The sequence below is a fragment of the Amphibalanus amphitrite genome, unplaced genomic scaffold (assembly GCF_019059575.1).
Source record: "Amphibalanus amphitrite isolate SeventyFive unplaced genomic scaffold, NRLGWU_Aamphi_draft 000259F_arrow, whole genome shotgun sequence".
In the NCBI taxonomy this organism is placed as follows: domain Eukaryota; kingdom Metazoa; phylum Arthropoda; class Thecostraca; order Balanomorpha; family Balanidae; genus Amphibalanus; species Amphibalanus amphitrite.
The window spans coordinates 276,927-418,752 of NW_024881754.1; the positions used below are offsets into that span (position 1 = coordinate 276,927).

At 48.3% G+C, this 141,826-nt stretch overlaps 6 protein-coding genes and 1 long non-coding RNA gene across 11 annotated transcripts; 3 read left to right on the forward strand and 4 right to left on the reverse strand.

Moving 5' to 3' along the window:
- Positions 1 to 12,321: 12,321 nt before the first annotated feature.
- Positions 12,322 to 30,622, reverse strand: LOC122386686 (neprilysin-2-like). Of its 2 annotated transcripts, none has more exons than XM_043376125.1 (19): positions 30,464 to 30,622; positions 26,618 to 26,727; positions 25,250 to 25,558; positions 24,894 to 24,977; positions 24,327 to 24,541; positions 23,044 to 23,229; positions 22,697 to 22,816; positions 20,309 to 20,439; positions 19,967 to 20,101; positions 19,704 to 19,800; positions 19,425 to 19,523; positions 19,127 to 19,204; positions 18,668 to 18,771; positions 18,371 to 18,432; positions 18,046 to 18,097; positions 17,790 to 17,857; positions 15,737 to 15,867; positions 15,295 to 15,456; positions 12,322 to 14,976 (listed from the first exon to the last, which is right to left on the reverse strand). In XM_043376125.1, exons 1-19 carry the CDS (start codon positions 30,580 to 30,582, stop codon positions 14,800 to 14,802), a joined length of 2,439 nt encoding a protein of 812 aa, XP_043232060.1. In that variant the 5' UTR covers positions 30,583 to 30,622; the 3' UTR covers positions 12,322 to 14,799. The 2 variants fall into 2 exon arrangements, with proteins under 2 accessions (XP_043232060.1, XP_043232059.1); XM_043376124.1 differs by having other exon boundaries at positions 24,327 to 24,610.
- A 7,108-nt stretch (positions 30,623 to 37,730) lies between these two features.
- On the forward strand, positions 37,731 to 44,062 carry LOC122386695. 2 transcript variants are annotated; one of them, XR_006257429.1, is made up of 2 exons: positions 37,731 to 37,747; positions 43,807 to 44,062. It is a non-coding gene; the product is annotated as an uncharacterized LOC122386695 (long non-coding RNA). The 2 variants fall into 2 exon arrangements; XR_006257428.1 differs by having other exon boundaries at positions 37,739 to 37,826.
- Positions 37,845 to 44,062, forward strand: LOC122386694. The gene is made up of 2 exons (XM_043376138.1): positions 37,845 to 40,461; positions 43,847 to 44,062. The coding sequence occupies exon 1, from the start codon at positions 37,914 to 37,916 to the stop codon at positions 39,474 to 39,476; it is 1,563 nt and encodes a 520-aa protein (XP_043232073.1). The 5' UTR covers positions 37,845 to 37,913; the 3' UTR covers positions 39,477 to 40,461; positions 43,847 to 44,062.
- A 1,224-nt stretch (positions 44,063 to 45,286) lies between these two features.
- Positions 45,287 to 54,970, reverse strand: LOC122386687 (zinc finger protein zfp-1-like). Its single transcript, XM_043376126.1, has 13 exons — positions 54,781 to 54,970; positions 52,124 to 52,203; positions 51,523 to 51,687; positions 50,929 to 51,126; positions 49,686 to 50,762; positions 49,299 to 49,433; positions 48,395 to 48,714; positions 47,814 to 48,051; positions 47,438 to 47,584; positions 46,867 to 47,029; positions 46,454 to 46,583; positions 45,865 to 45,958; positions 45,287 to 45,448 (listed from the first exon to the last, which is right to left on the reverse strand). The coding sequence occupies exons 1-13, from the start codon at positions 54,908 to 54,910 to the stop codon at positions 45,287 to 45,289; spliced, it is 3,039 nt and encodes a 1,012-aa protein (XP_043232061.1). The 5' UTR covers positions 54,911 to 54,970.
- A 334-nt stretch (positions 54,971 to 55,304) lies between these two features.
- On the forward strand, positions 55,305 to 68,751 carry LOC122386680 (cyclin-dependent kinase 12-like). 2 transcript variants are annotated; one of them, XM_043376104.1, is made up of 14 exons: positions 55,305 to 55,789; positions 59,253 to 60,266; positions 62,265 to 62,360; positions 62,603 to 62,843; positions 63,223 to 63,664; positions 63,900 to 64,030; positions 64,338 to 64,446; positions 64,774 to 64,937; positions 65,197 to 65,393; positions 65,675 to 65,876; positions 66,256 to 66,527; positions 66,953 to 67,084; positions 67,805 to 67,985; positions 68,330 to 68,751. In XM_043376104.1, the coding sequence occupies exons 2-14, from the start codon at positions 59,299 to 59,301 to the stop codon at positions 68,510 to 68,512; spliced, it is 3,318 nt and encodes a 1,105-aa protein (XP_043232039.1). In that variant the 5' UTR covers positions 55,305 to 55,789; positions 59,253 to 59,298; the 3' UTR covers positions 68,513 to 68,751. The 2 variants fall into 2 exon arrangements, with proteins under 2 accessions (XP_043232039.1, XP_043232040.1); XM_043376105.1 differs by lacking the exons at positions 55,305 to 55,789; positions 59,253 to 60,266 and adding an exon at positions 61,410 to 61,656.
- Positions 68,752 to 68,856: 105 nt separating this feature from the next.
- Positions 68,857 to 77,964, reverse strand: LOC122386688. Its single transcript, XM_043376127.1, has 4 exons — positions 77,917 to 77,964; positions 75,734 to 76,217; positions 70,452 to 70,564; positions 68,857 to 70,088 (listed from the first exon to the last, which is right to left on the reverse strand). The coding sequence occupies exons 1-4, from the start codon at positions 77,962 to 77,964 to the stop codon at positions 69,924 to 69,926; spliced, it is 810 nt and encodes a 269-aa protein (XP_043232062.1). The 3' UTR covers positions 68,857 to 69,923.
- A 5,780-nt stretch (positions 77,965 to 83,744) lies between these two features.
- LOC122386679 (DNA repair protein RAD50-like) lies at positions 83,745 to 97,010 on the reverse strand. Of its 2 annotated transcripts, none has more exons than XM_043376102.1 (2): positions 96,987 to 97,010; positions 83,745 to 88,043 (listed from the first exon to the last, which is right to left on the reverse strand). In XM_043376102.1, the coding sequence occupies exon 2, from the start codon at positions 88,027 to 88,029 to the stop codon at positions 84,085 to 84,087; it is 3,945 nt and encodes a 1,314-aa protein (XP_043232037.1). In that variant the 5' UTR covers positions 88,030 to 88,043; positions 96,987 to 97,010; the 3' UTR covers positions 83,745 to 84,084. The 2 variants fall into 2 exon arrangements, with proteins under 2 accessions (XP_043232037.1, XP_043232038.1); XM_043376103.1 differs by lacking the exon at positions 96,987 to 97,010 and adding an exon at positions 96,947 to 96,970.
- Positions 97,011 to 141,826: the final 44,816 nt, after the last annotated feature.

Below are 141,826 nucleotides of genomic sequence, written 5' to 3' on the forward strand. Positions count from 1 at the left end.
ATAGGGGAGAGTGGGGCAAAGCGGCCACCCGGGGCAAAGCGGCCACCCATCGTTTTAGCCCTTCATAGCTGGCGTCAGTTCCAATTTATGGTTTCCAATTATACTTCTCTTCACGGTCGTTCGAATGAGCCAGACCGGGGTTTCAGGCCCATCACCATTGTTCTGTGAAACACAGAAAAGCATTTCTTGCCAGGTTACCAACTATGTTTACAATTTTTAAATGTTATGTTATTTCATAACCGTTTGGAATTTTTATAAGCGTTCTTGTCCATGCATTGCATTGTTATCGTACATGTATTCTACCAATTTTAATGTTTTTTACCCCACTAATAGCTAAGCTGGAATATTTTTGTCTCGGACGGTATACGCGGGGCAAAGTGGCCGGGGCAAAGTGGCCACCCCCCAATTGGCCATAAGTTGTTTCCATCTGGATAAAAAACATTATTTATATTCAAATGTGTCGTCATGCATTCATCTTGGCCACTTTTCAGTTGCATGAGTTACCAAATAATGCCATTAAATGTCTTTTCATGAAAATCCTTTCTTTGTTTACCTACAGGTGGGATGCTAACAAAGCAAACATCCATCCTCGCTTAAACCTTGTCACCATCAAATACCCTAGTCGTACATGAGGCAAATATTTTGTTTCTCATATTGGGACTTGAGAAGACGCCGGTGGCCGCTTTGCCCCAGGGTATGGGGCAAAGTGGCCAATATGCATAGGTTTAAAGTTTTGTCAATATCTTCCATATGTGAACGCCTTTGGAAATAAAACGCAGTTGAAATGAAAGGCAACTTAATAGGGATCACATTGGTATAGAAAGAATCTTTCCAAGTTTAAAAATCAAGCATTGGCACCGTGAGAAGCGTTAGGGTGGCCGCTTTGCCCCACTCTCCCCTACAGAGGTCCATTAATCACACTAGGCTCCATTGCGCGGTTCCTGGCAATGAAAATTGACCTTACCCTGGGTCACCCATATAAGAACTTCGAGATAGGTAAGTCTTTCATCATCCTGTCACCCCTGCAATCGCCCGAAGTTCAAAACAATAAAATTAATCAAGCAGTCGAGCGAAGGCGAGCGAAGTAATGGAATTATAAAGGGAGCGTTGAGCAAAGGTTTCAATGAGATTGAGATATGTCTGGTCGACTTGTCAGCAGTAGCTGAAATTAAAGTTAAATGAGCATGCCACTATGCATAGGCATGATGGCATATAGGTACTCACTGGATACCACTAGATACAGCAGAACTTGAGTCCTGATTTTCAGTGAGCCTCTAGCCTCTGAGGGCAACAGATATTATAGCGTGACTCTGTCGGTAGCGGCGGAACACCTTCAATTAAGGGGGGGGGGGCACTGCCGAATTAAAGTTCCATTCTTTCCATGCAACGCCCATAGGGCTAATGCAAAAATGCCGAAATCAAAGGGGGCACGGTGCCCCGGTGCCCTCCCCGTTCCGCCGCCTATGGACTCTGTGACATTTGCTTTTGTTTATGACAGTGCTATCCATTACTAAATGTCACGAGCGGTGTTTGCGCACTGACGAGACTAAACTCGAACCGGTGGTCCTATTCTCTGCTGACCCCTTCAATGGGCCCACCAGACGCAATGACCCAGATATCGGCCGGCCAAGGACCGTCATAAACCATGGGACACGCAGCCAGGCCGGGCCGGGTTGGGTTGCTACCGATGCCCCGTGCTCCGGGGCGATGTTCGCTGCTGATTCGGGGCGATGGGACCCGTGTTTATCACGTCTGCTCGTCAGTCAGCGGACCAGAAGACGTGTGTGGTGACAGGAACACGACGCACGCCCGGTCGTTACTCATGAAGGCCGGACGGTGGGCACGGCGGGGTCGTGGCAGGCAGTGGTGTGGTGGGGTCGGTGATGGGGAGATAGGGTAATCGGGAGATGAGGCACTGAATTGGAATATTGCACCCGTGACCCCTCGTCATATCCCTGAGGTCATCTGAGGTCATAAAAGGTCTCCTGCGGCTATTTACAATAACTCTAGACAGAAGCATTCTAAAGCGATTAAACACCTTGGAAGCGTTCAGGTCAACGATACGAGTCGACTGACGTGCAACATGACCTTTGGAAGGTCCTGACCTTTACCTTAGGTCAAATTTTGAAGTTGACCTTTTCAGGTCAACGTATAGTTCATTAGACGCGTCTCAACGAGAGCAATGCGATGCTGGCAAAATCAACAAAATACAAGCTTTGTGTCGGAAATGATTGCAGAGAAAACTTTTCCACAAATCAAAAAATTTAGTGTTTACTCTCTGGAGACTAAGCCGTTGACTCTGTGTCTAATTTGAGCACAGGATTCAGAAGGACTTCTTTAAGAGCTTTCAAATGCGCATTTCAGCGGCGCTGCATGCTCTTTAAGTTCCCGAGTTATGCGCCGATTAGTGAGAAAAATTGTCAGACTCGGGAAAATATTTGTGACAGTTTTAATTTGGGTGACCTCCCGTGACCTCAGCTATAACCTGATCGGAAAATGAAGTGCATAATTCTGAAAGATCTTATAGCGAGCTATATATTGCTTTTTCGCATCTTTCTAGCTTTCTTTAAGTTTCCAAGATAACTCCGGCTGTGGCCAAATAACACCCTCCCTCCCCCCCCACACACACACACCATGGCGAAGTTGGCGGAGACCCCACAGAGCACGGGCTAAATATGAGCTGTCTTAGTTGACAGGCATTACAGCATAATTTTTTAGAACAGGAATCCCAAGGAGAAAATAAATTTATTGATTCATATGAAGGTAAGCATGAATGTTACACAACATTTTTGCAAACTGGACGGCTCATTACTGCAACCTTTTATGACTGTTTTGTCCTGGTCAGTGGTCATGCTGTGGGCATATTGACGCTGGATGGGAGGTCGCAAGAGCTAATGAGCCCGTTACTACCGCTGCAAGTAGTGGTGGTCCGCAGAACCCAGGGTCTGTTGGTGCACCAGACCCGGTCGCGTTCCTAACAATGCGGACGTAAAACATGCCCACTTGCAGGGATCGTGTGACTGACTGCTCATATCACGCGACTCGGCAGACCCCAGCTCACGTGACAGTCTCGGTCCGCATGGTACGGACACCTGTGACTGAACGGACAGGCCCGGACTGATGTCGCCACGCCGCTGCTTTGTTTACCGGGCCGCGGAGGCTGGTCTGGGGGCCGGACCAGACCCGTCTGGGTCTGTTCAGCGTGCGTCACTGCGGGCGTTGCCGAGCCCCCTGGTCGGCAGCCGCGCCCCCGGCGGCGTCCCAGACCCCGCCTCCGAGCGTCACCGCCACCACCGAACACCAGGGTTCGTTTCATCAGCCGAGAAAGAGTGCACGAGGACTCGTTGTTGACCTGCCTCGCGGCGGTTCTGGACCCTGCAGTTTATCCGATAAAAACTAGGCGGCGTAGAAAGTCACGGGAAGGGTCAAGGAAGTACAGGGACCCTCGCCAATGTGTGGGAAATGGAGCAAGAATTATAAACAGAGACTACTCCTTATGCTTTTTGGATTTTCCCTGCAATGATTGTTAGCAATTTTGTAGGTAGGAAAGTCCAAGCAGACTTAACCCTCGCCCGCACATGCCATTTTCCCATCCTAGAACGCACATGGGGGGGGGTTGCCACCCCCCCCCCCGCGCCATTTCGTTCCTGTTGGAGATAGAGCTTAGCGGTAAAGACCAAAAAGATTCTTTGGGAAGAGACGAATCCAATGATACCCAGTTTTACCTCCTCAGGTCAGTCATTGACCTTCCAGGTCAGGTCAAACTAAAAAATGTTGCTGTTTTGGGTCACCGTTGGATATCAAGTGCGCTGCTTATCAAATACCGATGACGATGCTGTTTTCTGGTGCCAAGCCAGCTAGAACCTCTTTGTCACACTACCCGACCAGAATTTTGCTGCTGAGGTCATTTCAGGTCAAGTTAGGTCATGGTCAATTATATGTGTTTGTATGTCTGTGTGTGTCTGTGCGTATACTGATGTGTGCACCGATTGTTTTTGGGTCCATATTACATGAAATCATGATCTGAGAAGCTTTTACCAAAAATGCAGTCAAAAAACTTCACAAAAAGTAAATTCAGCTTGCCTAAAATGCAATTATCTTATATGACCTAGGTTGACCTTGACCCTGCCCTTGACCCCTGTACATCGTCAAACAACATGCTCCATGATAGATGGGAGGTAAGACTGGCAAAAAAAGGCCGAAATCAGGGTGTCAAAAGCCCACAAGGCCCATGGCAAACGCAAGATGTTGAGAATTGGCCATTTGGGTCATGACATGACCTAAAAAACAAGGTCATATCTCCGAAACCAAAAATTACAGAAACTTGAAATTTTCAGTGGACATCAAGAAAGGATAGAGGAGCAGCTATACGAAAAATCAGCCTTCTAGCTCTAAAAATGTCGAGTGCAGAGCAGAAAGACTACCTTGGGGGAGGTGGCAACCCCCCCCCCCCCCCATGTGCGGGCGAGGGTTAAGAAACGTTTCATGGAAGGGCAGCTTGAATAGTTCAATTACCTTTGAAATTCTTTCATTATATTGCAATCAATAAGGTACTGTCGCCTTTTGTGTAGGGATGTTTTACTTTCACCGGATGCAGTAAACGAGATGTTATGCAACCTATTATTTGACATCTACATGATCTACATGGTGATATTATAATTTTAAAACATTTGGATTACTTTTATAGTTAATACGCCTTACCATTGAATCTCTGTTTTCATATCCAGTACCTACAGAACTTTCAGACTTTCAACTTTCAGAACTTTCAGACCGCGACGTGGCGGAGGCAGTAAGCACTCTCTCCTCCAATTTCTTTTTTGCGGATAAATAAAAAAAAAGATCGCTTAGCGAATTAATCTGAAAACAATGGTGTATTAACTATTTAGTATACATACTTAGTTGCACATCATCCTTCTTACGCCATATATTCGTGTAGCTAAAGCCATGGATGGGCAAATAGCCGCCCTCTGCATTGTCCATTGGCGAGTTCAGTGAAATTTAGAAATAAAGTGTGTCCCAGCTTAGCAGCCTGAACAATGCCTTCGGCTTCAGCAAAGCTTGAAAGTCTCATGACAGGTCAGTATGTATGAAAACGTATCACAGGTTTTATTTTTATGACGTAAGGTCAAGTCAATCACGGTTTGACGAAATCGTGTAACGTTGTGAAAGGTCACCAACACTTGTTTATCAATAGCGAGATAATGTAATGTTCGACAAGCCCGGCGTTGCTGGAAGCCATCTGCTGTTGGAGCATATAGCTCCGCAACTCTCTTATAAATGCTAGCGGGCCTAGGCCATGCTAGCTCGGGGCAGGCTGTTAACCTTCGCCCCAGTGGGGGGGGGGGCATATGTTACCACCCTACCGCGTTTTTTGCGTCTAAATAAAAAACCGCGGCGCGTAGCGCCGCGCCGCTTGGGCTAGCTTTTGGTACATCAATTTTGGACAATGTGTGCAATTTTTGACCCCAGGTCATGTCAGGTCAGGTCACCAGGTCAAGTTAACTGACCAAGCCTAAAAAAAGTTTGCAATCATGTCCAGCCTGCAGTGTTTGTCAGAAAGGTTTTAAACTTGGTGGATTGCATGCTGTTATGGGCGCCTACAATTTGTATATCTCGGATTTTTTATATCCGTGACCTAAGGTCAGGTCAGTGGCGTGACCTTTCCATTACAAGTCAATGGAGAAAAATGAAAATGCCTCTAGATCCGTGTGTACGCATCGGAACAGTCCAAATATTTCAGAATCACAATGATTTAGTCCACTCGTGATGATCAAGGTGTCATTTTTGCTGATAGCCTCTAGACAGGTCATCCAAGGTCACTTGAGGCTACAAACAGTTTTTTGCCAATAACTCGCGATTGGAAAGAGATAGAACGCTGGGGATGGTCTCATTGTGTTTGTCTTGTTGAGACGCATCGACTGATATGCAACATGACCTTTTCCGGTAAGGTCATGACCTTGACCTGAGGTCAAATTTTCAAGTTGACCTTTCAAGGTCAAATTATAGTTCATTCGACGCGTCTCGGCGAGGGGAACACGATTCTGGCAATAGAAATGTCGTGGCTTTTTGTAGTCGAAAGTTATTGTCGAAAAACACTTAAAGTAAAAACAGCTATTTTTGGAGTTTTTGCCCTCTGGAGGCTAAACCGTTGACCTGAGGTCAATATTGATAATGAACTTTTCAAAAGAAGAGTTCAAAAGCTATCGTTTGCTCTTCCATGCGTTTTTCTAGCTACTATAGTTCCTGAGATAGCGGCATGTTTTCTGAAAAATATAATGACAATTGGCAAATCTTGACCTTTGATGACCTCTGGTGACCCCAATATTGCTCTAAGGTGAAAAAATGACCATACACTTTCAAACGTACGCATTAAGAGCTATCGACTACTTTTTACCGCGTCTTTCTAGCTCTCTTAGTTTTTGAGTTAGAGATGGGTGGTAACATATGCCCCCCCCCCCCCCACTAGGGCGAAGTTGGCCGAGACCGCCACTGGGGCGCGGGTTAAAAACGTTCACTGCTGAATATTAAAATCGTCTCCTTCCGGATTCCGACGGTATAGGGACATTCAGCTGTTCGTTCTGCCGCGTGTTCCGCTGATGGACATGACGACGAAGCGTGAGGCTGGTGGACAACGAGTCGGGCTGCTAGGTGGACAGTATGCGTTTTAAAAGTGTCTGCATTTCACCACCGAACAGCGTGCAGCTGTGGCCATGCACCACGCCTTTCATTTGGAGAGCACTGTCTCCTGTGAAGGCGAAACAGTGATAGTTGACGTTGGCGCTGCGCTGAGTCGACCTTCACCGAGTGCAGTCTGGCCGTCTCTGGGTCACCAGTGCCCAGCGCTCACTTTCAACGGCACCTTTAGTTTCCCGACCAGGAAACGGGCCGGCCGATTCACTTTCAGTCAGGTCACCTCCTTCACTACTTTCTATCAGCGACCGTGTCAGTGTAGACATCAGGGCGGCGAGGAAAGTGAATCGGCCTTCACGAGGCCACCGCTGTCACCAACCAGCGGGCGAGTCCATTTCTGCAGAGGAGAGCCAGGAGAAAGTACTGCGACGGCCGCGGAACACAGCACAGGTGTCGTGCGTCCTCCCCCGTGCTGAACGGCAGTGGACTGACCCGCAGACAGTTTGGGTGAAAGCAGTTGTGTGGGACTTAGGCTTAGCGCTCAGCTAGGCAATAGGTGTACATGCTTTCTACCTAGTACCTAGTATACTTACTACCTGCCCACACGTATGGCGATTAGCATTACCCTTCGCCGGCCGAGAGGGGTGCCCTCCCCCTCATAGGCTTGTTTTGCAATTGCTCGGAATACGCCAGAGCTAGAAAGACGAAACTTCGCATACCTGACAGTTGATTCAAGCCGGATCTTTTGACACCAGCCGGGCAGCAGCATTTTCAAGTCAGGTCAGATTACTAACCTATGACGTCATAAGTGAACCTCTGCACGGTCCAAAAATGTTGCAACTTTGCAATGCCCTCAGTGCCAGATGACCTACTATACAGAGAGATGAAACTTACAGAACCTGGGCCCGTATTCACGTCGACATCTTACGATCAGTTTTCATCGTACGATCGATTTGGTATTCATATTGACCATCTTAACTTTTTATCGTACGATCAGTCTGGATATTTAGGACACTTCTAATTCACGTTGACAATCTTAAGATAATTTGGTATTCATGTCAAAAGTCCTAGGATTCATCCTACGACCCAACTTAAGATGTAGCAGTTCCGAAGATTTGATTTTTAGCAGCATATTCCGGGACGACATAGAAAATGGATCCTCCGTCAAATGATACAGCAAACGAAATATATTCAAACAGTTATTAGTGAGCTATTCTTAACATTAAAGGTACCACAGATTTAGTATGCTTCTAAGTTATTATGGAAATTATTTTACCATTAGGTATTATGGAAACTATATTATCATATTACAAATGATCATATGAAGAATAAATCGATAAAACATGCATTTTAACCCTCGCCGGCACAGGGGGGTTGATGCAACCCACCCAAGGTTTTTCGCGAATAACTCGCGTAAAAAAAAACTTTCAGTACCCTCGCATTGATCAATTTTACACCTGCCCTGAAAATTTCATGACCCAGACCCAAATGACCTTTGACCTGTGGCTTCTTTTCCGAGACCATGTTTGGCCGGAATCGCGATTCGGCGTATGTCGGCTCGCATTAGCCACGCGTTTGCAAGCTTTTCGTGGTTTCAAACGTTCAAACATGTGATTTGATGTTGCTCCCATGCATTAGGGTGGATGTCAAGGTCACCTGAAGGTCAGGTCAGGTCACTGACCTTTGGTGACCTCGGTTCACTTGTTCGAGTTTTACATGTTTCTAGGCTAGTTTTTGGAGCTGAATTCGAATTTAGCAACCATTTGAACATTTACGAAGTAGTTTTGTTGCCTTCGTAATATGTTACGAAGCTGTCAGAGGCGGTCAACACGTAATACGAATATCCATCACAACCCCTACCGGTTGACCTGACCTGACCTGACCCGATCTGGTCTAAATGCTTAAAGACATAATCTGTGATCAAAACTAACATGACATTCGTGATCAGCACCCTGAAAACCCTCATAGCAGCCACACTTTACGACGTTCTAACAGGTCCCGATTTTCCCGACTTTTGGGTCATTGACCTGACCTGGAAGGTCAACCGATGACCTAGGACCTTAAAACTGGGTATTATTGCCTTCCACTCGTCACGGGTAACACGCTCGCAAAGCTCTAACTCGATCAGGGGCGAAACGGCAAAGGGCCGTTTCGCCCCTGATTGACCTGTGGCTTCTTTTCCGTGACCGTGCACGTGCAACCGGAGTCACAAATGACATTTGCTCGGCACCGTCTTAACCCTATTAGTGGCAGGCTCCTGGCTACCCCTATTAGTGGCAGGGGGGGGGGCTGTTTACGACCCCCCCCCCCTGATATCTCGAGATCTAACGGCCCGATTTTCAAAATTCAAACGGCATTCTATTTCGCTCAACGTGATCTACATTTCTAAAAAATAAAAATTAAAAAATGTCAATAGGGGGGGGGGGGTAGCGAAACGGGCAAATTGCAGATACATTTTAGACTGTTTATCACGGCCAGGTTTCTGAACCAATCTTAACGCAACTTTTGCCGATCGATAGAGAATGAACCAGGAATTCATATGGATCCTAAAAATATGCATTTTCAAAAATCATAGGCGGATACAGATCATTGAGATTGGGGGTACACAAAAAGTATGTATAGTAAATAAGGTTTTTGTTGGTACTGTTTCTAAAAAGGGTGGCAATGGTCTTGTTATGTTACAATTTTCTTATGAGAGAACGACTACAATTGTATTGGTCATGCATAGGCGGTGTCAGGGCACCTATGTTGGGAGGTAAAACATAACCCCCCTTTTTGGACGCCTGGATCCGCCTATTATAGCAAAAACGTGTCAAAAGAGGATGCACAATAACTTTGTATATGTTATCACCTGATACCTTTCATTCACTGTTCGTAAAACTGGTGTATACAGTTATAATACATCAGCATCGTGATCTTCGCCCAAATGACTCGCTTCACGAATAGGACCCCCCAATTCCCAGTGCTCTGGAGCCGCCCCTGGTAAAGGTATGAACTTGAAATTTTCAGGGAATGTGCCCAATTTAGTTTTAGGAAAAGTCAGAAAATTTCAGCATCGTAGCTTCAGCGGTTTCGGAGATATTCCCGAAAAACCTGAGGGGTGGATGAAAACACCCCCCCCCCCCTGCCACTAATAGGGTTAAGTGGTTCCTAAAGGTGTACCAAATTTGGGCGCAATCGGCCTCGCCGTTCTCTATATATGGAAGCGGCCTCCTGCACGTGCGCACGTGCAAACGGGGTCCCAAACGACTTTTGCCCGGCACGCTACTAAGCGGTCCCTACCGGTGTGCCAATTTTGAGCGCAATGGGTCCAGCCGTTCCCGAGATCTAGGAGCGACCACTGCACGTGCGCTCGTGCAGTAGTACCCCTAACGTGACACATGGAAATGCATTGCCCGATGAGTGCCTACCCACATGCCAAGTTTCAGCGCAATGGGCACGATAATTACATAGTTATTGTAATTGCTACAAACATGACATCTCTTTATTATGCACGTGGCACGTGCAGCCATGGTCACCCACATGCACCGAGAAAAGTCGTGTCCTCGGCAGAATGGATGAATATACCCTACAAACATATTTCCTAGTAAATTGATCCTGTGCTTACTCAGACATAATCCTCTCAAAAACGTAAATTCAGCAGAACGACTTTGGGTTCTGAGTTAACACCCTTGGCTTCGCAAGAGCCACATGACACGGCGATCACCCAGGTGCATCAAGAGTAGTCAATTACGAGGTAGGAGGGATGGGGCTACCAAACAAAAAAGACCGCGGTTCAATCGGCCCAGCGGTGGCCGAGGTAAAAGTTTCTGAAAAGCGTTATAGGGCGGGCCGGTCCGAGCTCTACCGCTCATACCGATATTTTCCCGTTACATCGAAAACTCTTTTTCGCGCTCGCTCGCAAGAAAAAAAAAATCATAAACAACAATTTCAATACCTAAATATACAATTCATAAGCATAGGTGACGTCTTACGACAGCTCAGTGAGTAGTCGTATCTTCCCAATACCTTCATCATTAAGGTCTTACGATCATCTTAAGATTCGACTTAAGAGGTCCCGACGTGAATCGCACTTACGATCGATCGTACGACAAATGTCTACGACCAAAATTTTGATCGTAAGATAAATCTTAACTGTTTGCGATGCCAACGTGAATACCAAATTATCGTACGACAAAGAGCGATCGTAAGATAAATCTTACGAAAAATTCCGACGTGAATACGGGCCCTGGTATCCGCAAGAAGTCGCACAACTCGTACCTATAGGTATCTCGGATTTTCCCTCAGTGTCACCTGAGGTCAGGTCGGTCACGTGACCTCTGACCTTATCATTATAAATAAGTCATGCATACGGTACGTCGTGACGCATTAAAAGAAAATATATCTTCTGAATATGAAAAGTAACTCCACATATACCATTCAGCTGATTGGGTAGGGGAGAGTGGGGTAATTTGGCCGCTTTTTTTAGAAAACGATGTAACTAAAAATCGACAACACATTTCTGCATTTTCTCAACGCGGACAGGTGTGGCATACATTTTACTTTCTTGGACAGTAAACTTGAAATGATTAAGTAACTACTGATATTGAAATTGTGGCGGATTACAAAGGTCTGCAAAGCGGCCAAATTGCCCCACTAGCAGGGTTATTTGGCCGGGGGTGTGGGGCAATTTGGCCGGTGTTAGTTTGAGGCCATGATTTTTGTTATAGGCGAGTCAGCTTCACATTCAGCAATGACGCGTGTCCTACGACGCATTTGAAGCATTTTGGAGGTTGACTCACCCGTCACAGGGGTCGAAAATAGTCAAAATAGCGGCTCTAGATGCGATGACAGTTTTTTACGAATAACTTTTGAAGTAATCAAGTTAGGACAAAACAAAAAACACCATCGTAATTCTCTCGTCATTCCGCATCGAAACATGTATGTATGTGTTGACCTCGAGAGGTCAAGGTCAAGATCAAGGTTGGCTTCAGGTCTCGTTACCTCAGGTCGCTTGACCTCAAGGTTACGTGAGTTCAAGGTCATCATGTATATCATTCGATGCGCCTTGACGAGCTGAACACAATGAGACCATTTGCGCGGCTGTATCTTTTTTCTGTAAGTATTTATTAGCAAAAAAGCGTTAGGTAACCTTTGATGACGTCACATGCCCTTACAGCTGTCCAATAGGATATATGGCATCAAGGTAGTCAAAGTTGGTCATGAATTATGTCCTTTATGGTATAATTAACCATGACAACTCGGCCGTCCCAGCATAGTGACTCTGAGCGCACCGGCCAAGTTGCCCCGCTAGTCCCGGCCAAATAACCCCACATTGCCATTCTGAAATTTTTTGTCTATAAAGTCGTCATGGCTGTACAGAACTAGATGAAATTGCTCTTGGAGCCGCTGAACACCCTCAAAAATGGCGCTATAATGTTTTAATTCGTTTACAGCCCAAATACTACATGTTAAACAAATTTTTAAACGGAAGTAAAAGTTACCATTTTCTAACGTAATTCACCTTTCATTAATTTTGAATAAAACTAAGAGGGGGAAAGTTTTGATATTTGTTCTCGAGTTAATTCTGCCGATGACAAATGAATAGAGACTAAAATTATTTCATTCACTTTTATCAGCTTTCGTACAGGTGGGGGCGGCCAATTTACACCACCGGCCAAATTACCCCACTCTCCCCTAAGTCAAAGAAGCAGAGCTCCAGCCACATTTTATTCCAAAAGTACATACATGGTAACACCATGCAGCACTACACGTAACGGCAACTTATCATTACCCACATATAGGAACGACCGACTGGCTGATGAGTGAATAGAGGGCAAACGTCCAGCGTGCTCTGAAAGAGATCGCGGTAGCCGTCTACATATAAGAAACTACTTTGGACTACTTATAAACAGAGATAAAATTTACAACATCGCGTTAAAGGAACACCTCTTTACACCACCAGTCAGACCCATAAAGGGAATGTGCATACATATAAATAGGACATTTCTGGCACGAGACGTTCTTAAATACGCGTAGCAAACAACTAGAATAAGATGAAAATGATGAAAGATATAATAAAAATGTTCAAGGCTTTATCTATTCGGAGCGGAATACAATAAGCTGAAACACCAGCGTAAAAGAAACCCCTTTATTTGAATTGAGAAATCACCACCTAATGGACTACTATTTCGTACCTGGTGTGTAACAGCAATGATCGTTATTTTGGATAGACTGAGCCAAAGTATATTACGTATTACGTAACCACCATATGTAGAGACAAATTCACTAATCGGTATCATAAACGAAATTAAATGTGGGGAAATCTATCAGCTTCTGTTATTAGAAGAGGCAAGAGCACATCCGTAGATTTAAATTCAAAATTAGAATAACCACAAAAATATGGAAAGTTGCGATGAACCTAACGACAAGATAACCTTGAACCGCAATGCCTGTTATCTTGTGTTTATTTGAAGCTTTTTATACTTCAAAATAGGCAATTTCGAAAGGGGTAATGATGTGCTAGCGTTACGTACAAACATGTCCATTCGGTATCCATTCGGTGACAGATCAATTTGGTTGAATGAGTGTCGAAATATAAGTGATTTTTAATATAAAACTTTATAGGTCAGGTTATTCTAGATCCAAAATGGAATCAAAGTAACTGCAATGGCATGAAATGGTTACAATACATGCAATAATAGTAGAGTACTTTAACGGTGCTATAACGTCTATGCATACTTCCTTGTCTATGAGTAAACGAACAGTACATGGAACATTTCTGCACGCACGATCAAACTTTCGGCCTTTAGCTACCGCCTATGCAATTTGGTGATCACGCACACAGCCAAACGTTACATGGAAATTTAACAAACGTAAAACAACGTTCATGTAACAAATAAAGTGTAATATCCTCTAGAACTGTGCATTACAGCATAATCCAGTATTTGTAGGCTCGTGACATCAAATAAGTTTCATAGTTTGATTTCAGCAATGTCGCCGTGGAAAGTGGAAGACGTGTTTTACAGTTTCTGAGCTTATATATTGTGGCGTTTAATGAGTTAGAACAACAATTCGTAAAAAACCTTATGCTTTGTCTTGGAAAGTATGTTGTTACTGTTACGCCCATTTCTCGAACAGAATGAATGAACTGAAGTTGATGTTGAATCTCATTAAAAGTTTTGATATTCTTACACCAGTTACAACATGAAAAGTTGTGTTTCAACGCTCAGAAGAGAAATAATGCAGCATATCGTTACTCTTGTTTAACAGCCTTACTCTTATCTTTCTTTCCCTGTGCTATAACATATCATAACATGAGGTGGCTTAGTTTTGAGAAGTTGTCTTTGTGTCATGTTTTATGAGACGGTGAGATATTTCAAGGGTTGAAAATATAATTGGTCATCCTGGTGAAACTGCTTATAATAACTTATATAATATATAATACTGCTTACAATATAAACTGCTTGTATGTAACTCCTTATTATAGCTACATGAAATAACCATATTTCCATGAAATTCATCGGACACAAGGAACGCACATTCTTATGGACTTTACTCTCTGGCCGGTTGATGACCACACAAGAAGAGTAGAAGTATACAGACAGAGTAGAGATGAGAGCGGCCTGCCGACTCTGTAAGAACTGGTGAAATATCCTGCACATTTACACTCACGCATACGTTCCTTTCACCTAGCAAAGCGCCTGCACTCACCCAGGGCAACAATTGCGGAGAGTAAAATTCCCCTGCCAATCATCACTAGCAACCCACAATTCATTGACTATACGTGTGACATCCTCCTGCCAGTTGTACTTCGAGCGCAGAAGAGGTCACGTTAGAGATCTGAGAGTGAAAAGGGTACACACTCGGTCGCATACACCTGCGATGCCTCCTTTGTGCGCTTATGAGGACTTCATCGCCCATCATTTTGGCATTCTATTTGTGCATCCATCTTCGATTGTAATGAATCAAGTACATTGACTTTAACGATAAATAGCAGTCAAATCCATTAGACGAATCGTAGTCTGGAAAGCGTCAAAGATAAGCAGCTCACTTCTTTAAGAAAAAAAGAGCATGTCTCCTGTCTTTTGTCTAGCGCTATACCGCGGAAACGCATAAAAATCCATTTCTATACAGAGATGACGTCCGGAGGGCCCTCCAACTGCTAGTGGGGAGACAGCGACTGGTTCTCTAGGTCCAGACATCGCATTTCTCTAGCGGGTTCATTGGTGATCCGACCGGGCAGTTGAAGGTCTCGGCGAACTGGCGTGAATTCTGCAGGACGCCGCTGACCCGGTACCGACCCGGGCTGTGCGGGTCGACGGCGTACTTCTCCCAGCCCTCGCGACTCACCACCTCGCACCAGATCTGAAACGGCGCGCAAAGGTCATACTACGAAAGACAGGTCAGGTTACGGTACCTAGAGGTCAGGTCATTCCCTCCCCCACAGTTTAGACCACAGAACCCAGATATCAATTAATTAACAGATCACACCATAATACTCGATGTCAGGTCATAATGCTCAATGCCAGATTACGCCACAGATGTTGCAGTGCTGAAAAGATTCTGATAGTGCTGCCCGTGTGATTTTCTAATCGACACAAGACATCTTTTCACCCCGCAGCGGGATGCGTTTAGTGGCACCATCTCTAGATATATGACTCATTCGTGCCGTCTCTACCTCACCTGCCCGTAGAATACGAAGAAGAGTTTCTCGTCGGTCATGTTCAGGCCGGGCAGGCTGGGTTCCTTTGGATGGCCCTGTCGATACATTCGCCACGCGTTGAAAGCCTGCTTCAGACCGGACCCGTCACACATATTTTCACCCACCGTCTTGTTACCATCCACCTGAAAGGTCAGGTCAGAGGTAAGGTCACGGAAGGTCAGTCTTTGTTACCCGCTGGGTTACGAGAGCAGGTGGAGTGGCCACTGGCCAATATACGGGCATGCTGAGGTAACGTCTTGTGATAAGGGCACAAGTAACGAGCGCAACGATAGGCCAATGGCATAAAGGCCATAGGCTGTCCACTCTAATTGACATAAAGGTCAAACGCCTATCCAAGCTAACCGATACATAAAGCTCAAACGTCCATCATATTTAGATTTGCCTGGTCAATTTGATGCTCACGTTTTTGCCGACGACATCCAGTTTATATTTGGAGTACTGTTTGACGATGCACATGGCGCGCCTGGTGAAATCTGTCAGTAGCTTCTCTGACCACCAGTTGGTCACGTTTCCTCCCCAGTTGTGGCGACGACCTGGATGTGGATAGCATTCATAGCGTCAGGATCCATAGCTGAGCCATGGATGATATAACACTGGATTGGTGTCTCGTGGAAATTAACATTGGGATCCGCGACATTGGGATCAGGCCCGCCATCTAGCGAGAAAATTATCGTAAGTTAGGAGCTAGCCGAGTGAACGCCATCTCTCAGCATTATAACACACGTGGGTGTGGTGTGTTAGTTGGCTTGAAGTGCATATTCCCACGAGTTGGAGGTAATCTTACTGGACCTGAGACGACAAAAAATATCTTAAATGCTTGAAAGCCAAAAACGTCAAGCAGCCTTTAGGTAATAACGAAAATAAAATGCGTAAGGTACGGTGTGTATTGAAACGCCCAGTCCCATCGGCTTGTACGACCTTTTATATGGTCATTTACTCGCAATGGTACAGCAGTTTGACAATACGTCATACATATTTGGTAGGCTTATTCCCTCTTCTCCGAATTTCGCCCGATTTTCTTCATCTTAGTTAATGTTACGGCACGTGCCACGTGCCAACTTAGGGGTGTCGAAATTGTTCCACATAAAGTAACTCCGCAATGGCTAGGCCAATTACAGTAAAACTTCGTCAATTGTTAGGCACCCAGTGGTCAATGCATTTCCATGTGTCACTATGGGGGTGCTACTGCACGTGCGCACGTGCGGGGTGCCGCTTCCATATCCCAAGAACGGCTGGGCGGATAACTCTCAAAATTGGTACACAAATATCACATCGATGCTCGCACTGCATTGATCAGTGCTTACATTGGTGCAGAGTCGTTAGGAAAACGATGAAATGAGATGCGTTGTGTTTATGCCTTTCTACATATTCCAGCGGCTGATCGATCCGCAACAGGAGATCGTTTGTGAAGGCTTCGTCTCCCTTTTCCACTCCTTGTTTAAAATAACATTAACAATGTACGAAGAAGATCACACATCAAAGATGTTTTAGGCGGCTATCTTGGGCCAGGGCTGCGGAGTTGTAGTCAGAGCCATCGTTTCTGTTCCGACTCGGAGTCGGTTGATTTTTTAAAAGCTGTAGTTGGAGTATGAGTGATGAGTCGAACGTCACCGAAAAGTCATCGATCCCACAGACTTACCAGGGCTGCAGAGTCGGAGTCAGAGTCGGAGTCTGTGTGAATGGACAGTTCTGCCCGGAGGAGTCGGAGTCCATATTTGGATACCGGAATCGGAGTTGGAGCCAAAGTCACTGAAATTTCATCGACTACGCAGCACTGGTTGGGTCCTTTTCATAGAGCGTCTTGATTGAATGACATATTGAGCGGCAAATGACGTTAGCAATTCCGTTTAACTTTTTCATTAGACTTATAGAAAGTACTTACGTTCGTTTTGTTCTTTGATCGGACAATTTGTTTGATTTAGGCCATGAGTAAAGACTCATGTGAAAAATAGCGAAAACGACACGTGCTGGCGAAGTCTCCAATAACTCCCTGTTTCACGATTTAATGAGGAAATAACATGGAACTGCTTATCTTATTACTGACCCTGCACATAAATCTATTAATTTCTTCGCTTTTACTGACATATAAAGACAAACCCTTTTGAAAAATTGCACAACAAGCCTGCTACTACACCACACTCCCGTATGTCACAATGCTAATCAGCGGCGTTCACTCGGCTTGCTCCTAACTTACGATAATTCTCCCGCTAGATGGTAGGCCTGAGCTCAATGTCGCCAAAAAATGCGAAGACACCAATCCATTATTATCTCATCCATGGCTGAGCTATGCCTAACATCGAAGAAACCGACGTATGTCTTCAGTTAGCGTCAATCCGTCACATTAATTAAACATTGAGCCGGTGATCTGACGATTTAATGCGTTCAATGCAATAAAACACGCTACGCAGTAGCAAAAAATGTTTATATGTATTGCGGCAAATACATATGAACTTACCGTGATTGTCGAACCCATGCGTTAGCTCATGCCCGATGACCACACCCACGTTAGCAAAGTTGGCCAAGCTGAAAAGTAGCGCATACATCAGCAACATTTATCAATAAATCATCGTTTCAATAAACGTTTTAGCGGGCGAGAAGTGCACGCTGGTACTCCAATTCAGATAGTTGTATTTGCTTTCATCTCTGCTCAGTAACAAACTTAATAAATGTTTAGTGCAATAGAAGAATGTCGTTGAAACAGAAACACTTACGCTGGATAATCCAAGCCAAAGAACGGCTCTTGCAGAAATCCGAGTGGAAATACTGAAACACGGAAAATTAAAACAGATGTCAGTCATCACATTTGAATATGTTATAGCATTTAGTGAGCTGTGCATGATAAGTTGTTTGCCACGAAAAATGCATGGCTTCTGTGTAGCAGCTTATGCATAAGGATGATCAAAAGACTTTGACATTTGATGACGCTGTATGAGTAACTATGTTGTAATACGATTGCCGAGACACTCGTCGCAATACAGCCGGATGCAATTGCAATTGCATCATAGCAACTATGAATTAGCAGCATGAATTACTCACATATTTCGTTGTGCATGGGCGAATAAAATGCATTTACTTGCAATGGGCTGACAACCCAATCTCTGTGAAAAAGGAAGACAGTAAGGGTTTACAAAAGTCGGGTAAAAAGGAGTCGAGTAAAAAGGAAAACATTGCAAAATGAAGGCCTGGGTTAAAAACCGAGACATTCCACTGCGTTTGGTGTTGTAGACATTACTTTTACTCGTTAAACGTGCTCCTCAATCCTCCGTAAGTATCTCAAATGGATCAATATCACAAAACTATTCCGTATCCGCGGAACAGATAGCTAGTCCGGACCTGTCCTTGTCCACCGGTCGCAGCAGCTTCTGCAGGTCTTGTAGCACCTCGTGGTTCCGCAGTCGCAGCACGTTGTTCAGTAGGTGCTGGTCGTCAAAATGCAGCTGAAGACGTGGGCAAAGATTGAACATGAATTACCAACATTTGATCAACATCCACTTTAACTTCCACGACACAGTTTGATATCCATTACAAAAAGGACGCCTCAATGGCCACCAAATATAATATAAAACATGCATCGAGCTGTACGGTTAAATTCATCAGCCTAGAGCGCATGATGAACAATATTGTACCATTTGCTTACTTTCTATATTTATATGAATGCTTTATTTTTAAAGTTCACCACAAAATGACTAATAGGTGTAACTTCTTGTCAAACTACATTCAAGCACATGCTATAACATCCGACTTCATTCATTGATTTCTTTTTCACATAATAAGAAATACTCGGGTACTTACATCGGCCAGCTCTTCATTGAGAGCAGTTATGTTCAGCACGGAGTTGGGGTACGCAATCTTCTGACCCATCATGTCTAGCTGAAAAACAATACTGATCAGATACCTAGACAACAATGATTAATGGTTTGGAATCCCTGGAAACGATAGGTATACCCGTATTTCGCAAGTATACCTCAATCAGAAACAACTCTTTGCATGTGACTAAGAGCTCATATACATTTCATCATTTCAGGCTGTAACATTTCATCGTGTGTTAAAGTGATTAGACGACAGGTAACTTATCCTATTCTCACGTTACCTTTTTGACTAGCGCTGCTTTCATGTCTGCTTCAATCCAGTCTTCGCTAAGAAGGCTCTCCCGGAAAGCTTGTTTGACATGATGGATCATCTCTTCAACCTGTATGAAATGCAATATAATTTGTAACGATTGCAGTCGTGCAAATAAATACACAAACTGATCACTTAGGTGTTCATACAGTTGTATGTAAACGAGCCTCGACCAAATTTTGATGACATGACATTTGTAAATATTCAGCAAACACTGTGCTTCGCACGACGAATAACATATCGAACTTACCTTGGCTTTAATTCCGTGTTTATCGTAATGCTGGATGTACATGTAGGAGAGGACGTTTCCCAGACCTTTCTCCACCAATTCCGCGCATCCCTTCCATCTGCAGGTGACAAACACAAACTCAACTGAAAATCAGCCATTTCAACGAAAATGTTGCATAATAGTGCGGTATCAAGTATCAACAAGTGTTGGCGGCATCATAATGAAAACGATGCTCTAATGATTTTTTTTAGAACTGAGTCGATGGTTGAGGATCCACCACATACCTTACAGAGTAGACCCGCTCTTCGTATAGATTAGGGACCTGTTTTCGGAAATCCTGCCAAATCTCGTGCAGTTGCTGGCCCATGAAGCGAATGTTCTTGAACATAAAGCGCCAAACCAGGTAATTGGCTACCACTCTGTAACAACGGAGGTCGGTCAGCAACAAAATAACGACGGGAATGCTTTTCAGGAACACCAGTAAGGACAATGCCCGCGTCATCTAGCTATCGGTATCACTTGCGAATTCAAATACAGAAAGGAAAATTAAATGATATTTGTTCCAAGAGAGGTGTCGCTTTAAAGGCAAAGACGATCATCATAGCTAACGCCGTTTAAAAGCCCACCGTTTTGGACTGCTGTTGACGAACTTCGAGACCGCCTGGACGAACGGCTTGCAGTCTACGGCGACGATCCGCATGTCGTGACTGATGTTGTTCACCGCTAGAAAGTTTTGCAGCATCGCCGACCAGTCAAACTGTCGGAACAACACGCGAGCGGGGAAGATTGGCACGCCGGTGGATACGAGCTAGTTCAGAGAATCCCCGCACGACGGCGCCACCAGACGGGTAGGGTAAGGTGCCTAATTAGCGACCCTTTCCGATTTGCGACCTACCTCCCTACAGAAAAACTGGCAGGAGAAAACGGGGTAAAAATATCGTCAAAAGGTCAGTCATACTTTGGTTATCAAACTAAATTATTTTCAGGCATCGGTAAAATCCTTTTTGAAAGGATTGCATTCCCAATCCACATTCCTAGTGCCGAAGTGGATTGCATTCCTACCCGCAATCCCCTTTTTTCACTTGGATTGTGATCAAATCCGCAATCCTTTTTTGCAATCCTGTTGTATCATTATGTGCACTAGTGGATCTGGGGGAGGGAGGGGGCATAGGGCCGTGCCTCCATCCCCAAATCACCCATTTCTAGTACCTAGTCTTGCGAGTAATTCCTATCTAAGGCACAGGTATTTTATGGGAAATATTTTTTTGCCTCAAACACCCCCACATTTAAACCTCTACCCAACCAGTGTTTTATATGCTTAAAACTCACCCTCAAATACGTAATTTTGCCCTTCCTATGTAGTTCATCAGCGTATATTATTTTGAGGGTTTAAATTAAAAGCGTTTAAATTATTTCAAGTTTCGATGTAAAGCCCTTGATAGCAAAGTACATTAAGCCGATGAAGCCGATCTCATAATTTTCAATCGCAACAAACCATTTCAGAGCACTAATCAAACACAATCCGGATTGGATTGCAAAAATTGGAAGTATGATGCAATCCAATCCGCAATCAAATCCTGTTTTTTGGAATGGATTTCAAATCCAGGTGCAATCCACCAAAAAGGAATGCAATCAGGATTTTGCAATCCTGCAATCACAATCCTACCGATGCCTATCTATTTTCCGGTCGTCGATGTTTCTGGTGGGACGTTTCAGGTGATTTTAAATAAAAATGACGAGTTTCTTATCCAAAACGTGCGTGTTTGGGCCCTCTCTGATGAAAAGCGATGCACTTTAGGATGATGCACCTTTTTTATTCTGAATCGGCATTCCTTTTTCAATTGATTGCCGTTTTCCCATAGTGAATCGCTCAACTGTGCACAGCATGGCGGTTAAAAATGTGTCGCAACTCATATTTCCTATTTGCGCCTGACATGGTCGCAAATAGCTCAAGAAGGCAAAGAAAGGGGAAAAGAGAGAAATGAAAATGAGGTGTTGCTGAAGCTTGCAATGTGTGGCAGGGGATGCCAAATGTCGTGACCGACTGCAGGGTTGCCGAATTCAGCGCGGACCTCGAATACCATACGAGATAGCCTGATAAATTTGGATTTCCGCCTTCTTTTCGCCTTCGGTGCAGCACGTGATCAGTTTTTACTTACGTAAATGTGTTGGATAAACGTTCCTGTTCGAGTGATTGAGTGCTTTGCGCATAGGTTACCTTTTTGAGATCATATTTCATCTTTTCAGGTGTCGCATTTTTCGCCATTTTTAATATGGGGAAACCCATAGACTTATTAGCGACCCTCCCCGGTCGCTAATCGGGAAGAGTTCCCTATTAGCGTTTTTTTGCAATGGTTTGCCAAAATACTCACTGCAAATAAGTTAGTGAATATTGGGGCATAAAATGACTATATTTTAATAGAAAAATGAACGACCTCTCCGAAAATCAAGCCAGTAATACAGTGGCACCCACAGAGCGTGAGCAATGACGGTTCAAATTAAGGGGGTCGCTAATTAGGCACCTTACCCTACTTATTCTTTCTAGAGCGCTATGATGTTGCGATTAGCATTCACGATTTGGAGTTAAACGGCAGTGGTGGAGAATTATGCCGAGTTGGGGTAGCACCAGCTTTCCCAATTCTATGTCAGCTTGGCTTTGGAGCCGCACCAGACGGCGGAGGTCAAGGTCACCGCTAGGGCGGCGGCGGATTTGCCGCGCCCGTGCAACCCCAACTCGGCAAAGGTATCTAGATACCCATGGTTAAACGTTAACGTTGCCACTTGCCAGCATCCTTTTGGACTTTAACGTTAACGTTGACATAAACGTGTTGAATGGAAATAATTTGTTGGTTGCATTCTGCTGCTTGCTTCAATTGGGCCTGTGAAATAAACTGAAAAGGTGTTTCATCCCTGCAACATGCGATAGACCGCAACGAAGGGCTATTTCATCCTGTTCTACCGTGTCTCGGATTGATTCTCCACCCTGTCGCGGGGTCATTGGGAAATTGACTCACGTAGGGAGTGAGCTCGGTGAGCTCGTGCAGAGTCAGTCGACTCTGCTCCGCCAGCTGGACGTCCGAGTCAGTGGTGTTGAGCAGCACCGAGGAGTCTTCACACGAGGTCTGACCCAGCAGCTGGGCAGCACATAAGTCGGTCATCAAATTAAAGTATGGTTGAAACAAAACGGATATTAGGAAACAGGTGGTCATATTATTGGAACGATACTATTACTCATGTCACCAAAGACTTTGTCCTAGCCATGTGCTCGCTTTCCAAGTTGTGTAAAATCCACCCAAACGTTATCATGGTCACCCACGCAACCGGAGAGAGCCCCCAGGTCTCCTTTCCCACATAAACCCACCTTGGCGAACTCGATCTCGAAGTCGATCATCTCCTTGGCCTGCTGGTCGGTGTCGGACGAGGGGTCGGCCAGTACCGCCAGAGTGTCCTTCAGCAGCTGGCGGTAGGCGGCCAGGTTCCGGCGCGCGTGGGCGTCCGTCTTGTTCAGCAGGTAGTCCTCTTCAATCAGCGGCGAGCCCTTGAACAGCTGCAGAAAGAGCGAGCTTCGTGACTCTAGTGTCGCGCGGCCGTCCAATGATTGTTACTTCAAGTCTGTGCATTTAATTTGACGGATGATATTCAACTCTCGGCGCGCCCCGCTCCTCGCGGCTCCCAGCCGCGCGACCCCACCCGGCCGTCGCCCAGCACCGTCCGGCCGCCCCGGGCGCCCGGGCGCTGCCCCTGCAGGCAGACTGTTCCGCAGGGCGCCCGGTCGCTGCCCCTGCGGGCAGACTGTCCCGCCGAGCGCCCGGTCGCTGCCCCTGCAGGCAGACTGTACCGCCGGCCGCGTACCGCTCGGCAAGGGCATGGCGCCGGTCCAGACCCTACAGGGACTCTCATCATCGACGACAAGAAGTAATCTTAGGAGTTCGTACTTAATTCAATTTGGAGAGGCTAATTTAAAAAAAAACGAAATGAGGTAATGAAAAAGACCTTGTGCTGTATTGGAATGTCTTAAATCTGCATGGCCGTGTGTTTGATCTTGTTTCATAAAGTTGTGTGAAGCTAACAGACACCGCTAAAAGTCCGGTAGGAATTATTACGTTCTGACACATCTCATTAAACATTGCAAAATACTTGCATGCCCGTTGGCTACTGAATGAACCGCCTCAAAGTCTCGTCGAGTAAAGCTCTTCAAAGTAAATCTTCTCAGAGATTTGCTTTATGGGAAAACATTTCAAATGCGAATCTGTGACGCAGTATGCAATGTTATGTCACGTCTATTATTCAACAAATGCTGCGCAATACATTTCTCAGAAAGGACAAATTGTGTTGCATTTTATGATACTTGCAAATCCCGAGTACTTGCAAATCCCGCTTCAAACATAATTACGACATCTGCTCATTTCCAGGAGTTCTCCCAAGCTCCTGTCATTTGATTTGACAATCATGCGAATATTCACGATACAGCCTGATTTGATTCATTTGCAATGCAAACTACTGCCCTTCTTTCACTAATGATGCTAATTCTACTAGAGTTTTCAAATAGGCTCAGTATCCTACCTTCCACGGTATGCTTCATGAGATCCTTTCCCATCTTTCCCTCCTGAGGTATCTGCTCCCTTACCAATCATCGTTCCCCACCTGCATGATGTAGGTGGACGTGTCGCGCGAGTCCGAGTTGACGTGCACCTCGAGCAGACTGTAGACCTTGACACTGTGCAGCCGGGTGATGAGGTCGGTCAGGTTGAACCGATCCGCCTCCCAGTCGGGGTCGATCAGCGGCCAGCCGCCCAGCCGGGCCAGCTCCACCCCGACCACGGCCCGGGTCAGCTCCAGGTCCGTGGCCGGGTCCTTGCCTGGCGCACGGAGAGGAAGAGACATCAGACAGTCATTAGTCAGCTCCAGATCCGTGGCCGGGTCCTTGCCTGATGCACGAAAAGGCAGGAAGGTTCAATTCAGAAACTATGCCAGATTTTGGGTTTCCTATTGCACGTTGACTTTTATTGTGGAAAGCGCACTTCCGAGTTCGAAGCAAAATGCTCACAAATAAAGTATGACCGAGAACCTTCATAAATATGTCATGTGTCCCCCCACACACACACACACACAAAATATGTTGCAGATGAGCAAGTGAATAATTCCATTCAAAACATAAACATCCGTATCCTGCAAAGATACGCATACGGGCGTAGTGGACGCTTAACTCACTGATGTTGACGCAAGAGTAGTAAAGCTTCTCCACCTTCTTGATAGCTGGTATGTTTTCTGATACTTCATGGTCTTCAATGAGCTCTGGAAAATAAAAATATAATGACGGTGAATGGTGATATAGCACGCAAGTAGTTACATACAGAAATATGCAATGAGTCAATGCCATTTAAACAGCACTTTATTTGCCGATTACAATGTGCTTATTGCAATAAGCATGACTCACGGTAGTTTAAAAAAAAAATAGTTTAAGGATGCGTCTTTCCAATTAGCACAGTCACAGGAAGCTGCTCTGACCTCAGACTACCCTTGCTACATGTTATCCGATATATCGCATTTCAATCTTCAATGCTCACTTTTGATGTCGACCAGCATCTGCTCCTGCATCTGCTGCAGGCTGGAGCTGGAGAAGGCGTCGCTGGGTACGGCGTGGGTGCGCACGTACCGGCCGCACGCGTACTGGTAAAAGTCCGTGCACGGCTCGGCAGTCAGGTCCATCCGATCCAGCACGCGCGAGGCCACGCGCAGACACGTCGGGGTCAGACATCGCTCCGGCTCCGGGCTGGGGTCGGAGTTGGAGTTGGGCTTGGAGTTGACGGCAGAAGATTTTGAGACTGATCCGGCGCTTAGCGCCCGCTCTAGCATCGACCGTTCGCGGGAAAGAACTGAGGGCGAAAAGGAAACGATATCAAAGTGACATTCCAGTGTCGCTGAAGAGGATTCGTTATATCCAAAGTGAAGTATGAAGGCAGTGAGAGGATGCTAAGCTGTATTGGAATGGCTGGACCCGCCATGCCAGGTTTGTGCAACAGATAGCACTACAGTAGCATAGCCCGCGGGCCGCAGTCGGGCTGCTCCGCACTAGAGGTGGCAAAAGATGAAAATTTTGGGAACCAGACTCGAACCAGACCCGGCTGGACATTTCTGGAACCAGTCGGACCCGGTCTTAGTTGGAACCGGAACCAGTTGGACCCGTTCCCCAAAAGTCAATTAATACAAACTACTTGTAGGTATCATTAGGTGTATCATATAAACAGCCTATTTCCCACTGGGAATACTCATGAGCTACTGTGTGCAAAGAAACATTCACTTCATTCACTTCATATTTTGCAATAATGTGTAGTGTGCAAGATGTATAGTTTATGGTAGGACCCGGTTGGACCCGTCAGAAAATTTCCAGGAACCGGTCTAGACCCATATGGGTCCAGACTGGTTCTTTGGACCGGGTCCTCGGGTCCACATTTTGCTACCTCTACTCCGCACGGGCTAGTGCTAGTTCTCTCCGCTGCTCATAGATGGCACTAGTATCAAACGCCTGCTGGTAGGCTGTACCGCAAGGCCTGAAGCCGTCAGTCCTAGCGTGGGAGGCCGAGCGGGTGACATTCAGCGGCAAAGTAACGTGATTAACATTTAGTAGATAACTTGTAAGAACAAATATGGGCCTTCACCCTCGTTATTAATAACCTACCTTTTTAATTTTTGAACCGACGATCGCAGTAATACTCGTAGGTCTCGCTTTATCAGCACGCAACCGCGTTAGCCACAACAAAGAGAGAAGACGTGCCATGACCAAGCGTGATTATTGTGCAACCCTGGATTGACTGTTTTTTGTTTAACAGCAAAAACAAAATCAAACAGTCGCGAAGCAAATAAGTGTGCACACTGTTGTGTGATTTTTCTCTGTCAGAACGAATGCCTAAATCAGAAGCCGGTGAATTTCTTACCGAGTGCTAGGTTTAGTAGGAGGGCGGTGCATCCCAGCAGCAGCAGTACTACCACCAGCAGAAGGATCTTCTCCAGTACGCTGAGTCGGTACCAGCACCGACCACCGCGCCTGTAACATAAGAGCCAGGTCGGTAACAGCTCCTGCCTGTGGTTGCGCCTGTAATATTGCAGAAAGAACAGCAACAGCCTGCTTAGTATATTCGCTGCACCCTCACACCGCTGAACGCTTCCATTCAGCCAATAATGATTGGCGCTTTATGAGATATTATGAGGGATACTCTCAGAATCCTTAATGCACCTTCATAGAAGTTGAGTGAAATATCGGGCGATGGTCGACATAGGGTCAGCGCGCAGTGTTTTCTCAACTTTTTTATCTATTAAATTGGGTTGCATGACCATTGACCAATGCCGTAGGTCTCATAAAGCATATGCTTATCTAAATATCATCTGTCTTATTTGCTGCCAAGGATGATTCAATCGTCTTGTTCATCCACATTTTCATTAACACTTTTTTACATGACCTTTCGTGCTCTCGCCCACGAGATGGATCAAATCCAGAATGTCATGCCAATCAATATAACATGATCATACACCCGTCTGTGGCGGTGACCCGATCGGCTTACGGCTCAGCGGTCGTGTAGGTCACCGGTCGCTGACATATAGACGCTGATTTTGATCAGCAGCCGAACTATCACGAGACTCGTGCCAGGAGAATAAGAAGGCTTGTATCGAGAAGCCTATGTCAGGAGAATTAATCATCGGGTTTGATTATCTTGTAGCATTCTCGGTGTGGAATTCAGGCTTAGCAGGTGTCTGCTGTGACTTCTGGATTTGCCTGTGACTGTGATTTCTTACCTTCCACTTAGTTTGCCTTTAATGACTTGCAAATTAGCCGTTCATTTCCTTTTGCCGTCCTGATTTCTAACTAACCGCACTATCTAGTGTGAGCGGCTACATAAGCCTGCCCCCCTCCCCTCCGCGCCCTCACCACGTGATCGTCTGTCCCAGCTGCGGCCGCGCGGCACTGATGGCAATAAGGCCGCTCCAGTGGCCCTGACCATGTGGTGTGTCGATACCGCGAACCGCGGACGCCGCCCGGCACCACTCTCAGAGGAGCCAGTGATTGGTCCGTGCGAGCTGCTGATAGGAAGCAATGCGTCTCGGAAGAGCAGTTCGTTAGAAACTAATCGGATCAGACCAGCGGGTCATGCACGCCACGATAGGAGGTATTGATTGGATTCCGAAAGCCGATAATGTGACATTTACGGAATGATTGACATCAATTCCAATGTTTTGTGAAAATTGTGTGCGTCTCCGGTCACGGCAAACATGCGTGGCAATGCTATTCCTAAAATTGTCTGCGTCACCAAAAAGTTCAATGACGGCATCAGCAGTCGTAAATGCAATGAAGTCTGAAAAGGCTGTCAAAATCCAATAACCGCCTTCTGAGTGTGGCCATTGCCCCAAGCTGCGGGCCGTTTCAGTCAGCGACAAATAGTAAAAGCCGTGGATGGCCAGCCCGACGAGCTGACCGTTCCAGGCGACGGAAACGTCAAAAGGAAAACGACCGCCGCAAATGGTCCCGCTTTCGCTCGATTGCATTTAATTCCACACATAAATGGGTGGATGTAAAAGTACTGAGCGAGCAGCCCTTGGATTTTTGCGCAGTTTCGCGCGTCACAAGAGGAGCAATGGTAAAGAAGCAAATATATGGTTGTCGAGAGCGTTAGTTAGTATCCGGATTGTAGGGGAGAGTCCCCAATCTGCACCAGGTCTCTTAATTGCGCCCACGTCATTTTCTGTGAAACCAATGGGTCGATTGATGTTTAGAATGCAATTTATTAATCACAATCATCAAATCAATAATTTTCGACCTACCGCCACCAGCGTAAGGTCGTAAGCCGCGTACTAGGAGTGGTTTTGTAAAATGTGGTGTTTTCTTATCCTGAACATGCTGGTTCACTGCAGGGTATATTGAATTAGGTTCACTGCACTGTTACTGTTGTTCGTGAGGAAGGGTAGTTCAAAGTGATTTTAGTAGTACTATGTATGGCATATGTGTCAAGCATGGAGAGACAAAAAACAAGACGGTACATGCCTCATGTGCAACATCATCAATATTTTCCTGTCAAAAGATACATTCCAAATTGCGCCCACACATATTGCGCCATGACATGGGCGCATTTAGGGCTATGTCTAGACATCGTCATCGAGGCTTTCACTGGTATCGTGTAAAACTTATAAAAAGTGGTCTTTCAATTATTGGTGTTAGAAGCCGGTGTTGGACCCCAGTAGGTCTGAGGGGCCCGTGCTGACCAATATGGGCATTCGGGTAACATTACTTCCTTTGCCAGTAAAAGGGCTAACTTTGCATGGTTCTTTAATGCATTATTTAACGTGGCGCAATTAGGGCATGCTGTGCCTAATTGCGCCTGTTGCAGGGGCTCGGAAAAACGTAATTTGTACCCATTAAATCAACTTCATTTGTAAGAGTGGAGGTGAATTTAACTACCAAAATGTTCAAGGATCGTTATTAAGCAGAGACCGCATTCACCGGACACATTGCTCAAGCACAGGAAGAGTTTCCGCTTAAGCGGGCGCACAATGGTAGGTAACCCTTCCCTATGTGCATGCTCTTATTCTTACTTTTGTATGCTGTGTGTTATTATTTAGGATAAAATGAACAGAATTATTCCATATTTAAAAGCAAGTCATTATAAAGGTTATGAGATATGAATGAGGATTGCATTTAAATAGGAAATGAGTATCCGTTACATACTTCATTTTTATATTCAGCTTGCGGTGAGGTTTCATCCCAGGCATTGTAAGAACTGTCGCTCAGTGGTAAGGTTTTTAATGCTTAAACGAATGAAATAATCTTGAAGAGCGCTTATATTTGCATCAATCATCTATCCATCGAACATTGAAATGAGCGTTATATACACACCTATAAGCATACATGTATGCAATATGCATGCACATTGCACCTAATATGATGCGACGTTATGTAAATACTAAGCCGTGATATATTCGTCGTAATAGTGTACCACAAGTCACACATTGTTACAACCGACAGTATTTATGAAAAATCATTGGAGTAGGCTTATTCGGAAACGAATTGAACGATTTGGGCTATTGTGAGTGGATTTTGTCGTTTGAATGTAACGAATGAATGTACCGCTTATCGGTTAGACAATTGCATATAATTCGTACACTTTGGAACGGCTCGATAGCATACGAACAAATAAATACTTTGATTGCCGATATACCTATCCATACAGTCATATCTCATTAGACTAGTCGACCGCACTATAAAATTGCATCATTCATAAAAGATGTAGCAACTTATGTGTACACCATTGACTGACTCGCCTCCGAAAGAACGAACGAAAGAAAGAACGTAGAAAAGGGGAAGGAATGATATTCACATCCGGGTGCTGCTTGATGTCCCATGGGAGCCGAATACTTTACACATGCCGATCATTTGAGCAGTTCCACCAAAAATCCACATTCGATACGTACAAACAGAAGATCTCACTCAGCATGCACAACTCTGTAAATTATTTGAGACGTTTCCTCCAAAAAAAAACTCACAAAAGTAACCACTTCTATAGGTATATACCGATATTTCTAATTTTCTACTGAACATGTTTGCACTAAAATTGGAAAACGTTCACTCCTTTTTTCACTATGAAAGCAGAAGGCCTAATTATCTCTTCAATTGCAATTTAAAAAGCACCAATTTCTAACCGTTGGGCCTCTTAGACAGTCCGACATCCTAGCGTCGGCTCCGGCGGCCGCCGGCCGGCCGGTGAGCAGCGGCCGCCGGTGCTCCTGTCACCCACCTGTGATGGCGGCCGGCCAGTCGCACCTCAGCCTCGCCATTGGGCCGCGAGCCGAGGTCGAGCGGCGTCAGCAGCTCGGCCGTGCTGTCCTGAGCCGACACCGGTATCTTATCGCCCATGGATGCGGGAGGCGCCAGCCATGACTGAGAGATCGATCGAGCGGGCCGCCGGCGGCGGCTGCCGCGCGCCGCCCGGCCGCGCTGCCCTCCGCACCTCTGCCCGGCCGACGCTCCGCAGCTCTGTCCGTCGGCCCGGGCGGCGCCGACAGCTCCGGCGAGCTGCGGCAGCTCGTCTCGCTCGGCGCGGGCTGCAGCGCGGCGCCCAGGTGCCGGCCCGGGCCGACGGCCGCCCACGGCCCACAGTCTGTCGGCGCACCGCGGCGGAATGCAGCCGGCGGACCGGACCGGGCCGCTGGCCACGCTAATAAGGCTGATTGATGTGGACAGATTCCAGACAGCAGCGGCAGCTCGCTGTCTGCAGTAATCACGATGAAAATAAAAGACCTTAAACTTTTGACGTACAGTGGGAAAATGTGTGTCTTTACATTGGCTTTTCCTATACGAATATCAACAGTTTGATGAAAAATATTAGAAATAAAAAAAATAACTTACCTATCAAGAGTGCAGTTATTTGGCAACTTAGCCCGCGCACCGACGGGGGGTGGTCAACCGCCCCCCCCCCCCGAGGTTTTTCGTAAATAGTGGAAAAACTGCAGCGCTTAGCGCTGCGAAATTTAGCATGGTCTTTTCTTCATCAATTTTACACATGGTGTGCAAGTTTGAACCTCCTATCTTTCAAGGTCAGGTCACCAGGTGACTTCAGTTCGAATGACCCAACCTCAAATCACTTCTTTGCAACTTTGTCACCGTGTCAGAGCTACAATAGATAACGGAGACCTTTGAAAGTCGTAGGATCTAATGAGTGTATTGATAGCTACAATTTGGACATCTCGGAATTTTGATATCGATGACCTAAGGTCAGGCCAATTTCTTGACCACTCCATTATAAGTCAACGGAGGGAAAATCAATCCTCGGTTTTTTTTTACACTAAAACGCGTTGGAATGGCCCAATATACGATCAACATTGACTAACTTGAGGCCTTTTTTGCTCTTGGGCCGGTGCGAGCGACTTTAGCGAGTGTCATTTGAGCGAACGTCATTTGAGCGAACCATTTTCAGCGAATGGCAATTCAGCGATTATCAAGTTCAGCGATTATCAAATATAGCGATTATCAATTTTAGCGAAAGCTATGTTTCAGCGACATCTATTTCGTCGACTACAATTTGAGCGACTGCCAGTTCAGCGAAACACTTCATCGTCCTGTAACGTTCTTTTTTGCGAGCGTATACGCGCGAATGTTTTCGGAATATCTCATGGTTATCCGGAACTGGATGGCGAATGTCACGTCCAAAGACCTCAGACATTGAGCTCCAAATGTAATGCTACATTTCTTAACAATTCCAACGGTTCAATTTCACCCCCTGCTCTTTATAGAATTTAACAAATAGAATAGTTATATTAAGTTTTGTCCAGACGGTACCTACTCATAGGCGGCGGAACGAAGGGGGGTACCGGGGCACCGTGCCCCCCTTGATTTTGGCATTTTAACATTAGCCCTATGGGCGTTGCATGGAGAGAATGAGACCAAAAGTCGGCGGTGCCCCCCTTAATTGAAGGTGTTCCGCCGCTACTGAACGGTAGCCAATCCATTGTATTTAATTTTGTCTTTACCTCTGGTGGATTACAAACTGTTAGGTGTTATCATGACGTATGAAATGAAACAAAAATTTAAAAACGAAACGTTGCAAGATCAATGATTAAACGTTGCGAAATGAGGCCTGATATTTTTGTGGTTTCAGGTTTCCAACAAGATTACTAGAACAAGATAACAGATTTTCAAGATAACAGTCGCGCGCAGCTTGAAGCATGACACAAACCAAACGGGTATTCAAAGGGCAAGAATTTCCGAAAAGTAGAAATTATTGACTTTCGTCGCGTTCGGTTTCGCTGTAACTCTATTCGCTCAATTGGTCTCCCATTGACCACCATATATTCGCTCAATCTGGTTTCGCTGATTCTGGTCCTCGCTTACGTTGATAATCGCTGTGATTGAATTCGCCGACTTGACAATCGCTGAAAAAGTCAATCGCTTAAATTGATAATCGCTGAAAATGTTTCGCTCAAATGTCGTTCGCTGAAATGACGCTCGCTCAGGTGTCGCAGAACCCTCTTGGGCAACTGTAAGGTCTTGTGGCGTCATCAAGGGTCGGCAAAGGTTTTTTTTTTTTGCTAATAACTCCTTACAGGAACGAGATACAGCCGCGCGGATGGTCTCATCGTTTTCAGCTCGACAAGGCGCATCGAATGATGCACTTATATGATGACCTTGAGGTCACTTGATCTGAGGTCACCCTTTGACCTTGACCTTTCGAGGTCAGCACATATATGATTCGATGTGGATTGACGAGAGGATCACGATGGGGCCATTAGTTTGTTTCTAGTTTGGCTACTTCGAAAGTTATTCGAGAAAAACTATCTTCATTTCTAGCGCCGCCATTTTGACTTTTTTACCCCTGTGACGTTGTAACGAAATTCATTCCTACCCCGTCCTCCGCCTCCCTCTGTACTTACTGTCCAGCCCCCTTACCCACTAACAATATCCTTATATGGTCCTCGCTCCTCCCCTGTGACGCCTGTCCTGGCCCACTTCTGATTGGTGCTATGATATGACGTACATCTGTATGTAATATGTATGATGCATGTGTGTGACGTTTGGATGTAGCGGCCGACGCCGACGCCGAGCAGGAGGGATTCGAAAGCCAACCGCCGTAATGGCCGGACGTACTGTTATTCAAAGTCTCGGCCGATTGTCTATCACTTTTGGATTCTATTGGTAAACTTACAAGTTACAATACATACTTGAAGAAAAGAAAAACCGTGTTGGTTATACGGCTCGAACAAGAAGGTCCCAAAACAGACTATCACAGAAGAAGAAATTGTTTATTTAACTTTTTACATTTGTTACAGACGTCAGCTATGACCTGACCTGCAAATGACCTTGTCAAAATTGTAGAAGTTCTCCGTGCGTACCCCCGTTTACCACTTGTCGCTAACTTGCTTCGTTTTCGAGATCTCAGGGGGGCGGTCAACCCCCCCCCCCCACCCCCGTCGGTTCTAAGTTAGCGCGGACCCCCGTCGGTGCGCTTGTGCCCCTTTATCTGTAAAGAGGCTTTGAATTAGCTGGTTTTACCTATTCATTGAATTATTGCATTGATTAACAAAACGTAATTGCACAAATCTTAAACTTGGTGTTGCGATAGTACTGTAACAAACATGATATATCATGGGCGCCATTATCGAAGAACAAAAATGGTAAAATTTTTGGACTTACAATGACCATAGGTACTTTAAAGCTCCCTACCTAAGCATCATCTATAGGTTTTTATTCGCGACTTGTAACATCTTTCTACCTTGGCAAATATGACCACAGCCGAGGCTGTGTGTCGCTTCACGAGTTTTCTTTTAGTGAATAAAAATAAATCTGCATTATCGTTATAAGGGACATCAAAACTATGAGACCATGCTTCGATGTGCATCTTTGATCTCATTCATACACCCAGCAGTACAGATAGGTACATGAGAAGAGCAAAGCACAGCGGAGTGCGTTTAGGACTGCGTTCACCTCTGCCGGTCAGTCCGGACCACGGCTGGGGTCCGGATCGCACAGCAATCTTACCCGGATTGCACGCCAATCTCATATACGAGTGCCGTCTCCCCAGCCGAGGGCGCCAGCTCGCCCGAAAAGCCAGCCTGCGCCCGGATCGCCCGGATTCCAGGAGCTTACGGAGGGCTTACAGAGGGCTTATAGAGGCTCTAAAGGACCCCAGGGTCCATCGAGGGCTAGTTGCTGTTACCGAGGTGTTTTTTACGGGCACGGAGGGATAAGATCGAATTCCCTCCAAAGTTGGTTAGATTGCTGTCCAAAAACCTTATTACGTAACGTCATTACGACGCAGTGGGAGACTGGCCCCAATTTCTCGTCCGCGGTTCTTGGGTCTACGACCCGGGAGTAGCTGCGTCGACGTCTAAACTCCAGTATTTTGTTTTATTCACATGCGTTCTTAAGAAGAAAAAGCATGCAGGCATCTAACCATTCCATTATTAAATTTTTAATTGAAAGGTAGGTCAGTTGTAAGAAAAAATGAGCGGTCGCTAATTCAGCGGCAGACGCAGTGAGTTTTCGGCCGCAGAGCTCTGCGCCATTTGACCCGTGTTCTTATATCTAACGTTTGGTGAAACGCAATTGCGGGCAAGGTCGGACACCCTCTCATCCATTCCGACAAAATATCTATAAAAATTGCACTTTGTTTCGACTCCCCGACGCTCGGCGCTGGGATTCACCATTTCAGGTATTGCGGTACAGCCTATCCGCAGGCGTTTGATAGTGATGCCATCTATGAGCAGCGCAGAAAACTAATACTAATCCAGGAGGAGCAGCACAAGTCTGGCGCTCGCCACCAGTCGTACATGGTAGCGGAGGTGGCAGACATGAGCACAGTCACTGCAAATCGGCTCAACCCAGCTAACAGGAAACGTTACTACAACGTTGTCACAACGTCGTGTTTCGGTAAGTTGCGAAATTACGTTTTAATTACGTTGTAGCAACGTTCTGAACGTTGTGAAGCCATGGTTTGGTCCGAAAGTCGTGGTAAAACGTCGTGACAACGTTTTATTGGTACGTTGCAGCAACCGCGCACTTGCAGCATCATATTTTGATAATGCATGGTGACATATATGGCCATATAATGCATTTCCTTTGACTTTCAATGCGCATATTCAGTTTTCATCGTTAAATTTGACACATTTTAACACTTGGACTGTTCACGTTGTCAGCTGGTGGTCGCCAACACGTTGTTAAAACGGTTTTTCACAACCTTGACATTATAGGTACTGAATAATTAGCGGTGTTTTTACAAGTAAATTCTGATACCTTTCTCTCTCTATCTCTCTTTAATATATATATATATATATATATATATATATATATATATATATATATGTATAGTCGACTACAGAATGATGTTCCACTCCTCAGAAGCTATCAGTTGACCGGAGCGCTAAGTTGTGCCGTTTATCACGTAATTAGGCGTGTCGATTGTGAGCATTGGGGCAAAGCTATAATTTGTGAACTCAGCCGTGTGATGCGGCACAGCCTACCACCCCAGGCAAATAATCGCCTGTGAAAAGTGGAACATCATTCTGTAGTCGACCATATATATATATATATATATATATATATATATATATATATATATATATATATATATATATATATATATATATATATATATATATATATATATATATATATATATATATATATATATATATATAACATGTGTACCTAAATTGCAAAGCGTCATTGGCATGTTTTGCAACATCACAGGCGGAGCTAGAGGCTTGCAACTATCCCTATGTAAACGCGGCTGTTATCCGCGGCTGCCAGCAAGCCACGCGGGCCGCCACTCAGGCGAACGGTGGCTCGCGCCCTGACCTCGCCTGAGGGGCCGTGACGTCAGTGTCACCGGCCGGCGTTCAGAGCCAGCCGGCCGAGCCGCAGTCTACGCGGCGCGAGCGAGCAGTGAGGGCCGGCGGCGGGCGCGGCTGAGATAGCTGGAAGATGAAAGATAGCGCCAGTTGTCTGCGTTTGATGCGATTGTTGCTTTGACTGGTAAGTCAAAGTACCATTTACGAGTAGCATTTGCAAGATTGCGCCTTGTAATATCGTGCGGTCTAGGCTATAGTTCATTGTAGCTCTAGCCTCTAAGGTGTTGACATGTTTGACCTAGCCTGTCGCACTGTTACGGAAAGTGGTGCAGGTATTTTTGTGATTTTTTCATGAATTGAATGTCTGATTTTCCCTCATGTCTTCCCGCAGACGTCCTGCAACTCGTCAGCGCGCCTTGTGGCAGGCCTACTGTCGGCAATGCGGTAGCGAAGTGGCTGTCCGGAAGCTGCGACCGGAACGGGGGGTGCGCAGACCGTCTAGTCAGGCACTGCCAGCTGCCTAGGGACATCGAGGCCGCAAATGAGCCGGTGCCTAACGGTCCGCCGAGTGATCCTCCCAGCGAGGGTTAGTGAAGAAGTGAACTTCCACCAGTTCTGGCGTGCTAGCGGCTAGCGCCAGAGCCGGTAGAACCCAATTCCGTCCCACGCCCCCATGGGGGCGCCCCTGGGCCCCATGCCCCATCACCGATGCCGCCGCCGTCGTTTTTTTTGTTTTTGTAAATTGACCTGTATGATGTATTGAAATATACACTTCTTACATGCCTTTTTTACAAGTCTAGAGAACGGGAAGAGAGCGTCGGAAACACATTCTGAGTATGTTGCGAACACGTTGAGAGGGCGTTGCGAAAATGTTTAGGACGTTTACTCAGGGTCGCAGGGACGGCAATGCGAAGTAGCGACAACGTGGTGCGCACGTGATAAAAACGTCGCAGAGACGTTGCCAAAGCGTTTTATACTCCTTGTAGTCACGTTGCGGAAACGTGGTGACAACGTTCCAGAAACACTGTTGGTACGTTACAGAAAACATTTCATAACGTTGGTGGGACGTTGTAAGAACAGTTTTGGGACGTCACGGCCACGTTACAGAAACGTTGTGATGACATTCAAATGCATGGTCGGATGACGTTGTCACGCCGTTGTCTGGAGTCTACAAAATTACGTTGTCACAACGATAAATCGGGACGTTGCGGTAACCATTTGACAACGTTTAAACGACGTTGTAACAACGGCAAATTGTTAGCTGGGAAGGTATCCCCGCATTTCCTTGATGTGATAATCAGATGCCGTGCATCGTAATAAGATTCATAATTCATATGGGCTACTGCTTACTGAGGCTTGATCAGTCGTTTGATGAGTTCCGTGTGAGTTTGATGGAGGCATGACGACATTAGGCATATTGATGAGTAGTCCCACCCAAGCAAATGTAGAGCTCAGCGAGACCTCTCGCATCTTATAAACCAGACCGCTGCTTGGGTTCTCCAAACACTCGTCGCTACACCGGAACATTAGGATTTAGCGCTACTCGCTAGACGCAAGCAGACGAATATGCTATAGTATCATTGTCACGTCAGCCACCTACGCTCTCCAGCTGTTGGCTGTTTCCGGGATGGCTTGAATGCTTGGTTAGCGACCGCCATTACGTCGCATTCTTGCGAGACACGTGGCAGGGTGAAGGCGTATCTGGCGAACTTGGACGTTCGAGAAGATTCGAATCCGTGAGCCTAGTTTCAGGAGTTGGTTTGGTTTGTTTCTTTTTCTTTGTTTTTGGGCTCTGGCTCTGAGCCGAGGATCGGGGTGAGTCGTTCCTGGAGTCTTTTTGCACGGCAAAAGACTTGGTTAGGTTTCTCTTGATCTCTGTCACCGATGGGATAGATCAGGAGGATGGGGCCAAGTAGGGCCAGTAAGAGAGTGCGAGAGGACGACACGGTTGTTAATTTCTGGAGTGAGGATGATGATTCTGGCAGCTATCTTTCCGTTAAGCTGCAGTCCGGGCAGCCTCTGAAGGAAAGAGGGTGGCCATGGATTCAGATGTGTGTCCGTGGGATTCTAGGATCCAAAGACAAAGTGGACAAAGCAAACTTTTTGAATGATGGTAGATTACTACTTAAAACCAAAGACAGTGCCCAAACCGAGAAACTATTGAAAGTGTGTAAGTTCGGAGATGAGGCGTGTGTGATCGAGAAGGATGAAAAGCTAAACCAGAGCCGGGGGACAATCAGTGCCCCTGATCTCATGGGCCTTCCTGAGGATGAAATCGTTGGTTGGTTGTCCAGCTTCGGGGTGGTTGCCGCCCGTCGATTCACTCGGAGAGTGGGCAATCACACGGAGAAAACCCCCATCATTCTACTGACATTTGACAGGCCCACATGTCCTTCCAGACTCGAATTTGACTATGTGGTATACCAGGTTCGCCAACACATTCCCAACCCACTTATATGCCTGCAATGTGGGAAGTACGGCCATATGCAGGCAAGGTGTCAGGTTGAGGCAGTGTGCCTTAAGTGTGGTGAGCAGAAGCACGAGGGCACATGTTCCCAAACATGCATCCACTGTGGCGATGGCACACATGACTGTCTTTCCCGGCAATGCCCCAAGTGGAAAAAAGAGAAAGCTATTTGTGAAATCAAAGTCACCAGGGATGTCTCCTACGCCCATGCGCGTCGATTGTATGACAAGGAAAATCAAACCCCAAACATTAGGCCCTTCACCACAGTGGTGCGGGGCAACAGTGTCAGTGATACTCCGTCGGATCCATCCCTCAAAGCACAAGTGAGCACTATCGAACAGAAACTGGACAAAATGATCACCCTCTTTGACAGGTTCTTACAGCTCCAGACAGGACCAGGGAGGAGTGATGTCAGTGCACGAGAGGAAAACCAAAGAGGGCAGGGAACCCCGGTCTCTGGACAACCCCCTACTCCAGCAGCTACAGCCCCCCGGCCTTCGGTGCAACCCAATATTGACCAAGACAGTGAACAACAAAGGCCCTCCGAGATGATGGACTCTCAGGCTCTAACCATCTCCACCATGTCCCACTCGGATACAGCCCAGGATGTCCCTCAGAACAATCCTGACACAATGGACTCGCAGGCTGTAACAGGTGGTTCCCAGGAATCCCTGTTCTCAATGACGGGTTCCCCACCCTCTGCAGTGCCGGACCCGGAACCCCTGACTGAACCATTGACCGATGATTGGGACACAACCTCACAGCAGAGTGCCAGGCAGAGTTGGAACCCACAGGAACCCCAGTGTTCTGAGGCAAAGCTAACTCCTGAGTGCTCCAAGGATAGACACAGGGAATCTTCATCTCCTGGAGGGCTAGGAGGACTCTCCGACGAGAGTGTCTCCCCATCCCCTCCAATAGGACTCAGGCGACAGGGAGGCAGTGCAGGAAGGGGCCGGCGTATGCCGAGCCTCACCAGGAAGCCCCCCGCCCCTACCTAGTTCAGAGGGAGAGAGAAAGGAGAGAGAGGTAGAGAGGCAGGAATTTACAGAAGGCAACTTTTTTTTCTTCTTTTCTTCTCTTTCTCTTTCTTTTCCTTTTCTTTTTTGGTGACAGGGGCCTGCTGTGGCAGGGCCCGTGATCTTGGTGTAACTAGTGAGCATTTATGGTGTTAAACATACTACAATGGAATGCCCGTGGCCTGATTGGCAAATGGGCTGAGGCTAAACATATGTTTACATGTGATCCATATGAGGTGATATGTGTCCAGGAGACCCATTTCATCCAAAACGATAAATATTCTTTCCACATCCCCTACTGTACAGAATACAGTGACTTTGCTCCACAAGGTGACAGGCGGGGCGGTGTCACTATATATGTGTCTGACAGGCTGCCTCACCATAGGCTTCATATACAATCCACGTTACAAGCGGTAGCTTGCACGATTCGGGTGAACGATCGGAGCATAACCATGTGTTCCTTGTATTTGCCACCCAATGACCCATTCTCATTCCAGGATTTAGCACACCTGCTCTCTCAGCTCCCTACCCCATATCTTATTTGCACCGATGCGAATAGTAAGCACTACTTGTGGGGCTCAGATCGCTGTGACCCTCGAGGTATAATTTGGATGGATGTTGTGAATCACCATGATCTTCGCATTCTCAATGACGGCCAGCCGACTCGACTGGATGAAGCCACTGGTGCAGAGTCCCATATTGACCTGACCTTGGTTTCCAGTGAAATTGCTCACCTGTTTGACTGGACAACAGACAAGGACTTGCACGGCAGTGATCATTTCCCGATACATATTCGTCATTGCCAGTCTTACCCCTCCCCTAGTTTACCACCCATATTCACCGGGTGGAATGTGAGGAAGGCTGATTGGACGATGTTTCAGATGAGCTGCGATCTACAATTTGCTGACAGTTTGGGTCTCCAAAACTGTGCGAATATCACACAGACTATCATTGACACCGCGATGACGTACGTACCCATCCGGAAAGGGAATTCCAAATATCAGTGCCCCTGGTGGACAGACGCCTGCAGGGAGGCGATAAGGAACCGACGTAGGGCACATAACCGAATGCGTCGAGACGTTCATTCTGTATTTCTCCGATTGGAGTACCGTAAGGTGAAAGCGCAAACTAGACGGATCCTTCGGCAGGCACAAATGTCATCGTGGAGAGAACTGGTATCACTGTTTAACCATCGTACTCCGATGAGTAAACTATGGGATATCTTGAGGAAGTTCTCTCACAAAACCAGGCTAACTAGACGCTTACCAGTCCTTGTCCAACATGACAGAGTTATTGATGACCCCACAGAAGTGGTTAACACCTTCGGGCAGTTCTTTGAGGAACTTAGCTCGCCAGCTAACTACTCCAGGGACTTCCTGCTCAGAGAACGAGACATGGCAAGGTCAATGCCAAGTTTTTGCTCGGACAACCAGGAAGTTTACAATAGAGAGTTTTCACTCAGGGAGTTAACAGAGGCTATTCATCGATCAGGTTCAACCTCGGTAGGACCAGATCAAATACATTATGATTTCTTTCGCCATATGACTGACCCTCAGCTTCGGCATCTTCTGAAGCTGTATAATTATATTTGGACAAACGATGTTTTCCCCTCAGAATGGCGCCATTCTTACCTGATTCCCATTCCGAAGCCAGGAAGGGATGTCAACCAGGTTTCATCTTACCGACCTATACAACTTACGTCGTGCATGTGCAAGTTAATGGAACGCATGATTGGGAAGCGTCTAACGTGGTGTGTGGAAGAGCACGGGCTACTCACCAAATATCAATGTGCGTTTAGGCCTGATAAATCCACGGCTGACCATCTTGTCCGTCTGGACACACATGTACGTGACGGTTTTCTTCACCATGCCAGCACTTTGGCTGTGTTCCTCGATATAAAATCGGCATATAACTTGGTCTCCCCTACGGTATTACTCCATCGCATGTATGCTGCGGGTTTCCGAGGTCACATCATGCATTTTATTCAGAATTTCTTGAAAGATCGCACCTTTCAGGTCCGTTGCGGCACATTATCTGATACATTTATGCAGAATTATGGCATCGTGCAGGGGGGCGTGATTTCACCTATCTTATTCAACCTTGCCATCGATTCCATCGCCGACGTGCTACCCCCAGGAGTTTCGTACGCAATTTATGCTGACGATGTCACCATATGGGTGCAAGGGCGACGAATCCCGAAGCTATTTCGGAAATTGCAAGATGCCCTTAACAATATTGGTGAGTGGGCTTCAGGCACTGGGTTTACATTTTCTAGTACCAAGTCTAATGCGATCCTTTTCCGACGTGGATTACGAAGGGTCGACCTATCAGTGTTCCCTCCTTTGTGCATTAATAATGACCCCATTCCCATTGTTGATGAGGTGAAATACCTTGGAGTTATTCTCGACTCCCGAATGAACTTACATTCCCATGTAGAGTATATTAAAAGCCGGGTCCAAAAGAGGATGGCCGTGCTTAAATGCGTCGCTGCAAAGAGCTATGGGGCAGACCGAATCATATTGACCCGAATGTATAAAGCAATGATTCGACCAATCTTGGAATACGCTTCATACATTATCGATGGTCCACACACGCGACGAGTCGAATCTCTCGAGACTCTTCAGAATGCATGTTTGAGAGTTGCAACGGGGGCCTTACGCACCTCTCCTGTTCGAGCATTGCAGGTTGATGCCGATATTCCCCCGTTATCTCTCCGTCGCAAAGAGTTACTCCTTCGGTATTTTCTGAAGGTTTTGAGTGATGAACACCACCCTTGTCACAGTATAACAGACTTGACCGCCTCCGAGGAGCTCTACCGAGGATTATCAGACCAATATCTTCGCAGAATTTCTGGATTCACGGTGTGCTTACGCCTCCAGCGCATGATTGCCGACTTCGATTATGAACCACCGACAGGCCTTGTCAAACCCTCAGCGCCTTTGGCACCGTGGATTCTGCCGTGTGTCACGACGAGCCTGCTAACTAACCAGGATAAAGCGAGCCGCTCCACGATAGACGTGCAGGCCGAGTTTCAGACTCTTATCAGCGAGTACCCTGGATATCGGATACTGTATACAGATGGATCCAAGCGGCATGAGTCGGTGGCTTGTGCATTCACCATTAACAATGCTTTCTTTTCGTTTAAGTTACCGGAAGGTCTTTCTATTTATACAGGCGAGCTAGTAGCTATACTAGAAGCCCTGAAGTTTGTCTGCACCCATCGCATTCCACGTTCCTTGATATGCACCGATTCTCAATCGGCTGTGAAAGCGTTAGGCATGGCGCACGGCACCACGAGGCACCCGCTACTTACCTCTATATTAGAATTAAACCATCGCATTGCCGAGGATGGAATGAGGTGCATTCTCATATGGGTACCGGGACATAGCGGCATAGCTGGAAATGTGCGAGCTGACTATTGGGCCGGGAAAGCACATGACAAACCAGAGGTTACACCGGTCGCAGTTGGTTATCGTGAATATGTCCCAGAGGTCCGACGGCGCGTTCGAGACCAATTTGCTACCTTATGGCAAGAGTTTCGGCCCACTCACCTTAAGACGATTAAGCCTACCATAGGAAGGTGGACGTCTGGCGCTCGTGACAGTCGCCAAGAAGAAGTAGTGCTGTGTCGCCTGAGACTTGGCCATACACTCCTTACGCACTCGCATGTCATGGATCGTGCCCCACCACCGTTGTGTACACTTTGTCGATGCATTATCGATGTCAAACATCTCCTAATTGATTGCCCTCAATATCGCACGACACGCCAACGTTTGCGACGAACATGTGGAGATGCTGGTCTCCCGTTCACAATGGCGACTCTGCTCGGTGATACAGAACCAAATGTATTGGACGCAGTGTTTCTTTTCTTGCGCGATTGTGAGCTGCTTGACAAACTGTAAATGCGGCGGGTTCTATTGATATACCGGAATTGACAGTATTTCTAACAACTGTGTAATGTTTGATTGGCGGCTACTTATTTGCCGCCCCCACTGATGATGTTGCTTTTGCCTGTTTTTGTGTGGTGATTCTAGGCTTTGGAAACTTTCTTTCGGTGTGTTTTGATTACTGATTCGTCTCTGTGGAAGTATAATGTGAACGTTACGGGAGGTCCAAGTGAAACAAAAGTGCACTCTGAGCACATGTCCTCTGTGGTTCGTGTTTTCTCTTCTCTCCTTTATTTTAGTATTTGGTAGTATATATAGCTAGCTTGTAGAGTGGTCTGAATTTCTCTCGCTCGCTCTCTCTTTCTCTGATTACCTGGTAACACTCTGGCTAGAAGAGTATTGATCTTTCTTTCATCATTTTGTAGATTGCTGCCCAATTAAACTAACACTAACACTGCTACTCAGGTCTGTTCCTTCTGGCTTAATCCTTCCCCGGCAATTTCCTCCCCTGGCATTTGTCCTTCCCTAGGTTTTTTCCTTTTCCGGCTACCCACAACCCTGCTTAGTTACCGCTTAGTACCTACCAACCCCGACACTACATCGTGGAAGATCGGACAGTTGAATGCAAGAAACGAAGAAGTTGGACGCTAGGGCCTGACGGCTGCGCGCCCTAACCCACAAAGAAGAAGAAGAAGACCGCCATTACGTGGGATTTGGAGTCTGCAGTTTCATTAACAATGGGGCAAACGCTGTCGTTCGATCAATTCCGCGATTATTTCAGGTAGCATTGGTGTAGTCTAATAATTAGCTCATAAGTCGGTACCATCCAAGGGTTCTGTCGACATCACACCACCACTTGCATGATGATTATCATTCGTATCTCAAAATATGTCTCACCCTTTGAGTCTCACCATCCTCCGCTAGCAATCACAGCCATTCGCCGTGCATCCCAAGTCGAGAGATGCCCCCAGTGCAAAACGTAGCGCTGGCGTAACACACACCGCAAGGGCTATTTATTAAAACAAAGAGCGAGGGTATCAAAGGTGGCCCGCCTGGCCGGCCCGTGCCGCCGATCATTGGAAGCAACACAGGAAGATCACGTGTAAATTCGGCCCAGAGCGCGGCCCGCCCGTCCGTCCGTCCGCCCGCACTCGGCGGCCGGCCCTCCGGTGCGGGCCCGCAACAAAACGCGCGCGCAAGCTGATGAGAGATCGACCACAATTGACGCTCGGCAGCGTCCATGATTTGAACATTGTCTCGCGCCGTCCCATTCTATCCACGCCATCTTATGAGCCGAGCTGGCCGCGCACTGGCCCCCGGGTCACTCTCCGAGCCTCTGTGTGAGCCAGACGGCACCCCGCTGACATGATTGGAGGACTGCCGCCCGCCGCCGCCGCTGATTGGCGCACCGCCGGGTCACGCCGACGCCCATTGGTGGCCGGCCGGCGGTCGGCGGAGCTGATTGGTCGGCCGGCGGTGGTATGACCGGGCCGCGGCAGCGGCCCAAAACTGAGTAGATCTGGCCAAAAGGACGGCCGTCCGGCGGCCATCACAAAATATTTGTACTGATTGGACACTCAGCCTCACACCGGACAGCGCCGACGCACACATACACGGAAGTCGCGCGCACACACTCGCGTACCAACTGGCATACAGAGGCAAGAATCGGCCGCACCAGTCACGAAACGCACCGCTGTTACACACAGGCAGCATGGCGTATAAAGGACGCCGCCAGACACAAAGACAAAAACGCCGCCGTCGATTATTTGTACATACCAGCCGAGAGTGGCCGGACATCCGACAGCAGCGCCGCCCGACGGCGGCGGCCGGAACTTCAGCCGTCGCGCCTACCGCCCGCGGCGCTGCCTACTCGTAGAACCATCGAAACTTGGGCGCCGCCTTGTGTCATCTCTTGTCGGCGCTGGCGCCGCGTGGCGCGCGTCCGGCCGGCGGTGGCATGTGCACCACGTGGTGGAGCGGCGGCCCGGCCGGCCCGGCGCCTGGCGGGGACACCAGCTGGTACTGCGGGTAGCCGCCGCCGCCGGTGGCAGCCGATACGCGCAGCGACTGTCGGAACACAAACACACACGGTCAGAGTGAACGGAGCGAGGGACAATCGACCGTGAATGCTCCAAACAGCACCCTGATGACGCTAGGATCGCAAGCGAGTTTCGGCGGTGGAAAAGTGTTCGTAGAAAGAGAAGCGTACCGAAGTACCGAACCTTCAAAGTTCCTTACAACGAACCCGCAGCTTCCAGCAAGTCCTACCAGTGAAACTACATTTGCAACTGCGAACCTTATCCTCCTCGCACCTCATTCACTGTCGACACCGCGCAGTCACCCTAACGTCCCAGCACCCTAACCCTGACCTCCATCGCCCGTCCCCTTACCTCCATGAGCCGGTGGTCGCGGTCGGCCGCCGCCGCCGCCGCCGCCGCCGTCTGGTGAGCCAGCGGCGGCCGGCCGGCCAGAGCTGTGTTCACCTGCAGCGGTCCGGAGAGGCCCGACAGGCCCTGGAGCGAGGCAGAGCTGGCCGAGGCCGAGCAGGCGCCAGGCAGAGGGTAGGGCGCCGACACACTGCCAGGGGGAGAAAACGGGTTAGGTGGATCTGATGGGCACAGTGGAGTCGGGAATGGTGGAGCTACGATCGTGAGAATTTGGGGATCATTAACGACAGCCAGACAAAGATTTGTGCTGCGACGCTGTAGCTTGCACGTCATTAAAAGTAGCGGAGTGTCACACAAATGTCATGCATGGAAGAATTTAGAATGGTCTTGCTGGCAGTGCCATTTTTGTCCACGATCAAAAGAGACAAGTTTCCAAAGGAAATCAGATAAACTTCACTGCAGTTGCCGAAAAGGAAAGACCCCTAAAATATTACCTTAGTTTGCAAAAAAAAAAAAACACAATCAACAACCACCCCTCAGCATTCATCCCCCACCCTCCCTGCCTCCCGCCCGGAGAGACTTCTCCCTCACGGCGGCGTCTCCCCTCACTCACGCGGAGCGGACGGTGGGCGAGCGGCGGCTGGAGCCGAGCGGACTGGCCGGCGGCGGCTGACGACCCACGGGCGGCCGGCCGCCGCCGCCCAGCGGCGAGTGCAGCTGGAGCGGGGACGGCGGCGCCGGCCGGCCGCCGCCGTCACCGACACCGTTCTCCAGCGGCGGCCGCGGCGAGCCAGAGTGGTGGCCCAGCGGACCGACTGCCGGCGGGGTAGGCGCAGTTAGATAAGGTAAGGTCGAGCTAACACATCGAAAAGAGAAATCGGAGCAGAAGAACACATCTATACGAGTAGACGGTAGCGTACGCTTCATCTCACTAACGATTATAATAATAAGCAAGCATTTCTTATTTTAGAACCAGAATCAAATCACTGAAACCGTTGCAAAACAGACCAGCACTAAAGGCCGGCGACATGATCGTCTCGTGAGCCAACTATAACCGCTCTGCTGAGTCCCCAGCCCTGTCGCGTCACACCATCTCACCTGAACCGTAGTGAGCCCGCGCGACGGCGGCGGCAGCCACGGAGGAGGGAGGTCGGGCGGCCGTCGGTAGCGGCGGCGCCGACTCCAGCGGCTGGGAGAGACGCGCGTTGACCGCCAGTAGGTGGTCGCGACGCTGCGACAGCTCGCTCATGTGCTCCTCCAGCTGAGGGAGGGACGGGCACGGACGCGGGCGGTCAGTAACGGGCAGAGCAGATGCAGTCGTGGATGGCTGTGCTGGAAGTGGCCGACGAAGTTATTATGTCCTAGTTCTTAGTACCAATTACCAATGACGTATCATACCGGATACTGAAAACAATGTTATTCAAGGACTAGACTCAGATGATATGAAAGCAAGAAGGCTATCATGTTCAAGCATATAAAACTCGGTTCATAATCATGCCTCCACACGACCCATTGGTTCATTCTCCTGTCTCCTGACTCCCTTGTTCATCTGCTTCTGTCTCCGCATTACCCTCCTGTTCATTCAAGTGTCTCCGCCTGTTCGTTCCCCTAATATTGAAGTGATCAACTTCTTCTCTTCGTTTCCCTGATACCGAAGTTTCGACCTCACCTGTTCGTTCTCCTGCCGCAGCTGGTACAGGCAGCTGAGCAGAGCGGCCACGTCAAAGTGCTGCGACTGCTCCATGAGGAAGTGGCTGCCCTGCTCCCACTGGCGCTCCAGCAGCTCACTCAGCGACTGAGGGAACGGCGGCGCACCCTGTCGGCGCCGGACACACGCGGCCGAGTGTCGGTGGGGAGGGCGACCGAGAGGTGATGAGGAGCACAGCAGCGCTACTTCACTTAATATCACACTGACAATTGTGCGCGACATGGAAATAAGGTATCTGAAGCTGTGACGTAAAGAACGTAGCAAGATTTTTCTTACAATAACATCAGCTGTAAGCCACGATTATTCATCCCACGCCAGCTGTGTCAGCGTTACCCACCGGTCTGCTGGGGAGCGGTGCCGCCCCGGCGCTGGCGGCCGCCGGCCGGCCGGGCAGCGGCGGTCCCACCAGCCGGCCGGGCGGCTCCAGGTAGCCGGCCTGCTCGGCCAGCTCGGCCGCCAGCGAGTCAGACAGCTTGGGCGCCATCAGCGAGGCCGGGTTCAGCTGGTTACCGAGCATGTGAGCGGCGGCCGGCAGACCGTTGGTACGAGCCGGCAGCCCGCCGCCGCCGCTGTTTCTGCAGGGGAAAAGAAAAGGGTTAAGCGAGCAGTGATACGGGACCGTATAAGGAAAAAACCTTGGCGCTCTTAGGTGCACAATCACTCACATGGTTGTTAATAGAACGCGACTACAAAGCAGCATGAGTCACACACGAAAGAACTCCACTATGGCCAGAATGTTGTCCTTGGTAGTCGGTGCGCTCTAAATCCCCAATTTACAAACAAGAATGTCTTTGGCAACCTAGCTGTCATCACAAGCTTGCCATGAACAAACGCTTTTACGTTTCCAACATCTCACAGCTTACGAACATCTCACACAACCCAGACACACGACAACCCACCACCGTGTCTCAGACTCACCTCCTTCCGTTGACGGACACCGGCGCGCTGAGCTCCCCGCTGGACCGGCCGCGCGCCGGCGGGGGCGGCGGCGGCAGCGGCGGCGGCGGCGCCGCGCCCGGGGACACCTCTGCGCGGCCCAACGCCGCCTCCCGCGCGCCCACCGAGTCCGGGGTGGCTGCCTCGCGCTCCGGCGGAGGCGCCGCTGAGCCCGGGGACAGCGGCGCCGGCGGTGGAGCGTGCTTGCGCGGCCGGCCCGGCGGTTTCCGTTTGCGAGGCTCCTTGTCGGCAGCGGCGGTGGAGAGCGCGCGCTTGGTCTTCGCCATCTGCTGGGGACTCATCTGTGGCGGGAAGGGGAGAAGGGTCAGCCGTGAGGAATTCAGGTTTGAATGCGGACGGAGGAAGGCACAGTTGGGAAAAAATGACAGGCTCAATGGGATTAGGAAGTGTTGGCTATTTCGTCCGCTGAAGGGTAGAAGCATGCAAAAATTTGGGAACGCAATGGCGTCTGTTATATGATCGTCAATGGCAAAGCTTCAGTAAGGCAAGCAAAACCCAAACATTATTCCATTAAATCAAATATGAATGATTGAACAGAAACGAAAAAAAAATCAGTGTATACCGGCACTGAAACTCCGCTAATGCGTCCTAGAACATCGTAACGCGTACTGACCTGATTGAGTGAGACCACCGGCAGGGACACTGTCACCGGCTGGGCCAGCTGCTGCTGCTGAGTGAGCTGCTGCTGCTGCGTCAGCTGCTGGTGCTGCTGCTGATAGTGCTGAGCCGGCGGCGCTGAGAGGCTGACGGGTGGCGCCGGGGCCGTCTGTATGACGCTGGGCGGCTGCGGCGGCGGCGGCAGCGCGGGTGCGGACAGCGGCGGGGGCGGCTGAGCCGTCGGAGGGGTAGGAGCCGGCGGCGGGACCGCCGGAGAGGGCATGGGCGCCGGGGCCGGGGCCGGGGCCGGGGCCGGGGCCGGGGCCGGGGACGGCACGGACTGGCTGACGGTCGGTACTGGCTCAGAGTCGCGCGGCTCCTGTTTGATCACCAGGGCCGCCTCCTGCGGACGAGACGGGGCCAGGAACGGTCAGAAGCTGGTAACCAAGCAGAGTGCAGAGTTGGTTGTAGACACACAGATCAAACGTTGGGAAACATCGACTACATAAGAAAATGAGCAGCATATTTGTTTGGACATTGTCGCCAGAAACAACTACAATCAAAATATCGATCAAACACACGCAAATCAGAGCCTCAGGAAGCCACAATGACTAGTCCCATATAGCCCTCCCTATGCCCGTCGTCAGTACGTTACCTTGAAGTCGAGGTCGGAGGCGGTGGACAGTGTCGACTCGCTCTCGGTGCCCGCTCCGCTGGCGGCGCCGGCCGGCTCTCCGCCGGCGGAGGACCGGGCCGGAGGCGCGCCGAACACCGATCCACTCGGCGTCACCACCGTCTCGGTGAAGTTGGCCGTGGTGAACTTGGTGTCGGCGGAGGACTCGGGAGGTGTCCGGTCGCTCGTCTCTGCCGGCACCGCGGCCGGAGGAGGGCGCTCCGTCCGCTCCCGGTCTGGCCTCTCAGACCGGTCTGGGCGGTCCTGCCGGTCCTGCCTCTCTGGCCTGTCTGGTCTGTCTTGCCGGTCTTGCCTTTCTGACCTGTCTTGCCGCTCATGCCGTTCCTGTCGCTCTACCCGGTCCTGTCGTTCCTGCCTCTCTGGTCGGTCCTGCCGCTCCTGCCTCTCTAATCGGTCCTGCCGCTCCTGCCTCTCTGGTCGGTCCTGCCGCTCCTGCCGTTCCTGTCGGTCCTGCCGCTCATGCCTCTCCTGCCGCTCCTGTCGTTCCGCCCGGTCTTGTCTTTCTATTCTATCTCCACGATCCGTTTTCTCGGTTCTTTCCGATCTGTCGGATCGCTCAGTCTTCTCGGATCTCTCCGTTCTGTCAGTTCGTTCCACCTTATCCGAACGTTCTGACCGATCGGTTCGCTCTGCCTTCTCAGAACGCTCCGTCCTCTCGCCCCGTTCCGCCTTCTCCGTCCGCTCTGTCCTCTCGATGCGCTCCTCCTTCTTCTCTGCCTTCTCCGAACGCTCTGACCGGTCGCCCCTCTCGTTGCGCTCTGTCCTCTCGCTCCTCTCTCGCCGCTCGTCGGCCGCCGGAGCGTCACTGGCCAGACTCGAGCAGGAGCTCTCGTTGAGCGCGGACGGCGGCGCGGGCAGCGCGGTGGCCGACGCCCGTGGCGAGCGGGACGCCTTGGGTCGCTTACGTCGTTCGGTGCGCGCCGGGTCGGCAGAGGGCGGCAGTGGCAGCGGAGCAGACTTGCCCGAAGATGGCTCTGAGGAGGTCACGTCGTGGCTCGACTTGAAGGCAGGGATCGGCTTCACGTTGTGACCGCGCTTCTGTGGACGCGGAGACGCAGTCGTTTCAGACTTGCAGAAAGAAAACGTGACGTGTAATTAAAATATAGGTTAACCACAACGACAAATGGAATAGAAACTAACAGCATTTCTGAAGCGATTCCCACACAACATCGCTCCCTAAGGCCTAAATACTCCACAGACTCACCAGCTTGGCGTAGTGGTGTTGGCAGTAGCCGCAGTACGTGACGTTGTTCATGCTCTGCACCTGTTCTTCACAGAGCAGGCCGTGCCCCTGAGCACACGTCACGTGGAAGTTCATCCTGCAGCCGGGTTTGTTACAGCTCATACAGGCTCCCATCTGCGCCTTGCTCGCCCGTCCGTTCAGCTCGCACAGATAGCACGACTGTGGGAGAGAGGGGACGGATCACACACTGGTCAGACACAACATACACATACAGACGATAAATGACAGGCAGATTGGATGGTGTATGTAAGGAACAATGTAGTGTAGTGTTTTAGTGCCCAGTTACGCTTGGAGCAGCAGATCAACCAATCTGCTAACATATGAAAAATGCTTGTATTTGGGATGTGACATCCAACAAATCGAAAGCAGCAGCAATTGACAGCTAATTAATCGAGGTGGTAAACTACAATCGCAAGCAAAAAGCACATAAGGTAATTAAAAAAACAAAGTTTCTGTCGCTAGAATAAGAAAGAGATGAACGCTGAAATCGTCAGCTCAGTCTCCCCCCAGACTCCACCACATTAACCACTCCCCACATTCGCCGCTCCCTCTCACCTTGCTGAATCTGTCGGGCGGCACGATGGAGACCAGGATGGGCTCCATGGTGGCCACGTCTCCGAACCGCACCTCGGGGATGTACAGCGCACACACCACGTGCGCCCAGCCGCTGGTGTCGGTCCGTTTCAGCGCGCCGCCCTTGCTCGGGCACAGCTCGCAGCGCTGACGGAGGGAGGTCAGGTCAGTCGTCGGGTCACGCGTCTGAGAAAGTGGGGTCTGTGGAATCACTCAAACTTGAGATAAAGTGTTATCAATGAGGTCATTCAGATGTCAGGAAAAATGAGGGCAGATTAGCTGGGACAAAAACCACTAAAAGAAGAAGGATTAGGTCAGTAGGATCCCTCAAATATCAAAGGAACCAGGTGGTCCAGCTGATTTATTTGCCTAAGAAAACAGCACACAATATTAATTTCATTCAAAGGTTGGATATCTGACCGAACAGAGGTTACTGAAATAATAATGCGCCGGAGTCGCACTCGTGTCGACAATGCGGCGAACTTCGACGGGTAGAAACGAAAAATTGCCAGGAGAAACCCTACCACGCGGAGGTTGCCCGGCCAGGGGACCGCCCCGCTCGGCCGCGCCGGCCGTCACTCACCACACGCGCCGCCCGCTCCTGGGACTCGCACTTGCGGCAGAACCACGGTCCAGGTGGCACCGACACGATTCCGTAACACGCTGCAACAAGGAACGCACGTCAGTGGACTGTGGAGACAGGCGAACACGCTGTATGTCCGTGAGGGTAGCGAGTAGGAAGAATCTGGATAACACGGCAGTGATGTGACATACAATGGCGGGTTGAAACATTGACAATAGAACTATGTGACAGGGATAGAAGAAGACGCCTAGGCAGCGTTGGAATTGAGGCCTCTTTCTGGTTTCGGCGTCTTATTCTCCGGGAGGGTTAACCCCGTCCAGAGTTTAGCCTTTCGATACCCGCCCAGCGCCGCGGTTGTTTTCGCCGCTCTCCCCAGTGGAGAGGCAAAGTTGATAGTCACACGATGCTTATTTTGGCCTCTGGCTATACGATTTCGAAATTGATCGATTCTTAAACGCCTTTTTTCATATATATGCATATATTTAACGATAATTCTGGACTAGGCTGGTTTGAATAGTTAGCAGCTGATTTGTATAACTAAGGAGCTTGCAACACGGAAAGGCAAAGAGCCTCGTATCCATCGGGGCTTGAGGAGCTACGGCCAAAACCAGAGTAACTACACATTGGCTTTTATTCTTCGGGCTCCGCGGTACCAGGAAATCCATTGCTGTGCCTAGGTATGCTTCAATGTATGACGATGTTCCCTGGCAGGAGCAAAATACCTGTGATGTGTAAAGAGATTGTGGAAGTAAAGTAAAACAGTTTCTTATTATAAGGTAAGAATCATAGCTGAAGTAAGTGGTCTACAAAATTGTCAGTTACTAAACACCTTAAATGACAATAGCTTATGACCAGGTCAGATAATATTAAAATACTAACAGGGTTACACTTTTTACAAAGTTCACTACACAAAAGTAATAGCATACTTCCTAACATTATACTTCAATAAGCAAGCAGTCTATTAATCTGGCTATTAGAACTATTACAAGTATAACTAACTAACTATAACTAATAACTATTATAACTAGTATAACTGTATATTATAATTTAAGCTGTCAGCAACAGCTTAGGGTGTAAATTTTCTGTTGTTGGCAGTCATGAGTGGAACAAAACAATTAATGCATTTTCCATCCAAAACCATGACACCATGCACTGCATTGAATATCAAACTAGGTACTTTATCTTTAACAGTGTGAAAACAAACATGGTAAATCCTCTATTTTTGTTTTAATGGTTTATTTAATCTATACTTCAGAGCTTTGTTTCTAGGTTTTAAACACATAGCCTAATGCACTATCCCTTCCTATCTCCAAAAATAACCTTTCCCCACATAGGTAGCCCAAGTTTGAAATTCATCACTCATGACACCTAAGCAATCTATAGATTCTGCTTTGTGAGTGTCATAGCAGACAATAGGTAAACAATTTGAATGAGTAATAGAAACAAGAAATAGATAAAATAGTACCAAGAAGAGGGCTTACAAAGTAGTCATATGGACTGTGTGTGATAGATGCATAAACATGTGTTTTTAATTGCTGAATTATTTTAGTAGGCATTTTCTAATCAAATTTCCTTAAGAAATCACCTACTTAATTTGTCATCATAGTTGTTGATTTCTAATTTAAATAACTAATAAAAAAACTTTAAAAAGCTAAGTAATGAAAATAGACACATAGCCCTCTGCCTCTAAGAATGATGAGGGAGCTTGAGCTAACTTTATTATAAGGGATACAAAAAGCTCTAGGAATATAGCTTGCACCTATGAAGTAAAATTCAGCATGCATTTCTAACAAAACATGCAAATCTTTTAGGATTTATATGCACATAAACAAAATATCTTTTAATAATGATAATAACAACACTTGTGGCACAAAAAAATGGATAAGGATTTCACTCATTTACCATGCATTTAGTCAAGAAGCAAAGCATAAAGCAAACATGACATGGAAAAATAAAGGTTTTTATTCCTGCAAGTAATCAGTTTGGCATACAATGTGAATGGTTATCTATCTATGGATTTTATGTGCCATAAATATGGGTTGCCATGCTTCAGAGCAGTGTCAGTCAAATGATAAAATATTTTACCATGCAAAAAATAGGTAGGTACTAAAATTTAAACCTATTCATAAGTAATACTTCAACTTTCCAAAAACACCATCAAAATTAGGTCTTATATATCTCAATCTAGTCATCATGAACACTGTTGATTATTTGATGATTTAAGCATTAGCATCAAAAGTCCTATAACCAGTGATCATGGAAGCTTGCCCATTCTGCAGGTGGGGGTACTAGGCAGTGTACCAACTTCACCAGCTCATGTCACTCTCCCAGCTGGTTAACAGGTCACCAGGTGACAGGATAGTAGCAACCCACCTAACTAAGAAACCAGTCTTTTGTCTGTCAAGCATGCTCGATAAGAGCAGTGCCATCATCCTTCAAGCATTGCGGACTTTCATCCATCGAAAGCACATCACATTTGCGCTTCCGCTACCAGCATTGCTTAACACCATGTTTAAAACACAATGTATGTAAATAGAGCCTGTGTTCAAACTGAAGAAAAACGATTAGTTGGTCAACTGCATCGATTAACTTATGAGAAACACAAAGAAATATCAAACATGCAATGAAAGTAGTGGTGCGCTACTTTCGTCTCCTACCTTGATGCACCGCCACATTGCAGCCATCACCGTCGCAATAAACCAGAGGGTTTTCGTCCCAACCGCTCTCGTCGGAGCAGACACAGCAGCCCCCAACCATTTCTTTCATGTCACCTTCCCCTTCACCCATTAGGACGCCATATACAGCACGAATCCCCTCGCCATCATTGTTTACAACCTCGAACTCCTCGATGGCTACTGCGCACGCGCAGTTGATGACAGCTTACAAGCACTCAAATCAAAAGTTTGAAGTTATTACCATTTCGGAGAGCAATGTTCAAGAAATATTGAATGTTTTACTTTAATGGGAGATAGATAAGATAAAAATGCTTTGCCTCGAACGTTTTAATCGTATGAAAGAACTAATATTTTTATTTGACGTCATTTTCTCCTAAAGCCCGCCTTCAAACATCATAATGAATTTACTTACAAAGCATGAAGATTTTGAAGGGATGTTTATATAAGGAAAGCGAAAGACAGCAAATTATTTCATGCTCTTTGGTATTTGAAGATTGGGAGTATCCAAGGAAAGAACGCTTCCTTTTAATTGCATATAACTGCGAAAAAGACACATTTAAAAGAAGGCAAAGTGTGAAAAATTATCTCCTTTTTTTCTGCAGTTAGATAAATATACTACTGTGAAATTAAGGATTTACTCAATGATTTTATCCCACTGCCTAAAAAGATTCCGACTGATATTTTTCTTCAACGTGGTTGAATTTGTCGCAGCCACGCCGCAAAGACGACAAACATTGCGCTTGTCCATTACCCCGAGGTCTTTTGACATATGCGGAAATGATGATTTGTCGGTCATAAAAAGGAGTATTTTTTGTAAAATAGCGTGAGCAGACGGCAATTAACAAAACAAAAAAGATTCAATCAGCTCTGCAGCTGGATTTAAGCTGTTCTTTTCCGAGGATAGAGATTGACGAGATATCCATCTCCGTACCGTTTACCAATCGTCCGATATACCTATTTATCAACCGGGAGAACGATATCAGGATTTCAGGTGAGTTAAACTGATTTTTCTTGCTTGCAGTAATAATGTTATGTGTGAGCCTTGTTCGTAAGCCTAGTGAATTATTGGTGATATTCGTTGCATCTTTTAGTCTCGTAAAATGATGTGGAAGTTAATTTATTGTATCAACTCTAATACCATTTTGTTGACTGTTGTATCTACAACTACTTTGCATTTTAATAATTCTTAAGATTTATTTAATCGCACAAGTAAACAAATTGCATATTATGAAACGACCTGCCACTTTGACTCAAATGTGCTTGTCAGTCAGCTGACGTCTGTCAGCCCCAGCTTTAGGTGATGTAGAAATGGTGGATCCTGTCTCCTGTGCATAAAATTAAGTGCCTCCTCCCTGATCATTCATGCAGGAGTAATCACAAAGACAACATCCTCAAACACAGGGCATGTATCCCTTTCCCTGTCATCTAAATTCAGTAAACATTGGCAGTTGACACTCATGTCTCTGAATTAGGTTTTCCTTGCTAGTAATGGTAATGACAAATGCATTTTCCCTAGTGTGCAATCATCATCTCAGCCTCAGGAGGAGCACACTGGAGACACATCAAGTGGCAACTGGCACATTAACTATGCCCTGTTAAAGGGACCCTCCCACCTTAACATTAGTTTTGAGTTGAGATAGCCAAGTTTGCGGCCAGGCTCAGAAACCACCATTTATCCCGGTCGCAACCCCCGCAGCTTTATGGTGTTCAAGAAATTTCTTCCCTTTACTTGCAGGGTGGGACCAGCGTGGTCCCTATCTCTTAACCATTACGGGAATCTGATGACGTCATCAGGCTTTTGAACGTCCGTTAAATGTTTGACTAAAACGTTTTGTAGCACGCGGTGGTATATGCTGCGTTGCGCGCAACAAATGCCGCACTTTTAAATAAAGTCGCTAGGAACAGCGGAGATCCCAAAAAGTAAACAAAAGTAAAAGTCTAATATCTTGAAAACCGGTGAATATTTTTCGGTGAAATTTGGTAGATATTCGTTTTCGCTCTTTCTGAACCGAGCGACATCACTTTCATGCCAATTCATAAACTTTTTTTAAGGTGGGAGGGTCCCTTTAATGCTCCTGTCAGTGGTACCTAAGCTCAGTGGTGCCCAAGCTCCCAAGTGGTGTCAGCTTGGGCAGCTTTCTTAGCTGCCCAAGCAGTTTCCCTGTTGAGCATCACAATTGATATAGGTACCAGGCAATTGTGTGCTAACAGTATCACACTGGCCATAAAGACCAGGCTCCAAGTCCAGGGTCTAGTGGGCACCACTTGTCTGCCTTGTGTTCCCAGCAAGACATCAATTGGAGAAGCTGACAGTTAAATAGTTTTTTGTCATCATTTTTATGACCTTCTTGACCCTGCTTGATGTTTTTATTTTATGCTCACAGAATGCAGGGTATCTATGAGCATGAAAATGCCTTCCAATGACTGCTTTCCTTGTGGGCCACAATGTAGGTGTGGGTGTGGTCCCAGTCCATGTTTAACTATTTTAACCCACCATGTGATGGGGATTCAGTCATCACACTGTTGGAAAGCGATTCGGTCATGAGAGTTTTTCGACCCGGTCGTGACTTCACGCGAGTTTATCGAAAATTTCCAATTCCCGTTCCCAACATTCCTGATCTTGACGTTTACGAAGTCATAGCGTAACTCGTGAGCTAATTGAACTTTAACGTCGGCGGAACATGTCAAAACGCCGAAACATCGCAAAATTATGCGAAAGCTTTCTTCTGCTTCGTTTTCCAGGATGTCGTCGGAATTGGCATCATCTCAACGGTTTGAACTATTGAGGGCCCAAACCGTGATAATGCTCGTTTTTTCCGGATTCGGTTCTTCTGCGCAAACTTGTAGGGCAATTGAGCACGCCATCGATTGTACGCCAGCTGTCTTTCTAATCGAGAGACGTTGTGTGATGATTTTATCGTCAACTAGCCAGCATGAAAATTGTACTGCAGGTCTATGTCATTACCAACTATGGATGTTTGATTACCTTAGAGGTATATGGGTTCAGGGTTCTTGCATGCACGCACACACAAAAAATACTAGGCATTTTGCCAGGCAAGGAGGCTTTGAAATCAAGGTGTCAAGCGCTTGGGCTGGGGTAGAACACTTTGGTGCTAGATGATGGGCGAAAAAAATGTGATCAGCATACCACCTTCAGTATTTTGGCTAAACTAACCACTTTTAACCCGCGCTGGGGTGTGTTCGGACACCCCTGCGGTTTTTCACGGATATCTCAAAACCGTGCCACCGTTTTTGGCACACCTGTTGATATTTGATGCATCTTGTCCGCACATGTTTTGAAAATATCGGACTCAGCTCGTTCAAGGTCAGGTCACCAGGTCACCTCAAATGACCTTACCTAGAAAAATTAAATGCTCGTCGTAACTACACCGACTGAATGATTGCCTTGAAATTTTCAGCGATGGATAAGGGTAAGAGTACTTAAAAAAATTATTGAATTTTGATATCGGTGACGCTCAGATCATTTTCGCGCCCTCTCCATTATAAGTCAATGAGAGAAAATTGAAAGGCGCCTCTTAACGTCATTCAAAACACTCAGACATCGGGACATCGGCAAACTTGACACACTGAATCGGAAAATTGCACCCGTGAGTCGTGACCCCTCCCCGCGATACGGTCGGCTGATAAGTCGGCGGCGGTCGGACGTCGGATAAGACAGGTCGGCGGTCAGGTGCAGTATAACCTTTTCCGGTCAGGTCATGACCTTGACCTGGGGTCAAATTTTCCAAATGACCTTTCAAGGTCAAATTATAGTTCATTTGATGCGTCCCGACGAGAGAAACACGCTGGCAAAATAAATGCCGTGACTTGCTTGAGTCAAAAGTTATAATCAAAAAACACTACTAAAAAACGGTTAACTTTTTTCCCTCTGGAGACTGAATCGTTGATCTTAGGTCAAATCCGACTTCCGAGGACATGTTAGCAAAAGAGCTTAAAGGAGCTATCGAATGCGCTTTTCCGCAACTCCGTAGCTCTATTGGTTCCCGAGTTGTGCGCCGGTATGTCAAGAATCTTGAAATTTTACCAAAATTCTACCTTGGATCACTTCTAGTGACTTGACCTTTGACCTGGCCGAAAAAAATGACTGAAGTATTTTCATCATGATTTTTGACGCTCTTTCGAATGCCGCTTACCGGCTGTCGCTACGCGGCCTAGCCTAGGAGCCGAGAGTGAGGGTGTTCAGACCCCCCCCCCCCCTCCCCCGGCCCGGCATGGGTTAAAGTTTTTCCAGCATCTAAAGGGATACAGGAAACAGTATTGTCGACATATTTGAATATTAGGAGTTTTGTATGTTCAAAATATGAACCACAGAGCATCTCAAACATGAAGTAGTAGTTCCTTTCTAAAAATCAAAACACTCCTCTCCGCTGACTATAGACTCACCGACCCTGCCCGGCCCGGCGGCTGACCCGCGCCTGTGGCGGCTGTTGCAGCGGGCCGAGGCGATGTGGCAGCTGGGTTAGCTCGCCGGCCGAGACGATGATGAACGGCAAGCCTCTGGTCGAGTACTCGGACGTGTCGTCGGAGGCGCTGAGCGGACCCGAGGCTGGCGAGATCCAGAGTGACGACAGCACCTCGGCGCGGCGCCGCAACCTCAGCGACGGAGAACTCTCGCCGGAGGCCCCGCGCCGTCCGCGCCGCCGGCGCCGCCGCCGCGCTCCTCCGCCGCCGCCGCCGCCGCTACCTGTGATAATCCCCCCGCCGCTGTCACCGCCGCCGCTGCTACCCTCACCCTCGCCGCCGCCTCCCCCACAACCGGTAGATCTGTTTGACCACGGCCACGCGATGCCGGACTCACCAGACGCGAACGATCGGTACCGAGCTAGGGATAAGAAGAAGAAAAAGAAGCGTGAGAAAGACAAGGACCGGGGCGGCGGTGGTGGCGGCCGGAAGAAACGGAAGCGCCATCGGTACGCAGAGGCCGATGAGCGGCTACCCAGTGCCAGTCCGCTCTCCTCGCCCGAGGAGGCGGCCACCAGTGCCCCAGTGTTCCGCGGTAAAGAGCCCAAGGCGTCGCGGCGCCGGGCCATGCTGCAGCCGCCCAGTCCGGGCACCCCTCTCTCAGACGGTTTGGCCGGCTCGCCGAACGGCGACCGGGCGCACCTAAGGCGCCGGGACGGCCGGGACTCGCGGGATATGCGCGACTCTCCGCTGGTGCGTGGTCTGCGCGACCACCGCGAGCTGCGCGACCATCGCGAGCTACGCGACCTGAGGGACCTGCGCGAGTCTCCCCCTCCGCCGCCGCCGCCGCGGGGAGCTCGCACCCCACCGTCACCGGACAGTGGCCGGTGGTCGGGCCGTGGGCGGCCCCACACACCGCCCCCGCCGCCGCCGCAGCCCATGGCGTCCTCAGAAAAACGGCGCAAGTCTCGGTCGCGGAGTCGCGAGCGGGAGCGGCGGAGACGACACAGCCGCAGTCGCAGCCACAGCAGGTCTCCACCGCCCAGGTGAGTCGGCACTCGGCATGCTGCAAACGGCATGGGGGAGACGATGGTGCTGGGACTTGGACTAATGCTTGTGGCGGTGCTGGTTAAACAAAGATTTTCAGAATGTTTGGTGATGTTTATTTATTGCATTGGCATGTGCATGATATGTGTGTGGGCTGGCGAATGGTTGAATACTTGTGCTGTTTTGCTTCTTTTCATATCCTGACTATGCTAGACTTCTGTTCGGTTTTCCGTAGTGTCGTCATTTTATTGATCCTGATGAAGATCATGACCATCAGCAATGCGTCATCACCATCCCCTATCTCACTTCTTCCTTCCGTCGTCCCCTTGCCCTCTCCAGTCCACCAGTGGCGGCGAACGGCCATCTTCCAGAGCCGACATCCGTATCACACCAGCCTCAGGCCGACATACCGGTCGGAACTACGACACGTCCAACCAACCCGCCGTCTGCCGCTGCAGCGACGCCCGATACCCAGACGGAGCAGCCGACAACGCCACAGGCAGCAGCAGCCGCGGCGAGACTCGCACGGGCCCGCTCGAAGCTGGCGGCGGTAGCGGCGGCGGACGATCCGCGTCTGGTCAGCTACAGCGACAGTGAGGGCTCGCCGCCGGCACCGGCGAAACCTAAGGTGGATGCGCTGGGTCAGCTGATCACGATGGTGCGTCGGCAGATACCCTACCTGCCGCCGCAGCAGCAGTCGCAGAGGTCTCCGCTGAGACCGCAGCCACAGCAGCAGAGACCAAGGCAGACTGAGTCGCAGAGGCCGCCCCAACCGCAGATATCTCCGCAGCAGCAGCCGCAGAGGCCACCCCAGCCGCACCCGTCGCAGCAGCCGCAGAGGCCACCCCAGCCGCACCCGTCACAGCAGCTGGAGAGGCCACCCCAGCCGTGGCCGGGCGGCTGTCCGCCGGGTGGCGCCGCTGCCGTGCCGCCTCGCTGGGCTCGGTGGCAGTCGGCGCCGATGGCTCCCGCGATGTCGGCGCCTCCGTGGCCGGGTGGGTGCCGCCCTCCGTCCCTGCCGGGCGACTGGCGGCCGCCGCCCTGGCCGCGGACGGGGCTGCCGCCGCCGTGGGCGGCCGGTCCGGGGCAGATGCAGCGCGCGGCGCCCTTCCATCACCCGAGGATGCCTCACGGGGCGGGTGGTCACCCGTACCACCCGCAGCAGGCGGTGGTCCTGGCGGCCGCGGCGGCGGCGGCTGCCTCGGCCGCAGGTCACCAGCGGCACCTACACGGCCCCTCCGGTGAGCCGCCCTGGCCCGAGCAGCGACAGCAGCCGTCGCGGCAGTGCCTCCGACAGCTGAACCGAACTGTGTCCCAATCTCCTTCCTCGAGGAAGAAGAGAAAACATCGGCACAAGTCCTCATCCAGCCGTTCCAAATCTCGTAAAAGGTATCCTCCTTCCTTTGACATAAGTTCCGATGGACGGTGGTGTCGTAAAAGATTGCTTCTGATAAAAGCATGCTTTTCAATGACTCTTAGAACTGGAATGTAGATTTGTTGCATGATATTGTTGTTTTTAAGATAAATGCATGGTGTGGTATCGACATATATGAAATATAACTTAATTGTTGTTGGGCTCGTTTCAATCACAGCATGAATTACTGGCAGTGCTGACGAGTAACACCATTTTCTGTCAAAACTCTTGAATTTGTTTCTAGGTAGAGGCCAAGAAATGTGTGCTTGTGTTCAGGCTCAGTGCCCTTTTCTGTGTTATTGTGGATGGTATGCCACTGCAGTTTACGGCACTAGCCTAATGCCAGCTAAGCCTGTTTGATAAACGCGCTCGTTTTTAAACGTAACATTCCTATTGTAAACAATGTGAGCAGACAGTTTTCTCAAATCCACTATCGACCGATGTGTTAAGAGATTCTTGCACGTGGTTAATAGCTTTCCCACCACTCAAGTTACGTACGCGTTCATCTGGATGTTGTACAGCGTGAATCGTGTTTGGTAAGTTTTCAGCCGCTTGACGTTCTGTGTGACCGTGTTTCCTGCAGGCACAAGAAGAATTACTCTCGGTCGAGGAGCAGGAGTCCGGTCCGCCCCTCCAAGAAGAGCTCGCGCAGTTCCCCGTACAGCAGGAAACGTTCCAGGTCGGTCCGAATTGCTCACTGTAAAGTAGTGACACGAAACTGAATAAGCTGCCGTTTCTCCTCCCCAGCCGGTGCCATTTTCTGTCGCGTGACTGAGCTGTGACCACTGCCTTGCCCTGCCTTGGGACCTGTTTGACCTGTGATCACTGGCCTCTGACCACTGACCTCTGACCACTGACCACCGACCTCTGACCTCTGACCTCTGACCTCTGACCTCTGACCTCCGCCCTGTGTGTCGCCAGGCGGCGGTCGCGGTCACGCTCGCCCCGCTCGCCCCGCTCCCGGTCGCCGTCTCACTCGGGCCGGTCGTCGCGCGGTCGGCATGGCTCACCCCCGCCGCCGCCACCCCGGCGAAGCACGCCATCCGCCCGCGAGCTGACGGCAGAGGCCAAAATGTCCCAGACCTCACTGTTCGCCGAGCTGGTCAAACAGAAGAAGATCAGGGAGAAGGCCCTGCAGATGCCCTTCTTCCAGAAGGAGAAGGTATGAGCTGCGATGGCAAAATGGCGTCGATTCAGCGGGATGTTTGGAATGACGTTGAACTGAATGCCTTTGAGACATGTCAGAAATGATATAGCGGCAATGCTTTTTGGGGTTTCTGCCTGCTAGTCCACTAGTGTCACCATTTTGTATTAAACCACGCAGTGAGTTTTTAACTCCTTTGCTTCTTTCTCTACATTTGGTTTGTGATTACATATTCTGCTGGATGGTGGATATAGCTGAATGCTAGGCTGTGCACAGCTGTTGGGTTTGCCAGTAAGGGGGAATGTTTAGCTCTAGTTTCATTATTAAATTGCATCCCTGTCAGCTGTCCAACGCTGTGCACGTACACTGATTAACCTCTAACCTCCCACTCGTACAGGACAAGGCCGGCCGCGCTCAGGACGATCAGGACGAGGACGTGATCGAGGTCAGTCCGCCTCCGCCGCCCCCGCGTATCGTCAGTCAGGACCGGCCGGACGGGAAGGCGCCGCCGGCGGCGGCGGCGGCGGTAGCCTCCACCTCCGCCGCCACCGCCACCGTGTCTTCGTCCACCGCGTCGGCGCCGACAGTAACGACGGCAGAAGCCGAGGCCAAGCCCGCTCCGGCGCCGGCAGCGACGGCGGCGCCCTCCAAACCGGCCACCCCGGCGCCGGCGACGGTCGGCGGCCGGCCCAGCCTGACCAAGCTGCCCATGCCGCCGGGTATGACGGGGGACGAGCTGGAGGGTGCCGACTCGTCGCCCGACAACTTCTCGCCCGAGCAGAAGCCGGTGCCTCGGCGCGCCGTCGACCGGCTCATCAGGGACCTGCCCATGCCGCCAGGTCTGTTTAAGGCGTTTGTTTTAGGCGCAGGGGTATTCTCTATACAAGCACATTATATCATACAAGCACGTCGCAAAGTGCAGCTGCTATGCTTTCAATGGTATTTGAAATTTCGTATCGTCTGTTTTTAATTACAAGAACTTTCTGCTCTCCTTCCTTTGGAAGGAACGCTAATATCGCTCATGATAAGCCAGTGACAGGCGTGTCTGACCTCCCCTCTGTGTCTGTCCAACAGTGGTCGCCGGGTCAGACGACGCCTCAGGCGATGAGGACAGTAACATGTCGGGCAGTATGTCGCTAATGGGGGCCCGACGGCGTGTGGTGCGCAACCTCAAACGGCCACGCATCATCCACAAATGCCGCGAGGTCAGTCCGTGCGCCGAGGTGTCGCAATCGGACTGGGGAATGTCGCAATCCGTCCCGGTGTCTGTTTACTTGCTGGCGTGATGTGGAGAAGTGGTTGATAAGGATGATAGATCAAGGTCACACTTGTGATTAAATTTGATGTTTAGTGATACATATGCTCGCTACCATGATACTATCAAGAATCGCATACAAAATTATGTGTACACATGATGTAACCAAAGCCCGCTCTGTGTCGCTTTGGTACAGCTTCCCACTGCCCCTGTATGCCAACCACCGGCACCTGACCGCCTGCCCTCCCCATCCACAGGCCGAGAGCAAGACGTGGGGCGACCGGTGTGTGGACGCCTTCGAGCTGGTGGCGCAGGTCGGCCAGGGCACCTACGGACAAGTGTACAAGGCGAAAAATCTCGATACCGGTCAGTTTTAGGTGGCTGAGGAGAGGGAGATAGAGATGAAGGGGGTTGGAGGTGGATGGTGTGAACCCTTGGCGAAGCAGTCGGTGTAGGTGCAACGACAGCTGAAGGCAGTGTCGCAGGCTGCCGTTGGCGTTATTTTCCTACTGTACAATAATCGGAGTGTAGTTTCGTTTCGCCGTCACTAACGTGGTATGATGTAGCAGGTAACACTCGCTAAATCTGGGCCTCGCTATCTCTGGACAGTGACCTGCCTCGCTATCTGTAAAACTGTGCAGTGACCGCCCCTGCTCCATTAAATCTGACACCTGTGATTCTCCCCACTCACAGGCGAGGTGGTGGCCCTGAAGAAGGTCCGTCTCGAGAATGAGAAGGAGGGCTTCCCGATCACGGCCGTCCGAGAGATAAAGATCCTGCGTCAGCTCAACCACAGGAACATAGTCAATATTAAGGAGATAGTCACCGACAAACAGACGGCTGTGGACTTCCGGAAGGTGCGTAGTCATAGCTGATAGTTGGCTGGTCGCGATAAGACAGTCACTTACTTCAACAGTTACTTTTCATGATATTAACTTTGGGCGAACTTCAAAACATCTATGGGAATGATGTGGTAATCTTGTCGTGTGGTTTTCCTTACGCGCGAACCTCATTTCTCCCAGTTGTAGCGTAACAGTTTCGCTCCATGCTGCACCCCTGAACTTAGCAGCGCGTTACAGTCGCTGTATTTCTGACCCCTTGTTCTCCGCCGAGCAGGATAAGGGTTCATTTTACCTGGTGTTTGAGTACATGGACCACGATCTGATGGGCCTGCTGGAGTCAGGGATGGTGGACTTCAACGAGCCCTGTAACGCCAGCATCATGCGCCAGCTGCTGGACGGCCTCAGCTACTGCCACCGGAAAAACTTCCTCCACCGGGACATCAAGTGCAGCAACATCCTGCTCAACAACCAGTGAGATACTGCTCGGCTGAACATGGGCTTGGAAAGTCGTCTGTGAGGGGTTGCTGAGCTTTGGTCTTGCCCTCCCGTTCGTTGAGTCTGTGTTTGCGTGTGTTTCTGGCTGTTTGCGTTGCTGTCGCTCAACGTTGTCAGGCGTCTGCCATTACGTTGTCAGGTCGAAGCTGTCAGTTACTTATCATAGGTCTAACCGCCATGCCTTTACTTAATTTCTACACAGTCCCACATTCTCGCCAGCGTGTATCTCGTTCTCACAAACCTTCTCACTTCCTCAGGGGACAGGTGAAGCTGGGCGACTTCGGTCTGGCCCGGCTGTACAACGCCGAGGAGTCCCGACCGTACACCAACAAGGTGATCACGCTGTGGTACCGGCCGCCGGAGCTGCTGCTCGGAGAGGAGCGCTACGGGCCCGCAGTGGATGTCTGGAGCTGCGGCTGCATCCTCGGCGAGCTCTTCCAGAAGAAGCCGCTCTTTCAGGTGGGTGGACGGCAAGATTACTTTACTAATAATAACTAATTAGTAATAATAAATAATAAATAATAATAATACTGGGTGGACGGTGCTGGGACGGGGAGGGTGCATGTAGGACGAAGCTGCTGTTTGGCGACAAGAATGGCGGCGGCCGATGTCGTATGTGTCGGGTCTGTTTCATGCTAACCGACTTAAGACCCGAAACGGATTATACATAGTGCACCGTAGCATGCGCGACTGCAGCAAGGAAAAAAATGCATTGACATGTATTTGACGCAGGTGTTTGAGATGTGTTCTTCGATTGTTGCGTCCTTGATCTTCGCGAAATTCTGAGTAATTTGAATCACTTCTCCCCCTCACCGCCTCGCCATCCGTCTGTCGTCAGGGAGCGAACGTGGAGATGGCCCAGCTGGAGATGATCTCCCGGCTGTGCGGCTCCCCGTGTCCGTCTGTGTGGCCCAAGGTCGTACAGCTGCCCCTGTGGAGCACCCTCCGACCCAAGAAGCCCTACCGGCGGCGCCTCAAGGAGGAGTTCTGGCACATGCCATCGGCCGCGCTCAGCCTCATGGACAAGATGCTCGAGCTCGACCCAGAGAAGCGCATCTCAGCCAAAGATGCGCTCGAAAGTCCCTGGCTGAAGTCGGTCAATCCGGACAGGTAAGCGGAGGCGATTGGAATACAACTACACGTATGTAAATAGAGGTTAAACTGTCCAGCTCAGCTCGAGTCAATGGCTCGAGGAAGAACGGCACCGCAGGCATGGGAAACGGTTATATTCCTCGAGTGGTTCATGTGACCAACATTTGAGCAAATGAACTAACATGTCATTTTTCATTACTCTTGCACCAATCGCCTCTTCTCTGACCGTCATTGTTAATTGCTCATGGAAAAATCGCCTCTTCTCTGGCCGGTGAAGATTCAACTCGTCAACAACTCGTCCGGGGTTGATTGTCTGATATTCGCTGCCTTCGTATGCTCACTGCGCCTGCCATATCCGTTCCGCTCCACGCCACTCCGCTCCACGCCACCCGATCAACAACTAACCTTTGCTGACCGCCCGTCTTTGACCGTCACCCCTCCAGGACGCCACCCAAGTTTCCCGTGTGGCAGGACTGTCACGAGATGTGGTCTAAGAACCGGCGCCGACAGATGCGGGAACAACAGGAGGACGTGTCGCGGCCGGGCGGCGACCGGGAACGGGACGAGCCGAGCAGGTGAGGGAGGGTGGGAGAGAGAGAGACAGAGGAGAGAGAGAGAGAGAGAGGGAGAGAGAGACAGAGAAACAGACAGACAGACAGAGACAGAGAGGAGACCAGGTGCAGACAGACAGACAGAGACAGAGAGGAGACCAGGTGCAGACAGACAGACGGACAAGATACTTTGGACAGACAGACAGGCATAGAAAGGGGCGGCTTCTTCTGAGAGGGGCGTTGAAGGTGGGGACGACCGAGAGAGAGTGGGGAGGAAGGTGACTGGAACGGGCGTGGTGGTTGGGAGTGGGTTGTGTAATTTGGGGAGGGGAAGGGTGTTGGGTGAGCACTGGAGGACGGATGTTTGCCTCGTGTGATGTTGCATAGGTCGACAAGGTTTGCGGGGATCGGGCGGGATGATTAGGCTGCTGGGTATCTGGTGTTATTGTATGGATGCAGTTGTGCGTGCGCTGACATTTTCTGCGTGCTTGTCCGGTGTTATCGTTGCGTCGTCTGATAACTGATTGAGTAATCTTCGAATTTTTATCCCGCGTTCTGCTTCGTGACTCTGTGTTATTGTTACGCCATTGATGATTCAAATGTTTCATTTCATTCCCAGCCTCCCTATTCACCACTCCAACATTATGCCCTTCGCTGTCTACCCCCTAGCCATACACTCACCCACGCATTAGACATGTCCTCTCTCCCTTACCCCCTGACCTCACACCTCCCCCCGCCCCACAGGTCACGCGGCGGCTCCAAGCCCAACTCGGCACCCCCGTCTGAGGGTCAGGCGGCAGTCTCTCCGTCGGAGAGCGGCGAGCGGCACAAACGGCTCGCCATGCTGCTGGCAGAGATGCGCAGTCTGGTGCGCCAGCGGCGGCCGGTCACCTACGAGCTCCTCACCAATATTGTCAATTGTCCGGTGAGGAAAGGAGAGGGATGATGGGAGAGGTAGGTAGGAGTGACACGGTGGATTTAGATGATGCTTAATGTTTGTTGGGTATGAGGCTGATAAATGACCAAATTATCCAAATAATCTACCTTTCCGTGTATGAATTGTAACGTCAAAGCTCTTTTTAAATGGTTGGTTATGTTGAGTGCGAACCAATAAACCAATATCGTGAGCGTTATAAGCAACAGTTTGCCTTTGCGTGTCACCTCTGCCATGTCTTGCTGTTATCTGGTGACTCATGTGCTGCAATTCCCCGCTCACTTCCCTCCCAGTCCCCTCGCCCCTCAGTCCGTTGACGCCGCCTCCCGCCGCAGGTGGACCTGCCGACCCAGCGGCTGGTTCAGCCGGTCAGCGCGCAGCTGACGGCGGCGTCAGCGGCGCGCCGCCAGCTCCGACCGGAGACGGTGGTGCTGGGCCGCGGCGGGTGCGCCACCCCGGCGCTCAAACAGGCGCTCTCGGCGCTGCTGCGCCACTGTCAGCTCTCGCCGCTCGGCTGAGACCGGCGGCGGGCGCGTGCATTTGTGATGGACGGCCGGGCCGCGCCGCCGGCATGGGACGGGACTGGCCGGCCGCCGGCGGGCGGGCCGGCGCCGCGGAGACACCTGGAGCGGTGTGTGCGTGTGCGCATCGCGTGTGTGTGCGTGGCGACCATTGTTATCACACAGTGCGGCGGTGACTGTGTACTGTGGTAGCGCTAGGACGGTTTATTACCCTCAATACATCTATCTGATGGTGACTGGTGCTGTCTGGAACTCTAAAAACACTCACTGGTGACTCGGCACGCACGAACAGATTGCCGGGGAGGCTGGTTCCATCACTCCACTCCACACGCGCTGGGACATGCTGTGAGATGACGTGTATTTCTCATTTGGCGGGGCGGTGGTGGTAGCTGACATGGCACGATGGCCGACAAGCCGTGTGGAGGTGGTGTGTCCATGACGAGCGCGGCGGCTCTTAGGAAGCAGTTTGACATTGAAAATGGCACACGGCTACCGCCCGGGAGTCTAGCCATGAAGGACCTTACAAGGCCCAACGCGGGGCCCACAGCATTGGGCGCGGCCTCCCGCCGATCTAAGGCAAACGATACAGGACCACAAACACGCACACAAACACGCACACAAACACGGTACGTTCCGATCACAGCGAGATGGCACAGTGCGGCACCCTACCGTCCACTCAGCCGGGCTGTCGGGCCGGACGGGACAGGCACGGGCCACGGGGGTTCGAATCCGCGGCGCCGGCGCAAAAACAAGCGCTGTAGCGCAGATGGGGGCGCTCGGGGAGAGAAAAGAGGGTACGCGCAACACGCTCAGATACCAGGGAGACCCACCACCAGACGACCACAACCTACATCGATACAATGAGGTACGCTACTCGACATATATGTTTGCGCCCTTGTGGTGCATTCTCTAACTCATCGGCAAGATATAAGGACCTATCCTTTCAACACTGGACGTAAACAAGGCAAATAACGTAATAATTGAGTAAATAACCGTGCAAAGGGAGTAACATAACGCATCACTGCTATTCGGGTAACAGTAACACTCGTCACACCTAGCATCCATTTTGTGCTTTGTACCGTTCCTTTGATCGAAAACATTTTGAAAGCCTCAAACGCATCTGAAGTTCACCACTAAAGCTGTTTGGATTGACTGAAGTCGCATTTCCAAATAACTCTCCCTCAGATCATTCGGCCGATAAAATCGTCAGATGCATGCTACCTAGCTCAGCCAGCCCGCTACACCCTCCAAACTACTCTAAGAACAGTTTGGAGACACCGCTTGAAGGCCGACTCGGTCATACCAACCGCATCGGCTGTGCTTTTTAGCAGTCAGCACAGTTCACCCTCCCTCCCTTCCACTGACGCGGCGCGGCGACGGTGGCGACGCGTGTGGGCCGAGTGCAGAACTACATCTCAATGGTTCTCTTCAAGGTCCACATGCACTCCTGGCCACCGGAGGCGGCGATCACCTCGTAGCCGAAGCGGGCCACCAGGTTGACCACGTACATGGGGTCCCGGTTGAGGATGACGCCGTTGACGCACTGACTGACCGTCAGGTCGGTGACGCCCAGCTGCCGGGGACGGGGGGGGGGGGGTCAAACTACCGTCAGTGATGGGTTACAACTACAGGCACGCAGCTAACGGAGGACTACGGGCCGTCAGAGAGGAGTTACAGCCACACAGGTAGAACAGCAGCTTTAGACACAGTTGTCCTAAATCGATAAAGAAATACGCACCAGTAAAGAGTCTAACAAATGAGCCGGAAGCTCGTCTGCCAACGTACGTATCAATTGACGCAGTGGCAAAAAAAAAATAGTCCACGTTAAAGAGCAAGATTAATTTGATTGCTTTACCGGGTCCGGATAGCAATGTAATCAAACAATAAAGGATCTAGAAACAAAAAGATGGCTTAGCTTTCAGGATTTCGCACGTACCTTCTGCGCCTCCTCAGTAAAGTGGGAGTCGTTGATGCCGAAGATGTACGTCTCCACGGCGAAGAGCGAGCCCTTGACGGCGATGTAGTGGGTTACGGACGGCATGTTGGGACCTGCAAACCGACAAGAGGTGACATCAAATCCACTGTGCGCCGATTCGACAGCGAGCCACCGAGCGGGCGAAGTAAGCCAGATGTGCGCTGCATTCGCTTATTTCTACGCTATCCTGACGGAGACGCAGAGCAGCGTATGCTAATGGAACTGAAGGAGGCGTCCCTTGCCACTCGCTTCCTAAGTGATCGATCGACGATCTCCCAAGCATGGGTGGAGAACCTGCCCCGGCCATCCCGGCCGTGGCCGGGGTAACTTTTTCCACTTTTGTAAATCCTAAAAGCTGTCTCCATACGAAAAAACTGCCATCTATAAAAGCGTCTCTCATTATTCTTATCTACCTTGAAAAGTTTTTGAAAATTTACTTTATTTTCATTTTGGAGCTTCTATGTTTTTAAGTCTTTTCATCGCGGAGCCCCACATGTTTCATCAAACAGAAGTAAATCATAGTTAAGGGCCGTTATCGTAAGATGGCACTGTATACCATCACAAGACAGGACGAGGGTAATATCAGTGAGATAGAAGGACGAGCTGCTGGGGCTCAAGGCTCCCCCAACTTAACCCGCGCCAGGGTGGTGGCCCTATCGTAACACGTTGAGTCGAGAGGTGGGCTTTTCATGCTCCTTCTAACTCAGCTACTGGGCTACGAGGCGAGAAGCGGAACGACGTTTGAAAGAGCGACAAACGTGATCAGAGGTCATGTTTTAGGCAAGCTCAATAATAAAATCACCATAGATCATCAAAAGCCAAATTTCTCTGATTTGAGCGTTCTCCGACAACTCTTCTCACAGTTCATGAACATAACGGAGCTTAACCCGCGCATGACTGGGGTATTTTCCATAACGCGAGTGACTGGGGGGGGGGCTCTCCAGAGCCCCCCCCCCCCCCCCTCCTATCTCCGAAACTACTGGGCCGATCGTCAAAATTCAAACGACGTCTGATAGCCCTGGAGAAACTGTCGAGCGAAACCTATTTTCATTGACCTCGAGGTCACCGATGACGTCACAGGTCAGGTCAAAGTAAAAATTATCGACATTTTTGTTAGTTCACAATTAAGGCTCTGACCGCCGGACCGCCGGTCCGATCAGGCTCATTTTTGGTTTACGCACTCCTTGACGGATGCCTTAGATACCCTAAGGGTACCGAACTTTTACTTCGAATTTTTAAGGTCAAGGCCAGGTCATCCTAGGTCACGAAAATTGTATATCATGTATCGGTCACGTGACGCATGTTTTATAGTCCATTTTACTCGTAGATTTCGAAAATAGTGCTGTCTGTGTCATTTGAGGTCATTGTCAGCTGAATTTACCGGAGGTCAGGTCACTTTCAGGTCAGAAAAGGTCAAATTTTGAAAATAAAATTTTTCAACAATAAAAGTGCCTATCAGATGCGGTTTGAGCTCAGAAACACGATGGTGCCATTTATATTGATGTACGACGTCAAAAACGTACTGAAAAATGGATTTGAAAAAAAAACATAAAATTGCAAAATTTTGACAATAATGCGAATAACTTGGCTATTTTTGAAGATATTGGGCTAAAACTTGCAAATGTAGTTCATCAGTGTGTGTTCTATCACATATATTCCGGTTATTGCGAAAAGTCAAAAACTTTTTGAAAAAATCAACAAATATATTTTTGTAATTGTAAATAAAAAATTTTCAAAATTTTCAAAATTTCGAAAATTCGAGATTGCAGTTCGATAGCTACGTGTATTTGTAGTCCACTCATGCAAAGAAAATGGATCTAGCTTTAAAACTGAGCTCTTGAGAGCGTTTGCCGTATTTCAGTATTTTGCATGAAAGTCGGCCGACATGACGTCACTCTGACGTCATTTCCGGCTAAACTATGGTAGCTAGAAAGTTGAAATTTTAACACAAGGTGTCAAATTGATGCCTCTGAGGGTACCGCAAGTTTCGTGTTGATCCGTCAAACGGTTTAGAAGATATTGCTGAAAAACATGAGGGGGGGCTCTGTTGAGTCCCCCCCCCCCCAGTCATGCGCGGGTTAAACACTGCAAACATAACATTCGATCACTCGTTTAAGGCTCGGTCGCGAATAATATTTCAGGTGCGAGCTCAAATCAATAAGAGGGTCAAAACGGTCAAATTTGACATTTTGTTTTGTGTGGGAAGGTTGCAACTTCCACGGAATAAGCTTTGCAAAGGGCATGATGGCATTTTTAGCACGATCATCCAGCAAATTTGACCTGAAGTGATGACCTGACCTAGCACTAGGTGACATGCGTCCGAAATTTTAAGGCGTGTTGCAAAATTGTTGTTACAATTACGAAATCTTCCGCACCTGCGTGCAGCAGTTTTCCCTAAAAACGTACAAACGGCAGACATCCATTATTCTATGCCACAGAATAGGGGTTTGTTGATAACCGTTGACAAATATTTGAGCATCATCGTCTTTCTGACTTTCGGTCGCCGGCCGGGGTAACTTTTTCAAACATTCTCCACCCGTGCTCCCAAGTGAACACGACGTAAGGGCGGACAACAAGCATAACGCATTACAGAATGGCGGCTTCGGAAAGCTCGTAGGTAGCTCCTTTCGTTGATGCCGCTTGGCCAATATTGCAACTCGGGGCTAGGCATCTATCAAGTTGCATTAATCTGAGCCCGGCCTCCTCCTCCCCCCCCCCCCCCCCCCCCCCTAAGTTTCAGAATATTATAGTCGTTGCGTTCTTGTCCGAAGATCCCACTCGATAAACGCATGGTTATTGGCGGTGGTAAGTGAACACAACATTGTCAATTCAATGCCTGAATTTGGGCTGAATAAATATGTGGTGCTTACTTCTTCAGGTCAAGGCTATAGAACTCCGTTCAGGTTATAAAAGATCTCAGGAAGCCCGGACTATCATTCCACCCCCCGAAATGATGATCAGCACCTAATCTTTAAAAAAATGTAAAAGGAACGTAAAGGCAAAAACGGTTCCTACAACACCCACCATACATCTTACACTGCGTGGTCTCAATAACATTATCCTGACAGAGATAAGTGAGATTTGTAGTTTGTAAAGGCAATGAATGCATTCCGCGGCGACGCGAGCAGAAACAACTCCAATCTGTTGATCAGTTCTACAATTTTTCAGTGATAAAGTCAAACCAAAAAGCCTAGAAACTTAGCACCCAGGAAAAGCCAGAAAAACACGGACCTAGCGAAGTTGTGGCATCGGCGGTTGAAGTGTACCCATTAAAAAAAATTCTAACCTAGGCACGGGATAATCGAGCTGGTTTGATCATGTGATCCCGAGGCGAGCCAGTAGCGGTTCATGTGAATTGTGAATGACATTTAAGAAAAGGGCCGACTAAATGGGTACTGAATCGGCTACAGCTTCGACCACAAACCACACCTGTCCGGTGGCTTCCTGATGCACGTACTACATGGTAAGGAAAAGTTGGTATCCGATTGACATCTCTGGTAAAGAATACCTACAAGTCAGAAAATCGAGTGAAAGACGCTTTTCACACATGTAAAATAAAACGAAAAGGGAAATGCCTTAGGCCGAACTGAGCGCTATTGATTGACTCACGGCTCTTTTCTGAGGCAACATCAACAAAACAACCTTTTCCGCTTTTCTCCTTTTGAAAATTTCACCGGTTATCTGTCTTCAAAATGTCCTTCGCCTCGAGAAGCTGAGTTATTCACGGTCACTAGCAACTGAGCGTATGAAATGCCTCTGAGCCTTACCGGCGTCGGGATGAGCAACAAGCTCCGGAGTGCCGGTCTATGATACACACACACCACAGTGAATGGTGATGCACCACACCACTGAACGACCAAACCAGCATCAGTCACGGTTGGCTCATAACATTTTTGTTCAACAATCCAAACGGCTGGCTGAGAACGTCATCCACGCAAGCATAATGAGGCGGATGTGTCTGCAACTAGCTCCTTTGCAACGAGCGATTGTTTACAATGTGAAAAGACATGTACTCTGTCAAGACATGTACAGTATACACTTAATCTTTGAGTAAACAGAGCCGCTCTTGAGTCGAGTCAGCCCGTGGCATCGGCAGAGATAGTAGGGGGAGACCGGTAGGGTCCGGTTCGAGCCACCGCGGCGACCGCTGTTTCATCGTTCGGACGGAGAGGACCCGAACAACCCGCAGTCAGAAACCGTTAGCACGGCCGGGCGAAAGAGTGGATGAACCTTATAGAGCAAGATGTGTTCGGCTGCGGGGGAACGTTTAACTTTCGCCTCCGAATCCAGCTGGAATTTCTAGGTCAAGTGGTTAGGATCCAAGACTACGTAACAGGCTCGTTCAGGTAATAGCGGAGCAAAGGCGTCTTTACGATATCGTTTGTGTTCAATCACCACCAATTAGCAGGGGCATTTACGTTGCAAATTCATCCATTTACCCCACACAAACCAAAATTCTCCACTCTTCTGCTTCAGTAGGCAACAGCTGAAGCAGGAAGCACACATACTGCAAACCACGCCGAACCTCAGCCGCAGGAGCGCTGTCACGGGTCGTCACAAAAACACGATCGGCATCGTCACGCAGCGCGCGTGCCCGCACCGGTCGGCAATGCTCAGCGACCCGTTGGATGGTGGATTGGTGGGCGGTATTGGTGATGCAAACTTCTCCTCCACTGGCAGGGAGATGGTAGTCATTTCAGTCGGGATTTGAAAGGGTGATTGAAATATGACGGTAGTCTGTATGTTTATCTAAACGAGGTAGTCGATGAATGCTGAAGTGTCGATAAATTCCTGGACTGTTGAGAGGAAACTTGGCTGTGGGCCTCGGGACATTTTACATAGTTTGCTTGATATATATTTCGGAGTCTTGGACATTTGCATTACAGCTTAAGTTCTCGTCATGCAGACGGGAACGCGGTGCACAACTACCGGATCCAATCGCATGGATAAGTTTATCAGGAGTGGCAGGAAGCAATTCTGGAGAGCCTTAAGCCTCCTCGACATTTCTAAATGCCGCAGACAATCTCGCCACCCGCTTTGGCACATCAGTTGTGTGGAACTGTAGTTGCCTGTAACATAAGACTCAGTGGCTATTTCCTCAGCTTCATCCTTCCCACCAATACCCTACTCTCACCATTCCTCGTTGACTAAAATAGAATCGAAAGCCGGGGCGGGGGCAGACCTAACAATAACCGTCGGCGCATTCCCGTGGTTACGCATCGTCGCCGGCGGTGCGTACGTACAGCTGGACAGCCTCCTGACCTCTGCCGGCACCATGGACGACATGGTCGGCTCCGCTTCCGCTTCAGCTTCGGCACACTTCCTCCTCCTATCTGCCCTCCGGTAGGCCGGACACACAGCAGCGATCACACACAGGCACTGACGGACAGTGGCGCTCAGCGCTGCACAGCGCGACACAGTGCTCGGTACGACAGCGTGCGATACGGTATAGCACAGCACAGCACAGCACACAGCGTGGACACCTGCACGGCGCAGAGGCGTCGGACCGACTGGCGGCGCTGGTCGCCGGCCGTCACGCGGCCTCACGCCGCCCCAGTCGCTCGGTGGCGGCGCCGGAGAAAAACAGCACGGCCGGGGAGGACGGCGCGGCGCGGCGCGGCGCGGCGGAGCCGGCTGGCGCACGAACCGGTCGCCGGCGGACCGGCCGACCGACCGACCGGTGACGCGGCGGGGGACGGGGGGGCGGCGCCTCCTCCGAGTGGCCAGCTCCGGCGGAATGTCAGAGTGGCGGCCAGGTATCGTAATGCAGAGGAAAATTCCGAGAGAGCAGCGAGAAATGGAGGCTGAGATGTATCTAATGAAATGGAAACAATCCCGAAGTTTGTATTGTGAAAGTGAGGAGCGAATGAATCAGTAAATCAGTGATCGTAACATCAGCCCAGGCTGAGACATTCGACTTGAAGCTACCAACTGGAGCGATGCATGTAGGATGAAATGATAAAAAAAATGAAAGCTAGTGTCTATGGAATGTGAAGTTTATAAACGATGCCTAGAAATAGCCGAGCGGACCTTGTTGCGGAATAATTGTGCCGTGCCTTCCCTAATGTGACCGCATTCGAAATGTGCAAATAAATTATGTGTCTGGCCTCTGTATGAGAGCATAACAAATGCACTGTGTTCAACTGCGGCTCGTTCATTGACAGCTAAGCTTCCAGAATTGACCACCAATCGGAAAATGTCCCATAAATCAAACAGCCGACCGGGGCAAGTTCGGCAACATCGTCACTCCTTCAGCAAGCACGTATTGGCACTGAGCCTAAGAAGCGCTGTGAGTGTGTGTTTAGGCACTGCCTCGTGCCTGTCGAGCACGGAGTCTAAAATTAAAGTCTGCCACCCAAGTGCTTCCGTTTGCGTAATACGGGTGCACGTAAACGAAGCTCCTGGCTTTATAACCACGCCTAGCACCACGGAAGGACAGCGTGGTGACGAGATCACCGACTGTAGTCACGGCCCACATCAGTCCGCAAGGATTCCCAGATCAAAGGGCAGTTCAAGACACAGAGCATGTCGCATGCATCCCTATCCAACCATCCTGAGTAGAGCGTCGGCGTTTGATCTAGCGATATGATGCAACATTGTTATGAAACGCGCTACTGTTTTGACGAGGTGCATCTCTCCACAATCGCTGGGGTACGATACATGGACTTGAACTGGGCTTACGGGAAATTTGCAACTCGTCAATAGTGCAGGAAATGTGGGAATTGGCGCAGTTACTGTAGCTACTGCGTACATTATACTGCGCATTACAACTTACAGACAGCCACCCGGAATAGCATGACGTCATAGGAATTTCCCTTAGAACGCACCAATCTGTAGGCGGAGTCAGTCTGAGTGAAACCGCGAGAATAGTGACATTTCCTACGTCCAGTGCTGGGTAATCCATCAGCCAGATGCCCTCGGCTATCCATAATCATCAGGTCCGACGGTTATGACCTGCTCCAACAGATCATTTGGTTTGCGGAGATGTGATGTGTTCACGGAGACCAGTCATGGACTGGTTACCGGAGAAGGCGTGACTCAGTGGCAGCAGAAAGTAGGGTTTTAGGGCGGGTTAACAACGCGGTTATTCCCGCCCCCGGCGTTGCCCACGATACCGTACCATTCCACCTTTGCATGGAGACCAATCAAGCCTGTGTTGTTAGAAAAGGCACACGAGGGGACTGTGACATGAGACATGCCATCGAACCGTACTGACAGTAAAAAAAAAAAACGCGTGCCACAGGATGCCAGCATAGATCTAGCCGTTCCACATTTCTATCATTGATAGGACGGGATATTGCGATTGAATATGAATATTATGTCATCAAAAGGCGAAAACATCCAGATGTGACGGACTGACATTTCCCGTCGCGATGCCACTGCGCGGTCCTGTGTGTTATCAGGGCCGCGGACAGCCGGTCTATACCGGCGCGATCCGCCGCGAGTTGCGGACGGTGTGGCGGGCCGGTCGCATTGGCACGCCGACTGAATCAGCAGCAGCAGGCCGCCCGTCCGTCCACCGCGCGCTGTTGTGGTCGGACGGGCGGGCACCGCAGTACCAAGGTCGCGCCGTGCGGCTGTCCATCACCGCACTGTCAACGAACGGTGCACACTGGCGCGATGTTGTGCATCCCGCGGCACACGCGGTAGTGAGTGGTTAGCTTAGTTTCAGAAAGACCAGAACGAAATATCATAGCGCATCGGATGATGGTGATATGGGGATTGGGGCAACCGGGCCACAGTGGTCATCGGCGATAGCGCATCAGTATTGCAGCCCGCACGGATAAATGTCATTGATGGAGGACGAGTCATATTGTGGAATGGAATACAATACTTCAGCTGGACCATAGTATACATTGCGATTGATAACGATATTACCTACCCTACGGCCTACAGCATACATGTACTATACGTTACGATCTAATGAGCATTATGAACGTCATAAGCCATAATATGCGACGGAATGAAGTGCTAATGGCCCCGTGGCTAGAAAACGTAGAAATAAAGAGTGGCAAGGCCGATATCACGCAAAACGATGATTAGAGCCATTAACACCGGTCACGAAGTGGATTGTGAAAACATAATGCAAAATGGATAGGTACCCAACGACACTAAAATGCAGAATGACCAAAACAGAGTCAACACAAATGTTCTGCCACGATGGCTGCAGAATCATTATCGCTTTACGTGCGCCGCTTTTCAAAATACGTATTTCGTAACACAAGGCGTGCTCTTAACTCAATTTAGCTCCATCAATGTGAAAGCAGTCCTGCGTACGCATCGAAACCGAGGAGACAAAACATAATTATTGTTGAGCCATCTTTGAACACGAATTATGTACGCTCCACGTGCTATGTAAAACGCGACGGAGAAACCCGAATAGTGACCGGAAAACAAAAAGGAGTATGTAATTCATCAGTCTCTGCAAAAACTGTCGACTGCGCGTGTACTGTGCGCCAGAGATGGTCCATTTTATATCACTGCTTCAGTCCGCGGGGCGCCGGTCGGAGGGACTAACCGTTCAGCTGCTGTCGCTGTCGTCCAGATCGTCCGGCGGCGGCGGCAGCTCCTTCTTCAGCGTCCACACGTAGCTGTCACTGTCCTCGGGGACACCGGGACACGAAGTCACCACCTGCGGCCGGCGGCGTACGGGTCAGAAACTGACCGCTACAGGTCTCTCTCACCGGATAGTTGAGGGTTACCAGAAGGTCACAGGACCACCATTACAATACAGCTCAGCTCATAATGTCACGACGTGTTATGAGCGGTATTGCTATAAATTAAGGCCGGCTTGAATAGGATGATCCGTTGGAGGGTCTTAAAATTTGATACGAAGTAGTGTTAGAACTTAGAAGATGGGACAGTTATGCACAGTTGTATGATACGATACGATATGATGCGGTCGCTAGACTGGTAGGCAGCATCAGGTTCGGGCGTACAAAGTCCGGAGGCGGTGCGGTACGATACGGTGAGATCGTTCAGCTCAGTATGGCAAGAACGGAACGGCGCAGACTTTCATCACAAGTGCTGGTACGGCACTTAATACGCAACACACCGTCCGTTCAAGTGAGTTCAAAGGCTGGGAGGGATCGATAAACGGCGGAGCCAATAAGACAGCGTCATCACTGCTGAAAACACAGGCTACAATAGAGAGAAATTGATATTGAAAAAATCATTGTCATCTAGGTGGAAAACGGAATGATCGGAAAATGTTACCGACCACGGACCAACCAGACGTCTTACCATCGACGGGACGCCAATTCAGTGACAAAGACGTGGAAACTTAAAACCGAAGGTGATTAAAAACAGCTCTTTGACGACGTTAGGGTGTGCAACGTGTATTGACACAATGAGTCTAGTATTATTATGCGGTTCCTGCCTAGTTTTACAAATTTTCATTATGATGCAGCTCTCCTCCGACTTTTACTCCAGACTTTTAACATTTTCTTTGCGCTCAGTAACAGTTAGACATTGTGCCGCGTAGGCATCTCTACTTGAAGGAAAACCGTAGAGGCCGTCACGCTCGTCAGGTGAAGCGCTATAAAACAGTGATTTCACGTGCGCTGAGCAGCGTGCCCTGACAAGCAGAGTCTTAGTCTGAGACTGCCGAGACGAAAACCGGCTTCAATAACAGACTGAACTCACTGCATTTCCAGAGAATGAGCAAGTACGGTGCATTCATAAACAACTGGTTATATCTTCCTCGATCAGCAGGCCGGCGGTAGTGAATCAGGCAACAAAAAGATCGCGTTTCTTACGCAGCAAGCCTGAATAAATACATCAGTGAGGAACAACGGATTGCAGCGTTTAAAGACCTGACTAGTCTCCAAGCATCCGCCTCAGTTATACACGAAAGAACGGCAACTTCCATATACAAGCCGTATACGAGCCGGTTCGCGCCGGTGCGGAAATGACTGAGCCGCAGTCAGACTGCATCGATTCTACTGGGACCACTGCAGACTATAGCCTGTGGTGGTATTGGCGAATAGCACCGCTATAATTGTCGGCTATAGAGTTCGTACAGTTCAATAGGGAAAATGCCATAAGGAGCTGATGAATGTGTTTGAGTCCAAATCACGCAATACAGCTTTCAGAATATGATTGGCATCTACGATGTTACACCTCAGTCTCTTCTGCCCACCTCCCCATAGCTCCCCTCTCCCCACCAGCTCCCCATCCCCTCTTTCCCCACAGTTCCATTCCGCCGGTTTCCCCACCAGCTCCCACCTGGAATCCGAGCACCTCGAGCGCCGACAGAATAACGCAGGGGTGCTGCGGGAACAACACCGTGTAGTTGTCCGTCTGACCCAGCGCGTTGAAGCGCGCCAGCTGCTCCCGGTCCTGACCTGGGAACACGATCGCGGGCAATGGCGACACGGCGCGACGGTGGCGACGCATGGCGGCCAAAGGGACAAACACACGGAGGGAGAGCTCCGCCCCGACGACGGGAGATGGCGCTCCCTGCGCTGAGCGACAGTGGTGTTAAAAAACAGAAATGCCTGAGAAAGTGCAACCACCGAGACCATAAGCTGAGGTGGAGTAGTGACTAGCGAGGCAGGACTGGACAGTGGGACACGCAACATCAATACCAGTTTTCACTGCCTTTGTAGAACATTATTCAGTAGTAACTGGATCCAGCACCCAAAGCATTTTCAAAGCACCACAACCAGCAGCATGGAGCTCGCACGATGCAAATTCGACCCGCGATAACTGACGACAGACCACCACCACATGCCACCGGCACCAGCGCCAGCACCAAAGTCAGTTTCAATTCCTAATGGTGTCTTGATACAAATCAGCATGAATAATCGCCATTACAGCTCAACTAAAGCACAGTTAGGTATTCTGACTCATTATAAGAAAAGCCCGTTTATAAAGTTGCTGTCCAAGAGTGGATAAATGATTGTATGAGAGATAAGACCTCAAAATAATGACATTTACTTCAAGCAGAACTTTAAAAGGAAAGTGAGGGCATGTAAGGAAGGAAAATAAATAATAGTGTCAGTAAAGAACCTTGCAATAAATTATATTTTGACTATTGTGATATGAAGTTTCTTGAAGTATATCAATATATATATAGTTCAAGTATGACCAACGTATTTATCAGTGTAGGACTATCCCAAATTAAAGTGACAATAGCAACAGACGCCAAGAGTGAAATTGGATAAGTGAAGAATCCCCGGTCGAGTCGAAGAAATCGGCAACCATTCACCAGTTGAGTAGCCTTCTCCGCTCACCCTTCAGGCCAGAAACCGAGACCAGCCAGTGATTCCGGCCCTCCTCTCGTGGAGTCAGGTTACCCTTAACAACAATGTATGGCATAGGAAAGCCGGGCTGGTCAGCTATCCTGTGAATACCGATGCACCCTGTCAGTTTCAAGGAAAAAAAACAGGCAAAACACAAGCAGCCAGTGTTAGGGAAGATGCACTCAAAAATACTTTTTTTAAAATTTAGTCCAAATATATGAATGACGGGATTCACAAGGACCGAGCCCGGTATTAGTAGAGCAGACGTCACACGAAGGTTTTCCAACCAAGGAGAGGCGCTGTAGGTTTGTAGGTTGTAGGGTAGGTTTGTAGGTTTGTAGGTTGTAGGTTAGGTTAGGTCAGGTTAGGTTAGGTTAGCTTTGTTTAGGTTTTGTTAGAAAGAAGTGCCTCCAGGCATAGCGGCTCTCCTTGGTTGGAAAACCTTCGTGTGACGTCTGCTCTACTAATACCTGTTTCGTATGCTTACAATCATAGACAAACACATAAATTGAAATTACCCTGATATTCTTCGCGATACCCGGCAGGCGATGTATGTTTTGATGTTGCTATGACCAAGATTCTTACAGAACAAGGTTATGACCGTTTAACAAAGTTATGACAAAATTTATTATGACCCGCCGCCGCTGCGCATAATACAGTCAAGGTTACCGAAATGCGTGGTTGAATTGATTTATTTAGGCAGCCTCAACGAATGACGTAAGAAATCCAAAAAAAAATCTTCTTTCATCACAACAAAAGCCCATCACGGGCCCCAACATGGTGCGGGCATAGATACCCTGATCTATAGTGCGGGCACTCAGTTGTCAGGGCTTGGTCAATGGTCAGGGCCAAGATTCTTCAAGTCAGGGCCAAAGTCAGGGCCAATATTCTTATAGATGGCTGCTGGAAGGATTCTGGCCCTAGGGCTTCGTCCAAGAATCTGTAAACGTTATCACAATTTCCAGTAGGAGTTAGGCTGGGCCAGATGAAAAATCGATGACTGAAAACTGCTTGATCTTGATGATCTTGATGGGGATCGACCATCCAAGTGGGAAAAAAACTTGTGATGATTGTTAAAAGCTAGTGAAGCGGGGATGCATTTAATTCACCAAGCATAAAAGTACCTATATTAGGCATATCTATATGGTACTTGGACTAGTTTCAGGAATAGGACGAGGGCGCAAAATGACATTGTAGTCGGCGCACCCCAATAAACAAACTAGGTAGGTATAGGACGATGAACTCTAGCTTCATGCTCAGATCGCAGGCGTTCGGTTCCGTTCGATGCTCGCCTACCGCTCCTGATGTAATGTTTCATACGGCCTTGCCCTCAGCGAAGAGTGATGGGGCGCCGTCCTCGACTCCTCGGTAACCAGAAAGGTTGAAGACAACATTGGAAGGCTTTTGAAGGACCCAGGGTTATACCATCAACACTACTTGGTAGCCTGTCCCTAGGGTTCGCTCTTCGGGACGGCTGAGCCACAGAAGTTCGCCAGCGGTCGCCTCCATTGCCTTACTTGTCCTCTACCACCCCAGTGATGGGAACCAAACTCAAGCAAGTGCGAGCGAGGCGGCAAAAGACTTAGTAGCAGACTCATATGTGCGTTTGTCTGCGAGTCAGAGCGCAATAGATCGTGGGCATGTATTTATCGGCTGTGTGTTCGTTGACTTTAGATTCAACGTTAACCCTGGCTGGTAAGATTGATGAGATGTCCTCCGTAGTGCGCTTTCATGTGACTATCTTGACACTAAACGGGGCTATGAGGTATGAACAGACTTGACGATTTTCTCTTTACAACATTCCGACGTTTGCCTACGCACTGCCATATAACAGTTCCTGTCTATCTATGCTGTCTATGATACCAATGGCTGATGCCGTGATCAAATGCTTCGAATTCATTTACTCTGACACGAGACACCAAATCACAGCAACATCAGTGATCACGTAATACTAGATTCGTAATACTAGATACTAGATTCGGCTTCATCCGTCTACAGAAACCACCAATGAAAACGAGAAGCAGGCATTTATATTGGTCGCCTCCTGACTAATAAACAACGAAAGCAGCCATCCAGCAACCACTTGACGCAAGAACTCATCAATCGGACATGGAAAAGGCAGCGAATGTAAACCAAGTGCACTTAGCTTATTCAGTGCGCAAGACAAAGCAGCATACAACACGGCTGTTCAAAAACATACGGTCATTCTAAGCGCGATATAGTCTGCCAAACGTCACACCGCCTACAGCCGAACAAGGAGTCTTCTCCATCATAAATGCTTACAGCACGTAGGTACGGTCACAGCACTTCCGCTCCTAGCACGAAGCCCACTCCATGTACGCACCAGCTCACAGCTCGCTCGTCTGACGCTTGGTGATGGTCGAGAGACCTGATCCGCTCCTAGAGACGCGATAGTAGCGGTCGACATAGTCGAGGCGACTCAGCACAGCGAGAAACTCCTCGTCATGAGTAATGATGACCAGCTGGAAGTTCTTCTGAACGACACGCTTACGCACGATCTCCTCCAAGGCCACGGCCAGACTCTGAATGTTGTCACGATCCAGGTTGGTGGTTGGCTCGTCGAGTGCCAGCATGCCACAGTTGACGCCAAACGTCTCCGCCAGCGCTATTCGTATGATGAGCGAGGCGAGCACCTTCTGTCCCGCGCTGCAGCGCCCGCGCATCTCCAGTTCCGTGCGCTGTTTCACCATCACCACGCGGTAGTTGTACGTGGTACGTTTCGACGCGTCCCCCGTCGACTGGTCCGTCTTGATCTCGATGTAGTCGATGTCGTTCCCTCTGTATGTTGCCATCCACAACTCCTTGATGATCATGTTGATGCGCTCCATGCGTTTGCTGTGAAAACGGATGATTGCGTCGTCTAGCGCTTTGGCATAGACTTGCAGATCTTTCATGGCCAGGTTGTTACAAGCGAGCTCCAGGCTCTTCTGACGGTAAATGCTCTCCGCATTTCTGAACTGATCTTGACTGAGTTTTGCACTGCGGTCGCGTATCACATCTTTGATTTGTTTCTGCGCGCCCTCCTCACTGAAGACGGTCTCCATGATACGAGAGTGCTTGATTTCCTGGCGGTGACGCTCCTCCTTAACGCTGTGCATGTCATATCCCTCGAGTTGGCGGTCCAGATCAGCGACTTTCTGCTCCAATTTTACAACTTCTGCCTGTTGGCGTCGCAGCTCCTTGTGATCCTCCAGGTCGCGCTTCCGAGTATCTTGCGAGCGCAGCTCATCACGAATCCTTTCGACATTCTCAGACACACGAGTCTTCTCCTGTGCGATTTCGCGATCAGCTTCTGCTATGTCACGCAGTCGCTGCCGCACTGACATCAGTTTCTGTGCTTTGTTGTCCCGTGTGTATGCCAAGACATCGTCGTTCATGGCTTTCAACCGACCTAGTTCCACACGAATGTTTTCGACACGGCTCCGAACATTATCCTTCCTAGTTTGGCCATCGCTTTCCACATGTTCGCGATTGGCAGCAGCTTCTAGGCACTTCGTTTCCAGCTCGCGCACTTCTTCTTCAAGTTTCTCCACCTCGAGGCGAAGAATCTTGTTGGCTTGTTCCAACTCCTCGCGACGTCGCTCTAGCTGACTCTGATCGGCCTGCAGCTTCTCAAGACGGAGTCGCTCTGCGCTCGCACGGTTACGTTCGTCACCAAGCTTCTGAAGTTCGATTCCGTGCTGACGAAGTCGTGTCTCATCACTTCGACGCTGCTCACGTGCGGTAGTCACACAGGCACGCTTCGCTTCCAGCTCAGACCCGACTGCTTCCACAGATCGGTCACTCAGCCGGGCGGGAAGCTGGGCACGCAGCCGATCCACATCGGCCCGAAGACGGCGTACATCTTTTTCTCGCTCATCGATGCGACTCACATCAGTGCGCAGGTCCTCAGCAAGGCGACGGCTGCGATCGGCTTCTTGCTGCTGACGCTGTAGTTCAGCATGAGACTGCTGCAGGCCAGCCAGTTCGTTTTGGGCCTGTTCTAGCTGCTCTCGTGCACTCGGCAGTTCACTATCTCGAAGCTTCACCAAACGTTCCTGTTTGGGTCTTAGCGTCAGCAAGTCGTCATACCGGTCTTTGGCGCGCCTCTTCTTTTCTTCTGCTTCCAATATTTCGCGAGGCAGACCGTCCATTTTACGCTTCAATTCATCCACCAGCTCAGCAGCCTCGTCTTGCGATTCGAAGTCACGGTGACAAAGTGGGCATGGCTGCGCCAGTTCGAGCTTTTCCACATACCGGGCGTTGAGAAGCTGCATTGCCACCAGCGATCCATGATGTTTCTCCAGGTCAGCAGCCTGGGCACTGATCTCAGTAAGTTCAGTTTCCAAGTCGGCTCCTCTTAGCGTCGCGTTCAGTTCGGTCTTCTCAGAGTTCAGGTCACGTTCCAGCGCTGTCACGCGTTCCTGCAAATGTCGTTGTGTCACCTCTTGAGAGTTGATTTGTTTTTGTGATCGCTTCAGTTCGGCATCTTTCTTGTTGTACGTCATCAACAAGTTTGTGCACTTTGCTGCCAAATGTTGGCTGAGCTTATCCTGTGGAACGTCAGCCATGCCCAAAGCACTAAAGCTATCAGCATTTTTGTTCATCAGCCTTCGAATCTCTCCTTCCTTTTTCGTCAGATTTTCTTCGTGGATGCTGAGCTCCTTTCTGACAGACAAGCTAGCATGGATCGCGTCTTTCTCCGCTTCCAGAGTACGAATCTCCGTTTCGAGCGCTGAGATTTTCTTCTCGTTCTCCTCAAGCCGAGCAGTGACCTCACCTTCATTTAGTCCCTCCTTCACTGACTTCAGCTTGGCATCTATTTTCGCCAAAGCCGTGTCTAGCTCCTTCAGCTTCGACGTTGAGCCCCGGGCAGCAACAAGCTGCTCATGGATCTCCTGCGCTTCCGCGTAGTTGGCTGACAGCTGGGTCTGTTTGTGACCTCGATTCGACTCGAGCTTGGTCTTCTCGACCCGAGTCGAGTCTAAGTGGGCCTGCGCTTGCTCGATGAGGGAGCCAACTTCATTGTTGACTCGTTGTTGTTCAGTTTCTTCCCTTCGCACAGATTCTTGCATGAAAGTTACAGCAGCACGCACATCTTTTTCAGTCAGTTCACCGCTTGTTGTAGGACCATCATGTCGATCATACAGCTCACGCACGAGCAAGTCACGATCCCTTCGTAGCTGGCGAAAACGCTCCTCTTCAGACTCGAGCTTCCCCCGCTCCAGTGTCAATTTTCCTGCTTCGTCTTTCTGAAGTTTCACTTTCTTTTCGATGTCGTCAAGAGTCTTTTCATCTCGAGCAGCTTCACGCTCCTTCCGAGCACGCGAAGTGACCAACTCCTGCATCATTTCATCCAGTTCATCTTCTGTCACATCTGGGTTCACTTTCAGGCAGCCTGGACGTTTCAAGTTCTGGTCCAAAGACGACACGCTCTTCTTGAGTTCACCGAGCCGCGTCTCTTGCCTTGCTTTTTCTGTTTCAATGCTGCTTGCTTCTTTTTCGATCTTCTGAAGTTTCCGCAGCTCAGCCACAATGTTGTCACGATCTGCCTTGCATTTGGTTACCTTGTCTTCGCTGCTAGCAAGGAGGTTCTTTTGATCTGATATCTCCTTTTTCAAATGTTCGGCTTCAGTGTGGTCTTTCTTTGAGCTTGCTGCCTCCACCTTCTTGATCTCAACTTGATGCCGGAGAAGTTTCACATTGTCTCGCATATTTTTTATGCACTTCAGGTATTCAGTGGCATCAAATATTGCGTCAAAGCGCTCCTTCAGCTTTTTGCCTTCATCCAAAGGCCAATTCGACTCTTCCTGGTGGCAGAAAATCACGTAGTTGAGGATGGGTTTCGTAACTCCTAGGGCAATGAACATTTCAGCCTCCATGTCCGCACACTTCTTGTTGACACTGATGCTCTCCCCGTTGGCCTTGACCTTCGTAAGCGTGCCATCGAGAGTCTTCATAGTGATGGTCTTGGCCTTTTGGGTGCCTTCGAAAATACGCAACGCAGTCATCTTCTCCCCACGAACGTTGGTGAACAGCAGCTTCACCTGTGCCTTGACGGTGACTTCCTTAGCTATCGCTGGGTCGTGAACGAACGACTGGCCCCGGCTCGAGCCAGGGGGCATTTCACCCGTAGTAGCATACTTGAGTGCCTCAATGATGGTGGTTTTACCACAGCCATTTTGACCCAGGATCAGAGTCAACGGCGAAAGGAACTTCAGATAGCCACGGTCTTGTTCTTTTGGCCCGAAACTCCGTATCCCCTGGATCATAACAGCATCAAGAGAAGACATCCTTGCAGATCACCCTGTAGAAGGAAGGGAATTACCGTCATGTGTCTAAATCATCCTGTAGGAATAATGACGCACTTTCCATACAGTACATATTTACTTTTATCATGTATCTAAAGAATTTGAATTTGGGTATTCGGTCAACATTGAGATTTGCTCTTGCTCTAATGCTCTTGTCTTTGGTTACCAAAATATGCTAAACTGCACTGAACTGAAATAAAGACCTCTGATGCGCCTTTAGCATAAGCGAGCGGCGAACCAAGCAACCAAGACATTGTGTGAGCGGACACTCAAATCGCGCAATGAAACAACTGCACCATTATCTAAAAAGTTCCTCTACAGTGTGCTGTACACTCATGCATATACAGCAGGGTACATTGTATGACACATTGGACAGCATTGACGATGGTTGACAATGGACAGACATACAATCAAGAATTATCCCTCGCCCGGCGAGGGGGGTTAATGCACTTCCCCCCCCCCTTAAGGGTTCTCGCGAATAACGTAAAAACGGCGGCGCGTAGCGCCGCCAAATTAAGCATACCTTCAAGAGCAACCTTTTGGCACCTAGCCTTAAAATTTCAGGCATCAGTCCTTTCAGGTCAGGTCACAAAGTTACAAAAACCGGTACAAGGTCATGGCAAAATCGGGCTAGTTTAGCGGCAACTAAATGACACGGGTTTTTCGTTAATAATGTGACTGCAATGGCACGTAGCGCTACCAAATTTTAGACTCGACTTGGGGCATCCATGTGTCACATGACCTGGGAGTTTAAAAGTTCCCGTGACCTCAGGTCAGGTCATAAGGTAAAAAGAACGGTACATTGTCAAAGCGATACTAAAAATGCACCATTTTGTTCATGAAAACTAGAGTTCATCATCGATTTGAGTCAAACTTGCAGGATATGCTTAACTCACAGAGTGCTATCATAGGAACTAGTTTTTTTCAAATTCGGTTGACCAGAGGTCATCTAGAGGTCATGACAAATTATAACCCTCGCCCGTAAACGGTGTTTTGCCACCTTCGCCCATGCAGGGGGGGGGGGGTTGGTGCGACCCCCCCTGGCGTTTGAAAACGGAGCGTCGTAGAGCTTAGCGGAAAAGACCAACGGATTGCTCTCAACGAGATCTCGCGATTGGTGGTATATTTTTTGGTCCTAGGTCAACATTTGACCTACTTATGACCGGTCAAAGGTCAAATTTTCGGGAAAAATCTAACTTTTTCAGATTTCCGCGCCGATTGCGGCAAACCGGTAAGAGATATCGACTTGAAACCTTCACTATCGTGATCCTTGATCAATTTTCTATCGTTTGGTGTGTATTTCGATGTCATAACTCTAAAAATGATGCGTTGGGAGCATCGGAAGTCTCCAAGGTCATTTGTGCATTGGGTCACGTCAGGCGTGTGACGTCACTGACCTGACCCTGACCCAAAATGAACTACAAGAAACAACCGACGATGCCTGAAATGGATAGCAAATTCGAATTCAGGGCATCAAAATACCCCGAAAAGGCATACAAGTGCAAGAAGTCATTACAGGTCAACCGAGGTCACTGACCTTACCTTGACCTTAAGTAACCTTCAAAATGTCAACGGACATTGTGCCAATGTCAAATCAGCCAGTTGTAATTCTAAAACAATCCATCAGTGTGTCAGGTCAGTCGGCATTTATACCAATGTGAAGCAATCTCCAATTTAGCGTAAATCTGGCCCGAGGTTGTTCTCTTTATGACGTCATAACTCCGTGACCTGGCATGACCTTGACAAAAAAAAAACAAAAGTTGCGCAAAGGATGCCCCAGAGGGTACTGAAAATTTGAGCAGGCTATCTGAAACGGTTCGGCGTGTAGCTAAGAAAAACCTCAGGGGGGGGGGGGTTGCACCCCCCCCCCCTACATGGGGGAGGGTTAAGGAAATTTGCCCGAATGGGTCTAAATGTCTACAGATGAGATATTTGCGCTCCTTTTTAACGTTTTTCTGTTGTACTACCTTCAGTTATATCTACTTGGTGTTTGCAAGCTGCAAGACCGCACGGGTCGGGTAGACTGGTCAACTAAGGTCAAACTACGTTTTTGCTAATAACTTGGTACACAATGAGGCTAGATCTTCAAAAAAGGTGTCATTGTGTTCCTTGCGATCAGGCGATTCGAATGATATGCAATTTGATGCACTTTGATTAGCTTAAACGTAATTAGTTACTTAAAGTTCACTTAATGTTTAAGAAAATTTAAGTTTACTTACACTGGTAACACAGTAGGTATATCATTCGATGCGCATGGACGTGCTGAGTTCACTGGTGCTTTTATTTTTGCTCTACCTTAGGCTTTATTAGATAAAAGATCAGGCACGTACCCAGGATTTCGCCCAGGAGGGGGCCACCTGCTTTCGAAGGGGCCCCCCAGGTCACCCGGGGGCCCCCGGGAGTCATGCAAACCTTTCGATGGTGGGGGGGGGGGGCATAGTGGGTCCGGTCTCTCCTGCAGACGTAGGTGAGAAAACGCCACGTGTGTGGGAAACGCAATTCAGTTCTTTACAACCTAATGTAGCATTTGGTTGTGATTTATCGCGTTCAACTTCACCAAAGTCAATTAAAACGGTCTCTGTAACGGTCTAAGCCTTGAGAAAATGTGGACAATTGGAAAGTAAAAATATTTTTGCTTGAGGAGTGTGCATGAAACGCACAGCATTTTATGAGCGAGCGCCTCAATTACCGAACAGCCTCCAAATTCCAATTCCGGATAATAGGTATATAATACCAGAAAAACGCCTTTTGGGCGAAGAACGAGCGAGCGAGATAGTGAGCCCTGCACGTGCGGAAGGGCGAGAGGGTACTTCCAACGGGCTTGTGCAAAGCACCCTTCTAACCGGTCGCTAGCGGTGTGCCAAATTTGAACGCAATCGGCCCAGCCGTTCCTGAGATCTGGAAGCGGCATTCTGCACGTGCGCACGTGCAAACGGGGTCCAAAATGATTTTTGCACGGCACCCTACTAACCGGTCCCCAACCGTGTACCAAATTTGAGCGCAATCGGCCCAGCCGTTCTCGAGATCTGGAAACGCCCCCTGCACGTGCGCACGTGCAGTAGCACCCTAACCGCAACACATGGGAATGCATTGCCTGGTGGGTGCCTACCTCTATGCCAAGTTTCAGCGAAATCGCCCCAGTAATTACCGAGTTACTGAAATGGGAACAAATTTGGCACCTCTTCTTTTTGTATTTTGCACGTGCAGTGGGGGTCACTCACATAGATCAAGAGTATCCGACCTTTGGTAGAAGGGATGAAGCTAACCTATAAAAATTACCGCAAGACAATCGCTCAAGCCGCTGCTGAGATATGGGCCTCTCAAAATCATTACTTTGCAAAACTGCTTGAACACCCTTGACTTTTCACGTGGCACGTGCCACGACGGTCACTGAGATGTATCAAAAGAAGTCAATTACGGGGTAGAAGGGATGGGGCTACCCAGCAAAAAAGACCGCAGGCCATTCGGTCCAGCGGTTGCTGAGATATAAGCCTCTCAAAAGCGTTACAGGCCGGGCCGGGCCGGGCCGCTCATACTGAGATTTTTCCGTTATATTGAGAAGACTTCGCTTCGCTCGCTGCGCTCGCTCGCTCGTAATAATAGTGTGGAATAAATGTCTCGTTATCGGAATTCCACTATCTGGCAACTAGCCCTATGTAAACGCGGCTATTATATGTTTCACTAGGAATCGAGCGCAATTGTACTTTTAGCCAGAAAATAAATGCTTGGGTAATTCTGGGACAGCCTGTATTAATTGGAGGAATAGGACTTAGAAGGAAATGCCATTGCAAATCGACCCACATCCCTGTGTTAGCCAATGACGCCTTTGGGGCCAAGGTTGGGGCAAGGCCCTATATACCAGGTAGGGTCGTCCGGCGATTCTACCTTTTCGTGACGTCAGCTCGTGACGTCATTTGGAGTCAAGTCTCGAAGCCCCGTTCAATCCCCATGTAAATGAGCGATTTTCGAAGCACTGTAGAATGAAGTCTGCACAAGATATATCAAACCTAAGTATCTTATCTGAAAGAGCAGACAATTTTCTGCAAGTTATCTATAACGTGTTTTTCGCTAAATCTTTTGCTTTTTTCATAAAAGCGTAAAATGTCCCCCCATGTCTCCGCAGCCTCCCTGCCGCCGGCCGCCGCGCGGTCGCGGTAGTGTAGTGGTTAGCGTGCCCGCGCAGTATTCCAAAGGTCCCGAGTTCGAATCTATGCGGTGCGGAACTTTAATTGCAATTTCAAGCTGAATATACGCACATCCATAATAAATTATTATTCGTATAGCTAAACTGTCACCAAGCTATCCATATAAATTGACTTCACCCAAAATATCGGCAAGATTCTATTAAAATACAAATTCAAATATGGCGGCTTGGACTGCCGCGTGCGTTAGGCTCCGCCCATAGCTCCGCCCACATGCGTGACGTCATTCGTGTTAGTGGACACGCAGAGAGATAGGGGACGACATGGGCCTGGGTTGGGGGATATTCAGTTTAGCCTCTTTGTTTTTCTGTGATATCTCCGGCACCGTGAAAGATATTGGCTCCTTCAGATGAGTGCCTACTCCAGTCTCTACTTATATCCAGTAGCCAGTAGCCACTCAGATGATTCGGGATCAATCAGGTGATAAGCGTTCTTTCAGACGACCAGGGGCCCCCAGGCGACCAGGGGAGCCCGGACGACCAAGCCCCCTAGGCGACCAGGGGGCCCGGGAGACCAGGGGCCCCAGTCGACCAGGGGCTCCCAGACGACCAGGTCCCCCAGATGACTAGGGGCCCCAGGCGACCAGGGCCCTCCAGGCGACCAAGGGCCAATGCGATCAGGGCCCCAAAGCGATCAGGGGCCCCCAGGCGACCAGGGGCCCCATGCGACCAGGGGCCCCCATGCGACCAGGGGGCCCCATGCGACCAGGCCCCCGGCTACCAGGGGCCCTCTAGGTGACCAGCGGCCCTCAGGCGATCAAGGGCCCCCAGGCGACCAGGGGATCCCAGGCGACCAGGGGCCGAAGGCGACCAGGGTCCCCCAGGCGACTAGGGGCGACCGGGGGCCCCAGGCGACCAGGGTCCCCCAGGCGACTAGGGGCGACCGGGGGCCCCAGGCAACCAGGGGCCCCCATTCGACCAGGCCCCCGGCTACCAGGGGCCCCCTGGGCGACTAGGGACCCCCAGGCGATCAGGGGCCTCATGCGACCAGAGGCCCCCATGCGACTAGGACCCCCTAGGCGACTAGGGGCCACAGACTATCAGGGGCCCATACGACCAGGCCCCCGGCTATCAGGGCCCCCTAGGCGACTAGGGGCCACAGACTATCAGGGGCCCCATGAGACCAGGCCCCCGGCTACCAGAGGCCCCCTAGGCGACCAGGGGCCCAGGAAACTGGGGGCCCTTGGATGACTGCAGGGGCCCCTCTAGTAACCAGGGCACATAAATGAAACTTTAATATCAATTTTTCTTCCGAGTAAAAGACGTTTTATCCAGTGTTAAAAAAATATCCTGGGGCCCGAGGGGCCCCATGATTCGGCGCTCAGGGGGGGAGCCATGGACCCCCCCGTGGGTACGTCACTGAAAAAGATATAAGCAAAAAACTGTTGGCGTTTTAGCGAGATTTTTGCATTTATACCCCCCCCCCCCAAAAAAAAAAAACTCCCTAAATATTGAGCTAGAGCAACCAAACTTGCACAGGGACGAGATCTCCTATGGGCCCACCTACCCTGTAAATTTGGCATGTCTAAGTGCCATAGGAGCCAATCGCCAGGGGGGGGGGGAGGTCGTACCAACCTTCCCCACTCGCCGTCCGCGTTATGAAAAAGGCCCTCGCCTGGCGAAGGTTAAAGTAACCATCCCACCTTAACATTAGTTTTGTGTTGATATATCCAAATTGGTGGCCATGGCCTGCAAATACCGGTTTGGGCACTCATAACATCGAAAAATGCTTTAATTCGGAGATAAGGAATTTCAAACTTGCAGTTTTTGGATTCTATAGGGCTAATGCATTGGAATGCCCCCTTAGAACTTGTGACGTCAGCGGAGATCTAACGATTTTTAAATCTTAGACTAAAACCATCGTTAACACGTGGCGGTGGTAGGCAGACAACTGAACCAGTGACAACTGAATCAGGGACAACTGAACCAGTAAAACTGAGCCAGGGACAGCTGAACCAGTGACAACTGAACCAGGGACAACTGAACCAGGGACAACTGAACCAGGGACAACTGAACCAGTGACATCTGAGCCAGTGACAACTGAACCAGTATGACAACTGAACCAGTATGACAACTGAGCCAGTGGACAACTGAACCAGTATGACAACTGAACCAGTATGACAACTGACCAGTGGACAACTGAACCATTGGACAACTAAACCAGTATGACAACTGAACCAGTGGACAACTGAACCAGTGACAACTGAACCAGTATGACAACTGAACCAGTGGACAACTGAACCAGTGGACAACTGAACCAGTGCACAACTGAACCAGTGCACAACTGAACCAGAAACAATTGAACCAGTGAGAACTGAACCCTTTTTACCTCATTTTAGGTCACCGATATCAAAATTTCGAGATGAATTTTTATACATGCTGTTGTTCCTATCAATCGCTGAAGTTCTTAGGTGATCGTTCAGTCAGTGTAGCTATGCCGAGCATTCTGACTTTTTCTGGGACGAGGTCAACTTCGCCGGATCTATTAGTCTTCTACATATGCCCCGGCCGAGGAAGGGGGTACCTATACCGAGAGGGGTAAACGACCTCCCTCACCGTTTCACCCCTAATCAAGCTAGAGCCTCGCGGGGAAAAACGACGAGCGTGTGCACCGCTACGAGACTCAGCGATTGGTACCCGAGTTTAAGGTCTCAGGTCAACCGGTTACCTCTGAGGTCAGGTCAAGTTGATCAAAACACGGGTACGGTTTTGGGTTAATACATAGCTTATCAAAATAATGGCCGCAAAGCCGCGATTTTGGCACCATCGTGTTTGCCTAGCTCAGGCGCGTCGAATGGTATACTTTTTGTTCGGACGAAGTTATCTTAACCCTATTAGTGGCAGGCTCCTGGCTACCCCTATTAGTGGCGGGGGGGGGGGGGCTGTTTACGACCCCCCCCTGATATCTCGAGATCTAACGGGCCGATTTTCAAAATTCAAACGGCATTCGATTTCGCTCAACGTGATCTACATTTCTAAAAAATAAAAATTAAAAAATGTCAATAGGGGGGGGGGGGTAGAGGGGGGTAAAAACGGGCAAATTGCAGATACATTTTAGACTGTTTATCACGGCCAGGTTTCTGAACCAATCTTAACGCAACTTTTGCCGATCGATAGAGAATGAACCAGGAATTCACCTGGATCCTAAAAATATGCATTTTCAAAAATCATAGGCGGATACAGATCATTGAGATTGGGGGTACACAAAAAGTATAGTAAATAAGGTTTTTGTTGGTACTGTTTCTAAAAAGGGTGGTAATGGTCTTGTTATGTTACAATTTTCTTATGAGAGAACGACTACAATTGTATTGGTCATGCATAGGCGGTGTCAGGGCACCTATGTTGGGAGGTAAAACATAACCCCCCTTTTTGGACGCCTGGATCCGCCTATTATAGCAAAAACGTGTCAAAAGAGGATGCACAATAACTGTATATGTTATCACATGATACCTTTCATTCACTGTTCGTAAAACTGGTGCAGCATCGTGATCTTCGCCCAAATGACTCGCTTCACGAATAGGGCCCCCCAATTCCCAGTGCTCTGGAGCCGCCCCTGGCTAAGTTATGAACTTGAAATTTTCAGGGAATGTGCCCAATTTAGTTTTAAGTAAAGTCAGAAAATTTCAGCATCGTAGCTTCAGCGGTTTCGGAGATATTCCCGAAAAACCTGAGGGGTGGATGAAAACAACCCCCCTGCCACTAATAGGGTTAAAGTGTTGACTTCGGGGCAGTCAGGTCAGAGCCCCTGAAGTGACGAAAATGGTCGAAAGTCATATCGCATGTCATATACCGTCAGTTGCTGGGGTATTCCGCCATCCCCCGTTTGCTTGTGCATTTTTGAGTCAGACCCAAACCTGTCAATTGTCATGCTTTGCCCCTGCTCAGATCAACTTCTTGATGGACACTGGATGGCGAAAACAGGGCGCCAGAGAGCATAAGATATGGCACATTGCCATGCCCATATCTAGTCACGTGACGACCAGTACCTAAGAATCAAAAGTTTTCCCTTTTCCAATGCCTTCCATGGGCCAGGTCAAAATCTTGGTGACATGGTCTGCACATGCAAATTTCAAGAATCTTGATCATAACACCCCAGATGCCCTGCTTTCACTATCCACCAGCTTCATGAATGAGCACTCAAAAAGCTGGGTGGTGTTTCATCGGTGATAGCAGCACGCTGCTATTCTGCTGACGTCACACTTGTGGTAGTGTTGGAGAGCAATGGGCTTGCTGACGTCTCCAAGGAAACCCAATTTGACATGTAGTAATAGCAGCATGCTGCTATCGAGTATCGCCGGTGAAACACCACCCTGATTATTTTGCTAAGGGTCCCTGACCAAGGCCCCAAAGCCCTAATCAGGGCGCTGTTCGGCGGCCGGCTAGTACTCTAAACAGCGCACATATATGTGCTTGTTGCCCCGGCAACGTGCTATTGACCAATGAGAAGCGCGCTCCGGGGGGGGGGGGGCCGGGGGGCCACAGGTACCATAAGGTGGGGCTATTTGAGACAGTGGGGCTATTTGAGACAGTATTTAAAATTGTTATAAAATACAAATCAATTGAAATGTATGCTTAATTTTAGCTCAGGCGATTTACTGCTCGATTCCACACCTCCCTGAGCAAAAATATCACACACAAAATTGAACGATCTTCATTTTTTGGGGATTTTAAATACTGTCTCAAATAGCCCCACTTAACGGTATATGAAAAATTGCAGTGACATTTACACTTTCCTCGCCTCTTATTGGTTAATAGCCTGTTGCCGGGTCAACCAGCATGTATGTGAGCGCCGGCAAGAGTACTAGCCGGCCGCCGAACAGGGCCCAGAGCGCTGTTCGGTCGCTGTTCTTATATCAGCATGCTGTCGGTTTTCCCCATATAAGGAAGTTACTGCTGACGCTTCTTGGCCTCTCATTGGTCTAATGAATAGACCGGTTGAATTCGACCAATGAGGAGCCAAGAAGTAGCAGCATGCTCGCAGCCTCCTGATAAATAAACGGGGGGCAGACAGAGCTCATATTTCATGACAGTCGGGGAAACTGTGGTAAAATCTGCTATTTTTAGCCGTCTGCTATTTTTAGCAGAAATCTGCTAAAAATGGGTACGCATGTGACGTCATCGTACCCAAATATAGCAGATTTGGGTACGGCCCCATACAAAAGCAGATCTGCACCCTAATTGAAGCAAATGCGCATCAAATGCCTGGCAGATTCATGATGAGAATAGTGCTGAGAGTGTTCTGTGCTATTTTTGTTCAGATCCGACTATTTTCAAATTCATTATTTAAAAATAGTCGGATCTGAACAAAAATATCAGAGGACATTCTCAGATGTAACGGAAGTTGGCACAGATTCAGCACAGGTTCAGCACAGCACAGATTCGGTAGGGGGAAAATCAGCCTCGGTAGGGGGAAACCTTTATGACCCGTTTTCCCCTAGAAATGACGTCACAAACGGGTAAAAAACCACACCAATCGAAAGCTCTCGTTTACCCAGACACAGCCATGCAGGAAAATTTCACTTTTTCCCCATAGGAGAGTTTTTACGGGAAAATCAAAATTTTGGGTCAATGGGGGGTCCCCTCCGATTTCGTTCAAAATCGGCACACGGGTGCCCCACCACCAGACGATCAACTTTCCCCAAAACGGTCCCCGTTGCATTGACGTTTAAGGCCCGTAAAGCCCCCTAGACTCGTAAAATATCCGTAAAATCGTCTTTGTACGGACAAAAAGGTGGTGCTATGGTAAAAATGGGTATCAATCGAAAGCTCTCGTTTACCCAGACACAGCCCTGCAGGAAAATTTCACTTTTTTCCCATAGGAAAGTTTTTACGGGAAAATCAAAATTTTGGGTCAATGGGGGGTCCCCTCCGATTTCGTTCAAAATCGGCACACGGGTGCCCCACCACCAGACGAGAAACTTTCCCCAAAACGGTCCCCGTTGCATTGACGTTTAAGGCCCGTAAAGCCCCCTAGACTCGTAAAATATCCGTAAAATCGCCTTTGTACGGACAAAAAAGTGGTGCTATGGTAAAAATGGGTATCAATCGAAAGCTCTCGTTTACCCAGACACAGCCATGCAGGAAAATTTCACTTTTTCCCCATAGGAGAGTTTTTACGGGAAAATCAAAATTTTGGGTCAATGGGGGGTCCCCTCCGATTTCGTTCAAAATCGGCACACGGGTGCCCCACCACCAGACGATCAACTTTCCCCAAAACGGTCCCCGTTGCATTGACGTTTAAGGCCCGTAAAGCCCCCTAGACTCGTAAAATATCCGTAAAATCGTCTTTGTACGGACAAAAAGGTGGTGCTATGGTAAAAATGGGTATCAATCGAAAGCTCTCGTTTACCCAGACACAGCCCTGCAGGAAAATTTAATTTTTTCCCCATAGGAAAGTTTTTACGGGAAAATCAAAATTTTGGGTCAATGGGGGGTCCCCTCCGATTTCGTTCAAAATCGGCACACGGGTGCCCCACCACCAGACGATCAACTTTCCCCAAAACGGTCCCCGTTGCATTGACGTTTAAGGCCCGTAAAGCCCCCTAGACTCGTAAAATATCCGTAAAATCGCCTTTGTACGGACAAAAAAGTGGTGCTATGGTAAAAATGGGTATCAATCGAAAGCTCTCGTTTACCCAGACACAGCCATGCAGGAAAATTTCACTTTTTCTCCATAGGAGAGTTTTTACGGGAAAATCAAAATTTTGGGTCAATGGGGGGTCCCCTCCGATTTCGTTCAAAATCGGCACACGGGTGCCCCACCACCAGACGATCAACTTTCCCCAAAACGGTCCCCGTTGCATTGACGTTTAAGGCCCGTAAAGCCCCCTAGACTCGTAAAATATCCGTAAAATCGTCTTTGTACGGACAAAAAGGTGGTGCTATGGTAAAAATGGGTATCAATCGAAAGCTCTCGTTTACCCAGACACAGCCCTGCAGGAAAATTTCACTTTTTTCCCATAGGAAAGTTTTTACGGGAAAATCAAAATTTTGGGTCAATGGGGGGGTCCCCTCCGATTTCGTTCAAAATCGGCACACGGGTGCCCCACCACCAGACGAGAAACTTTCCCCAAAACGGTCCCCGTTGCATTGACGTTTAAGGCCCGTAAAGCCCCCTAGACTCGTAAAATATCCGTAAAATCGCCTTTGTACGGACAAAAAAGTGGTGCTATGGTAAAAATGGGTATCAATCGAAAGCTCTCGTTTACCCAGACTCAGCCCTGCAGGAAAATTTCACTTTTTCCCAATAGGATAGTTTTTACAGGAAAATCAAAATTTTGGGTCAATGGGGGGTCCCCTTCGATTTCGTTCAAAATCGGCACACGGGTGCCCCACCACCAGACGAGAAACTTTCCCCAAAACGGTCCCCGTTGCATTGACGTTTAAGGCCCGTAAAGCCCCCTAGACTCGTAAAATATCCGTAAAATCGCCTTTGTACGGACAAAAAAGTGGTGCTATGGTAAAAATGGGTATCAATCGAAAGCTCTCGTTTACCCAGACACAGCCCTGCAGGAAAATTTCACTTTTTCCCCATAGGAAAGTTTTTACGGGAAAATCAAAATTTTGGGTCAATGGGGGGTCCCCTCCGATTTCGTTCAAAATCGGCACACGGGTGCCCCACCACCAGACGAAAACTTTCCCCAAAACGGTCCCCGTTGCATTGACGTTTAAGGCCCGTAAAGACCCCTAGACTCGTAAAATATCCGTAAAATCGTCTTTGTACGGACAAAAAGGTGGTGCTATGGTAAAAATGGGTATCAATCGAAAGCTCTCGTTTACCCAGACACAGCCCTGCAGGAAAATTTCACTTTTTCCCCTTAGGAAAGTTTTTACGGGAAAATCAAAATTTTGGGTCAATGGGGGGTCCCCTCCGATTTCGTTCAAAATCGGCACACGGGTGCCCCACCACCAGACGAGAAACTTTCCCCAAAACGGTCCCCGTTGCATTGACGTTTAAGGCCCGTAAAGCCCCCTAGACTCGTAAAATATCCGTAAAATCGTCTTTGTACGGACAAAAAAGTGGTGCTATGGTAAAAATGGGTATCAATCGAAAGCTCTCGTTTACCCAGACACAGCCCTGCAGGAAAATTTCACTTTGATACCCATTTTTACCATAGCACCACTTTTTTGTCCGTACAAAGGCGATTTTACGGATATTTTACGAGTCTAGGGGGCTTTACGGGCCTTAAACGTCAATGCAACGGGGACCGTTTTGAGGAAAGTTTCTCGTCTGGTGGTGGGGCACCCGTGTGCCGATTTTGAACGAAATCGGAGGGGACCCCCCATTGACCCAAAATTTTGATTTTCCCGTAAAAACTTTCCTATGGGGAAAAAGTGAAATTTTCCTGCAGGGCTGTGTCTGGGTAAACGAGAGCTTTCGATTGATACCCATTTTTACCATAGCACCACTTTTTTGTCCGTACAAAGACGATTTTACGGATATTTTACGAGTCTAGGGGTCTTTACGGGCCTTAAACGTCAATGCAACGGGGACCGTTTTGGGGAAAGTTTCTCGTCTGGTGGTGGGGCACCCGTGTGCCGATTTTGAACGAAATCGGAGGGGACCCCCCATTGACCCAAAATTTTGATTTTCCCGTAAAAACTTTCCTATGGGGAAAAAGTGAAATTTTCCTGCAGGGCTGTGTCTGGGTAAACGAGAGCTTTCGATTGATACCCATTTTTACCATAGCACCACTTTTTTGTCCGTACAAAGACGATTTTACGGATATTTTACGAGTCTAGGGGGCTTTACGGGCCTTAAACGTCAATGCAACGGGGACCGTTTTAGGGAAAGTTTCTCGTCTGGTGGTGGGGCACCTGTGTGCCGATTTTGAACGAAATCGGAGGGGACCCCCCCATTGACCCAAAATTTTGATTTTCCCGTAAAACCTTTCCTATGGGGAAAAAGTGAAATTTTCCTGCAGGGCTGTGTCTGGGTAAACGAGAGCTTTCGATTGATACCCATTTTTACCACAGCACCACTTTTTTGTCCGTACAAAGGCGATTTTACGGATATTTTACGAGTCTAGGGGGCTTTACGGGCCTTAAACGTCAATGCAACGGGGACCGTTTTGGGGAAAGTTTCTCGTCTGGTGGTGGGGCACCCGTGTGCCGATTTTGAACGAAATCGGAGGGGACCCCCCATTGACCCAAAATTTTGATTTTCCCGTAAAAACTTTCCTATGGGGAAAAAGTGAAATTTTCCTGCAGGGCTGTGTCTGGGTAAACGAGAGCTTTCGATTGATACCCATTTTTACCATAGCACCACTTTTTTGTCCGTACAAAGACGATTTTACGGATATTTTACGAGTCTAGGGGGCTTTACGGGCCTTAAACGTCAATGCAACGGGGACCGTTTTGGGGAAAGTTTCTCGTCTGGTGGTGGGGCACCCGTGTGCCGATTTTGAACGAAATCGGAGGGGACCCCCATTGACCCAAAATTTTGATTTTCCCGTAAAAACTTTCCTATGGGGAAAAAGTGAAATTTTCCTGCAGGGCTGTGTCTGGGTAAACGAGAGCTTTCGATTGATACCCATTTTTACCATAGCACCACTTTTTTGTCCGTACAAAGACGATTTTACGGATATTTTACGAGTCTAGGGGGCTTTACGGGCCTTAAACGTCAATGCAACGGGGACCGTTTTTAGGAAAGTTTCTCGTCTGGTGGTGGGGCACCCGTGTGCCGATTTTGAACGAAATCGGAGGGGACCCCCCATTGACCCAAAATTTTGATTTTCCCCTAAAAACTTTCCTATGGGGAAAAAGTGAAATTTTCCTGCAGGGCTGTGTCTGGGTAAACAAGAGCTTTCGATTGATACCCATTTTCACCATAGCACCACTTGTTTGTCCGTACAAAGACGATTTTACGGATATTTTACGAGTTTAGGGGGCTTTACGGGCCTTAAACGTCAATGCAACGGGGACCGTTTTAGGGAAAGTTTCTCGTCTGGTGGTGGGGCACCCGTGTGCCGATTTTGAACGAAATCGGAGGGGACCCCCATTGACCCAAAATTTTGATTTTCCCGTAAAAACTTTCCTATGGGGAAAAAGTGAAATTTTCCTGCAGGGCTGTGTCTGGGTAAACGAGAGCTTTCGATTGATACCCATTTTTACCATAGCACCACTTTTTTGTCCGTACAAAGACGATTTTACGGATATTTTACGAGTCTAGGGGGCTTTACGGGCCTTAAACGTCAATGCAACGGGGACCGTTTTGGGGAAAGTTTCTCGTCTGGTGGTGGGGCACCCGTGTGCCGATTTTGAACGAAATCGGAGGGGACCCCCCATTGACCCAAAATTTTGATTTTCCCGTAAAACCTTTCCTATGGGGAAAAAGTGAAATTTTCCTGCAGGGCTGTGTCTGGGTAAGCGAGAGCTTTCGATTGATACTCATTTTTACCACAGCACCACTTTTTTGTCCGTACAAAGGCGATTTTACGGATATTTTACGAGTCTAGGGGGCTTTACGGGCCTTCAACGTCAATGCAACGGGGACCGTTTTGGGGAAAGTTTCTCGTCTGGTGGTGGGGCACCCGTGTGCCGATTTTGAACGAAATCGGAGGGGACCCCCCATTGACCCAAAATTTTGATTTTCCCGTAAAAACTTTCCTATGGGGAAAAAGTGAAATTTTCCTGCAGGGCTGTGTCTGGGTAAACGAGAGCTTTCGATTGATACCCATTTTTACCATAGCACCACTTTTTTGTCCGTACAAAGACGATTTTACGGATATTTTACGAGTCTAGGGGGCTTTACGGGCCTTAAACGTCAATGCAACGGGGACCGTTTTGAGGAAAGTTTCTCGTCTGGTGGTGGGGCACCCGTGTGCCGATTTTGAACGAAATCGGAGGGGACCCTCCGTTGACCCAAAATTTTGATTTTCCCGTAAAAACTTTTCTATGGGGAAAAAGTGAAATTTTCCTGCAGGGCTGTGTATGGGTAAACGAGAGCTTTCGATTGATACCCATTTTCACTATAGCACCACTTGTTTGTCCGTACAAAGACGATTTTACGGATATTTTACGAGTTTAGGGGGCTTTACGGGCCTTAAACGTCAATGCAACGGGGACCGTTTTGGGGAAAGTTTCTCGTCTGGTGGTGGGGCACCCGTGTGCCGATTTTGAACGAAATCGGAGGGGACCCCCCTTTGACCCAAAATTTTGATTTTCCCGTAAAAACTTTCCTATGGGAAAAAGTGAAATTTTCCTGCAGGGCTGTGTCTGGGTAAACGAGAGCTTTCGATTGATACCCATTTTTACCATAGCACCACTTTTTTGTCCGTACAAAGACGATTTTACGGATATTTTACGAGTCTAGGGGGCTTTACGGGCCTTAAACGTCAATGCAACGGGGACCGTTTTGGGGAAAGTTTCTCGTCTGGTGGTGGGGTACCCGTGTGCCGATTTTGAACGAAATCGGAGGGGACCCCCCATTAACCCAAAATTTTGATTTTCCCGTAGAAACTTTCCTATGGGGAAAAAGTGAAATTTTCCTGCAGGGCTGTGTCTGGGTAAACGAGAGCTTTCGATTGATACCCATTTTCACCATAGCACCACTTGTTTGTCCGTACAAAGACGATTTTACGGATATTTTACGAGTTTAGGGGGCTTTACGGGCCTTAAACGTCAATGCAACGGGGACCGTTTTGGGGAAAGTTTCTCGTCTGGTGGTGGGGCACCCGTGTGCCGATTTTGAACGAAATCGGAGGGGACCCCCCATTGACCCAAAATTTTGATTTTCCCGTAAAAACTTTCCTATGGGGGAAAAGTGAAATTTTCCTGCAGGGCTGTGTCTGGGTAAACGAGAGCTTTCGATTGATACCCATTTTTACCATAGCACCACTTTTTTGTCCGTACAAAGACGATTTTACGGATATTTTACGAGTCTAGGGGGCTTTACGGGCCTTAAACGTCAATGCAACGGGGACCGTTTTGGGGAAAGTTTCTCGTCTGGTGGTGGGGCACCCGTGTGCCGATTTTGAACGAAATCGGAGGGGACCCCCCATTGACCCAAAATTTTGATTTTCCCGTAAAAACTTTCCTATGCGGAAAAAGTGAAATTTTCCTGCAGGGCTGTGTCTGGGTAAACGAGAGCTTTCGATTGGTGTGGTTTTTTACCCGTTTGTGACGTCATTTCTAGGGGAAAACGGGTCATAAAGGTTTCCCCCTACCGAGGCTGATTTTCCCCCTACCGAATCTGTGCTGTGCTGAACCTGTGCTGAATCTGTGCCAACTTCCGTTACATGCAACCCATCCTCGAAGTTATTTGGTCCGCAGGGCTACCAAGTGGGAAAAGTTTTTTGGTAGCGCTAGCTACCAAAAAACCTTTGCTTTTGGTAGTTTGGCTTACCAAACTAGAACCGGTATAGCGGAAGCGGAAGGGGTCACAAATTACCAAAATAGTGGTGCGGTGATTGGGATTTTGAATGAGGTTTATAGATGGCCTTGCGGTCTGCGGCGTCAGCGTGGTTGCAGTTCCCGCCCGTTCCCGCCATTTTGGAGCTTGCAAGGCATGGGAGCGTGAGTGGTTCGGTGATAATTGTACGTTGTTCTATATACCCTGACTTGTACTTTGGTGTTGTTGAGGGAATCGGAGCCGAGGAAGGTTAATAACAGGCATGAGTGCCCCGGCGTCCTGGTACGGGCGGTTGAAGCGGAAGCCGACAGGTAGGTTGAAGCTTTCTTATAGGTAGGGGAGAGAGGTCATATTGCGCCACCTTAAGGATATCGGCCTATTGCGGCTAAAGTTGACCAGCTGTCATGCTTGATGATATCTCAAATTGTACCTCAGTTATTTTGGCATCAAATTACAACTCCTAATTTGTATCACACCCATAAAAATTAACAAGAGAAAAGTTTTCCGACACACCTGCAAAGGGCGCATTTACGGACTACCCCATCAAAAAGCGCCCATGCCTTTCATGTAAAAGCGCCCTATTAAAAACAACGGTTTGCCACCTAACTAAGTAGCCTATTTGAACGTGTCAGCCCATTAACCATTTATGCTGTGAAGGCTAAGGTAATGGTAAGGTGAGCGCTCTAATAATCAAAGTGTTCAATGAAATGTGTCCCAACCACCAGATGCTGTTTCTCTGGGTTGAAGAATAGGGCGCAAATAGGGTGGGCGCAGTTACGAATGGAACACATTTTTCATGAGCTTCAAATATGGCGAGGACAGCGAAGCCACGGTGGTGATTAACTTTCAAAACTACCATTAAACGAGCAATTAACAATGATTATTAGTTGAATCACTATCTCTAAGATAAACCATGACACTAGCAAAGGTCGAAATAGACTGTTTCGCGTAAGAAAATAGAGGAAATCACAAAACATGGTCTGCGAGAATGTTGAGACACCTCACCTGCCCCCGTGGACCGGAATAAGAGCGAGTTATTGGTGGTGAAGTAAATGCACACATTCGAGCATTCATTCGAATCGAATTTTGGACAGGAGGAAGGTGTGGCGCATTTAAGAACATGGCGCAATATGACCTCTCTCCCCTATCTTGGGTTGAAGCAAGGCGGTTGAAGTGAGCTGTATGTACGATTCTGGTTGGTGATTTAGATGACCATACCTACTTTGACCTTAACATTAGTTTGAGTTGATATATCCAAAATGGGGTCCCTGGCTTGCACTTACATCGCCAATAAATGTGTAAATTCAGAGATCAAGATATTCAAATACAAACTTGCAGAACAGTCGGGGAAACTATGGTAAAATCTGCTATTTTTAGCAGTCTGCTATTTTTAGCAGAAATCTGCTAAAAATGGGTACGCATGTGACGTCATCGTACCCAAATATAGCAGATTTGGGTACGGCCCCCGACAAAAGCAGATCTGCACCCTAATTGAAGCAAATGCGCATCAAATGCCTGGCAGATTCATGATTAGAATAGTGCTGAGAATGTCCTCTGATATTTTTGTTCAGATCCGACTATTTTTAAATAATGAATTTGAAAATAGTCGGATCTGAACAAAAATAGCAGAGAACACTCTCAGCACTATTCTCATCATGAATCTGCCAGGCATTTGATGCGCATTTGCTTCAATTAGGGTGCAGATCTGCTTTTGTATGGGGCCGTACCCAAATCTGCTATATTTGGGTACGATGACGTCACATGCGTACCCATTTTTAGCAGATTTCTGCTAAAAATAGCAGACTGCTAAAAATAGCAGATTTTACCATAGTTTCCCCGACTGAGAACTTTGCTCAATTTGCTTATGTTTCCAATGGAAACTGCGCCCAAATGTCAGCAACTTCTGTAAACAACTGCTTTTGAAATATGTGCCATCATTGCCTGGCTCTGCCCAGCGTAGTACGTACTACGCTGATATCGCTGATATCTTTTGAGCGTACGCTCCAAAGATGTGAGGACAACGAACAACATTTTGGGCCAGGACAGCTTAGAAGCTTCGTCCTCTGGCAGACTGCGAACACTGCCCTGATCTTAAACAAAAATGTTTAGGAAATAGGAGCACATGGTATGGTAGGGTATGCTGCTTTGCATGCAACTGCCATACTTCCAGGATGGCAAATTTTTGCTTCCTAATGGCATATCAACAGTAGAGGTTGTCTTGCAAAACAGTCTTGCAAATAAGATAAAAAAAAATCAAATCTGACCTTACCTTATACCTCAGTTGGGGAAACTAGGAGGCGAAGATAAAAAATTGATCGGTCAATAAATAGACTTTTGATGACCATATAGGGGCATAAATGCAGCCCTCGCTACTGCGGGTGATAAATGGTATAACATGCCGGTACTTGCGGTATCGCGTCCACTTATCAGAGAGAAAAGGCTTCCATTTTCTACTAGGAATTAACGTGATTTGATTAAATTCAGCGAAAATAGCGATAGGAAACAGCTTTTCTGCAGGTTGTGGGCGTCACAATCAGCTGGTCATTCCATGAATGGATCTGTATTTAGAAAGAACATTATTAAAAGATTTAATTTCATTACCATAAATACAGATACCTATTTAATTTTAAAACAATGTTTTAACTACAATTGGAAAAACCATAAACAAAATAACAAAAACAATGACATTTTAAGACCATGGTGCTGCTTACATTTTATGGCATGTCTGTTTCAATCTGCCATATTTGCAAATCACTGTTTGACCTTGTATTGTAACTCTGCGATTTAGAGCCGCCAGTGCATTGTACACTGAGTGAGTGTAGGCCTTGTGTGGTTAAAAAACATTCTTATGCCTTATTTTTTCATTTGAATTCTAGGATGCATTGAAAAGACTAAGTTTTCTGATTTTATGACCATAGGTATATGGTCATCACCCCGCCCACTCCAGCTGTTGATTGGCTGAGCAAATTTTAGTTTGGCGCCTCGTTGTGTGCCCAACTGACCTTCATTTGTTATCCTTCTGAATGACCGGACATCAGTTTTATGCCAATTAATTATTTTTTTAACTCACCTGTTAGGTGTCCACAACCTCTGCTTGTAAAGGAAGGAGTGGAAACCTAATGTGTGCAGAGATGTGCCAATTCCTTGGTGGGCAGATGGCGTGACCTCAGGCAAGAAATTGGAATGGTGCGTCTGCATTTGGTAAAACACAAAAAACTTGTGCGTGTTTTAAGTGCCAGAATCCTAGACAAGATGTTGTGTAAATGAGAAGTTAAGTGCCAACTTGCCTAGTTGTGTAAATGAGAAAAGAGGGTACTGAAATGTGATATGTTCTTGCCCTTGGAAGGAAAGGTCAGGATAGCTAGCCTAGGTGAGTCCACCCCGCTCCAGCTTGAGAAAGGTGGGCAGCAGCTACCTAGGGGGAAGGGCAGCTACCTAGGGGGAAGGGCAGAATATGATAGGTAGTACAGTATGCGCGTATAACCCCGCCCTGACTTAGGAAGGATGGGGTGCTTACCTAGGGGGGAGGGAAGGGGATGAAGGAGAGATATGAATCGTTTACCTTCTCTTATCCTGTGTGTTTGTACAGTACAGTCTACTTCCAAGTGTGGCTTTCAGTCCCTTTTTAAACTGCACTAGAGATCACTCCTCTTTCACCAGCCAATCTGGGAGGGCATTCCAATCGCGTACGACTGGGTGAAAACCCTGAAATCATACAGTGCTGGAAGATTTTTCACGGCCACTCATGTATCTTGCCGGCTGAACTATTTGCCCAACCCACCCTAACCAGAACCCGTGGACACAGGTACAAACCATTTCTCCCTGCCGTCAACACTGATGTGCGTAAAAGGTCGTTTGCAATTAGGTGTGTACATGTTTGGAACTCTGTCTGACGCCACGGTGTGCGCTCCTACTATCTCGTCATTCAAGCAGGGTCTACACAGAGATATACATGATTTGCTGTATGCATATGTTTGATGTCAGCTATCTTATGCTACCTTCTTGTCAACAATTCCACACAACGAATGTTCAACTGTTTAACACTTATGTATTCATGCCTTAACCCGCGCACCGACGGGGGTCTGCGCCAACTTCGTACCGACGGGGGGGGGCGGATGACCGCCCCCCTGAGATCTCGAGAACGAAGCAAGATAGCGACAAGCGGTAAACGGCAAGGGATATGCAAGGACAAGGTCTACAATTTTTACTAAGGTCATTTTCAGGTCAGGTCAAAGATGACGTCACAGGGGTCAAAAAAGTCAAAATGGCGGCGCTAGGTATGGAGAGAGTTTTTCTCGAATAGCTTTCGAACTAGTCAATATAGGAACAAACTAAGGGCAGCATCGTGATCCTCTCGTCAATCCGCATCGAATGATATATATGTTGACCTCGAAAGGTCAAGGTCAAAGGTTGACCTCAGGTCACGTGACCTCGAGGTCATCATGTATATCATTCGATGCGCCTTGACGAGCTGAACACAATGAGACCATCCGCGCGGCTGTATCTTGTTCCTGTACGGAGTTATTGTCAAAAAACCGCTGGTGACCTTTGATGACGTCACATGACCTTACAGCTGCCCAACAGCAAAACAGACCTCAAGGTAGTGAAGGTTGATCGTATATGAGGCCATGTATGGTTTATGGGGCCATTCCGACCCGTTTTAGTGGTACAAACAGGGAGTTGATTTTTCCCCATTGACTTATAATGGGGAGGTCGAGAAATTGACCTGACCTTAGGTCATCGATATCGAAATTCCGAGATAAATTACTTGTAGCTACTAATGACCTTATAATACCCTGCGACTTTCAAAGGCCTCCGACATCTACTGTAGCTCTGGCACGGTGACAAAGTTGCAAAAAAGTGACTTGAGGTTGGGTCATTAAAAGTGACCTGGTGACCTGACCTTAAAAGTTAGGAGGTTCAAACTTGCACACCATGTGTAAAATTGATGAGAGAATAGTCGTACCAAATTTCGCGGCGCTACGCGCCGCGGTTTTCCCGCTATTCGCGAAAAACCTCAGGGGGGGGCGGATATCCGCCCCCCCGTCGGTGCGCGTGTTAACCCGCGAGTTGCTGGGGGGGGGGGCGTTAAACGCCCCCACTTTTTTCGCCGGGCCATAGCATAAAAACGGCGCGCCGCAGGCGCGCCAAATTTTGGGTACCTGTAGGGAATTGATTGAAGTTCATTTTGACAAAGTTTCAAAAAAATCGGTTTGAAAATTTTTGAGATATCGAGGTTTTAGTGACGTCATGATTTCTGAGTTTTCGACCAAAAACGGCATATGTTCAAAAAATCATATAAAATCACAGAATAGACATACAGACATGCCGTAAACGTCATTAGACTGCCAATACAATGCACAATCAAATGGCTATCTTCGATTATTGATTATCGTTCCGCATTTTCCAAAATCTTGAACTGAATCTTGGCAATTTATCGTGACTACTTCACGACCATGATACATACATTTCTTAAATTGAACTTTTTGAGCCAAACACGTACACATATGATAAAATGAATGTGAGCATCGTGTTCTACGCCCCAAATTACCCATAAAACATGTGTCACAGGCTGCGAATATCAGTTTTGATTTTCGGGGATATGTGCCTACCCGGTTGACCTGACCTTGACCCTGACCTATGCTTGACTGACCCCTACATGGGGCTGACACTCTTGTAGGCCTTATATGATGGATTGTGCACCGTTTTGACAGAGTTTATGACGAGAGGCGCTCATTGCGAAGTCCTGAAGTCCATGCTACTGAAAGCCCGATTTCAGGTGTTTGACCTGACCTTGACCCGACCTGTGACCTCAAAATTCAACTTTAAAGTACTCATCTGAAGCGTCTTGTCGCGCTCTTTCGTTTGCCGCCTCGTGCGTTTCGCTGCGCCTATTGGTTCTCGAGTTATCCGCTGGGGGCGTTTAACGCCCCCCCCCCCAGCAAACGGTGGGTGGCGAAATACCCCAGCAACTGCCGGGTTAAAGGGACCCTCCCACCTTAACATTAGTTTTGAGTTGAGATAGCCAAGTTTGCGGCCAGGCTCAGAAACCACCATTTATCCTGGTCGCAACCCCCGCAGCTTTATAGTGTTCAAGAAATTTCTTCCCTTTACTTGCAGGGTGGGACCAGCGTAGTCCCTATCTCTAAACACTAACGGACTCTGATGACGTCATCAAGCCCATTGACCGCGCGTTATAAAATAAAAGTCTTATATTTCAAAAACGGGTGAATATTTTTCGGTGAAATTTGGTAGATGTTCATTTTCGCTCTTTCTGATTCACGGTACATCACTTTTATGCCAATTCATTAACTTTTTTAAGGTGGGAGGGTCCCTTTAAAGGAAACAGTTCACTTTCCTGAAATTAGTATTTTGCTATGGATTTACAATTTTTTATGCTCAAAATGATCAGAAAATAAAATAAAACCTTTTTGTAAAAACAATTATTTTCTATATTTTAATATAGGACGAACTATATTCTATGTAAAATAATGTTTGACGCGGAAGCTTATTACGCGTTGACCAATCATATTGCGTAGTTCAAACCTACGCATGCTGCTTTAGCTGTAAGCAGCATGCTGATTGGCTGACGATGACGTGGCTGCATTCCTGTGCAAGGCACACATTCCTCTGCAAGGCACTCTTTTCGGAACGAGAAATGGAATATCTTCGTCTAGGGTGATCGTTGAGCCGTAAAAGCTCCTGATTTGTGCTAGTCTCAGCTCAAGCTACGAAACTGCTATTCCAGTTCAAAATCCCATGTTAAAAGTGAACTATTTCCTTTAATATTCAGATCTCACAGACGGGACGCAACTTTCCAGCCGCCCACTTTACATGATAGGTGTCTTTTGTATAGTTTTGCAAGGCTGGCACGTCCCTTGTGTACGGGGTTCCTAAATTCCTCTTCTTGACTCTCCTATCTCTATCCTACTGGACATTGTTTATGTTGACCTCGAAAGGTCAAGGTCAAAGGTTGACCTCAGGTCACGTGACCTCGAGGTCATCATGTATATCATTCGATGCGCCTTGACGAGCTGAACACAATGAGACCATCCGCGCGGCTGTATCTTGTTCCTGTAAGGAGTTTTGGCAAAAAACCTTTGGTGACCTTTGATGTCACATGACCTTACAGCTGGCCAACAGCAAAACAGGCCTTTAGATGTAGTTTTTCACGGCGAATCGAATGGTGCTATTTTTGTTTCCGTACGAGGTCTAGAACTTCCAAAAAAAATCATTTTTCAAAAATTTTGTGTGTCGTGACGTCATAAAACTTTGAATAGCTCCCACATTTTTTAACCGATTCTTCTGAAAATTGGTATATAGGTGCACATAGACCAGTTCTCTGACATATATTCCGGTTTTTTCGATACACTCAAAATTTTGGATTTTATAATTATTTTCCCAAAAAAGTCAGTTTTAAAAATTTGGGCAAAAATCCAAAATTTTCAAAAAACCGAGATAGCCATTTGATAGACAAAGTAGAATCACGTCTACCTAACCTTTTTTTGTTACGTCTTGATTCATTTAAAAACGAAGATGTTAGCGGCGTTTGAAATTTTGCCGTTTTTTAGGCGAAAATGGCGAACATGACGTCAACAAAACGTCATTTTCTCAAAAAATTTCCGACGGATTTCGCTCAAATTTTCAGGGAACGTGTCAAATTGATGTTTGATAAGGTACTGAAAGTTTGACGTCGCTGGCGTAACGCGTTTAGAAGTTATTGGCGAAAAACGGGAGGGGGGCTTAGGTTAGGTTAGGTTAGGTTAGGTTAGCCCTGCGGGGCGCTGGTTAATAGTTACTTAGAAGGTTCAAATTTGCACACCATGTGTAAAATTGATGAGAGAATGGTCGTACCAAATTTCGCGGCGCTACGCGCCGCAGTTTTCCTACCATTCACGAAAAACCTCAGGGGGGGGGGGCGGATAACCGCCCCCCCCCCGTCGGTGCGCGGGTTAGTATGTGAGTAATAGTCAGGCGAGCGACATTGTTAGATCGATAGATACTAGATAGATAAGCTTTATTTCAGACTCTGGGTCCTTACTTTTAACCTAACTATTCCGGGCGACTCTACCCTATTAGCGGAGGGCGGGGGCCTTTAAGACCCTCTTCAGGTTTTTCTTGTGCCATTGCCAAACGCCGCAAGACTGAAAGCTCATACTCGGTGACTTTTCCTAGACATTCATTGCGCACATTTTGACAAAAAAAAAGTTGCCGAGTCAGGTCAGGTCAGGTCACCAGAGGCGGCTTGTTGACCCCACTTCAGAAAAGTTTGCAATCACGCCAGAGCTACAGTTTTTGACTGATCAATTTCTTTTCTTCATGTTTTAGTTAGGGTACCAGTATGTGTAATTTGTATATCTCAGAATTTTTATATCTGTGACCTGAGGTCAGGCCAGACTCGTGACCTTTGCATTGCAACCCTATGGAAAAATATTGAAATGCCTCCTGCTTCGTGTAAAGGAGTCAAAACCACCCAATTCTTTCAGTATGGTGGAAGATTATCTCATCGGTGATGATCCTGGTGCCGCTTATTGACAGGGGCACCAGGAACGGTCTTCTGAGTTCATGTGACGTCATAAATAGTTTTTTTTTCAATAAATCATGACATGATGGTGTTAAAGAATTTTAAGTGGTTCCTAACTGCTCGCCTGGTTAAGGCGCGTCGTTTGGTATGCAGCATGACCATACCTCACAACCTCATTGGTGAATGACCTGACCTTGACCTCGGATCAATTTTCAAATTGACCTGTGAAGGTAATCGCATACTTACTAGGTCGTTCAATAAGTAAGGTAAAATGTACCATAGTTCATTTATATGAGTAATTCAAGCAAAATCAAATATGCCATCTGAATCTTTGAACAATTTTCTACACAACCTTCGAAACTGTTTTTGGGAGTTTGGCTCATTGTCCGAACACGGTCGATGTGAAAACATTGATGCAGCAGGGTTCCGTTCTAAAAATCCCCGGTTTGTCACGCGAGCCAAAATTCACCTCAAAATGAGTGAGTTGACCCTGATGACGCTATTGCCATTAGCAATGCTTGCTGGTGAACAGCTGGTACGATTTCAACAAGAACACAGCAGTGTAAGAGACAAAGTTTTAGAGCAGCAGGGGTAGACTTTTGCCCGCAGGCCTCTCTGGACTTGGCACAGTCTGTAAAGTCGGGGAGCTGATTATGGAGACCCGAAGCATCTGTGTGACTGCTTTCATTAACAGGGTGAAGTGTTATGTCGGAACAGTTCTAGGCATCATCAGATATGCTTGATATTTACAAGGTCATCACGAGGTTAATAAAGCCAAAGAGCTCACTGAACAACAGAAGGACGCCCAGCGAGACATCAGTGTGGGATCGGCTTTGCTTTAGCAGTACAGGAAAGCTGAAGTACAGCCGTGATCTGGCGCCGTCCCACTTGAACCTGTTTGGATCACCGGAATCTTAACTGATCAGGCACTCGATAAAATAATCAAGACATGGCTTTGGACTAGCAATAAGGAGTTTTCCAAGCAGGATTTCAACGCCGGGTGGAGTGCTGGGATAAGCGCGTGCGCCTGAACGGTGATTGGATGTAGGTGCCAGTTCCGAAGGCTTGGGAGGCTGTCCGAAGAGACCTGCTAACAAATGCTTATAGCCAATTTGTAGACGATATTTCAATGAACATATGTTGCTAGTTTTGTGTCGTTGCATCAAATGTGGACTGAAATACGTGTGATTTTACCTTACTTATTGAATGACCTAGTATTTCGCATCGCCTCGACGAGAGCAAAAAAAAAAATGTATTAATTTTATGTTTCTTAGTTCAAATTTATATAAGTAACTAATTCCAAAACGTTTTATCGTTAATGACCTCTGGTGACCTCAATATTGACCTGACCTGAAAATGTTTTGTGTAAAAGTTGTAGATCTTTGACCCGCGCCCTGATGGGGTCTGCCGAGCAACGCGGTCTGATGGGGGGGGGGGCAAAATGCCCCCCCTAAGATCTCGAGAACCACGCAACATAGCGACAAGCGGCAAACGGCGTTGGATAGCCCCAAAGGGGAACTACCATGTGACCCAATTTCATTGACCTCGGTCAAACCGATTACGTCACAGGTCAGGTCAAATGTCAAATTTTCACCGTTTACAGGCATTTCAAGAAATGCGTTGTAAAATCGAGTAAAATGCATTTCATTGAAAATCATCGTCGATGGGCAAATGTTCGTCAGACACATATTTTGCTATTTGAGGTCACTGATACCAGGTCAGGTCACTGAGGGTCACAAATTAAAAATATCATGTGATGCATGTTTTATGGTCCAGATTATATGCCAAATGCGATTATGTGGGACAGGCAGCCCTTGGGGTCAGTTGAGATTATGTTTTGGTGAAGGTCAGGTCAAGGTCAGGTCAAATTAGGTCAAATTTTAAAGTTGATATTTTTGCATAAAATGGGTATCGATTCGATGCAGCTCGTCGCGGGGAGTTCAATGGTGGTCTCTGTTTTGCGCTAAGTGGTTAGAATTGCTAAAAATTGAGTTCAAAAATTTGACGTCATCAATTTTTGATAGTTTTTTCGCTATAACTTGGCCAAAAAAAGAGGTATCGATCTAAAATTTGGTATGTATATCGAAAAGCGCAGGGACTATCACATATATTCCGTTTTTTTCGAAATTCGGAATTTTTTGGAAATTTTATGAGTATATCTTAAACGTCATTTTTTTTAATTTTTAGGGGTTAAAATCCCAAAATTTCGAAAATCCGAGATAGCAGTTTTGTAGCGCCGTCTTTTCTCTACACAACCACATAAAGAACTTTAAAATTGCTTGTTAACTGTAGAATTGGTGAGCGTTACAAGATGTCATGTTTTTTGCTCATTTTTACTCGAACATGACCTCAGTCTGACCTCAATAACTCATTACCCGAGGTGACCTGTGAGTTGAAATTTTGTGTGAAGGTGTCAAATTGATGCCCGGTAAGGTATCCAAAATTTGGCGGCGCGCAGCGCCGCCGTTGTCTCGCTATTTAAGAAAAACCACAGGGGGGGGGGCAAAATGCCCCCCCCCCCATCAGGTCGTAGGTTAAACGACCTATCAAACGCCTTTTGCCGTTTGTCGCTCCGATGTGTAGTTTTTTAGATCTGAAGGGGGAAAGAAAAAGGCAAGGTGGAAGGACTGAAAGGAATTGGAAGGTAACCTGAATGCCAGACGCACCAGCCCAGTAGCGATAATCTTGACCATTGCATTGTCCCAAAAGAGATCTGGCTGGCATTGTGCGTCTTCCACAAAGCATATCAGATGAACACAGTCAATTTTCTACACGTTCGGCTGTGAGGAAGTACCTAACCTACATACTACAACTATCTACAAAATCAACACTGCCTATTCTCAATCACACCTAAGCAATGAACGTGACATATTGGGTTTCCATGGAGACATCAACAGGCCCATTACTCCAACACTACTGTTGACTGTTGGTTATAAGACTATTAGGTACGATTTAGGTAGGCCTCAGGGCCTCCTCTTAAGGATTTTTCACTGGGTGGGCAAGATTTTCGTCGCTCCCCTGCCCAAGGGCGGATCCAGCCACTTGTTTTGAGGTTCAACCAATTTCAAAACCTGTCACGGGGGGGGGGGGATGAGACAAAAAAAGCTGTGCCATTAATGGAAGCAAGATGATATTTTGCAAAGTTAACGTTTGTCGTGTGTTTTATGGTTGGCGATTCTCGTGACGTCTATTCGTTCCAGATTACATGTTACGTACGTTACATTGTACGTACATGCCTATTCACTTACGAGACAATTACTTTTTACAAATACCGATTAAAACCCAGTGCCGTGAGAGGGATGCTACCTGGGCTTATAGATGCAGCAGAGAGTTCCTAATTCATAAACCTCACCGATAAGTGTTGCAGATTTTGTTCAGTAATCGATCATTATGACAGGGAGTATGTAATCTGGGTGGGCAAATCGACGCCACTGGGTGGGCAATTGTGGTGACTTGGTGGGCAATTGCCTACCCAGTGGGTATGTTAGGGGAGGCCCTGGTAGGCCTGTTTCACTACAAACTTGCAATTGCAAGTGTTTGAACTTAACAATTCATAAGTATTTTTGCAAACTATGTAAAATCGGATTTCACTAAACTTCCAAAAGAGTTTGCAAATAAACTTGTAAACAGTAAAATTGTTTTTAATCAAGAACTATAACATGTTGCATATCTTGTTTCTTTTTATCAAATTATGTCCATTATTCATGTCAAAAATTGCATAATTAAATTATAAATAATGATGCTGTTGCAAAATGATATAAATGATAGTTCACAATATCCTATTATTGAAAGAAAATAACACGCAAAACATTTGACAGCAGAAGACTGTTGAATGCAACTATGGCGCGCGAATGACAAAACATGACGATACTTAAATTGACCATCCCACCTTAACATTAGTTTTGAGTTGAGATAGCCAAATTGGTGGCCATTGCCTGCAAATACCGGTTTGGGCACTCACAACATCGAAAAATGCTTTAATTCGGAGATATGCAATTTCAAACTTGCAGTTTTCGGATTCTAAGGGGCTAATGCATTGGGATGCCCCCTTAGAATTTGTGACGTCAGCAGTGATCTAACGATTTTAAAACCTTATACTAACATCTTTGTGAAGCAGTGGTGGATATATGCTATTTGCGCGCAACATCTGCCGCAAACGCCGCACTTCCAAAATGAAGTCGCTAGGAACAGCGGAGATCCCAAAAAGTAAACAAAAGTAAAAGTCTAATATCTTGAAAACCTGTGAATATTTTTCGGTGAAATTTGGTAGATATTCGTTTTTGCTCCTTCTGAACCGAGCGACATCACTTTCATGTCAATCCATTAACTTTTTTGAAGGTGGGAGGGTCCCTTTAAATATTGCTCGTAGCTGGTTCATAGGGATTGTGTTCAGTAACAAAGAGCATATAATGACTCAGCATATCATATTTGTTTTAAATAATTGATTGCCTTGCATTATTGCACAGAAAGTAACAAAGTTCCAAACGTCAGGGCCACTGGAATTTCGGGTTTGTAAGTACAACGTTTTCTTTCAAGTTTTTGGTCTTCGTGAAACAGAAAGTTTGCGATTCCGATGTTTCTTGCAAACTTTTTTCTTGTAAAAAAGTTAGTAAATTGTAAACTCAAAATTAATGCTAGGAGGTTTCGTGAAATCGAAATTTCCAGTGTTGGTAATTATTTCTTTTAAACTTAAGTTTTTCTTTGTAATTACAAACTTTATTTGTTAGTGAACTTTTTAAGGAGGGAAGGGAGTCGGCAGTGGCGGATCCAAGGGGGTCATATGGGTCATGTCCCCCCCCCCCTTGGGCCCTTGTGGTGCCCCACGGGGGCACCACAGCCTGCCAGGGCCACCACCGGCCTGCCAGGGGCACCACCGGCCTCGCAGGGGCACCACCGGCTTCGCAGGGCCCAGGGGCACCTTGGGCTTAGGCTTCGGTCAGCGCTACCAGTGGCTCTCAAACATTTCCGCTCAGCCACGGCTGGGACGGGTGGCGACCTCCCCTCAGAGTCGCGATACTTTCAAAAGAGACTTTACCTTGCATTTACACTAATCCAAGAGACCCTTCCACCTAAAGAAAAAAAAATCACGAATTGGCATAAAAGTGATGTCCCATGGTTGAGACACATCAGAAATGAATATTTACCAAATTTCATCGAAAATTTATCACCGGTTTTCAAGATATTAGACTCTTGTTTGGTTTTTGGGACTTCCGTTGTTCCTACGACGTCATTTGAAAGCAATAATTTGGCATCATGTACTATAATTCATTTATATTATATGCATATTATTATATGTTATTATATATTATATATTATTATTATATGCATTTCAGACCCCATGAGACCTGTTTTTCGACGATAATTTCTTCGGTTTTCGTCCAACTATCTTGAAATTTTTACATCAAATATTTCAGCTTAAGCGCGTATTTTTGTCAATATGGTCTTTTAACAAAATATCAAAATTTAGAGGACTTGTCGTTGGCTCGTAATGTTATTCATATTTTGATTACGGAGCGAGCGAAGCGAGCGGAGTCTTACGTATAATAACGGAAATTTCTGAGTATGAGCGGCCCGGCCGTGGTCACGATTTTGCGACGCTTATATCTCAGCAACCACTTGACCGATTTACATGGGGTAATTTTTGTAGGGTAGCTTCATTCCTTCTACCAAGTATTGCACTATTCCCGATGCATGTGGGTGACCCCTTATGCACGTGCCACGTGCAAAACGAAGAGGTGTCAGTTTTATAATAGTTGCAATATCTCGGTGACTACTTGGCCGATTGCGCTGAAAGTTGGCATGTAGGTAGGTACCCACTAGGCAATGCATATCCATGTGCCAGAGTTGGGGTGCTGCTGCACGTGCGCACGTGCAGGGGTCGTTTCCAGATCTCGAGAACGGCTGGACCGATGGCGCTCAAATTTGGTACACGGTTAGGGACCAGTTGGTAGGGTGCCGTGCACAAGTCAGTTGGGACCCATTCTGCACGTGCGCACGTGCAGGGTGCCGCTTCCAGATCTCGAGAATGGCTGGGCCGATTGTGCTCAAATGTGGCACATAGCTAGAGACCGTTTAGTAGGGTGCCATGCACAACTCAGTTGGAGGTACCCCCTCGCAATTTCGCACGTGCAAGGCTCACCCTCTCGCTCGCTCCGTGAGTCGCCCCAAAAGGCGTTATACTGGTTAATATAACATTATATTTTGAGCAGGGCTGCGGAGTCGATGGATTTACGGCGACTCCGACTCCGACTCCGACTCCGGCTTTCAAAAACCAACTCCGACTCCGACTCCGGGCAGAAATGTCGACTCCGATCGACTCCAACTCCCGACTCCGACTCCGCACACCTGGCAGGGCTGCGGAGTCGACAGATTTTCGGTGACTCCGACTCCGACTCCGGCTGGGGTTTCCAATATCGACTCCGACTCCGACTCCGACTCCGATCACAACTGTCGACTCCGACCGACTCCGACTCCGACTCCGCAGCCCTGATTTTGAGTAACCTTTATCATACCTTTCAATTTTCTCCTATTGACTTATAATGGAGAGGGCGCAAAATTGACCTGACCTTAGGTCACCGATATCAATATTTCGAGAAATACGTTTCATTGGTACTATTGCTCTTATCAATCGCTGAAACCGGTAAGTGCAAGCCAGGGACCCCATTTTGGCTATCTCAACTCAAAACTAATGTTAATGTGGGATAGTCACTTTAACGGAAGCTGCCACTTCTCGGACCATGACAGTATGCTATTAAAGGGACCCTCCCACCTTCAAAAAAGTTAATGAATTAGCATAAATGTGATGTCCCTTGGTTCAGAAAAATTTAAGATGAATATCTACCAAATTTCACCGAAAAATATTCACTGGTTTTCAAGATATTAGGCTTTTACTTTTGTTTACTTCTTCGGATCTCCGCTGTTCTAGCGAGTTTATTTGGAAGCAATAATTTGGCAGCTTTGAAGTGCGGCAGACGTTGCGCGCAAAGCAAATGGATGATATGAGAAAAGTTTGGAAAGCGCACAAATAGTTGAAATTTGCGTTTTTATCAAGCATGACAGCAGGTACAGTGTTGTCTTCTACAGTGAACGAAGGGCGGCAATGATAGACATATTTCCATAATTTACCTTGAGCTCGTGCAGTCTCTCGTATTCCCATAAACTGCTGAAAACGAATGTACCCCACGCACGAATGTGCCCCACTCTCCCCTACCTCTTTTTTTTTGGCGGAGTTATAGCGAAAAAGAAAACTGCTCCAAATTGATTACGTCAAATTTTCAACCTCAATTTTTAGCAATTCTAGACCACGTAGCGCAAAACAAAGACCATCATTAGACTCGCCGTGACGAGCTACCATTTTATGCAATCAATACCCATTTTATGCAAAACTATGAACTTTGAAATTTGACCTTTTTTGTCCTGACATTGGCCTGACCTTCACCAGAAAGTGACCTAAACCGTACCTAATGGTCTTTATAACCAACACCATTGAGTTGGAAATGAAAAATTGGCCATAAAACATGCATCGCACAACCCTAGTAAAGTTGGGTTCATGTGCTGACCCTTGGTGACCTGACCTGTGACCTGACCTGGTATCATCAGTGACCTCCAATAGCAACATATGTACAGGGTGTCCCGAAATTGATGTCCTCTCCCATTGCGTGCAATAACATCAAAACAAAAAATGACCGGTTCATATGTTTAATGTTGTTGAGCGCTTGTGCGAGGAACATTAGTAAAAGCAGTTATAGTATCATATGACCTTTCCTCGTAAAATATAAATTAGCAAAAAGGATATATTGATATTGATATTTCGATCACAGATCTTCGTCTTTTGTTAACAATTCCGACGAAGATCTGTGATCGAAATATCAATATCAATATATCCTTTTTGCTAATTTATATTTTACGAGGAAAGGTCATATGATACTATAACTGCTTATGACCGGTTCATGATTTATTTGTTGATGTATCCACCACGCATGCCCACATGCCCGTATGCGCTCCGACATGCCACACAACAGGTTGTCGAGAGTTTCTCCAGAGATGCTGCTCCAGGCCGATCGGAGGTTCCTAATGAGGGCAGTTTCGGACGACGCTGGTGCCATCTTGTCCATCCTGTCCTGGACGATTGCCCACAGGTTCTCGATTGGCGACAGGTCCGGGCTGTTACTGGCCATTCTCCTTTGGCCCAGAAGCCAGGGAAGTTGGTCCGGCACCACTCCTGGGTCTTGGTGGCGTTGTGAGCCGGGGCACCGTCCTGTTGGAAAAATGGCATGTGACATGTCCGGCAGAAGTTTGATGGCCGTTGGTGGTCCGTTCTCCTTCCGTCGTCTCATCGCTGATGCCGCCGTTCCCTTCATCACCTCCTCCACGTAGAAGTCCGCTGTCACGGCTTGGCCGCGGGGCACGATGTGAAGGTCTGACAGGCCACGGAAACTCATCATGCCCCACACCAGGACCTTGCCCGGCTGCTTGACGGTCTCGATGACAGGCACTTCTGAGCTGTTCTGAGCCCAAACACGGTCGTTCTGGCGGTTGGGAGAATGAAACAGCTCAAAAGGAGACTCGTCGCTGAACAGGACCCGCCTCCAGTCCTGTATGGACCAGTTGATCCGACTTTTAGCGAAGTCCAGCCGTTTTCGTCGCTGTGCTGCCGTCAGCTTGGGCTCCACGCGCGGTTTCAGCGGCTTCAGACGGAGGCACTGCCGCAGATACCGGTGGACAGCGGACTTGGAGGCCGGATGATTTTTTGCACTGAGTTTCCGCGCCAGTTTCCGTGTCGACTGGTGCCGTTTCGTAACGGATTTCGCCACCACGATTTTGGCCACCCGGCTCATCGCTGTCTTCCTCCCTCTTCCCCCGCGGTTCTCAGTGCCTCTCCCTTGCCACAGTCGCCTCAATCGTCCCGAATCGCCCACGTGCTGACTAGATACCGAGATACGAAAACCAGTTGAAATGAACTCTTTAAATGCATTTTCAATAGGTAAACGTTTGTTTGCATTGCTTTAAAAGAGTGAGTTCACATTGCTGTTCTAGAGCCGTTTAGTGTGTGCGGCATTCTATTGAACACTTAAACTTTAATTCACGATATGTATGTGCTTTATTTCAGGGCCCAAGAAATGCCCGACGTGTGGGACGCCAGTTCGGGGAAGAGCGTTGGCGTGTCGGTGTGGGCGCAGCATTGCTGCAGATCGTGAGGCCGAGCGCTCTGCACTGCGTCGGCAACTGAGGGAGCAGGGCTCAAGGATGCGCGACGATAACCTTGACAAGATCTTTGCGAACATCAGGAAACAGGTTTGTCCGTTGACACACTAACGAAGTGACTGCAATCTTGGTTGTTGATTTTGGTTAAATCATTATCAACATTCCACTACTCAATAGCTGCCCTTAATTGTCACCGTCATTGTAAAATCCTATTGTACGTAGGGTGAATGAAAGTTTTGAGCCTAACATAGTTACGGGTGACGCAGATTAACGAAACTCTGGTCACATATTTTGCCACTATTTATATGGGTGGACACCAAATTGTGAAGTCCTACCACTTTTTCATCACTTTTTAAGCGCCTTGAATAATGTTGTTTTGGGTAAGTGCTCCCGGTGTCAATGACGTCATTATTTTTTTGTGAAGCGTCACCCAGTCAGTTTTTCTTAAGGTTTGGAAAGAAATAGACACTAAGTTTGCCAATGCTGGTCAAAAGATTTAACTTGGGATAAATTGGGAAGGTTCAGTAATTGATTTTTTACATTGCAACCATTGAAAAATACCCTAATACCTAAAATTGAAAAATCGCTCTAGCACGCCTCTCAAAAGATATTCGCGAAAAAGTATCAGGTACCATTGGTGACCTGAGATGACCTCAGGGGCATAAAAAGGGATCACAGGTGCCATACCCATGTTCATTGTGTCAAAGATACTATAGTTCGTTTAATTTCAAAACCGGTTTGGCTCCAAGTACATTTTTTGACTAAGCACGCGTTTTACCCAGCGAAACGGCCAATAACTGAGCTTGAGAAAATCGTAACGTCGCCTTATTTTAACATGTGACTAGATGGCCATGTTTGCGCGATAACTGTATAGATTCGATAGATGTTGTTGATGGGGCCATTAATTTGGGTGTGGGAACTTATGATTTTTATTTGTCTTATTTTGTCGGAGTTGGATATTTGTTTGAACGGCATGGAATGCTGGTGCTGGTTGCGGGTTGTTAGAGCCTTTCTCGTGGTTTGCCTTTATCGAACTCAAAGCTACCCTACCCTAACCTACCCATACCCTACCTTACTAATAACCTACACATAGTTACCCTTCTCATACTCGATTAAAGTAACGTACCAAATTTGAGCGCAATCGGCCCAGCCTTTCTTGAGATATAAAACTGGCCCACTGCACGTGCGCACGCGCTGAGACTCCAGATGACTTGTGCCAGCCACCTTTCTAAATTGTCCCCAACAGTGTACAAAATTTGAGCGAAATCGGCCCAGCCGTTCTTGAGATGTAGAAGCGGACCCCTCACGTGCGCACGTGCAATCGATCCACCCTACCTGTCACACATGACCATGCATCGCCAGGTGAGTGCCCCCTCCACCCACAGTCCAAGTTTCAGTTCAATCGGCCCAGTAGCTGCTGAGTTATTCCTAGTACAATAATGTGCTGTTTACTGGTAGGCGCTTATTTTCAGTGTTTGGAATTCCCCTTTGCGGGCGGTGCATTGCAGCCCATGCTTTGATAGCTATTGTGAAAAGTGGAATGACCTGCCGGCCATAAGCCATCGATCGGATTTTGTCGAAAAATACCTGTAACGTTAACAAAACACGGTCGTGTGTTTGAGTCATTTTTACGAAAGTTCCTTATTTTAACATGTGATTTATTCCCGATAAATTCCATACGTACTTTTTAGAACTAGACATTGGAACAGTTTACAACTAGACATTGGAACAGTGACATGGGCGCCGATGACCACTGTCCGGGCGCCCAAAAACCCCAATTCATCATCATGGAACAGTGATGATGTCATGCTATCGAACTTGCATTGTAATGTAATGTATAACTACCATGGACATAATTGTTTACTCCGTTCTGACCTCGGTAACAATGGAAACTGAAATTTTCCTTAAATTCATCGACACATTGAGCCACGGTAGGGACTAGGTAGTGATGTCAATTACGGAAAATCGGAATACCGATACCAAACCAAATACCAACCAAAACGTGAGGAAATACCAAAACCAAACCAACCTAGGAACATGAGGCAAATACCAAATTTATACCAATTTATCAGCCTCTTTACGGAGCGAGCGAAGCGAGCGTAGTCTTTCCTTAGATTAACGGAAATTTCTGAGTATGAGCGGCCGGCCGGCCGTGGTCACGCTTTTGCGAGGCTTATATCTCAGCAACCACTTGACCGATTTACACGCGGTAATTTTTGTAGGGTAGCTTCATTCCTTCTACCAAGTATTGGACTATTCCCGATGCATGTGGGTGACCCCTTATGCACGTGCCACGTGCAAAACGAAGAGGTGTCAGTTTTGTAATTGTTGCAATATCTCGGTAACTACTTGGCCGATTGCGCTGAAAGTTGGCATGTAGGTAGGCACCCACTAGGCACTGCATATACATGTGCCAGAGTTGGGGTGCTGCTGCACGTGCGCACGTGCAGGGGTCGTTTCCAGATCTCGGGAACGGCTGGACCGATTGTGCTCAAATTTGGTGCACGGTTAGGGACCGGTTAATAGGGTGCCGTGCACAAGTCAGTTGGGACCCATTTTGCACGTGCGCACGTGCAGGGTGCCGCTTCCAGATCTCGAGAACGGCTGGGCCGATTGTGCCCAAATTTGGCACATCGCTAGAGACCAGTTAGTAGGGTGCCGTGCACAAGTCAGTTGGAGGTACCCCTCGCAATTTCGCACGTGCAAGGCCCACCCTCTCGCTCGCTCCGTTAGTCGCCCCAAAAGGCGTTATACTGGTATTACGGAGCGAGCGAAGCGAGCGTAGTCTTTCCTTAGATTAACGGAAATTTCTGAGTATGAGCGGCCGGCCGGCCGGCCGGCCGGCCGTGGTCACGCTTTTGCGAGGTTTATATCTCAGCAACCACTTGACCGATTTACACGCGGTAATTTTTGTAGGGTAGCTTCATTCCTTCTACCAAGTATTGGACTATTCCCGATGCATGTGGGTGACCCCTTATGCACGTGCCACGTGCAAAACGAAGAGGTGTCAGTTTTGTAATTGTTGCAATATCTCGGTAACTACTTGGCCGATTGCGCTGAAAGTTGGCATGTAGGTAGGCACCCACTAGGCACTGCATATACATGTGCCAGAGTTGGGGTGCTGCTGCACGTGCGCACGTGCAGGGGTCGTTTCCATATCTCGGGAACGGCTGGACCGATTGTGCTCAAATTTGGTGCACGGTTAGGGACCGGTTAATAGGGTGCCGTGCACAAGTCAGTTGGGACCCATTTTGCACGTGCGCACGTGCAGGGTGCCGCTTCCAGATCTCGATAACGGCTGGGCCGATTGTGCCCAAATTTGGCACATCGCTAGAGACCAGTTAGTAGGGTGCCGTGCACAAGTCAGTTGGAGGTACCCCTCGCAATTTCGCACGTGCAAGGCCCACCCTCTCGCTCGCTCCGTTAGTCGCCCCAAAAGGCGTTATACTGGTATATTAGTGAGGGTTCATAATACCAACAAAATACCAAATATAGGAGGATTGAAATATCAAATACCAAGTTGGTATCGGTTTGGTATCGGTATACCAAAATGTTGGTATCCGATTGACATCTCTAGTAGGGACATTAGCTGCCAGCTGCCACCAGTGACGTCATCATAGTATGATAATTTTTAAAGATATAATTTCCACGTATTTACTAAGCATAATTTGAAATTGAATATTTTGCCGGTAAGAAATTATTGGCCAGACGCTGAAGTTGCCAAAACTCACGTGAGAGCTTCGATCATGAACTTGGAGCCAAACCGGTTTTGAAATAAAACGAACTATAGTAGTTCAGTGTTTAAGAGTGTTTATAATGACTTCCGTCTAAAAAGGGCGACTTTTAGTTTTATCCCATTGACTTAAAATGGGTAGGTCGCAAAATTGGCCTGGACTTAAGTCACCGATATCCAAATTCTGAGATATACATTTTGTTAAAAAGCTGAAACTCTGCTTGAGGCTCATGATGAATAATAATAATATAAGAATAACCAGTAACCTCATAATATAAATCAGAAATAGGAGCCAAAAAAGTTATATTTAAAGTTATCGAATATTTCGCTTGGGATTTTAACCCCCAAAAATCAAAAAAATTGATTTTTTTAGAAAAACTCAAAAAATTTCCATAAATTTTTCGAATTTCGAAAAAACCGGAATATATGTGATAGTCCCTGCGCTCTTCGATATACATATAAAATTTTAGATCGATACCTCTTTTTTGGCCAAGTTATAGCGAAAAAACTGTTAAAAATTGATGACGTCAAATTTTTGAACTCAATTGTTAGCAATTCTAGACCTCGTAGCGCAAAACGGAGACCACCATTGAACTCCCCGTGACGAGCTGCATCGAATCGATACCCATTTTATGCAAAAATAGCAACTTTGAAATTTGACCTAATTTGACCTGACCTTGACCTGACCTTGACCTGACCTTGACCAAAACGTGACCTAAGCTGGCCCTTAAGTCTGTCTGACCCACATAATCGCATTTGTCATGTAAAATGGACCATAAAACATGTATCACACGACACTTTCATATTGTGACCCCCCCCCCCCCCCCCAGTGACCTGACCTCTGTGACCTGACCTGGTATCAGTGACCTCAAATAGCAAAATATGTGTTTGAAGAACATTTCCCCATCGATGATTTTCAATGAAATGCATTTTACTCGATTTTACAACGCATTTCTTGAAATGCCTGCAAACGGTGAAAATTCGACCTTTGACCTGACCTGTGACGTCATCGGTTTGACCGAGGTCAATGAAATTGGGTCACAAGGTAGTTCCCCGTCGGGGCTATCCAACACCGTTTACCGCTTGTCGCTATGTTGCGTGGTTCTCGAGATCTGAGGGGGGGGGGCAAAATGGCCCCCCCCCCCCCCATCAGACCGCGTTGCTCGGCAGACCCCATCTGGGCGCGGGTTAAATGTGGCAGGCATGTAAAGCACCAAATTCCACATAAAATGCTGACAATTTGATGCTTCTATCTCCAACCCCTCTTGAGTTATATAACAAAACACCTTAAAACTGTCCCTTAACACCCCGTTTTACGGTACTTTAAAAATGGAATTATTGTACTGGGACATATTGTTTATGGCAAAAAAGTTATTCCACACCAGTAAAGTTTATATAATTGGTAGCTTTCGAAGGCTACTGCCTTTATCGTCAGCCATAGGTATATGCAGGGTGGTATATGTTCTAACACAACAAGACAATACACATTTGAAAGAAAAAATGCAATCTCATTTTCACGCGGAAATAGTTAAAGTGCTCGCCTGGTTGGAAGGATGCAAATACATAATAACACTTACACATTTCGTTAAACAATGATATATAAGCATTAAGCCTCAAAGTACATACACTCGCCCACCTATACGTCGCAATATATATGAGGCGTATGAGGCGTATAATAATCAAAAGAAGTTCGTTCGTGACCGTTAGCGCTCGAAGATCGTTTGTAATCGTAAAGGCGTTGAGATCGTGGTCGCAAGGTTCACATTTTCGAACAACAGTCGACGATTGACATACACTTTCACATCAGGAGCTACTTCACTTGTGCACGACTATCACCTATGTATGCAGCGCCCCATACACGACTGGTACCTCCCACCCTGGCAAGATGTTTAGGCTTCTCTGTTTGTCCACCCTTGAAATATAAAAACCCTCCTTGACCTTTCGTTTGCTCCAATTTCTTTCATAATCCAGAATTTTGACGTCGTCCCACATGATGTCATGTCCCGTTTCCACCACATGTCTTGAGATACCTGAATGATCCCCGTTCCCCTGAGCTATAGCCCGCCTATGCTCTGCCTCCCTTGTCTTCAGCTTCCTCCCTGTCTCCCCCGTTTCCATCGTTTCCTGGATCCCCTCAATCGATGCTTCATTCGTGCTTCACTTTTCCTGTGTCTTGATGCAAAGTGTGTTTAACAAAGTGTGTTGTTCTTTTCACAGGTCTATCGGCTGCAGGGCAAAGGCCATCACATCGCCCTGCTGGGTATGCGTGTTACGGAGCGGCAAACGTTTCGTTTCGAGACGTTCGAAGATGAGGTCCTGGAGAGCGCTTTTACGGAGCGCAGACGTGCAGACCTACAGTCCGAGACTGATACAAAGGTCCCGAATGCCTTTCAAGAGGCGATAATCAAGACATTTGCCCGACGTGAGTTATGCTATCGAGTTCATGTTACTGCTGCTAACGAGTTATGTGCCTGCTTAGCTCGTTCTTTTTCCCTTCACCATTTTTGTCTCATGGTTCCTAAGAGTTCAAGAGGTCAAGCTCAGTATGAAATTTTAGGTCATTGCGAATCGACATGCAAAAAAAAAACTAGAAAGGTGTTCTTTCTATAAGCTCCTCATTTTCACGCTAACGAAATGGGTTTCAGGGGGTTTGGTACGACCCGAGCCCGCGTTTCACCCCTAAAGGAGCTAGACTTGCTAGAGTGTCGTGGAAAAAAACGGTGTGTGTGCGCTTACAAGTCGCAGCGATTAGTACCCGATTTTAACCCTCGCCGGCACAGGGGGTTGATGCAACCCCCCCCCTACCCCCCAAGGTTTTTCGCGAATAACTCGCGTAAAAAGCGGCCGATCGCGACGAAAGTTATAGTACCCTCGCATTGATCAATTTTACACCTACCCTGAAAATTTCATGACCCTGACCCAAATGACCTTTGACCTGTGACCTCTTTTCCGAGACCATGTTTGGTCGGAATCGCGATGCGGCGTATGTCGGCTCGTATTAGCCGCGCGTTTGCAAGCTTTTCGTGGTTTCAAACGTTCAAACATGTGATTTGATGTTGCTCCCATACATAAGGGTGGGTGTCAAGGTCACCTAAAGGTCAGGTCAGGTCATTGACCTTTGGTGAGCTCGGGTGACCTCGGTTCACTTTTTCGAGTTTTACATGTTTCTAGGCTAGTTTTTGGAGCTGAATTCGAATTAAGCAACCATTTGAACATTTGCGAAGTAGTTTTGGTGCCTTCGTAACATGTTACGAAGCTGTCAGAGGCGGTTGACACGTATTACGAATACCCGTCACAGCCCCTACCGGTTGACCTGACCTGACATGACCCGACCTGGTCTAAATGCTTGAAGACATCATCTCTGATCAAAACTAACACGATATTCGTGATCAGCACCCCGGAAAACCACATACCAGCCACACTTTACGACTTTCTAACAGGTCCCGATTTTCCCGGTTTTCGGGTCATTGACCTGACCTGGAAGGTCACCCAATGACCTAGGACCTTTAAATTGGGTATCATCGGCTTCCTCTCGTGACGGGCAACACGCTCGTTTTTTTTTCACGAAGCTCTAGCTCGATCAGGGGCCAAACGCGAGGGGGGTCGTACCAACCCCCCCCCCCCTTGTGCCGTCGAAGGACGCAAAATGGCCTGTGCCGGCGAGGGTTAAGGTCTCAGGAAAAATGAGTGGTCTAAATCCGATGAGAAAGGCAACTTTGGGGTACCCTACCTTTATAAGCACGTCATAAATGGCCTTCCGCCGCCTTTGGGTCCTACCAATCATTTTTGGGAAACGACACCCCAGAAACTGCTTACGAAACTTTTCCATTATCTTATGTTTGCTCTTACCATGGTTTGCATTGTAATGGAGCTACAGCTTGCCTGAATCTGTACTTGTGTAAACTCGCATTATGGACCGTATTTGCTCACCGTGCCATCATTTCGTTTCAGGCATTTATCAAGTGCATCCAAAGAGGCTGCAGGAGCCCCCCAGTCTCTTACAGCTGCGGGGTGTCGGCCATTTCCGGTGTGGGAACTGTAGAGGCCCCCTCACTGCCCACGACGCCGCAACCGCCAACGCCACCGCTGAGCCTTCCGCCACCGCCACCGCAGTCGCTGCGCCTCCCGCCACCGCCACCGCTGCTCCAGCCGCCACCGCCACCGCTGCTCCAGCCGCCACCGCCACCGCTGCTCCAGCCGCCACCGCCACCGCTGCTCCAGCCGCCACCGCTGCGCCTCTCGCCACCGCTGCAACAGCCGTCGATACTGCTGTCTCTGCTACTAGCGACGTTCTGTCTTTCATCCATCTCCATCCAGCCCGTCCCACCACCGCGCCCACCACCGCCACGCCACGCCACGCGAACTCCCTCCACAGCATCCTTCGACCCCCGGTCACCGATGTCACTTCCCATCCAGCCCGTCCCACCACCGCGCCCACCACCGCCACGCCACGCCACGCGAACTCCCTCCACAGCATCCTTCGACCCCCGGTCACCGATGTCACTTCCCATCCAGCCCGTCCCACCACCGCCACGCCACGCCACGCGAACTCCCTCCACAGCATCCTTCGACCCCCGGTCACCGATGTCACTTCCCATCCAGCCCGTCCCACCACCGCGCCCACCACCGCCACGCCACGCCACGCGAACTCCCTCCACAGCATCCTTCGACCCCCGGTCACCGATGTCACTTCCCATCCAGCCCGTCCCACCACCGCGCCCACCACCGCCACGCCACGCCACGCGAACTCCCTCCGCAGCATCCTTCGACCCCCGGTCACCGATGTCACTTCCCATCCAGCCCGTCCCACCACCGCGCCCACCACCGCCATGCCACGCCACGCGAACTCCCTCCGCAGCATCCTTCGACCCCCGGTCACCGATGTCACTTCCCATCCAGCCCGTCCCACCACCGCGCCCACCACCGCCACGCCACGCCACGCGAACTCCCTCCACAGCATCCTTCGACCCCCGGTCACCGATGTCACTTCCCATCCAGCCCGTCCCACCACCGCGCCCACCACCGCCACGCCACGCCACGCGAACTCCCTCCACAGCATCCTTCGACCCCCGGTCACCGATGTCACTTCCCATCCAGCCCGTCCCACCACCGCCACGCCACGCCACGCGAACCCCCTCCACAGCATCCTTCGACCCCCGGTCACCGATGTCACTTCCCATCCAGCCCGTCCTCCCTCTATTCGTCGCGTCAGACCAGCCGGCAGTACTGTGGTGTGGGTGATGCCTGACGGGACGGTTAAGCGCGCGAGAAAGGAGTGATGTGCGTTCATGACAAGAAAATGCTCCACATCCGTGCGGCCCTGTGTCGGTCATGTGGCCGAATCCGCGACCATGTGTATAAAGTGTAAATAGGGTATGGGTACTCTCCAGCAACATGTACTATGCGACATGCGTGCGTTCGTCCTCTGTTTGGTATCCGTTTGTTTGTCTTTGTTTTGTCGTCCGTCGTTTTGGTGTCATGGCAATTCAGTTCGGTGTGCCTAAATAAACATGATTACCCCATTCCGTTTTTTTCAGCCAACTCTGAGCCGAACTGTACTGTGCCGAATCATCCCGGCTCCTGGCCGAGCCGAACCGCTTGGAACGAACTGGTTCGAAGCCCTACCCACACACCAGATAAATTATTTGTCGTTAGGTTATAGTTTCCTGCCCACAAGCCTAATTTCAACACAGTCCGATTGTTGTCCCGATATATTGACGGGGGAGGGGGGAATCCGTGCGAGGGAATACATCTCACATCTGGCAGGTCTTAAGACGCACTAGAGATTTATTTAACTGTTTATTTATCGGCCAGCAGACGTGTCCACTTAATCTTGCTACGTCCCTGAACATTGAACAAGGCGCAATCACACAGCTGAGGGTCACGATGGATCAAGTTAAGCCACACGAAGCGTGAAATTACCCATTATCGACAAGCAGACCCGGCGCTAGGGCCGTCTCACCGGCCACAGAATAAATGTTCTAGTCTCGTCCTGCCAAACAAGTGTCACATTTGTTTGTTTAACGATTCATATCGCTATCAAAGTTATCCAGGATACCTGCGAAGAAAGTTCATTGTTCTGCTAAATTTATAACATGCTTTAACTTACTGTGAAACTATTTTTTTCTCTACATATGTTGTTACGTTCCTTATTGCTATCATTGCTACGGTTGGGATTACTGTTGGTAGCGTGTCGTGCCGAAGTTAACTGTGCCGTTTAAAGGTAGCGTTTGTTTGAGCTTCCGAGCCGCTCTATTTTACGTTTGCCAAGTTCGGTGCCGTTCAGTTTCGCCGTTCTTTCTCTCCCCCACCATTTGTCCCACAACAGACTGTGCAAGTTTTCAAGGTAATTATTTACATAAACACACATGATGATTAACACTGGTCATGGCTATATACAATGCCCCAATAAGGGCCGCACCCTTCTACTTACATGGTTGGTGTAGATATGGACGCACACGTCGCGCACTGGGCAGTCTAACGTAGCTCCCGAGTGGAGAGCGAAGAGAAGAGAGATCACTGCGGGACTCAGCTTATATACCGCGCCTCCGGCGGTTGGCATTTGCCTCGGGCGCGGCACGCAAAGCTAGTCCCGCAGGACAGAGCGCACAGAACATGGCAGGGCAGAACAGGACATAGCAGAACAGCCACAGAACTCAGGACACCGTAGTAGAAGAGGTCACCGACTCGCCGTGGCAATGACCTCGCCGGCCTGCCCCAATCGTGGTGGGGTTGTTTGTTGCCCTCCGGCGGCAGCCGGCGCCGAACGGTGGGAGTCGGCCGGCCAGGTAGATGGCGGAGATGAATGTCGCAGGGGCGGCGTCAGGAGGTCCGGTGTGGTCCGCTGCGCCGTCGGAGGAGCTCGGGTCTGTCGATCTGCTGCTGGTCACGCTCCTGCGCCGGCTCTCGGTTCCCACCACGCCGCATCCTCCCCCGCGGTTGTTTGTGCGCGGCCGCCGCCGCATTCCGCCCCCGGCCGTCGGCAGATTAGAGGGCGCGCCGGGCCCATCAGCCGGTGGGGTGCGGTGCGGTCGCCGCGCGGTCCGCCGGGTCCGGCGGTGCAGCCACGGTCTGGCCACGTCGGAGGAACAAAGTTTCTCACATCCCTCCGATGAATATAGATGAGAGAATGATTCCGAACTCCGGGTAGACATATGTGGGTCATAAAACACAGGTCAAGTCCTGAACATGTTGATATTTCAACTGAATTGGGAGATCCAAAGGCTCAGTAGGGGAGAGTGGGGTAAGATGCCCAGGGTGGGAAAGACGCCCCACCCCCTCTAGAGGCGAAACAAAGAATCGGACCTGGAAATTAATGTTCTTAGCGTGAAGCGGAAGCCTGCCATGTTAACTGCACAAAAAATTGCGAAGCTCAGTTGGGCAACGGCTGGCTGATGATTGTATGTTTTTTATTTGCTGCTTTCAAAAAATATTTTGGTGTCAGAACATTGTAAATATCAAAAAAGGTAAATAATTTTTGCGTCCCTTGCTATAGTCGTGATACATTAGCATGCGTGTACTGTGTCCCAAACAGTTTGTTTCAGGGTGTAGTTTTATGGCTAACAAATTGTACTGATTTAATGTTACTTCGGTACCTTGGGGTAAGATGCCCCCTGTCCTGATGGGGAAAGACGCCCCCCTAAATCCGTAGGCTGTCCTTCAAACAGCCCGTCAAATCATTTATTACATACTTGTGATGTAGACAAAAGCCGATCTGGGACTATTGAGAGTTCAGTACGGTCGGGTGCTCCCCATGCCGGTCTCTCGGCCCACATAGCGACTTTTTGGGCGGCATCTGACTCTGAGAGCCCTCACGACGGCCTCTGTGGGCCCCATTATTGGCTTCAGGGCCCCTCACGACATCCTTTGAGGGCTCCCACGTTGGCCCCACGGGCCGCGCTGGCATCTGAGGTCCCCACGATGGGCTCGAGGGCCCTCAAGCATCATGAAGACCTATAAGAGCCCCACAGTGATCTCCGAACGCCACCACGGAGGCTTGTTTGGCCGCGCTGGACTATGATGGCCCTAACGATGACCTCTGAAGCCCCTTACGACTACTTTTGAGCGCCCTTATGATGACGTTTGGTGTCTACTGCAGGCTCGAAGGGACTACTGATTCGTTCAGGCGATTCACGTGCCCATTTATGTCACTTATAGTGCAGGGGGCATCTTTCCCAACGTCAGGGGGCGTCTTTCCCACCCTGTGGGGTAAGATGTCCCCTTTCACTTCTTCAGGAAAATGCCTAATAGCAAAAAAAGTCATAATATTTCAGGCACGAAAGTGTGATATTTTTGGAGAAAAATGATGTCGGCTTCCGTTGAAACTCCAAGTTTTTGCTTTCCCATCGTCATTTTCGAATAATATATGACATAGCAAAACCCTGGGCATCTTTCCCCACTCTCCCCTATAGCTCTGCCCCGGGTACTGCTTCCACTAGATCCTTAACTATGGTATAATATTTCTTACTGCGTTACTGCTTTGCTGTCGCTTTGGTTTAATATGCGGTTATCCATAAATGTTCTACGTCACACTACCAGTAGCTCAGAAATGGTTTACGTTCAGTTTTCGTCTTAACTCTTCCATGGCTTCCCAGAAAACACAAAATAGTATTATTCACGAGACATGCTTTGCGTCCGAGATATGCGGGATGGTTCATTTCCAATGCTAATCCATGCGCCCCCTCGACTGCATGACATGTGTTACGTCCTCGTCATTTACAAAATAAATGGCCATTTGGATCCAATGTGGACTAGGATTTAACTTGGTCGTGAGAGGAGCGGAATGGCGTCAAACAGTCGAGCCTCCGTAATAACTGGTTATGGCTTTGCTTAAATTTATTGGTTTCTTGTGCCTTTGAATGTGCGAGTAGCGCTCTCAGCTCTGTCGTATGTTCGCATCCCTATCCCAAACTCGGACAACTGAACACAAAGTATCGGCTTCTTGCCTTGCCACGTTAACAAACGTTTCACTGGATTCTAGTCCTTAAGCATTGTACAACTTATATATTAATGTAATTTTTGGGTGACTCCGTGAGTCCCATCACTGATGCCATTTTAGTAACAGCCGAGCATCTCTGTCCCGAGCGTAATTGACCGTCCCATTTGTTGGACTACACAAGACTGCCGGTGTGCAGGTGCCAGTACCATTGTGCTTGGACAGTTTGCCATGACTTTGTGACCCTTTTAGCCCGCTCATTGTTACCTTCCAGACAGTGATAGCTCACTCTGACGCGAACTCCTCCTATCTGCAATGGAGTCGACCCATGTTGAAGACGGAGACCACCGCTGTGGACGCCGATGGGTTTCACTGCTGTAGGGTCCCAAAAAGCGAGCAGCAGGTGTGCACTTTGTGCTGCATGGGCTGTCTTTGCAACCATTTGGCGCTTGGCTATCTGCCACTGCAAGTAGGTACTGCAACTAGAGCCGACGCTCCATACACCGGACAGCTGTGAGTCATGATATCGGGAGGCTGAGTTCGCTCAGAACATCGTTGCTCAAATCTCGTCATTTGTAACGGCCAGGGATGGACATTGCCGCAGAATTGGTCTAGTTTTTCAAATTAGCTTGTTTCGATAGAACCGTACTTTTATGACCGTTACCTGGCGTTCTAGTTAGTCTCGACAGTTCAGCGTTCGGATGCAGTTATTGGCCTTCTGGCAGCGCTCACTCTTATTCATGGCACTCCAATTAGACTGACAAAAAAAGACATTGACTACGCCGGAAAGCATATAGGTATGCAGACGGTATTTGGTAAAATAAATGTGCTTGACCTTGGACAATGTTATGAGCCAAGATTCTTACGTTAGGAGCAAGTAGACCACCCTTAGGCTACTTAACATCGAAGTCCTCTAGGCAAAATGATTCAACACATTTAATCATATTTCTGTTACGGTAACTTTAGCAGCTAATGCACTGAACCCTTGCATCCGACCACTTGATTGGCCGATGTTGCAACACTTGCATGTTTGGCAGTATCTAAACAATATTAAACCATCAAGAACGTTTTAGACACTTGCGACTTGCGAGCTCTACAGTCTGTTACCTACCTGCGTTCTTGTTTCTCCGCTAACGATAGCCGTGCTAAAGGCACTGAAATCAATATCCACTGGAATGTCTGTCCGCCTTATTAACACATTTACCTATACACTTGAAGCCATATACCATCATACTGGGGCGCAAACTGATTGCTAAACTATCCTTACTTTACTCCCAACTCAGTTTCCTCAGGGCAAGGCCATATAGGTCCTCAGGGACTATAACGGTCAGGGGGTCTCCTCTCCCGCTGAGACCTCCTGGCCCCGGGTCGGCCGTGCCGCCGCCTCCTATCCTGGGGAACCTGTGGAGTGTGGAGTCAGTTCGGTCACTACCATCTGTGACTCTGCGTCCGAGGAAGACGAATAGTCCTCCCGGAGCTGCGGCTCCTCCACCGCCTCCAGCCCGTTCTCATTCCGCTGCTGGCGTCTCCAGCAGTGGTCTCGCATCCTGACCAACGCGTGGTCCGGTAATGCTCTGGAAGAAACTGTCATCCTATGTTTTCCCCCGTCACGTCGGGCCATGTAGAAAGAGAGTGGGATGGAATCGGGTGGGTGTCGTTGGTCAGTAGGGCAGACTTTGGTATGACGTCGGGCCGCTGTCGGCAAGAGGAGGCAGCGAAGAGGGCGGATATCGGCTAGATTTCGGTGTGTTATTGGCAGGGCTGCGGAGTCGGAGTCGGAGTCGGAGTCGGAGTCGGTCGGAGTCGACAGTTGTGACCGGAGTCGGAGTCGGAGTCGGAGTCGGAGTCGATTTTAGAAACCCGAGCCGGAGTCGGAGTCGGAGTCACCGAAAATCTGTCGACTCCGCAGCCCTGCTAGGTCTGCGGAGTCGGAGTCGGGAGTTGGAGTCGGTCGGAGTCGACAATTCTGCCCGGAGTCGGAGTCGGAGTCGGAGCTGGTTTTTGAAAGCCGGAGTCGGCTTTCAAAAACCAAGGTCAGGCAGCGAAGAGGGCGGATATCGGCTAGATTTCCGGCTAGAAAACCAAAAAGTCGGAGTCGGAGTCGGAGTCGCCGAAAATCCATCGACTCCGCAGCCCTGGTTATTGGGCGCCTGTCAGCAAACGGCGCGAGAGAATGTCTGCCGAGCATTGGTGGATACGGTCTTCATGACGGTACACTGTCGGGCGGCCGCCGGCAGATCGCCAAAGGACATCGGGCTGCTAATGACAGATATCGGGTGAATGTCGGTATGACGTCGGGCATCTGTGGCCGCGTATCGGGATGATAGTGGCTTGGTGGCGGGCCGACATCGGGCAGCTGTAGGCCCGCCGGGCTCCTATCCCGTGCTGAGTTACCCACGTCGGCCCGACCTCGGCCCACTGGCGGTTGCATGTCGGTCGGATTTCGTACTAGGTGGACATAGCCAGCCAGCCGAGGATCGGGCCGACGGTGGACCGACAGCGGACCGAGTCCCAGACGACGTCGGTTCGCTGTCGGGCCGACCTCGTCATGTTCACTTGGTTGCTCATACATGTGGATTTATTATTAAATTTAATACCTATTAGAAAACACAAAACAAGATATATATGTAACAAACGTCTATACCTTGAAATAACTCTTTTGGAAAACTGGCGCGAATGGCTTAATTTTATTTCCTTTGCCAGCGTACGAATTTAGGTTCTAGTCGGATCTTCTCCGCTAATCTAGTCAATGTTAATAAACATATAATTATTATAACCGAAACCTGTGGCGTGGTTTTCCATTTTATTCGAAAAAGTCAGCTGAAGGAAGTGGTCAAAATACCTTAGTGTTGTAGCAGCGAACCAGTCACCTAGTTCTCTATATAGGGGAAGCCGGGGGAAGCCCGGCATAGTAAGCTCTTTTGCATTTTTATTACATACCATACGTGCTGTATAAAATGTTGATATCCTGCTAGCTAGCTAAGTTCATTGGCCGTGTTTTCCCAAAAATTCGGTTTCGTGGAATAAGTATAAGGTTGAGAAAATCGAGTTTTAAAAAAGTGTTGATTTTTCTGGGGTAAGCCCGGCATAGGGGTAACGCCGGCCACCTCCCCAGCGCTTTACAACGAGTTGATGAAACCATTATGTGTTATCCAAATATTAACGGAAAGTGAAATATTAAGGTACTGATTAGCTCTGGACATCTCAGAGTTTATGTCACTACTGGTATTTTAGCTAGCGTCTACTACATATACAGTACAGGTCGATGAAAATCGTGATGCAAAATTGACAAAAAATGTGTATTTCAAAATTCCTTGAAATTTATTTTTCTTTTTACCTTAATGCATCATATTGCATATCATTCGACTCGGCTGATGAAGAAGAACACAACGACACCATTCTTGAAGCTCTAGCTTCATTGTCTGTCGCGTCATCTGCAAAAACGTAGTTTGACCCTGGTTGACCTTAAGTGACATGACTGGCTTTGTCTATGATAACATGTTTATTTTCGAAATTTATCTTTGATCTAGGTGTAAACCAAACCTGCTCAGTACCTGTTATCTCATGGAAAACAGTGGTTTAGTGGCATTGCTCTCGGTTGGGGGTAAGCTTGGCCACTCGCCCGGGGTTACCCCAATGTGCTAATTTTTATTTTAGAACAGCGATATTCGAAAAAATGTCATACTTAAGCCAGCCTGCCTCGTCACCCCTCACTACTAACACTTAAACGGTCCTCACATAACATTCGTTTAAATATTAGTGCTGTATGGTATAGGGGAGAGAGGTCATATTGCGCCATGTTCTTAAATGCGCCACACCTTCCTCCTGTCCAAAATTCGATTCGAATGAATGCTCGAATGTGTGCATTTACTTCACCACCAATAACTCGCTCTTATTCCGGTCCACGGGGGCAGGTGAGGTGTCTCAACATTCTCGCAGACCATGTTTTGTGATTTCCTCTATTTTCTTACGCGAAACAGTCTATTTCGACCTTTGCTAGTGTCATGGTTTATCTTAGAGATAGTGATTCAACTAATAATCATTGTTAATTGCTCGTTTAATGGTAGTTTTGAAAGTTAATCACCACCGTGGCTTCGCTGTCCTCGCCATATTTGAAGCTCATGAAAAATGTGTTCCATTCGTAACTGCGCCCACCCTATTTGCGCCCTATTCTTCAACCCAGAGAAACAGCATCTGGTGGTTGGGACACATTTCATTGAACACTTTGATTATTAGAGCGCTCACCTTACCATTACCTTAGCCTTCACAGCATAAATGGTTAATGGGCTGACACGTTCAAATAGGCTACTTAGTTAGGTGGCAAACCGTTGTTTTTAATAGGGCGCTTTTACATGAAAGGCATGGGCGCTTTTTGATGGGGTAGTCCGTAAATGCGCCCTTTGCAGGTGTGTCGGAAAACTTTTCTCTTGTTAATTTTTATGGGTGTGATACAAATTAGGAGTTGTAATTTGATGCCAAAATAACTGAGGTACAATTTGAGATATCATCAAGCATGACAGCTGGTCAACTTTAGCCGCAATAGGCCGATATCCTTAAGGTGGCGCAATATGACCTCTCTCCCCTAACATTAACAGTGCAAGATATCTCACTTTTTAGCTAAAAACCCTTAAAATATCATTTTTGCGCTATAACTTTAACAATATGCAATTTTTGTCAGCCTTAACTTTTTTGCTGGCGTTACCTTAGCTGCCACGCTGAAAGGACAAACAGTTGAGCATTTTATTGTGAATAATTTAGCCGGAAACGGGGTGGCCGGGCTTCCCCCGCGCCCGGGCTTCCCCCGGCTTCCTACCGTGCGCCACTCCGCCGGGCGGCCAACTTTCCTTACATGGGCATAATGCATAGCTGAGTTGAGCAAAGTATGCATAAATAAATGCAATGCAAATTCATACATGATGTGAAAATGACAGAGCAATGAATGTTCCTCTCAGGTATCCTGAACAACTTAAATACCGACTTGAATCGTTTAACTATAATAAATATGACGGCCGTTTAGTAGGGCGACAGCCGAACGTCCCTATTCCGTGGCCGGTCAGGCGCAGGGTATATTGAGTGAAGGTCAGGCGGGCCGAGAGCGCCGGGTTGCGCGTCGATAATGGTCATTTCACGCTTTGGTGTGGCTTACTTTGACCCATCGTGACACTGAGTTGGGTGATTGTGCCTTGTTGCCGGCAGTGATAGACGCATATTAATTGAAAACTAATATGCGTCTCGGCGGCGCGGGTTAATATTTGAGAAAAACGCATTTATAGGTATTCCTAGGAATCCGACGCCGGAACCCGTCCCTGATGGTATAACCACTTTCCGTGGGCACTCGGCGAAAGGCAGCTCTGAGCGGGTCGATCTCGGTGACGCATGGTGTGGGAAGGAAGAAAGGATTTCTGGGGATTTGAGTCCATCAGAAAATTGGTAAGTTTCTCAGGAAAAGAAGGTCGTACTGGACTCTGAGAGGAGAAGGCAGAAATGCCAAAACGATGTAGGAGTGATTGTGACTGATAAGACAGTGACGGACAATGTCGTGCAACGTGATTTAAGATACATGAGGGTAGTGCTGTCAAGGCCATATAGTGCTGTACGCGATCAACCAGCTCAGTGTGGGTTTGGCCACCCCACCCAGATAACCCGCGCTATATCGGCTGGGTATAGCGCCCGGGTACCTATATGTAGATGACCGGCTGCTATAGTAAGGGGCTGGGTCAACCGAATTCGTCCTCCGTCCGCCGCGCCGTCTGTGCGTCACGCCGGGCGCTATGGACTTTGTACCGGGCTCAGTCAGGCGAGACCGGCCGCGGCCGGTCGCCGGTTCACCTGGCGTCTGTGCGCCGCCGCACGCTCGCTCAGTGCCGGGCGAGCCCTTCCGCCATCCGCCGCGCCGTCTGCGCCGTCCTACAGGAGCGGCGGAAGACCTTCAATTAAGGGGGGGGGACACTGCCGACTTTTGGTCCCCTTCTTTCCATGCAACGCCCATAGGGCTAATGTTAAAATGCCGAAATCAAAGGGGGGCACGGTGCCCCGGTGCCCTCCCCGTTCCGCCGCCTATGCCGTCCTAGGCTGCGGACGAGGCGCAGGAGACGTTTTGATTTTTTATAATAGGAACTGGAGACACAGCATTACGCGCAGCGGCAGCGTAATATAAATCAAGTTTCATCGCAATCGGTCTCGGTCCGGTAGCGGCTGAGTTATTATAGTAATTATTAGGTATTACCGCAAACGGGGGTGACTGCCATGTTTTCAACTTTAGACGCTTGTATTTTTTAATCTTGTTAAAGCATTGAATGACTCTATGTTCAAAACACGGATGAAGATAAGCTCTTTCGGTTTTGCTATTATCGTATCTACGTAGTTGCCGACCCAGCACGCCAGCCTGGGACCGCCCCTGCCGAGTCCGGTAGCGGCCCGAGAGAGCTCCCGTGGCGCATCGGGTCGGACCAGGAGCGTGCGCGGCGGTAGAGCCGCCCAATAGAGCCTTGTGTATGGCGCGGCCTGCCCCACGCCGAGCCGCTTGATTGACGCCGCCCCAGGACAGCTGCTGTCCTGGTCGATTCCGCGGCGTCTCGGACATCGTGTCTGCTCGACCTGGCCACGCGTTATCTGTCTGCGAGTCTTCCCACCCACTCGACTCCGGCGGCGTGACTCAGTGAACTCTGTTGACCTGAGCACTCCAGCTCGCCGTTTGGTCCAGCCGGGACCGAGCCCAATGCTGTCAGAGTGCGAGTCATTAGCCATATGTGAACTACAGCGATCGGCACAGCCGATCAGTAAGTAGCAGCTGTCAGCGCTGTGCTGAGCCGGGCGTTCGCTGCTGTCGC

What these genes read in the sequence shown, in the direction of transcription:
- LOC122386679 (XM_043376102.1), bottom strand. Translation starts at nt 88,029, where the DNA reads ATGTCTTCTCTTGATGCTGTTATGATCCAGGGGATACGGAGTTTCGGG.
- LOC122386694 (XM_043376138.1), top strand. Translation starts at nt 37,914, where the DNA reads ATGGGGCCAAGTAGGGCCAGTAAGAGAGTGCGAGAGGACGACACGGTT.
- LOC122386687 (XM_043376126.1), bottom strand. Translation starts at nt 54,910, where the DNA reads ATGGGTGAAGGGGAAGGTGACATGAAAGAAATGGTTGGGGGCTGCTGT. An exon ending in CCTCCGACCTCGACTTCAAG is followed by an intron (nt 49,434 to 49,685) that starts GTAACGTACTGA and finishes TCTCGTCCGCAG; the next exon opens with GAGGCGGCCCTGGTGATCAA. An exon ending in CTGGGCGGCGGCGGCCGGCC is followed by an intron (nt 45,959 to 46,453) that starts GCCCGTGGGTCG and finishes TCCCCCTGGCAG; the next exon opens with TGTGTCGGCGCCCTACCCTC.
- LOC122386688 (XM_043376127.1), bottom strand. Translation starts at nt 77,964, where the DNA reads ATGCGACCGGCCCGCCACACCGTCCGCAACTCGCGGCGGATCGCGCCG. An exon ending in GGTCAGGAGGCTGTCCAGCT is followed by an intron (nt 70,565 to 75,733) that starts GTACGTACGCAC and finishes GTCGGTTTGCAG; the next exon opens with GTCCCAACATGCCGTCCGTA. An exon ending in TTACTGAGGAGGCGCAGAAG is followed by an intron (nt 70,089 to 70,451) that starts GTACGTGCGAAA and finishes CGTCCCCGGCAG; the next exon opens with CTGGGCGTCACCGACCTGAC.
- LOC122386680 (XM_043376104.1), top strand. Translation starts at nt 59,299, where the DNA reads ATGATGAACGGCAAGCCTCTGGTCGAGTACTCGGACGTGTCGTCGGAG. An exon ending in AGCAGGTCTCCACCGCCCAG is followed by an intron (nt 60,267 to 62,264) that starts GTGAGTCGGCAC and finishes TGTTTCCTGCAG; the next exon opens with GCACAAGAAGAATTACTCTC. An exon ending in TCATCCACAAATGCCGCGAG is followed by an intron (nt 64,031 to 64,337) that starts GTCAGTCCGTGC and finishes CCCCATCCACAG; the next exon opens with GCCGAGAGCAAGACGTGGGG.
- LOC122386686 (XM_043376124.1), bottom strand. Translation starts at nt 30,582, where the DNA reads ATGGGCGATAAGATACCGGTGTCGGCTCAGGACAGCACGGCCGAGCTG. An exon ending in CTACTCTTGCGTCAACATCA is followed by an intron (nt 24,611 to 24,893) that starts GTGAGTTAAGCG and finishes TTCGTGCATCAG; the next exon opens with GCAAGGACCCGGCCACGGAT. An exon ending in GAGCGGGTCTACTCTGTAAG is followed by an intron (nt 19,801 to 19,966) that starts GTATGTGGTGGA and finishes TGTCACCTGCAG; the next exon opens with ATGGAAGGGATGCGCGGAAT.